We start from the raw sequence: 143,589 nt of genomic DNA on the forward strand, positions 1-143,589 counted from the left end.
ACTTGGGTTTAGTGTCTCTAGGCCAAATGGGGCAGGGGTTATGTCCTTTCTAATTTCCCGTTTCCAAATAAGCGCTATAGTGCCATCAGGTGTCGAATCGACGCCAAAATCGCTCCTCCTGTAGCCTAATGCACGCAGCCTTCGACCACTGTGCAAAGTTTCGTAAAAAGTTGTCCGACACACTTGCCAGAAGTAAGCAAAACGTCGGAAGATATAATACCTCCTACAAATACAATATGGCTCCAGCAACTTTGCTGCCTGGCCCCCTTCGTTTTGCATTAGCCCCCCCCCCCCCCGGCATTGGATTCAAACTTCCCCTGCATGGCCCTTCAATTGAATTGTGGTGACGCAGAAACAAGGAAACATTTCGCGAAATATTACGGGAAGCGCCACCCTTTAGGCTACGTATGAAAAAAGTGCGGAATAAAAACCGATTTTTAAAGCTGGAAACGCCATTTTACGAAAACATAACAGTGACATCTGAGGTCGATTTGTTAAAGTGGACAAAATGGCAGTAGTTAACGGGGGTTTCAAAGGAGTGTTCATTTTCTTCAACGTCTTATTTGGGGTAAGAGAGCCTCTATCGCCTAAAATGACGAAGTAATGTTATGATGGTTTTGCGGTTTTCGCCTTCACCGCTTCGGCTACTGCATGGTTTCAGTGCATAGACTGTTCAGTGTAGCCGCAATTTCAGTTCTGTTCGAGACAACTTAGCTGACTATTTGCGTGGACTTATTTGTGTAACCTCACATAGTAGGCTAAATGTGTCATGATATGAATATATAATATAAATATAAGGTTTTATGTTAAAGCATTTCCGTTCTAGCACAGACCTGGAAAAAGTGTTGTGTTGAAAAGCATCGCGTCGAATAGGGAAAACTCATTCAGGGGAGAAAAGACGAGAAGCGTTTGTTTACGCGTAGCCTACTTTCACCGCTTAATTGTTGCTTCAACTAAGATGGTCTTACATTTGCAGGAGCCCAAAGTGGATGGGAATCCTGATTTCTTCTATCTTAAAAGAGATGTCAAAACAAACACACAACTGTAATTTTAAAACACCCCCTTGTCTAGTTAAGGAAAATACATTTTGTTTAACTTTCAGCACAGTACGTTAAAACATCTCCCTTCGTAACAGAGCAAACGTAGCCTGTATTTGTAACACAAACCCAGTTACGCAAACAGTGCGTTGTCCGTGAGAGCGCATCAATTCATCATGATGGTGCATTTTCGTAGGAACTTTAAATGTCCAATACAGACAGACATGGTATAACTCGTGCTTAAGACCTGAAATAGAAGCGCATGGTAAACATAATTTTGTGTGCTAACTGCAGAACACATAAAATCTGTAGTCATTGTCGCAATATTGAAAGTAGTCCATATTGATCATGCGATTACTGTATTAATTTATGTAAATAATTTCAATTTATAAAAAACGTAATACACAGTAGGCTACTGTACATTGCAGTTTGATCAGGATACCACGAAGATCAGTTGAACAGTTGTGGTGTTTACGTTTACCAGGTTTTTTTTTTTTTTTTTTTTTTTTTTTTTTTTAAATCTTGCTTTCTCCTACAACCTGTATTTAGCATTTTTGATTCTTTTAAACGGCCCATTGCAACTTCTCCTGTTACGTTTGACGTGCGCAGATGCCGGATGCGCTGATGTGCTGATTAGGCAGTCGCGGTGCATTAATTATTCTCGATCTTTTTAGATCGCGGGAGTCCTCATTTTGGGGCTTGGGATTTTTGGACATGCCTTCTATCATCCATCGGAAGGGGTAAGAGACGCCAGACAGACTTCACAAGGAACACATTGCCTTTCTCACAGTCATTTAAAATAATAATTTAGTACATACTTCAGCACGCATACTCACTGAACTATCTCGAACCTTTTCATTTTCAGTTGGAGCATAAGATGTCTGGCGTTCTGTTCCTGTATTTGATTGGAGGACCCACCTTGGCGTTATCGATCTTGGGGATATATGGTGCATATAAAGAGAAGAAATGGGCACTGATTGTGGTGAGTATGTCTAACTGATCTCTTTTAATATAAACAGCAATCTATGATTAGTTTGGGACTGTTCTTTTTTAATTCAGAGGTAACCATATAGGACCTATCAAGTTAATTAGCCATACAGGGACTCTGTTCGTTCTTGTTGCAGTTACTCAACCAAACTCTGCCTGGGATTCATTTTTCAATGTTTATTAAGTACTAGTTTTCCAAAGTAAATAAGGAATAGCCTTTCCATGAAGATCCAATTCGCAGTAAAGAAACATGGGAACATCATTTTAGATGTGATATTTTTGCTGAAATTTCCTGAGAAGAGAGTAGGGGTAGAAGTAGAAGAGTAATGTCGATTTATAACAGTTTAAACAACACCAAACTGTCAAGGAAATTCCAAGTCTCAGTTAGCCATCCCACAGGAAGTTATAGCATGGATTTAACCTTTGTCTGTATTGTCTACAGTTTTTCACAGGGATGGTACTGGGGAGCATTGGCCTTCTGCTTATATCAATCACTGTGTCTGTTGGAATGCCAATGGTATGTATGGCCACCAATTTTCTTTTGTGACATTACACATTTAAATCTATTGCAGTACCCTGAACCATGATTACCTTCTCTCCTCATAGAAAGTGGTTCAGTTTAGCATAGCTACCATGCCATTTTATACATAGCCAGCTAGCTACAGAAGTAGCCACTGCTATCTAGTTCTGTTATTATTTGCTTGCCAGTTAGCTGGCTAGCTAAAATGGGGTGCGTTATCCAAATTGTAAAAAGCCTAGAAAGGTAATAGGTGCCTTCAACCAAACAGTTTGTCTTTCCATAGAACCACCACTAATGATTTTTTTTAGCTATTCCTGTCACTTCTTTGATCTGTAGGTGTTCACTGTTCATATTAGTAGGTGTGAAGTGACAAATCCTCTTGTAGACAAGGTTTATTAAGGAACAAAAATGTGCTCAATGAAATCTCAAAATAAATACATTTTTTTTCAGCTTCCATTCTTTGTGGAGAGCGTTATTGATTTTTCAATCGTAATACATCATTTTGACAGCACAGTCCAAAACGACTGTGCTGGCATGGAAGCCATTGTTTTTGGTGTGTGGAATAGTTTCCCTGATCTGATCTCACTTCATTTGTTTTCAGGCCATTCAAGGTATAGAAAAGGTCTTGTATGATTCTATACCACTGGATGAAGCTCGCTCAGATATCCAAATGATGTTCAACAAGTTGCAGCCTGAGGTATATCCTTCATGTCCATAATACTTAATACTGCTACAGCCGATGAAAATGTATGCACTCTTAAGGCTATTTTGGGAAAACCTCATGAATGTAACAAACTAATGTTTCATTTACACAATGTTTTATAACTGACTATTAAAAAAATAAAATATACAATTAGTGTGTGGTATATGCATGTCAACCTAACATTTTGCACTCCTTTGTAGAGCTATTGTGAGAAGTAGAGAAGAATGAGCAATAGCATAAGTAATAGCATTGTCAGAAGACATTGTTTCAAGTGTTCATTTATTATATTTACAATGCCCATAAAGAAGTATGAAACGCATCAGGATTAATTTCCTGACTGACTGCTTTTTTTTGTTCCAACAGTTGAAATGCTGTGGAGCTTTTAATGGGTACCAGGACTGGGGGAAACACGTGCCTGATTCCTGCCTCTGCTCCTCAGATGCAGACAGATGTGAAAAAATTAATGGTTCACAGTCGGTAAGTATAACAGTGTGATAAACCTTTTTTTAAACGCGCTGCTTCGAATGAAGATCTGAATTGAAAAGCCAGATATTTGTGTCGTCGTCTATCAGAAGAGGCAGGGTTTTCATGGGTCCTCTGGTTGAACAGGGCACATGGAGGCCTGTTTCAGCTGCGCGGTGCCGTGCAATGCCTTGGGTTGCCAGATTTAAAATTTGTTTGCTGCTGTCGGGTGGACAGGGGCAGGGGGAGAAGGGGCAGGGTGACAGGGGGTTCTATAAGAACGGATCACGGACCGGGGGGTGCGATTGACACTCAGATTCAATTTAAAATTACCTGCAAATTTACATCAGTTACTCGGGCTGGACATCGAGACCACAAACCAAACATGTACAAATCATTAGAAACCTAGACATTCTGGTCAAAAACAGGCAACCCCAGGAATGACTGATCAACTCAGCTGAGTGACTGCAGTGAAAAGTGTAGTGTTTTTCTCGTACGAGATGTGTGCTAGTTAGGGACCTGCAGTGGTGGGGTTGGCCCACAAAAACAACCGGCTCTTTAATTTAATTTTTATTTAATTTTATTTAATTTCATTCTCCAGGCTTTGGATAATGACCCAGGCGTATTTGTCGATGTCTCCAAGAATCTGGTGTATAAGGAGGTAAAAGCATTTTTCTGTCACTATGTATTTCAGTTTTGTCTGCCCACCAGTGAAGCCTGTAAATTAATCTGCATACACAGAAGCTACATTTTATGCTTGGAGCGGTTTCCTGAGTATCCGCGCATACACCAGTTAGTAAACTGCTGATGCTCAATTTGAAATGACTTTTTTTATGTTTTAGAATTTATTGCTGCCCACGCTAGATGTAAATTTGCTTACATACATACATTAAAAACATAAACAACCACCACTCGCATTCAATCTCATTCAGCATTCAGACCTTCAAATTGCAAGATAGAATTTACATACAAGTAAGACTGCCTAATAGGGCCAGGATTCAGTACTTATAAGCAGCACATATTTTACGTTCCCCATAATAAATAGTAAAAGAAAATACAGTATTAAAAAAAAAAAAAAAAAATTCATTTGTAATGATTCCCATGTTTGGTCCCCTCAGCCCTGTGTACCCATCGTGATCAGTTACATGCAAACCGCATTCAACACGATTCTGGGCATATGCATTGGCTTCGCCGTCCTGGCGGTATGTATTCCTTTGCCTTAGTCCTGTATTTTACGTGTCTGCGTTTGCGACCTTGCGCCTTTTCCACTGGCCGACCAGCAACGCCCTGCCTGGACCTCGTCGCGCACAGGTTTGCCTCCTGCTCAACTGCAGCACGCTTTTAGGGTTGTGTCAGTATCCAGTACACACAAAGTACCGATGACAAAATTAGCTATATTGTCTGAAGTGTTAGTGCACCATTTTTTAGTGTGTGTGTGTGTGTGTGTGGAGTGTATGCACTAATCCTAAGGGGTGGGACATTGTGTGATTTTTTCATTGCAAGTTGGTTTGTACTCGAGTAGTCTTTTAAAATGTTTTTTGTTTTTCAGCAGCATAGCTGCTATGATGTGTGGCAGATCGTTTCCTCCGCTGGAGGCTAGCTCTCTCAACAACGCTTTTTGATGCTATAAACGCTTCTTCTGTACTATAGCCCATGCCCCAGCACATTATAAGAGTTTGTATACTGCAGTGTAGCAACACAACTAGTGTATGAATACAACTTTGTAATTATTCAAAGTTTGTCCATTTTTTTCATTATTGTACTTTGCTTGCTGTTTTGAGCACCCTTTTTTTTAACGATCCCCTGCATTTTGGTAATCCCATACATACTTTTAAATGCTTAGTGACTTTCACCTGTACTGTTGAAATGTTTAAATGGTTGAAATCATCAAATTTATTTTTAACATCTCTATTAGATGCCACGCTTTTTAGTTTCACCCAATATGAGAGCATCTACTGAATTAAAACAATAAGAATGAGGATGATGATGATGATGATACCTGCATGATGTCCATGTTCAAAAAAAAAAATGTTTTTGAAAGTGCTAAATTTGTTTCCCCAGTTCATTGGAATGGTGATTTCCATGACAATGATCTGTCAGATCAGAAGACGGAGTTCTCCAGTGACCTTCAGGATGGACCCCAGCCCACCATACACCGTGCTCCACAACGCCATGGAAGCCTAACTGCCTTTCTCACTTTTCTTTTCCATGGAACTTTGGAAATGAAAACATTTCTTTGCCTGGAAAATGAAATGTTTGTTTAGCTTTTAGGCTGTTGGTGTTTAGGTGATTGGTCACAAAAAATATACTTCTGAGTCATGGATTTTCAAAAGAAATATTGCACATTCCTTAATTTGTTCACTTTGACTACTTGACTAAGGCAAGGTAGCTACTAATAATTAGATGAAGGTCAACTGGCAGTCTAGATTGTTACAGGCATATTATATTGCCTTGGAATTATTAGAACAAGACAAGGTAGATAATTGTTTGAAATGCACCTACATTCATTTGAATGAAAATCACCAGTCTCAGTTTCACCAATAATATTGGTGTGTGTCACCCAATGACAATACACCTTTATTTTAATTTAACTGCAATGGTAACAAATCGAGTGATGAGTGAACAGTTAGCTCATAAGTTAGCCAAGTATGCAGTGCACTCTAGTTCTAGTAATCACTAGAGCTGATTGCCTTGTTTTCTTCCAAAATCAGAGTCAGCCATTCATTTGTATCACTGGAAGCCTTTTATGAAAAAAAAAAAAAAAAAAATTACAGGTATATATTTGTCTGAACATTGGATTTCCATGGCTGTTGTCCTGCCATTAGTTCAGATATACAATATACTGATGTAATTTAGCTGCGTTTGCTGCTCTTAGTTTCCTTTAATTAGTAGAAACACAAATACAAAAGTAACCAAGGGAGACAATAACAGCGAAATTGCATTTACTCAATTCCTGCATTCTCTTAAATAATATATATGTATATAGATAATTATATTTGGCTGTTGACTCAAAGGGAAAGTTTGACTGATTCCTCGCCAGCCTGCCAGTGGTGAGGGCACAGATTTGTGTGTCAGCCTTGTGATTGCTGAGTATGGGCACGGTACCTGTGGAAACATCCTGTCTGTTTTGACTTTTGTCCACTTTTGTAATCTCTTGTTATGGGGTTGAATACGACATATGGTCTGTAACAATGGGGGAAGGATAAACCATCTGGTTAAATGCAATTTTACACTTTTCACCTTTGGAGAGAGTATTTAAAAGAATTTATATTTGAGGTGTAATACAGGAGAGCTTAATTTTTTATAAAATTTTTATTTTTTGTGCTGAACTGAAACTGTGCAGGGTTAATACATATTTTTACAGCAGTAAATTGTAATAAAGAGATCTGAAATAATTAGTGTGGGAGGGTGTGTTTTATTTTAATCGGCTTTTATTCTAATATGCATATTCTGTTGCTGATAGTTCAAGGGTCATGCATGCTGCATGACAAAATTTCAAATATCCTGATGATCACTAGAAATATTTCTCAGATTACCATTATTCAGGGAGAGTGCTGATCAGACACGCTGGTTTGTCCAGGGACCTGTATTGGGCGGCAGTGTAGTGTAATGGATAAAGAACTAGTCTTTATTAAAAAGCCACATATAAGTGACAAGACCTAGAAATTTTTTTTTTTTTTTAAATGATTGACTACCACCCATGACTTCCTGCCTGCTATTAATGTTCATTCACAAAAATAATTCTGTTGCATTGATTATATCAAGACCTTAGGGTGTGAAAGGTGTGAAACAGGAAAAACAAACAGGCCTGCAACCACATCCAGGCACGGAATTAAGGTGAAAAATGTAACATTATTTCTGCGACATTTCCAACCACAGCTGATGTTCACCTGATAGCCCGACGTCCCCTCTTCGTTCGTTCGGGACAAACATACTTTTTATTAGTACTAATTGTTGCACTCCAGTGCGAGTCTAGGGGGAGTTTTGACAATGCTTCAACAATTTTACCTTCCCCTGGAACAGGCAGTTCCATCGCAAGATAGCTCTCGTGCTGTGTCTTTGTTGTCTCAAATCCCGATCCGCCCAGACAGACGGTACTCGTTTGCCTTTTCACACAAAAGAAAACTCGTGCCGACACCAGGACCATGACCACCGAGGCCATCTTAAACTGATTCAAGCGGAGAATTTCACGTGCACGTGACCAGAATGAGTGGATCCGTGTCTGCCGTTGCATTGCAACAGAATGGTGTGAAACGTAATGCATAGTCTGGTATTACAGTGCAGGTTTGGACACTGGCCAGGGAATGCCAGGATGGCACAAGCTGTTCTTCTGGCAATACGTGACACATCTTCAGTTGTTATGGGTCGAAGTTTAGCTGTGTTCAGGCCTCAGGCTGCAATAGATTACACAATGGGAGCGCTCGAGTAATGACAGTTGCGCTGGACAAAATGGGACCTGGTGTTGAAATCCGGAAATATATCGTAGGGCACAGCTGTTAGTTGTTAGTAGAACGCACCACTGTTCTGTTCTGTTAGTGGAACGAGGGGGCATAAATGGAAATGAGCAAAAGCTGAATTCCGTACAGACATTGGGAAGAATTTTTTTTTTTTCATGCAGAGGACGGTTAATGTGTGGAATAGCCTGCCAGGTCATGTAGTACAGGTAGAGACTCGGGGGATTTTCAAGACCAGGCTTGACACGGTGTTAGATACTATCTAGCCTGTAGGTAATCGGAGAGGGCTAGGTATAGTTTAGTTGTGGAAATGGCGAGCATTGTTGGGCGGAATGGCTTGTTCTCGTCGTTGTTATGTTACGTCACTAATGTCTCTCAGTTTCTTCTCCATGCTTCTGAAAAATGTTTTAAAGATCACCAGAGAGGTAGGTCAACAGTTCAAAGCATGGGGAGGTGGAGGGGTGCCAGAGATGGCCCTGAAAAACAACCACATTGATACTTCATGTTCATTGGTTGTGCTAACCCTAACCCCCCCCCCCCGAAAAAAGTCAAAAAAGCAGTAGCTGAATTAAAAAGGAAATGCAGCGCTGATGAAGCAGAGAGAGAGTTGCTACAGCTTTTTTTTTCTCCGAGAAGGACCTCACCATGCACCGCCCCCCCCAAATCAGCAAATTAATCACAGGACTCTGCCACAAAAGCTGCAGACCTCACCCCCCCCCCCAACACCCACCCCCCCCCCCCCCCCCCCCATCTGCAATTATTGCACTTTTATGATAGTCCCTGCATTATGACACTACGCTTACTACAAGTGCTCGAAAAAGAATAATTGGTGGTTGTAGCCTACCACTTTCCTTGAGTTGCAATGAATAATCTATGTTTAAACGTCTCTTGTTCAAAAGCCGCAAAAGCCAACTGAATACTGCATAAAAACCAACTTAACCTCAGTGTCTATCTAAACATAGCGTAGAGTGAATAGGTTTATTCCATTCTCTTCTGTCTTGACAGACCCAGTGAAGTTTATTGCTGGAGTTGGGTTCAGATCAAATTAACATAAAAATATATGGCTAATTGTTTAGTTTTATCATAAATGGAAACGCCGTTGATTAATATGTTGACATTGGCTAGCGAATGTTTTTATCATCAACTGAAGCGCTTTTCGCTGAAGTAACATTCCCAATCGGTAGCCTTCTGCATTCATAACAATTCCCAGACAATAAATAGCCTTCCTGTTCTGATTTCCAAGAAGTGACGCAGTCACAAGAAAAAAAATTCAGCCTTCCCTAACACATTGCGGAAAGTACCGCCCCTTACATACAAGTAGGCTATGGAATTATATCGGCTGTTTTAAAGCCGGAAAACGCCGTCTTACTAAGCAGTAACACAACATATTTCGCTTGGAACTACAGACGTGGATAAATTTGAACATGGCAAAAGTTAACTGCTGTTTCAAAGGAGTGTTCATTTTCTTCAACATTTTGTTTGAGGTAAGATGGCCAATCGTCATAAATCGTTTAAAGTTAGCCATCTTCGTCTTTACTCTCCGCTTCTTTGTCTAGCGTGCTATCCAGCATTGACGAAATGAAAACATTTATCGTGTTGACGTATTACAATCAACATTATTCACAATAGGCTAATAATAATAATTAGGTCATCGTGATATGAGAACGTGTTCAAAAGTTATGTTTCAAAATAAATGCTGTTTTTTTTTTTTTTTTTAGTTCCTTACTAGGGACTTTTCATTTCGTGAATTGAAATGCTCAGATTGTGAATATTGTGAAATATTTTGAGGTATAGGCTAGCCTAATATAGCATAACGACATTTTTGTGTAAAGCATGTTGCCCTTTCCAAGCGAGTAAAAAGTTCCCGGAGTAGGCTAGTCTTTGTGGCATGTTTTACATATCAGCTTAATCAGTATGTGCGTAGGCCATCATGGTATGCAATAACATTCGACAAAAGGTTCAAGCTTGATTTCCGTTCTTGCACAGACCTCGAAAAGTCCAGTATTGCACCATCGCGTTGAATAGCGCTAAGTTCTTCAAGTTGGGGGTTGGGGCGGTTACGAAGACGACATCAGTTTGTTTACATGAAATTCCTTTCAATACCATGGCTTGGAACTTCAAAGTTTTCTATGAAATAGAACATACATTTTCTGCTAATTTAATAGAAATGCTGATTTGTGAAACGTTTTTTTTCTTGTTCATCTGACCACTTGACACATCCGTCTTATTATTTATTTATTTATTTATTTATTAGATCGCAGGAGGCGTTCTGTTGGCGCTGGGGATCCTGGGACATGTTCTTTACCGTGACAGCGAGGAGGTAAAGTGGGACAATGTGGGACATTGGAATTGAGTCCCCGTGTTACATGCCAAATGCAATTTGAAACATGAAACAAAGTACATTTATATCACCCAAATGGCTTTGGTTTCACATTCGTTGTGCATACTGTAGTTGATAAACTAAGGAAATAATTGCACCTTAACCAAGTATGAACATATGACTAATGCAAGTCCAGATATTGTTAGTCAGTTATATCTAATAATGCTTTCCCTCTGTGTCTTTCCAGTTTAACACCATGGTGGTGGGAGTAGTCTTTCTGTACATCCTGGGAGGAGTCACCATGGTGATATCATTCCTTGGGGCATACGGTGCATACAAGGAGAAGAAATGGGCGCTGATTGTGGTAAGAATTTCAAATGACATATTTTATGATTTAAATCATAAAAAAATGGAACGGAGTGTAGCACAGTGGGTAAGGAACTGGGCTTGTAACCGAAAGGTTGCAGGTTCGATTCCCGGGTAGGACACCGCCGTTGTACCCTTGAGCAAGGTACTTAACCGAAATTGCTTCAGTATATATCCAGCTGTATAAATGGATACAATGTAAAATGCTATGTAAAAGTTGTGTAAGTCGCTCTGGATAAGAGCGTCTGCTAAATGCCTGTAATGTAAATCACGTGCACTCATCTATGTAGCACATGGAAATGTTTAAATCGGTCAGTTCCTAGGGTACATATTAGGGTATGTTGATACTGTGTGCAGGTAAGGATATTCAAAAAAGAAAATGAAATGTTGTTCATCTGATAGGACATCATGTGAGAATGGGACCTAAAATGTGGTTCTTCTCTAGTTTGCTGTTGCGATGGGCCTGGGTTTCTGCGGACTTCTGCGTGTTGCAATTCCAATGATGGTTTCGCGCCCACAGGTATTACTGTTTTCGTTTTTGTTATTGCTGTTGAGACCCAAAAAAGATATCGGGTTATTTTTCATACATTTTATTCCTCCTCCACCAAAGGGTCAACTTGTTGTAGGGTAAATAAAGAAGTATACAGATTAGAGATCACTGTGTTCTTAAGCCTACAGAAAACACATTATCAAGGATTTATTTATTCCAATAGCCTGAAGGAAAACAAAAAAACCACAAAAAACTGCAAAAACCATAACCTAATTACCATAAAAAAACCCAAGCCCCACTGCATACAGTAATTTAAAGCAAGTTAAAATGACAAAACGTAGCACATTTTCAAATAAAAGGCCGGAGAAAAAGTTAATGACTTAAAAAAAGAAAAAGAAAGATTTCATCATTCATGGGGGGCGGAGTTTCGATTGAGAATATGGGTTCGGACTGCAGTTCCCCCTTGTGGACACTACTTTCAAACAACAAACTGCTGCTTTACCTTTCAGTTGTTTGTAAATTAATAATGCGATTGTCACTGAGATCATTATATAAGATTTTGTTTTCCCCCAACATTGTGAGGATTAGTATTTGCAACTCAACTGAAGGGCTTCAGAGAGTCTATAAGTGTTTATAAGACTGACACCATCTGGTATAATGTACATACATAGTAAGTGGCTTCTGACAGTATTTGATGTTTGTTTTTTTTTACAGATGAAATCCCAGCTGGAGGAACAGCTGCGCTCAGCTATGCCTTTGGATGAAGCTAACCCAGAATTCCTGCATGCAGCGGAAATAATACAGACCCAGGTACCTCCTGGGTATTCTACTTCACCTTGGCTGTTTCCCAGACTGCAGCGTATACGGGCACATTGTACCATGTGACCTTCAGGTCTGGGGTCAGTTTACCGCTGGTAGTCCAAGAGGTGTCATGCCATTATTTTTTCCCTTTAGTGGACCACTTATAAACTGCTGTGATGATTTTATATATTACCTTAAAGTGCTGAACCGTTGGAAAAACAGTGATACGGGCCTTCTTGTTAATTAATTTCTCTGTGTCTCAGTCCTCATGCAAGTTATCCTGCTATCCTTCTGACCGCTGAACTTCCCTTTTCTCATTACTGTAACGGAGAGAGAGAGTGAGAGAGAAACTCATGTACCCATTCCCATTCGGACACGTTCGACACGCTTCATCTTCTCATAATGAACATACGTTTATGCAGAGTGTTTGGGGGAGGGAAAAACAGCAAACGCACCAACGGTAGAGTTTCTTGTGAGAGTGAAAAATATTTTTTCTTATCAACTTTTTTTTTTTTTTTTTTTCCCCGGACAGCTGAAGTGCTGCGGAATCTTTGACGGCTACGTAGAGTGGGGGAGCCACATTCCGAACTCCTGCCTCTGTCCCACGCAGCATCTGGAGGCTGATAAATGTGAGAGGGTGGAAAGTTCAAGGTTGGAGGTACGTTGGCTAGCTGCAGTGCAACTAATACATTTACATTTCTACGTCAGAGTGGATTATAGAAGCAAGGAAGTCTTGTGTGATTCCGTACCCCATTATAGGTGGTTATACGCAATAATGAATTCCTGTTTCTTACACATATTCAATCCAGCGTTACGCCAGATAAAGAGTCACCAGTGCTTTGCCAGCCAAAGACTCCCCAATGTAATGGTTCCCCTTGATGTGTGAGAGTAACGGCATTAACTAAAAGCAGCAAAGTAGTCTTCAGGAATTAAAAACAGGTTTGTGTACTTTTTTTTTTTTTAAGGCAACGAAGGAAAGGAGTTTTCTGGAACGGCTCAACAGTGACTCAGAGAATCTGGTCTACAAGGAGGTAAAGCCTTTAATGTGTATTTAGTTGATGGTTTTTTGTTTGCTTGCTTTTCATTTGTACTGTTTACCATGTACCTTCCTCCCTCCTTTTGTGGATTTTTTAAAAATTATTGAAATGAAAAGATGGCTTCAGTTTTTCATTTTAAATATTAACTTTTTTTATTCCCATTAAAAATGTCATGATTTCATACTCCGAGGCAGCAGCTCTACACAAGTACGAATAGTTTAGAACTACGCAAATTTCCCATGGTTAGGTGTTCAAGCTAGAGATGCACCAAACTGACAATTGAGCAAAACACAGGGAGGGCGAAGAATACAGTTTGCTGTTCTTCAAGTTCTTCCAAAGCAGATTCTCTACTTTTTAGAACACTACCATAAGCGCTGCAGCTCGTGTTTACTGAGGTTTTGTCAGTTGCCTCGTTGGCTTTTTTCAATTCAATTCAATTCAATTCAATTCAACTTTATTGTCATTGTACATTGCACAGGTACAAGTACAACGAGAAGTGAGCTTGTGATCTCCCAAGTACAGTGCAAATAAGAAGGTAATAAGAGGTTTTCTGGACGTGAACCGGTGTGAACTGTTTTTCCTTTCAGCCTTGCTTTCCCGTCCTTATGAGCAGCATAGATAAAATCTTCGACAAGGTCGTGGGAATAGTCTTCGGGTTCGCTTTCATGGCGGTACGTCACCCTTTCGTTGTCATTGCTGTGATCGCCGATGGTGCTGCCCCCTTGTGGCTCACCCGACAAAGTGTCGGATTAAATGAAATCTCATTGAGGGGGAAATTCTCTGGTTGATTCTATAAGGGAGCTTGTGGCACAACAGAGGGCTGTGCTGTATCTCTGGGCAACATAATAGTAGCAGATTCATAAATAGTTTATATTTTTGATCGGTTTCGTACTTCAGTGTATGTTTTTAGAACCAGTTGAATGTGAGTAGTTTAAAACATTTATTTATATCATTCTATTTGTTCTATTTGAAATGTTAATTTAACTTAAACCATATTTGGAGCTTGAGATTAATTTTATGAAGGCCAGCAAATGGTTCTTTGATCTTGGAATTGTCAGGTAGAATAATGTTTGTTCTTTTTGCACTTCCAGCTGATTGGATTGATAATGTCACTGGTCCTGATCTGGTGTATCAACGGACATCGTACTGCAGTACCAATGATATTCAGCGTGAATCCCGCTCCACCAGCTTACAGCAAGCTGTACAGAATGAGTTAACTGACCCAGGTTATTGTCCACAGCCATGGCTAGTCTCTCTGATACAGCCACATTTAACATTTAGCAACTGTCACAACTTCACCTTCTTTGTTTTGAAATCACTATTTCACAACCAGTTTGTTGCCTCTGTTCACCAAAGATGTAATTCTTAACAATAAATCTATAATAGGCTTTTACTTTTTGACTATGTTACAAACTACATAATTTCTTGATGTAAATATTCTGTAAGCAGCAGGGTTAGAGTCGGTGTTGAAATTCATGGCATAATTCTTATGTTGAAATTAATGGTATAATTCCCTTTTTTGATCTTAAGAAGTTTGGAATTTACCTGTTCCGATTCAAATGCTTACAGTTATTGTAATTTCAATTAATTAATTGGATTATTTGAATTGGTTTTAGACACTTTAAAGAACGGAAGGAATTATCCTAGATTTCTGATTAAATAAAGAGTACTGTCTTTTGTTAATCTGTTCTACTTTAATCTTCTGTCTCCCTCAGCTTAATGCTCTTCCGTGTTCAGTCTTGCAGTGTGCACACAGAATTTTTATGATTAGCAAGCATTTCAGTTTGTCAGCTTCACATCTACAAAATATACAGGCAAGAGTATATTAATTCACATCATCTCATTTTACGTTGTTCATTGTATATGGTAAAGCTGGATGTTTTCTGAGAAAAAAAGTTCTGAATACCACCTAAATGTAGTCTCTAGGGGCTTTGTGTGTAATGTGTCAGGTAGTATAGAATCTGCGTCAGTGTACATTTCCATTGTGACCTGTTGAGTTCGTTTTTTTTGAGGTCGATAGTATCTGGAGGAGCCCATTCTGCTGACTGCCTAGAGGGCATAGCCCATTGTGTGTGATCAAACTTTTCTACAATTCATTTTCTGTTTGTTCTGAGGCGATGAGAACAGGCAGAACTGGATTATTATCAAGATGTACTACCCAGGACAATCACAGGAAAATGGAGGTCAAAATATGTGAAGGAAGGTGAGATGGTTGTTTACAGCCTCGGGTTGAAGATATTTAAAGTGAAAAGAAAAACAAAAAATGATGGATAAAAAAAAATGGATACATGGACAAGTATAAAGGCAGATATGCACATATACATATTTACAGCCTATTCAATGTTAAAACATTCTTCAAACATGCCTTTGGGGGACATTGACTTTGCTTGCTCCACAGAACATTTCATGATCATGTGAACTCTGGTTGAAAAACATTTTTATTTAATGCCATAGAAACTTAAGAACAGTTATTTTATTGTGAAAGCAGCAAAATAAAACAGGAACTTACTAAAAAAGAACCTGTACATGTGCAGCACCTGCACAGAACAAAAGGTAGGAAAACATAATTGGTATTAAAAAAATAATACTATAGTGGTAGGTGTTGGTGAGTTAGCAAACAAACAAAAGTTTCCCAAATGCTCATGAGTTAGCCACTTTTTGCAAACAAATCCTTGTTATTGTACTGTCAATGTAGTTTGCAGATAGCAATTTTAATTTAATAAAGTAACTCGATAAAATTCATGTAACTTATTGCAGGACCTAATGATAATAGTTAAGTAGTTAATAAAAAGTTAAGCTAACAGTGAACTACTTTTTAATTTCTCAGGAGAAATGTTATTGTTAAGGGTGGATTGTGTGAGTTGTGATTTCTGCTTGATGAATGAGCAGAAAGTAGCATATATTTACAGCATGCTTCATACTCAAATACTAAATAGTACTGAGTGTTTTAATTGTGCCTGGTTAGCACACAGTACATACTTTATGTACATAGTTAGCACTGAGTGGTTTCTGAGATACCAATGCCAGCTAACTTGCAATGCAATGAAAACCGTTAGTATGCATCAAAATTTGACAAACAGTTTTATATAGAAGTGTCTTCATGATACCGCTGCTTTCCATATTTCTACAAATTACATTAAAAATTACATTCACATGGCTGCTATTTATCCCATGTCATTAATAACCAGCCAATTCAAACACACAGAGTTTAAAGGCATACCATGCAGGATTTTTTTTAGCCTTGCTGTGGTCCTGTGTTTACAATCATGGTAAATGGACTGTATTTACATAGCGCTTTCTTATCTATATATAATATATATATATATATATATATATATATATATATATATATATATATCCAAAGTGCTTTATAATTGATGCCTCTCATTCACCCATTCACACATACACTCAGACACACACTCACGCCAACAGCGAAAGGATGCCACGCATCGTTAATTTAGTTTCAGAATACCACCGGGGACGTTTTATTTTGGCTTCAATTGTGGGATATTCCCCCTTCATTTTAACGGGCGCTCCAATGTTTTTTTTCCCTCGGCATGTGCAGTACTGGCTAATTGTCGGGACTTCACTAGTTTAGGTCAGCAGATGGCGTGCTTGCCTGTTTAGTTAAATGTTAATGTCTATGGCCAGCAAAAAAACACTCTCTTGATATCTGATCCCAAACCACAGGCTCTGTAGCCACGGCCAGCCCTCCCCACACAGAAAGGAGCGCTGACCTCCCAGACACATTTTAGAATAACAAATACGGGTAACCACCACGTGCACAAACACAGAGATGGCCAGTGCATCATAGATATGCCTTAGCATGGTGATTTTAATATTTTTAAGGTTAAAATCTTGCATGGCATGTCTTTAAGGTTTGTACCTTTAAAAAAAAAAAAAATCACAATCCAACAATACAACGAAAATGTACCATATTACAGTGAACATACATTTAGACCATAAAGTAATATCCATAAAATTGCAGGAAATATCAAATATTTTTTTAAAAAAGTCAATGGGCTCTTGCAGTCCCAGTTAATAGATCCAAACATTTCAAATGTTTTCGGTTGGTTCAGGAAGCTCCTTATAATCCGGCTCACTGGAGTGCACGCTGAAGGTCATCGGTGTTGGCTTCTGCTGTCTTCTCATTTGACAAAGCAGCACCACCGCCATAACCACCCCAATCATCTGAGGGAAAAGTGATAAGCGTTTTCAGAGGTCTTGGCAGACAGCAATTATGAAATAAGTTGGATGGAGTTAATGGACCTGAACATACAATACTTTTGCAAAGCGAATCTTTTTTTATTTTTATTTTTTTAAATCAGGACCCCTTTAGAATCAACACGAGCCGATGTATTTCCACCAAATTAACTTATACAGTAAGTACAGTCACTGTAAGTTACAAGTACAAGTTTTGTTGTAAAGTGACCCCATATGGTGAGGTATGTTGAAACTCAACTCATAGTCTCACATACTGCCTGTTGTGCTACTGACACAATTTTAGAGTTTACGTTTTCATTACAATGAAAAAAAAGTTGCTTTCTAAATATTTAATGGGTGATGTGCTTCATGATTGGGGTCAATTCTGAATTTTGGAATTGAACTGAAATTGGAATTTGACTTTTATAAACCCTCCCCATGATGCATAATTTGAACTGAATTCAATCGAATTCTAGCCGCAAACAAAATTTTCGCTGCGCTTTGCGATTTTGACGGACACGCGCCCGGCAGGGGCTCCCCGCCCACTTCAGCACAGTCACACTTGGGTGCATGCGGAGTCGCGAAACTGTTCCAAACGGCTCCAAATGGCAAACGCGCCGCGTGCCAGCTGGAAAATAGCGCCCAGGGCGTTTAAGAAAAAAAGGGAGATTCGTACCACAAAGAAAGCGAATCCGAACAGTATTCCCAACATGCCGTTGATTGCTTTTTCCACGTATTTTACTACAAGAGGAAGGCAGGGCTAAAAAAAAAAGAGACAAATGAATTTTTTACATTTTAAAAGGTACAGTTACAGAGGCTCCCAAATGGCAAACAAGGTACAAACAAAACAAGAACTGAAAATTAATCACCAAAGTATAGGAAGCCAGAAACCCCACTCAAACATAATTAAATGGATGCTAATGCTGATATAGCCTTGGAGTAGTTGCCCCACCCATCCTAACTTCTCTCTCACTGATTCAAAAAATAAGGTTACAGTTATATACTCATATATACAGTTATATAAGTCCCATCAATAAAGGGTCAAAAATTTTTTTTTACCTCAGAATAAACCACTTCTTCAGACACATTGGCAGTTTTAGGTACTTCAATCTGTAATAGAAATGACAAACATGATCAAAGATGGCCTAACTCAGGCCTCAGGCCTGCCCAACCCTTATTTGGCACACACGATTCTATTAATTAGCAGCTCAACGAGATCTCTAGCTGCTGAAGGACGTTTCTTGTCTTGGAGAAACAAAAGCCACCATAGTCCAAGAAATTAATTCATATTCCACTGGCTTAGTATAGGCAACCAACGTTCTATTGAATCAACAAGTTACTTTATACTGCTGTGTAATCTGTATAGGCTTTTGTTCATAATTTTTGAATACTTAATTTACATAAATTCCTAGGCAGGAACATTCCCAACATTCCTCTGCATAAAAACTTGGCTGTAATTTTGATGTAGTGCCAAGGGTTTATGAATCTAGCGTTCATTTTCCAGATGCCTGCACCCACATTACAGTCACAAAAGAAACGGAATTCTTTAGCGAATATACCTCAGGTCATGGTCAATATTCACCAGAGCACCCAAGAACCCAAATACTACCTGCTACTTGCAATTTATAGGTAATATCCTTTGCTTTTATAAAAGTGATATTTGTAGAACTGGAAAAAAAAATAGTCTTGAAAAAAAGAATTTGTGACACTCACACATTTGGAGGTGTTCTTGTAATATTCGGGACAGTGACATGAGGGTGGGATATGTTCTCCCCAATCTTGGTAACCCTTGTCCATTCCACAGCATTCGAACTGTAAGCCAAAAACATCTGTGATTAGAATGTGCCACTATTCTCATTTCCCAAATAAATGAACAAAAAAAGTCACTCTTAGGCAATTTAAATGTGTTGACTAGGAAGCTGAGATAATTCAACAAAAATGTACACTGCATTGGTGTTGAGCTGGCATTGAATACCTGATGAAACGTTTGCACTATAGTTTTTTTTCCATAAACCTTAACAGCAAATGTAGATCAGTCATGTAAATAGCCCTCAGGAAGCGTGTCCAGCTAAATCTGGTTCTAATTCAGGAAGAAGTCCCGTGAGGTAATTTGCGATTGGCCATAGAACCACTCAAGAAAGAAGGGGTGTGGTTTACAGAATTCTACACCTCATGGAACTATAGGTGGCACTGTAGCGTCATGATTGATTGGGTGCCTGTGAGAACCATGGTGTTCTGACTGAAGAGGGAACGGGGCAGGCAATACCTCCTTCTGTAAAGCGTCCAGAGAATTTTGGGTGTGCTCATCGGCCTTGTCCAAAGGTTTCTTGTCTTCAAAATGAGCCTTCATAGCTTCCTGAACCTTCAAATTATTTAGAGAGAAAAATAATTTTAAAAAGAGCCAGAGTTCGAGAAAGTTTTGAGCTCAATGTACAACCATTTTTTCTGTTCCAGTTCTGTTTTTGTGTGTTTCTGTTTTTTTCTTCCTGAATGTGTAATTTGGATTTATGCCCCCTCAGGCACCACTGTCACCTATGCCTGCAAAGACAGTACAATCCCACAATGCATCTGAACCATTTGCAGTCCTCCAATGCACTGTGCAGCAGACACCACTTCCTACCCCCCAGCCCACACGGTAACACACCAGAGCTTGTGATGATTTGAGAAGAGGCATGTGTGGGCTTACACAAACCAAGTAATTTTACATGTTTAACTGGCAAAAAAAATGTTCTCTCCCACTTCACCTCAGCTGATGTGTGGTGAGCGTTTTGATGGAAAATGGCCTGCGGTGCATCGAGAGTGGGGTATGTCACGTTTGTATGACTGTGCCGTACATGTGGAATATGTATCTACCAGGAGAGAGTCTCAATATGATATTAAAGTTACATCGTTGATTTGTGTTAGATGTCTCCCACAAATAACTTTACTATTTCGTTATGTTACAGCCTTATTATATGATGCTTTAGGTTTTAATTTTTAATAAATTTGCTAAAATTACTAAAAACCTGTTTTCGCTTTGTCATTATGGGGTATTGTGTGTAGATTGATGAGAATAAAAATGAATTTAATCAATTTTAGAATAAGGCTGTAATGTAACAAAAGTTGGAAAAAGTGAAGGGGTCTGAATACTTTCCGAAGGCACCGTACAGTATAACATACAGCGCATTTTCAATCATAACTGCAAAAGTAAATGCCGTATTACTTTTCAGAGAGCAGCCTACCATATCCATTCAGACTGGACAGTCTGTCAGGCGTCTGTCTTTGTCGTACCTGCGATTTTGAAGCTGCCACTTTCCCTGCTATCACCATCATGGTAATGCACAGCAGTGATGCCCCGATACAGCACTGTAAAGAGAGTTATCAGTCAGTCACTCAACTTTTTAACCCAACGATACAACTGCCTTTATGGCACATTTTAAACAGTTAGTGGAATTCCTCAACAAATATTAATAAAAACGAAAATGAGGTGCGCACACGTATGCAGACATGTACGTGTGCATACCTAATATATTTATATGCATATTATTTTGATGTCACTTCAAGTATAACTGATTGGACCTCTTCTTTCCCCTCCACATAATGCAGCATCCTGATTGGTCCAGATGCTCCAACCAACCTGAAGCGATGCTTTTTAAAAAAAAAAAGAAAAAAAAAAAAAGAATTTTTTAATTTTTTATTACAGGGGCATGAGCGGGCAGTCCTACCAGGATCAGGGCCCACTTCTTCTCTTTCCGCGACCCATAAGCCCCGAGCACGGAGACCACCACCACAACGATCCCGAGGATGTAGAAGAAGACCAATCCCGGCACCATGTTGTCACCCTGTCCACAAACCGAGGAACAGCACACTTCTTACAGGTATTGTAAGGATTTTATGCATGTAACAAAGGTTATTAAAAATGAGTCGTTGAATGGGCACTGCAGCTTATTACACAACAGTGATATGTGTGCCCTGGTTGGCAGAGGTGTCACTCTTACCTCTTCAATTGCATGGTATGCACCATGTCCAAAGATTGCTAGTGCAAGTATTAGGCCTCCAATAATCTGTGGGACAAAGGAACATAAGAGTTTTGTTGCATGCTACAGGTTCTATGGGTTTATATGGTCTTTGGATGTAATGGCATTAAAGCTGAATACAAACCAGTGCTGACATGTTGTGGGCTTTTGCAAGATAACCAGCTTTGCTAATGTTCACTGAGCTTAGACGATGCAAAACTATGACACACACACACACGTCTTTTTCCACACCGTTTTCTTTGATGAAACTCAGGGGCAACCATGGTTATCTGCACCCAGGTACATATTCTCATTACATTACATTACATTTATTTGGCAGACGCTTTTATCCAAAGGGATGTACAATGAGTGCATATCGAAGGTCACTGGAACAACTACAAAACACGGGTCCGATAAGGTACAATACTCGTTTTGTAACAGTTATTCACAGCCATGAAAACATTTAGTCCAGTTCACACAGTAAACATTACTCTAACCTAACATATGCTAAGTCAAACTAGGAGGCATGACAAGCTACAACATCAAGATAATGATACAAAGTACAATATAAGTGCTGGATGGAGGTACCTGTAACATGAAAGTGCCACAGGTACACTTGTAGCATGAAAGAGGGGATTTAAGTGATAAAAATTATCCCAGATTGGGAAGACATTCCCAGATTCTCAGACACATCATCTGGAGAAGGTGCAGACCACTGGTGTCACACCGCACAAGCCTGGGGCAGCAAGTGTCACAAGCAGCCAATGATGTCACAAGCAGCCAATGATGTCACAAGCAGTCAATGATGTCACAAGCAGTGATGCGCTGCGATTACAATTCCAAGCATGGGGTGTCACCAGAAAGACCTCAAATTCAAAGGTTAACTGCGGATGTCATATCACAATGCTACGTGACACTCTACTGTGGGTGATGACCACAGGACAGTGGGTCGCTTGATTTCATAGCTGTGGCACCAGGCGAGATAAGCAAAAGCATAACATGGAAACAGTCATAACACCCCACAGCTAGACTGCCGATGGTGTAAAACAAACAGTGGCAAATGGTAGCTGACTCAGCGACAGAACCAACGATGCAATTCAACACCTCGGCACATGATAGCATAGCTGGAAAAAGAGAACCTAAACTTGTCAGTCAGCACTAAATTTCCCCAGTGTTTAAAAAAAGTGGGGCCTGGGAACACATGCAAAGGACTGTTGCAGGAAATGGCGGAACAGTGCGCTCATAAATCCAGTTCCACTGGTGCATCTCACAAAGCCTCGAAGTCCGTTGCATGCTTAGCCATGGTAGCAACAGGGCAATACTCTATTAAACGGCTAAATTAAAGGGGGGGGGGGGGGGGCGGAATGCCATGGTATGAATCCACTGAACAAGTGCCGCCATTGTATGAGCCCGCTAAACAAGTGCTGGCATGGGGTGAACACGTGCCGCTACCAGTGTTATGAGGGCAGCAAAGTCACCATCCCTATGCCACTAGGGGGCGTAATAGCTGGTAGAGAGGGGCTTGACCCGCGGCTCACCCCAGTCGCTAATTTCATCCATCCTTGTCTCCTCGGTCCTTGCCTGACCCGGAAATTCGACTGAGGTCCGCCATCTTAAAGGACACTCCGACCCATTAAGTGCCCCCCTTGAAGGAGCTAGGAGCAAGGAGATAGGAGGCTCCGGAAAGGATGCCTGAGCAAGGAAACACAGGTGGATCCTTCGCGGAAGTTGTTTTTTTTGGGAAAACGCGTGATGTATAAATTACTAATCTGTGGATCCACCTCACCCCATCTACTATGCCTTTAATTGACATGGCTTCAAACCGATGCTTGAAAGAGCAAGGATGTTCCATTTGCCTAATAAACGTTTCCTTGATTCCTCCGTCCTCACATCCTTTCCTTGCTTCCTTTCCTTGCGTCCTCCGATGGGTGGAGCTAGGAAAGGATGCAAGGAAAGGAAGCAGCCAGATAGCCAAGAGCTTAAATTTTCTGTGTGAATGGCTCACGCGTAATTACGTGCAATGTTGCCAGCTTGAACTTAAATACACCACTTAAGACGCTTGCTGGCTGGTGTGAGAGTGTCAGTGAGTGTCAGTGTCCTTCACGAACAGACACAGGCGCACAATATAACACACACACACCCCCACGCACACACACCCACGCACCTAAGCTTGCTATAACATATTCACTTCGTGAATCATTCAGCGCTTATCTTTACTATTACACGTCACCTGATTGCTGCCTCACTTCCAAATTGGGATTGTTTTTGCAGTTCCATAGAAACGCTCTGCCTTCTCTCATCATCTTCACCCATCTCCCTCCTCCCATTGTTTTCTTTTTTGCCATTTTCTCCCCAATTTAGTCGTTATACCAATTCCCTGTGTGCATCACACGGTCCTGACACATCCTGAGCAGAATCATGTGGTTGCTGTCTTTTCCTATGGTTACAGTTAGTTTAATGTCATACTTTATTGAATCCCATGGGGGTAATTTGTCCTCTGCATTTGACCCATCCTCACCCTGTGCGAAATTGGTAGCCTGTCCTGAGTGTATTCCTGCCTCTTGCCCAGTGCATGCTGGGATAGGCTCCAGCTCCCCCCGCGACCCTGCCCAGGATAAGCGAGTATAGATAATGGATGTATGGATGGATTTGACCCATCCTAGTTACTGAGGAGCAGTGAGCCACAGTGCAGTGCCCAGGGACCAACTCCAGTTAGGAGGCCAGTACCTTAGTCAAGGGCAACGGCAGGAGTATACCTAACCTAACATACATGTCTTTCTTTTTTGATTGATAACTAAAATTCATGTCCTTAAAATTGCCTGTAACCGATATTTGTCTGGTCATTTTAGCGAATACCAATCTGCCCTGTTTTAGCCTTAATTATAACACAAATACAAATGGCAGCCATGTTTCCACATTGATGGAAGAACAAGATGGGCACAGATGTCAACTTGTGCAGGAAACATGAAAATTTTATTTAGACTATATAACAGAATATTTTAACTTGCTTACTTTATTATTAAGCAGAGAACATGTGCCCTGAATCATAATGAGTCTGTATAACTGCTGAATTTGATTGATAAAAATGATAACCAAAAAATAAATAACAAGAGGTTCTCATGACGACGATCGCAATTTCGAATGTTCTCATTGATCATTGTGCAACTGAATGAGAGAAAAATACCAGCCTTCCAAAAACAAAACACCCAGTGTAACAGTTCAAATAAATTATAAAATATTTCTCAAGCAAACCTTCTTATGCAACTTGTACAACAGTGAAATTAACAGTACCAACATGATACCAGATGTAGACACTTCGTGGAACTTCTTTTTACCTTTAATCGATAAAAACTTGATCTAAAATAGGATGAAAGGAAGTGAAAATCTGTGGTTTTTTGCACAACTCTCAGTGTTAATTTGTGAGCGTAATCTAGCCTGGGCAAAGGCTAGAGAATCTGACGGTTGAGGTTTTGTTTTCTTCAGAAGTGCAATTTCCTCATTAGAAAACCAGATGTCAGATGTCAGGAGGTCCTGGTGGTCTGGATCCCCATTTTATAAAGCTTGCAGCTGATCTCATTGCTGACACATCTCTTCCGACTGCAGCTGGACTAACTATCACTAATCTGCAGGGAACTCCCAATCTAGGATTACCCTTATGACTTACATCCTTCTATCTTTTTCCTCTACCACTTTTATGGTACACGTGTACTTCCGTCTAGCACTTATATTGCACTTGTATCCTTATCTTGATGTTGCAGTTCATTGCCATGCCTCCTAGTTTGACTTTAACTTTCTCACCTTGCCTATGCTTACAATAAATCGACTGCTTAACTTAGGCCTGAGTATGAATGCAGCTAATATCTGTCCAACAGGTTTCAAAGTGTCTGTATTAATGGCCAGAAGTCACTGTTAATCTCCGACGAAGGTCCTCAGGGTTCCATCCTGGGCCCAATATTATTCACCATTTATATTAATAATCTTCCAGAATCAGTCAAAAATGCCAACATCCGCCTTCATGCTGATGGCACTATTCCTTATACCTGTGCTGACTCTTTATCAGAAGCAATTAAGAACCTGCAACAATCATTTAATTCTTTCCAGACTGACCTGCAGAATGCCAAACAGTTTTTTCTTATTACATTACAGGCATTTAGCAGACGCTCTTATCCAGAGCGACTTACACAACTTTTTACATAGCATTTTACATTGTATCCATTTATACAGCTGGATATATATACTGAAGCAATGCAGGTTAAGTACCTTGCTCAAGGGTACAACGGCAGTGTCCTTACCCGGGAATCGAACCTGCGACCTTTCGGTTACAAGCCCAGTTCCTTACCCACTGTGCTACACTCCGTCTTATAAAACTAAGGTGAAGTATTTTTCTAAATTAGTATACCAGTTTTGTAGCCCAGGGCCTATTAGCACTATGGATGGTAATCTGATTGAGCAAGTTACACTATATAAATATTGGAGGATATGGTTGGATGACAAACTTTGTTTTAAAACTCATGTGGGAAACCTTTTAAAAAAAGCATAAAATTAAGCTGGGCTTTTATTTGTAGAAACAAATTATGTTCTACAAACGCAGTAAGAAGGAAACTGGTTGTCGCGACCTTCCTGCCTTTAAGTAACTATGGTAATATTTTATCTTTGCACTCTTCCACAAGTACTTTACATACCCTGGATACAGTTTATCATGGTGCTTGCCGTTTTTTTAAAATCCAATTCTAAGCATCTTACTCACCACTGCCACCTTTATAAAGCGGCAGGTCTTACTTCCCTAGCTGACCACAGATGGATACATTGGCACCCTTTAATTTACAAAGGTTTTACTGGAATGCATATATATATATATATATATATTCCACCACATTTATCAGGACTTCTTAACCATTGTTCTTCTAAATATAATCTTGAACAGCGTTTGGTAAAATGGCTTTTATTAATTTTGCCCCAGGGAGTTGAAATCACTTACAAAAAAAATGTTCAATTCCAAATTAAAGTCACTAATCTATGCTTTCAAAACTGAAATCTGCACTCATTCAGATAAATGTTAACTTTTTGACCTACAACATATTCATGTCATCTTTGTATTTATTTATTTATTTGTGGATGTATTTATTGTTGTGTTGCAGGGCTTCTCTGTAAAAGAGACCTTGGGTTCAGTAGGACTACCTTGGTTAAATAAAGGTTCAATTACAAATATATATATATATATCATTTGTTGAGCATGACATTTTAACTTAATTAACTTAAGGTCCTTGTGGTCACAATTAGGTTATTTATATGAATCTCTTCAGCTGACTTTTTTTCTTGCTCTACTGTAATAAATAAGGTAAATTAAAGGCATAATATTAAAAGCAGACGGAAAAATGTAAGTAACCTGATGCCTTCACTAAAATTGTCATTATATCGAATCCGTGGTATGTGTAGCCTACTCTGTTTTCAACAACTGCCGAATGAATACCGCAACGACAGCACACATCGGGAAACTTTCATTAGCCTAATTAATCCAGGCACAACGTTTAACACGAAACCGCACTATACATGGAACATGCAATAGTCTACACACCTCGATGTAAATAACTGATGCAGGCGGCTTAGAGGCGAACTTTACATTGCATGGAACAGTCCGACAGCCGTGACTTAACGAAGAGTAAAACGTTTTGGAATTTATTATGAAACGAATATTAGATTTTTTTTTTTTTTAAAGAGGTTTTTTTAAATATAAAATGTCTATATTAAAAACCAAGAAAAACAGTAGCCTAGTTAATTAACGAAGAAAACCTTATCAAAACAAAAAAGTAGAGTCTCTGTTTGAAAAAATAAACTTTACCCCGAGAATGATGTTGAAGATAAGGAAGGGTCGCTTCATACAGACGTTCGTTTTCCTCATTTTTTCTAGGAAAAATTATTGCCCTGTAAGTAGAGAGTAAACCGCTGCGGGAGAAATAGTTCGATGACTTCGTATCGAAAACATGTCCTGGGTTATATTATGTTGCAATAGCGGAAGAGACAGGGCGGGCGTATTCCATTGCGACTTGGAGACCATCCTACAACGCAGTATTCTGCTCTGCTGGGAATATTCAGGCATGCGAAGTCCTGGACCAGATGTTCATTCCGCGAGCAGGAATGAGTGAAGACAGGCGGAGGACGGGAACATCTTTGAAAAAAGAACATATTATGCAATCGTTCGGACAGCTGAACTATATTTGAATGGGAAACTGTGAAAGATTGAAATGCAGGACTAGAAGAAGAAGAAAAAAAGATTGTTATGGCGGCAAGCCAAAGGGAGAACGTCCTTACGTTGCGTCAACCAACACGCCCCCCCCCCTCCCTCGCGATTCCTCTTTCTGTCCCTCCCCAGTTTACTGAACCTTGTTCTTGGCGGCGACATCTGCCCCGTGGTCGACTTTTCCTCGAATTAGCTGTGCAAGTCATGTTCAGTTATTATAGAGAATTTATTCGATATTTTATTAATATGTTACATTAAGTGAAAGCGTGCCATCGATTGTGTGTGTGTGTTTTTTTTTTGTTTTTTTTTGCTTTGATTGCATTCTTAAATTGAGGATATTTTAAGTAGGCTGTAGCCTTTTCTCATTAATACATTTCTCCACCAATTTTTGAAAGCGAAAGCTTATTCATGGCGCAGTTTTACGAGACTCTTCGGTTTCCAAGCGGTGAAGATAAATCGTGCTTTGTGTGACAACAAGGAGGAGGGAGCACGGTTTCTCTCGTGATTGTGGTGTCGGTCCGTTCAGCACCTACTACAGACTACAGAGGTTCAGATACCTGGGACGACCACGGAAAATGACAGGCTCCCAGTCAGGATGAGCGAATGTTGCTAATTGTCAAATACACAGCAGCTGCCTAGTTGAGGGCCTATATAAAGGCCTACGAGGGAGACCCAATCGTGGCAATCTCGCTACTATGTGCGCATTATCATGCCTCTAAACCAGGATCTTTGCGATTGCTTTGTGGAGCTGTTGGAATTGTTATTTTGTGGACATTTCTTTTTGGTTCTGTGCTCTATAGGGAATAAGATACATGGTGGTAAGCCATTACACTTCCTTCCATGTGTCTTGTACATTTGCTGCTGGTGTGACTATACACGCCACCGATCAACATTTTAAGAAATCTGGATTAAATCACACTGCACGAATTTACGAAGTGTCACGTTGAAATTAGATTTTGTTTGTTTGCCCCCCCCCCCCCCCCCCCCCCCCCCACCACCAAGTTTTCAGTTGCCTTGTAGCAATCACTGTTTTAACAGCAGTTATGGTCTTCTGCAGTCTGCTATAAGAAACGGTAAATTCGTATTATACTTGTATTGTTATCCATGGATTATACTGGTTTGGTTAGATCTGGTTAGGTTTTCCGAGTAGTAGCGGATGAAGTTTAGGATTCTTAGGCCTCTTATATTTGCGTTTGCCTTTTTAGTTTTCTACTAGGTTTCTAGATTTTCCAGTAGAATTCCAAGGCATGTAAAGTCAACCGCATTAGCATCAGAGAGAACAGATAAATTATATTGGTCATGTTGATTGATTGTGTGATTGTTGTGATGATGGAAAGGTGGAAAGACTGACAAGTTTCCTGATGTTTTCTATGGTGAGTGGGGGAGAGAAGGATTAGGAGATTGAGCAGTCCAGCCATCCAGAGGTAAAGATGTGCATTTGTGAAGTTGTCTGAGATGCGTTGGATTGTGTTTTATGTTGGTTTAGATCCATTTTGTGGATCTAAGACGAGACCAAAACAACATGATGTTTTAAAATGACAGAGTGGAGAAATATAAAAAGAGATGATTTGCACATACTGTATGTCAATGATGTTAACTAACACATTTTGTAATAATGTAACTACTGGACAAACAAAAACATCTTATCTCAAGAGTTTGACAAACGGTTTTTGCGCTGATGGTTGCTTTTTAGAAACTGGACTGTGAACCCTGCTTTGAAACTTGTTTTTTTTTACCTGTTTGACCTGCTTGTATGACCCTTATGTGGAGGGTAATTAGCATTTGACTATTGAAGAGATTTTACCCTGCTTGGCAGAGTGACAGCTGATGTCCTTTGGGGGCTGTACCTCTCTGTGCTGCATGAATAAACATCGCTGATTTACAAACTACCCTAAATTCATAGTGGACATTTTCCACGAAAATTTGGTTAGGCTGTTCAAGCTTCATGGCAGAGGGAACATTGCTAGTGTCACCTCACAGCGAGAAATCCCAGCCCTCTTCTCGGTAGTTCACAAACTTGTTCAACCACCAGTTCCTCTCTGCACCTTTTTTTTTTTTTTTTTTTTTTTAAACTGTGAAATGCGATGTATATCTTAATGTTTTTCATCAGGAAATAAATAAGATAAACAATACTCGCCAAATTATTTCCTCACCCATTTCCACCCCTGCCCCCCTCCACCCCCCCTTTTTTTTGTTGTTGCAAGATCAGGGGCAGCAGATTCGCATACACGCTAGTTTGTGCACACAAAAAGTTCCGTTTCCGCTCCATAGAAACATAGGCTGCCCGTTTCTAGGTCCAATACAAAGTTCTCACACTTCGTAGCCTAAACCAAAGGCAGGACAGTGAGCAACATTTAGCCATATGCGTACAGTAATATGCCTCCGTCCGTTTGCGTGCTCAGTACCATGCGCTAAAAGACAAGAGGCACTGCGGTCTGTATAACAGTCTAGTTTAGAGATGGCTGTCAACTCGATGCAAACAAACGTGGCCAATAATTGACAGGGTTCAGGTGCAATGACACCAGAGGAATAGGCAGAGGAGGGGCAGACCGCACCAGTGTCAATGATTAGCTGGAAGAAAAAAAAAAAACTGCCAAAAATGAAAAATAGCCCAAATTGTGACAAGCCGCTCAAAGCCATAATGAAGAACACTTTGAGTTTAGCCATTTTGTTGGATATCTTGGTATTCAACGTTGTAAGGGAAATTTACACTGTTCTGTGATCTTGACTGGGATCAAACAGCCAGTTCAATATTCCCAATGAAATTCATCAACATCCTGTTAAAAAAGGAGATTATGACATGTCATAGACCAGAGGTCACTATCCCCCAACTCCATGACACAGTGAAGAGATACAGCAACATAAAATGTCAAATGCAATTCACACACCTTTTTAAATTTTACTTTTTATTTTACCTACATATTTTCAGGAAGTCCCTGGTCTGATCTTGGAAGCACAGATGTTTATTTAATTTTCACAGAATCTTTGCCAGAGAAGGGAACAGATTCGCTCATACGTGCTAGAAGTGTACAAACCTCGCGTGTAAAGGCCACAGCCCTGGTATATGCAGAGCAATTGGACAACTTTCACGTTCATTTTATACTTCACAATAAAAATACTTTACAGTGTTCCCAACCTGCTCCACCTGAGGCAAAACAGACAAGTCCCCTTTTCAAAGAAACAGTCTGAGGCACGGCTTACAGTAAAAGCATTTTTTTTTTCACGTTTGTTTGTTTGCTTTTTCAGTGGATGTGTTGCAACAATGGCCTTTTGTCATATCCAGTAACTCCATGCTCCATCGCCACAGGAACAATTCCTCAGAGCTCACGAGTGCATTGAATTGCAATTGCAAAGAGCACTTTAACCTTGAGTAAACCTGAATGCAACGCAGTGTTGAAGCACAGAAAAGGCGGGCATGGCTCCAGTGGCGGCAGTGTATTATAATGGGCAAGTATAATGGGTCTCGTAACCTAATGGTCACAGGTTCGATTCCTGGGTAGGACCCTTGAGCAAGGCACTTAACCTGCATTACTTCAGTGTATATCCAGCTGTATAAATGGATGCAATGTGCAAGTCGCTCTGGATAAGACCTTCTGCTAAATGTCTGCAATGTAATGGTATGAATGTGAAATCGTGTACAATACAACAGTAAACATTTCCTAATAATACTTTTTGTTTTTTTGTTTTTAAAACTAAGACCAGGCTATTGCTATGAGGTGCCCTGCTGGATCTTTTGTTTGGACACTCAAGTATTCTAAATGTGGAGACTCTTTCTTTCTTTCATTCTTCATTCCTTCCTTCTAGTAATGTCATAATAATGTTTTCTTTTTAGTTATACAGTGCCTTCAGAAAATATGCACCTCATATTAAGTTTATGACATAGCTGTAGCTATGGTACATTTTGAAAAGAGACTTGTTTGTTTTGCCTCAGGTGGAATATGTTGGCGAAACTCCAAAGTTGGAATTCTGATAAATAAAATCATAATTACGAGAAATAAACTCGAAATAAACTCGCAAAAGAACAGAAGTCACAATTGCGAGATTTTCTTTTTGCTTCATTTTTAAGACATTTGGATTTGAGATCAAAAGATGAATGTGAGACAAATGTACAGACAATCAGGTTTTATTTCATAGTATTTACATGCATATATGTTTTACCATTTTACAGATGCCCCCCATGTCCAATGCTTAGAAAAAACAAAAACAAAAAAGAAAACATTTTTTTAATTGAAACTGACCAAAAAAAAAAAAAAAACATTTACCTCTCAGAAATTGTACAGAAATGCTTTTCAAGAATGATACATTGGCTAAAACAGCCCAGTGTAGGAGCTCTGCTTATGACCCCATTTTAACTTCAGTGTTATTTTTACTGTGTGCAGGTTTTAAGTCCTGAATCTCTGTGGTTGGTTTTGGATCTTCTGAGTGGACCTTTGCCATTGCTTTTGCATTCCTGTCAATTTGGATCAACAGCCTCATGCACGGGACCAGGCCGACGACCTGTAGATGGGAACAAAAAGCGGGAGATCAGTCATGTAGTTAAACTAAGTGTTCTGGAAAGTGTCCCAAAATCCGAGAGGGCGATGCACAGAGGTAGCCGAATGGAGCGGTCCGGCAGGCGTGTGCAATCTGATGATTTGTGAAGATATGAGGGAGTCCGTTTCGCCGCCCGGTAGACCAGCACCAAGCTTTTGAATTTAATGCGAGCCAATATACGACACGATTAAGGCAGTAATGTTTTTGAACTTTTATTATGATTTTAACTGAGTTACCAGGTTGAGTGGTGCCTCCTTTTCTGTGTGTGCACCATAGATTCCCAGGCAGTAAGTCAAGAAGATAACTATTCCAAATGCAGGCCAGGACAATCCAGTGCTGTTGGCCAGGTCAACCTGTTAAAATAGATGACACTTTCAATTTTAACTTGCCTAGCCCCTTGCCTTGGACATCACATCTCAAGTCATCAGATGTATATAATATGTTTGTGAGCGTGTGGGGGTGGCATGGTGGTTGTGGTGCCGGATGCAGGCGGAGAGATGGGGGAGTCGTTTAGCCGGCCGGAAGCCGCAGCTGTGGGCGGTTACGTGATTAATTCTAATCTTTATCTGCACCGCCTGCAGTGAGACCTTGGTTCGATGGATGCACACAGTAACCTGCGTTGTTGCCGTTCTCGTTGTTAGTGTTAATCAGTTTAACCATCAGGGTCCAAGTTGAACTATGCGGTTGTTCCCTGCACTTGGACCGGTACTTCTCTCTAGGGTTTTGTCATACTTGTTCCTGGTTATGGTTATACACTTTGTTGTACGTCGCTCTGGATAAGAGCGTCTGCCAAATGCCTGTAATGTAATGTAATGTAATGTAGCCTGAACAGTAACAGCTACAGCAATGGCTACAGCTACAGCAACAGTGCCGCTGTACCACTGTATGAAATAAACCCGAGTGCATCTTACCATACCGTGCCTGTGTGGTTCTGTCAGACTAATTACAGTGAGTTTCCATTTCTGAAAGCACACTAATGGTAATCACTGTAATGGTAATGGTAATGCACTGCATTTATATAGCGCTTTTATCCAAAGCGCTTTACAATTGATGCCTCTCATTCACCCATTCACACACACACTCACACTCACACACCAACGGTGAAAGGCTGCCGTGCAAGGTACCAATCAGCTCGTTGGAAGCAATTAGGGGTTAGGTGTCTTGCTCAGGTACACTTCGACACGCCTAGGGCGGGGGATTGAACCGGCAACTCTCCGACTGCCAGACAACCGCTCTTACCTCCTGAGCTATGTCGTACCCCCACTGTATGTCTAGTACTTTATTTCTCATTGATTGCTATGTGGCAATGTTTTTCCTCTTATACCTCGGGTATACTTAAAAATATTTTCAGGAAGTGTATAGACTGGAGCAGGCTGCTTTTACCAGTTCAACTTTCATTTCTCCACCAGCTTTCCTGTGTCCCGGTATAACGAATCAGCCCCAGAATGACTCCAACCATCTAGCGACAACAAAAGCCCTTACAATATGTTACACATTTCAATGTTGAGTAAATCATCTGCTTTTTTTTTTTCTTCATTTATTACATGCTTTTTAAAGAGAGGGGCCACGTCCAAATCAACACACTTGCCTACTATTGAGTATGCAAGTCACATACAAGTTGTATACACAAGTTGCATACTCTATAGCAGGTAAGTGTGCTGAAGTGAACACAAGGCATTAAACTGCTCTTGCAGTGCCCCCTATGGGTTGTAATTTTCAACTACGTTGCACTACTGGCCAGGACTAAATCGGTGATGCCAAAGCAGGTGTTTGTCCATACTTATTCCACACTTATTGCAGATAAAATAAATAAAATTCCTAATACTGCGTTTTATTCAGCTTAATCGGTATTTTGATTATTTTAAGTTTATGGGCATACCATTAAACAACCTCTGTCTTTTAAGTTAGTATTAACTCCTCACGCACCAATTAAAAATCAGTACCCAGTGTTGTTAGGCAGAATTTGAAAATGCAGCTTTCTAGCAGGTTTCATGTAATCTCTGCCTACTATAATGCTTGTAATTAATGCTCCCATTACTGTTTAGTTATGGTAATGATTTAAATCATGAAAGAATAAGTAATGGCCACTTAGTTGTTTAATTAAAGACAAAATCTCGTTCTGTGTGTTCTGTGTGTTCTCCCCCATGTTCGTGTTGGTAGTCCGGTTTCCTCCCACAGTCCAAAGCCAAAGGTAGACTCCGAATTGTCCATAGATGTGAGTGAATGGTGTGAGTGTGTGTGTGTGTGTGTGTGTGTGTGTGTGTGTGTGTGTGTAAGTGTGTGCATGCGTATGTGTGTGTGAGTGAATGGTGAGTGAATGGTGTGTGTGTATGTGTGTGTGTGTGTGTGAAGGTGAGTGTGTGTGTGTGTGTGTGTGAAGGTGAGTGTGTGTGTGGAAGTGTGTGCATGCGTGTGTGTGTGTGTGTGTGTAAGTGTGTGCATGCATATGTGTGTGTGAGTGAATGGTGAGTGAATGGTGTGTGTGTGCCCTGCGATGGATTGTGTATTTCCTTCCTTTCTCCACGTATATGAATGAGGACATCAAACAGTCTCTGCAGTGGGGATTTCATGTGGCGTGTACTGCAAGTTTTTTTTTTTTAACATTGTCCGCTAACTGCTTCCTCTGTCGCTTTCCACTGAATAAATGCTAGCCAGTGTCCTGAAAATGGCACTCTCACGTAGTTCTCACGCAGCAAGAGAAAAATCTGTTGACTGAGTTTTTTTTTTTTTTTTTCTGAATGTGTGGTGTGAATTTCCAGTCCTCTGCAATCCTCTGCAAGCTAACCAGCGAAAAGAAAAGTCCCGGTGGTTTCTGTGGTTGTGCTTACCATCAGTGGCTTCAGAAATGAGGGCATTTTGCTAACATGTAAACATGTTTTATTTTCAATGAACTATGGGAACACACTCAGGTCAAAAGATGGGGTGAATTATGGGGTGCCGTTCAGGAAGAATATAATCAATGTAGTGTACATATATATAGGCTTGCTTGAAATATACATTGGTTTAATATGCATATGTATTGGTTTGTCCTTTACGTATCAGTGTTTCCCACAGGATTTTGTGAGACTAGGGTGGGTGGACCTTGGACCCTCTAGGGGGGTCCGGGGGCATGGTCCCCCTGGAAGAAAATTTTGTACATTTTAAAGTTAAATGCATCAATCTGGTGCACTTTGAGAGCAAAATTAGGAAGCTAGATCTATGAAGAACGTTTTGCTCTTGTAAACAATCCCCTCCCCTCCTCCTCCTCTTCTGACCACATCCTTTACCTGGCCTCATATGGAAACAAACAGGAAGGGTTCATAGGTGAGGATGGTACCATCTAAGACAAAGAAACCCAGATGCATTACATTACAGGCATTTAGCAGACACTCTTATCCAGATCGACTTGCACTACTTTTTTTACATAGCATATACGCACATTGCGTTCATTTTTACAGCTGGATATATACTAGAGCAATGTGAGAAAAATATATCACGTTATTGTGATACCATTGCTGAGAGAGAAAAGTATTTTTTTATTCTGAAAAAGATGTGTCACAGTTATTGGCACCCCGCCAAGTATTTTTACCAGCTTGGTATATAGTTCACTGGATATCCACTTAATATTCCCTAGTATGTCCAACCATTACTCTTGAGACAATTATATGTACATGTCTTTCTCGCAAACAGTTTTCAATGTGAACCTTTATTTGTTGGTATGTTTTGGTATGTTATATTAGGATTGAGTAATAACTGTTTCATGACCTTTCCCTAGAAATATGAAATATCTGGTCATAGAAACCGACCGCTAATGAGGCAGCATGGGATGCATGAGCTTGCCAAAGTGAATGTTGAACTTGGATTTACGTTCTTATCTCCTCGTTTATTTCCTTATTTGGCCACGTACGTGTCCCTGACAGCATCTGTGTTGCCAAAGCAACACAGCGGTGTCAGTAGTGCCTATTGGCGCTGCAGCCCAGGCACAGTCTCGAGGTGATGGCCTCCACAGGCTGAACATTTAGAAAACTTGTGGCCCTTATTCTAGAACCTTGTGGCCCTTATTCTAGAACCTTGTGGCCCTTATTCTAGAACCTTGTGGCCCTTATTCTAGAACCTTGTGGCCTTTATTCTAAGAACACTTGGGTCCCAATTCATCAGATTGGGTTTCTGTCATGAGATAAAAGCAGCCGTGCCCTGTCAATGCAACCCCGATCACACCGCATCTTAAGATCAAACCCGCCCGCGTGGGCACGGGCTCATTTTCCTCTTAAGCGGCGTGGGCGCTGGATGGGAAAATGTCACCTGTGTCTGTCTGAAACTCGCGAAGACGCTTGAATTTGGGTTACCACCGCGCAGGGCCGAGTGTAAGACAGAGCCCTAAGTGCTAAACATCGAGTAAACAACCACATGGACCAACTGTCGGATGAACAATGTCTGTTGATTAAATCAGAGCACAGAACGTAATCTCAAACACAATCTATAATTGAAGCTCAGCTAATTATTTGTCCGACGGGACCTCATTACACATAATTGCATCTTCGTGAATGAAAAACTGTACGGCTTATTATTGCATGCCATTGTAAATGTGTACCACAAAAGGCAAACACGTCACAACTTTACCAGCACAAAATCATTTATGGAGCCATTCGTTGTATAGCTGCACGGTATATTAATCCTCTTGTCCGTCCTTTCATATTACAAATCATTTTGCATGGAGTACCACACCAGGCATACACATGCATCTCCCAGAGCTTCTATTTATCAAATATCATAATTAACAGTCGTAGAGAACAGATACACAGTAGCCATAGTAACAGAAAAATCTTTTTGAACACAGTATGTACAAGGCTGGATGGTGAAACAAGGCAAACATGCCCAAAAGCATATCAGCTGTAGTATTGATTGAGGTTTTCTACAGTACTTTAACTGAATGTTTGGATTGGGTATGTATGGGTTGCCTTTTCATTGTCAATAAAATGAATACATGACCTCAAAAAAATTAATACATAACCTCATACAGTAACAAACCATTTTAGAACTAATTCAGACATATTTCCTAAAACATTCATCAATATTTAATAATGGCAAAGACAAATTTTATCCTGTATTTTATGACTTTATTTATTATATGCACTCCTTAAATAAAGACAAAAAGTTTATTTGTTCTCTGTAATGTCTTTAATGAGATTAATGTTGCATATAAAGCAAATAAACATTGGGAAAGCAAAAAAAAAAATGAATTAAAGTGAGACAAATTTTTCATCCCAACTCATTGGTGATTTGACATTAAAATCCCTGATATTATGGAAATATTTTATCATAAAAACTTGTAAAGAAGCTGATTATGCACAAAACAGATATGCCATATATCATTGCCATCTTATACATTTTACTGGGGGCATAATTGCACAAATTGATTGTCAATGGGATTATATGGGGGTGGTTTGGGTGACAGTCATGGGTTTGACTGCAGCTGGATTGTTGATCTGGCAGTTGAATGTCAGGTGTAGAATTGTTGAAAGGACCTGCAAGAAAGCAGATTAATAGAAAAGGAGAACAATTGTCCACAGCCCCTTAAATTCTGCTTAATGTCCACCCAAGTTAAAAATATACTTAATGTTCATCCAAGTTAAAAATCTACTTAATGTTCATCCAAGTTAAAAATCTACTTAATGTTCACCCAAGTCAAAAATATACTTAATGTTCACCCAAATTAAAAACATACTAATGTTCACCCAAGTCAAAAATATACTTAAATGTTCACCCAAGTTAAAAACATACTAATGTTCACCCAAGTCAAAAATATACTTAAATGTTCACCCAAGTTAAAAACATACTTAAATATTCACTCAAGTTAAAAATATACTTAATGTTCGCTCAAGTTATAAATATACTTAATGTTCGCCCAAGTTAAAAATGTACTTAATGTTCACCCAAGTTTGGAAACAGAGCCACAACTATTAGCACATCTCACAGATACAACATCCTCTGCGAAATAATAAATGTTATCAACCTGATATGCCACTTAGGAGCCATGATTTACACTATTTAACAGTAATTTATGAGACGCTAAACTGACCAGGAACGCCTGTTCCTGACCCAGCTCATGTGGTTGGCTAAGCGGCAGCAGCGACTGCAGGCTTCATACAAGCTTACCTGAACATAACAGAAATTGGAACAGTGACTGAAAAACAACAATAAACCCACACGTACCAGAACAACCACGAATGTGACTGTGAGTCTAGTCACAAACATAATCCCCGTCTCCAGGTATTTCAAAATGATGGGACCACAAGGCTGGAAACAAACATCAAACAAAGACAATATTTTAAAACTAATTTTTATAATTTTTTTTCTTGTCCTAATTGGGTTGGAGGAATAACCTGCAGTCAGGGCTGGCCCGACCCAATAAACAAAGTAAACATTTGTTTAGGGCCCTGCGATTGGTTCGGGGGCCCCCTCCCTCCAAGATGTATATAAATATATATTTTTTAAATAAATAACTGTGTTCCCTAAGACAATGGCTTTTTCATTCATCTAAATATATTTCTATTGGTGCCGAATCTTGCTGGCTGGGGACGGGGGGGTTGTTTTCGACCAAAACAGACTTTTTTGGGGCCCCATGTAGACTTTTTGTTTAGGGCCCCCAAAAACCTTGGGCCGGCCCTGTCTGCAGTCACAGCACCTATGGGCCGTACTACCCGCTAACCTGGCCTTACATTGGGATTTACACTTCTTATTTCCCTGAAAGCTAGTTTTATTCATTAAAATAAATAAATAAATAAATAAAAATAAGTGCATGAGTGAGTCCGTATTTAGATTTGTTTTCAATTGATCCATTTGACAATTGTTGCTTATTAATCATGCAGAAGCCTCTCACTGATAACATTTATGGAGAGTAAATATTTTTTTGAGAGTAAAGTAGATGTGGAAACAATTGGCTTAAATTAGGCAGCAGGATAGTTACTTCTTTGTACACCTCCACCTCCGACATTGCAGAATCTCTATCATATGATTGTTTCAAGTATGCCTAGGGAGAGAAACAAAAACATTTTTAACATGCAGGACAGAGTGACATAAGCAATTACTTCTTCCCAACACTACTGAATTTTTGCATATTTCCGTTTTGTATTTCACTGAAAAAAGGTGACAAGGTTTCTAAATACCTGCACCTTCAGACAGCTGTGAATCAGCCCTCAAACAGAACAGGCAGAAGTTCCGTTTTATGGAAAGTCATCCACAGCCATGCTATGTGACCAAAAGTATCTGGGCACCCCTTGGTCTGAGGCAGGCCTCATCGCCCAATCAGTGCCCGACCTCACTAATGCTCTTCTGGCTGAGTGGAAGCAAATCCCGGCAGCAATACTCCGACATCTAGTACAAAGCCTTCCCAGAAGAGTGGAGGCTGTTATAGCAGGAAATTACATTACATTACATTACATTACATTACAGGCATTTAGCAGACGCTCTTATCCAGAGCGACTTACACAACTTTTTTACATAGCACTTTACATTGTATCCATTTATACAGCTGGATATATATATATATATATATATAGATATATACCTTGCTCAAGGGTACAACGGCAGTGTCCTTACCCGGGAATCGAACCTGCGACCTTTCGGTTACAAGCGCAGTTCCTTACCCGCTGTGCCACACTCCGTCCAACTCTGGACCAACTCCATTTTAATGCCCATAATTTTGGATGTTGGATGTCAGGCATCCACATACTTTTGGCCATGTAGTTCATATCCCGTGGAGCACAGAACCTACCCAGTTGTCCCTCGATTGTTGTACTCTATGGCATTTTGACGCCCTGTCTTCATAGTCTGGCGGACAGTGGCACGATTGAGGGATTGAATCCGTCCAGTCTTCGTAGCTCAAGAGTCCGCAGCATTCAGCCTGTTATCAGCGGAAAGACCATCAGTTACGTTACGTTACACTTATTTGGCAGACGGTTTTATCCAAAGCGACGTACAATAAGTGCATTTCATGGTCATGGACAGCTACAAAACACAGGTTCAATAAGATACAATACTTATTTTGTACAGCTATTTCTAGGCAATAACACAATTTAGTTCACACAGTGAACACTATTCTGACCTAACCTCTGCAAAGCCAACTAGGCTAGAAGAACAAGCTACAGTATTATACAGAGTGGTGGTAGTTAGTTCAGGTATAGTCTGAAGTGATGTGTCTTCAGACCACAGCGGAAGATGGGTAGTGAGGGAAGAGTTTCAATTGCATGCAGTCACAAAATATTGCAATGAAGTTACAACCGGAGTACGTGTGTATGTGTCAAAAGGGTGTCGTCAGGAAGTTGACGGTGCTGAATGTGAAAGACTTTTTGAACCGTTTACCACAGTCTGCAGCTTGTTGATCGCTTTTTGGGTCTTTTGATCTGCCCGATTCAGTGGCGTCAGTTCTCTGAATTGATCCTCCGCACCGTTTATCTTAGCGCAAACAAAGACAGTGTTAAGATTGGAACTTATCTAATATTCTGATAAATAATTATTTATCAATTACAGATATTCTACCATAAAATACACTCTGGGAATGAATAATAATAATAATAATAATAATAATAATAATAATAATAATAATAATAAAAACATTCCATGAAATGGAATAAAATCAGCAAATTCTGTTCTTTCATTGAGGTACAGTTAGACTGCCCACTAACAGAACATTGTTTCCTAAATCATTTTTATAGACATAACGTGTCAAACAGCTTATAATTTATTTTTCTCAATGTAAAAACACACTACCGTTCATGACTGTACTTTTGATTGACCTGACATTTGATTATTCAGGCACAGTAGTCAGCATTTATACAGGTACAATTGAGCACTACTGTACTGCTGTAAAAATGGTCCACCTGAATATATTCAATGCCTCAAATCAAGGGTACCCAATATTATCTGAAAAGTGCAGGTTTTATTACCCCAGGACTAAGACACCTTTTTTATTATATTTTATTTTATTTTATTCTGGTTATTTTATTATATACTATGTTGGTTACTGTTGCTATATTCTTTTATTGTACTTATTGTGTCTTAATCGTTTTTGTAATCTCGGCTACATTGAAAATGAGGGCCTGGCCCTCAATTGTACCTCCTAGAATTTAAATAAAGGTTCTGACTGACTGACTGACACCTGATTCTACTTATTAAAGTCTTGATTGAAGACCATGAGTAGTTAATTAGTTGACTCGGGTGTTGTAGTGCTGGGCTAAAACAGAAACCTGCACCCACACCGGCCCTTTTCGGGTATGACTGGAGACCCCTGCCTTGGGCGCTAAGTTTGTCAAACTGTCCATTGGCACAATGCGATAAGTATATGATGTACTGTAACAGAACACCGAGGTCCCAGAATGACCATAAAATAATTCTTGCTTCCCATGAACAGAAAATACGTTAAAATATATTAATACATTCCACAAATGGAACATACTGTGGATTATTAGTTTAAAAAAGAAAAGAAAAAAAAAAAGAAATTTATTTTACTGATGAATATCTATTTCTAAACAAACGCTTGTGAACCTGTTTAACACCGTTTAGAAATGCTTTACCTCAGATTGGACAGCAGACATTGCGGGTAGAACTCTGAAGCAGCCAATAGCGTGAAGGATCAGAAAGACAGTATACTACAGAAATAATGACAGAAGTTAACATTAGCGATCATCTTACCAGTCTGATGGGTGAGCAGTGCACTGAGTTTATAATAATAATAATAATAATAATAATAATAATAATAATAATAATAGCTTTATTTGTATAGCACTTTTCAATTCTTGGTAACAAAGTGCTTCACAATAGTCAATACAAAACAGAAACTTCTTCAACAAAATTTGCCTTAAATTCTAATTTTATTATTCATATTTTATAGTTTCATCACAAAAACTATAAATTATCAAACCCTTTCCTACTGTAGTTCAAAGCATTTTTTGTGCATCTTAAGCGTCACAACGCAGCCTGTCACCAAGCCAACATTTAATTAAATACATATTCGCTTATCTGCCAAAACTACTGTACGCTCTGTTCACCTCTATTCAGTCCTTGCAGAATAAACATGCAGAACATGGAGACATATAGAAAACGTGGATTCCTCCTTAACAACAGATCAAGGGACAGGTTTGATTTTAGTCCTAATGTACACGGTAAACATAATTTTTTATTAGATATCTAATTATCATCACGTACCTGTTTGGAAATGCCCACATCTTTGGTCCGTCAACGTTTGCCAAATAAATATTAGCACAGATAAATGGTACCGTCAAATAAAAAATAACATTAACACAGGTCTGTAGGCTGTCATTTTCCATATTTTCCATATAAACAGAAGGTTTTGCTTTTTAACGTGCTTAGAGGGTTAAAATACTGGCCTACAGCTGTCTACCGGGCACCTTTTAATGAAAATAGCTTGCTGTGCAAAATAAATCATATTTATTGAACAAGGTGGATGTTATTGCCCTCACTGAATGGTCAATGGTGAATGGACTGCATTTATATAGCGCTTTTATCCAAAGCGCTTTACAATTACAATTGACTATTCCGTGATAGTCTTTTTCGATATGTCACTGGTGCAATCATGTCATTTTTTCACTTTTTAGAACCCTCTTTTTAGCAGTCATACTGACTTCTACTGACAAACATTTTTGAAGTAATCTTTGATGATGTATATTCGGTTGTGGACTTTTGCTTTTGATGTAGCAATTTCTGAGATTGATGTCTACAGTGACGCCTTACGGATAAGCGTTGGAACTCCAAACACGTGCCTCTGAAATTCACATATTCTGGAATCTACTTGGGCCCTATATATAAGCGTTAGGTGAAATTACCATTATTATTGCTTGCGCATTTGTCAAAGAACCATCAACACAGCCGTGTAATAATGAATATTAAATACCAGTAAATTAAATGAAGAATAATGTATAAATGTAATGTAATTATACCCACCACCCTCAGTGCCCACTTCTTCTCTTTATAAACGCCGAAGACGCCCAGAAGCGCTAGCAGGAGGACGAGTGATCCGTTCACACAGCAAATGACGATGCCGTTAGTGGTGTCAAACTGAAAATCAGCACATAAAATAGTCATGAAATTAACTGCAACTGCCCTCCTACATAGCAAATGCCAGATCTAAAAAAGGTTGGCCCTGTATATCTTCATATATACAGCGTATGCGCACCAACAAACGTGCCTGACAAAATATGTCAAACGATGCATATTTGCCAGCGTTTTATATTGCATTTTATAAAACGGGCTGTTTCGATCCTGAATGCTAATTGACTGTAACCGCGCTCTCAAGTGACTGTAAATCCGATAACGTTAACAGTTATTCAAACAGCATGTTTGCAAACAGTATCACTCTACGCACAACCCGTTAGTTACAGATAATATTACAAAACTGGTAAATGTTGAATCATAAATTATTTGTTTCTGTGTCGTAACCATTTTATAAAAGCGATAGGGCACGCGAGGCCGTGTCCTATCGTGAATAGTCACGCCACGTTTACACGGGGTTGCCACTTCGCTCAGTGCCTAGCAACACCCCTACAGCCGTAAATGTACTCACAACAGAGCGCGGTCACTCGTGCTGTATTTCTTAAACGTATAATGGGTTATACTTATGTGTGAAACTGTTAGCTCAGATATTTTGATCAGTGTCAATTTCATGTTCCTTCCACTTTCTCTTACGTCTTTAGCTTCATCGCTGCTTGATGCCACGATTCCAATACCCAGGGTGACGCCTCCTAAAATCTGGACAGACCACATACAGCATTGCAGTATTATTATAAGAACCCCGAACTCCAGATTTATGTTTTAGATTGCTGCAGGTTCCCATGAGCAAAATGACTTTGACATCCATTTCTCTTTTACACAATTGTCTTTTTTTAATGTACCAAAAAAAAAAATGTTGTGTAAATCTGTCACCAGTGTACTTTGCTGTGTATAACACACTTTAATGAATTTTTCAAGAAAATCTGCACGTAATCACTCTTACTGAAAAAATGCACATCATCATCATCATCATCATCATCATCATAGAACACAAAGTGCGCTGAATAAATTACTGGCTGTAGTTACCGACTGTACATTTTGATTTTAAAACACAAAATGTACAGTTCCTGTAGACCTTGCTGACAGAAAAATCTGAATCACAAACACTTGTCTTATACAGCCTAATAATGACTGCACGACCATATGTCTGCCAAATTTATTTGCATTGAATTGCAATAAAATGTGGTACCTATATACAAAATGGCATTATTCTCACAGCACCTTTGGGTTTGCCTATAAATAATCCACTATTACAGTAGCCTACCAGCTGCCAGGTTGCTGATTATATTGTCTTCTGTTTATAAAAACTTACCCCATATATGACACTGAAAGCAATGCATAGTCGTTTCAGGAAGGTGTTATCTTCTGCCATTGCTTCAAAGACAGCGTGTGTGAGGTTCAGTGAGACCCTTCAAATGAACAGAAAAGAGATGGCTTCCCGTCTTATACCTGCCCAGTGATCAGGTTTTTTTTTTCTTTCTCTCTTTCCGCTGCCACATCTGTCGTGCAGACACGCCTACATATTTTCAAAATGCAAATAAATGTATGCACTTCATTATTTTAATAAATAAGCACATTAATTCAATGACCCTCCCCCTCAGAACCAACTTCATGTTCAGGAATTCATGTTCATGTTCATAATTAGTGCTTATGGACGTGCCCTATTGCAGTCACAGATACCGACACCTTAACAACCAAGTTACCAAGATCATCCAATCAAATGAATTCACTGCTCTCTTTCACAATTTTGCTGTCATAGACGCACATGAAAATGTCAGAAATAATATGGAATGCTTACACGTCCAGATTACAAGACGCGAAGATATGGGTTTGGAGCTACCGGTCACAAATAGCGAGGGAACTACAAATAATTTTTTTTTTGTGACATCGCATACAAAATTAATTAGCCTAATTAGGCAAAATGTATAAAACGAACGAAACGAACAGTAGAGAACGTAAAGAAAAGGTGGCATGATGTTTGGCAGCGTTGTAAAAGAAAAACTTGGCGAGGGCAAAAGACACTTGGTCTTTTTTTTATTTGGGGGGGGGGGGGGGGGGGGGGGGGGGGGTTAATCTAGGTCAAACTGTTTCTGATGACCACAAACTGAGACGGAGCGCCTTGCCGGTGTCAGTACATGAGACGGTCATGACCTCTTTAGCCTGCGTGGCCTATTTCTGTTTCTCCGTCTCTTCTCCCCAAACATCAGTTTATGTGGCAGCTAAGACACTCTTTTATTAGGAGGTCCTAATCAAAGAAAGAAATGAGTTGGGTGTCCTGGTTATCACCATGATTGTAATATCAAATACACGCTACTTGGAGTTACCTGAAGTATATTTTCTTGCTTTATACTTCGATCGCCCAAATGATCAACATGCTATTGAAAAACCGACAGGACATCAGGAGCTTCTCTAAATATATAAAATACCTTTCATAGCACACAAGAGCTACCTGGACCAATATAAAAAACATACCCCTAAGCTGAAATAACATATTTAAAAACCCACAAAGGGAATTATCAATTTAAACTAGCAACCAGTTCAAATGTGGAATATCAAGTGAGTGAGTTTCCTTTCTGTTGAGATTGTGAAACTTTCGATTTCCTCCATTTTTTTTGAACGTGTAGATGGCGGTGTTAGAGAACACCGTCATCTACTGGCGATAGAATGTCATTCCCGAGCTCAGATTGCAGTTGTACTGCACCGGATGGTGGTCAGTTACGCCAGCGCCGCTCACAGGTGTACATCCTCTTTGGACTTGTTCATCCTAATCATCAGTAAACAGTGGCACTGGGGAGATTTATGTTTGCATTGCGTGTTAAGTGTGAAATCCCGCATTTATGGACCTCAAAAAGGGACTGTCAACATAGGCCGACACCGTTGGAGTCTCAGTTGCCATAGAGACCATTAAATACAGCTGGAAGGCTAATCAACTAGTGGATGGGATTTTTGACAAAATGGGACCCTCGTGTGACCATTTTCATTGGGTGTGGGGTGACCACCACAAATGGACATTTGTTTAAAAAGGCCGGGGTCTGTCAGCTTGGTAATGCGTGCTTTGTGACATGGCACATTATCCATTTGAAGAAGGGTACATTGTGGCTATAAAGGAATGGGCATGGTCAGCGTCAATGCTTTGGCATGCTGTGGCATTGCTCAGTTGGCATCAAGGGACCTTATGTGTGACACGAAAACATTCCCCACACCATTACACCATGACTGCCAGCCTGCATCATGGTCACAAGGCGGGATGAATCCATGGATTTGTGCTGTTTACACCAAATTCTTACCCTATCCTCTGCCCTTCTGCACCCCACTGTTGTAAACAGCTAATAATAATAATAATAATAATAATAATAATAATAATAATAATAATAATAATAATAATAATAATAATAATAAAAGCTGTTGATCATTGGTTGCCTTTCTGTGAGCTGAGCAAGCCTGCCCATTCTCCTGTTTTTACCCACAGAGCTGCATCTCAATGGATGTTGCTTCTTCATTAATGCTATATAAGTTGGTTTTTATATACCGTGAGCTCCACAATGTTTTGGACAAAGACATATTTTTCTCGATTTGGCTCTGTAGATTTCTGAACTGCTTAAATATTTGCATACTGCTGCCCCCTCTGAATTCTTAGCCAAATTAAAACAGCTCCAGCTCCATCCCAGTCTGCATTGCCTCATGACATGGCTTTTTACTTCTGTACCCTATTGTGCAATCTTCATTTTTTAATTTAAAATTTTTTTTCTATATTTTTTTAACTTAAGATATTTTAATCGTGAGGTGGCTGATTTGCTGGCTGGTATAAGAGGTAGGTTGTGTTCCTACCTTCTCTTTGCATGACAGTCTCATAGTTGGGCACATAGTGCTAAGTGAGGCATAGTTTAATGCCAAACTCTCGGTGCTGTATAGGTATGGGGGCATGCCCCCGCCAAGGCGTAACTTGGCGGGATGGCATACCTGCCATCCCAATATTAGAACAAGCATATTAGAACAAGCATTTAACAAGTGTTAAATAACTGAAATCTTTTGTGTTCATTACAATGTCATCGTAATGAGTAATCACAGGCAAGTGTCCTTAAGTAGACATTGACCTAAAGTAAGCATTATTTATATATTCTAATATATATATATATATATATATATATATATATATATATATATATATATAACAATTTTATTGAATATGCTTGCATACGATGAATGTAGATTTTATCTTTTTATTCAAACCAAAAACGGAAGCGAGGCTGTATTTTATGGCGCCTTCACGGGTGTCCATTGACGGCATGCGCCGCGCAGAGTCATATTGTATCGAGAGCAGTACAGTCAGAAGTTGTCTCAGCTATTTTAGCCCATCCGTTTGATTTAAAGATTAAACCACGCGTCGCTATCTGATGCAATGCTCCTGATCAGTAAACGTGTGGCGGATGTAGCTGTATTCCATCGTCGACCGACAAGAGCTCAAGTCTACACAGCAGAAAAACGTATTTTAATGATAAAAAAAAAATTGTTTTCGCGTCGCCACGTTGCGAGCTACTCGTCTTTGTTGCTAGTGGCGACTACAGTCGGTTACAATGCTGCGACTTGAGGTCGACTAGGCTACATGAGATAAGGACTTTGGTAAATTACATCGGCTAGACTAATCGCTTTGGCCTGTGCGGGTGCATTTCTAATCGTAGTATTTTTCGAACCTTTCACGATGTACTGTTACAGTAACGTTGTGATTCGGCCGGCCTAACGGAGTGTTGTGTAATTTTACAGGTTCTTCGCCCAGTCGTATGCAGTATGAAGAACACGTCGTTATGAAACACTATTTCAAAATGATGACTGACATGATTGTGTTGTGTGCCACTTTGGCCATATCTCTTTCATTCTGGATCATTTCTATGACAGCCAGTACATATTACGGTGAGTCATTGCGACACTGCCTTCAAAATGTTGCTACAATTGATCATGTTTGCCGGTTAACGTTGAGCGCTACTTTGTATCGATAATGCAACGTATGAAATAGCAGAGCCGGCTAGTCTTCACCAGTGTTATTATATTACCTCTAACTCAAAGTAGAACTTTCCTTGGGTACTATTTGCGACAATGACAACTTTCATGGCTTTTAGTTGTCATGACGTTTCGCTGGAATACGAGTTTGTAACGGTACTACGTGCAGCAGGTTTGTGCAACACTGGAAGGTCACATGTTTTGATTTGTGTGGTTAATTAGCGCCTGATTGATCTGCTAAAGCAGTCGATTACAGTTAGCTCACCTGGTTTACTTTACATTACATTTTTTTTTACTTGATCTAAACTGGTTGCTGAGTTTAAGATAAAAACAAAAAGCAGTAAACCTTGCCTGTCCAGGACTAGGGTTGCAGACCCAGTCTTACTGCTCAATATTTTTAAAAATACATTTTGCAGGACTATTTCGCATTGTTAGATCCATATGCGTAATTAAATAGCGTTTTCCATTCCAGGCACTTTGCAGCCTGTTTCTCCATGGCGTTGGCTGTTTTCCATTCTGGTCCCCTTGAGTCTTGCCTCACATGGGTTGAAGCGCAAAAGTCTGGACTACAGTGGAGCACTGGGAGGTGAGCACAGCATCTTGCCCAAGAACACAGCACTAGTCTGTGCAGGCGGCCGGTTTGGTGCACTGGTTTTGTAGCCAGAGGGCTGGTTTGGTGTACTGGGTTTGTCGCCAGAGGGCTGGTTTGGTGTACTGGGTTTGTAGCCAGAGGGCTGGTTTGGTGTACTGGGTTTGTAGCCGGAGGGCTGGTTTGGTGTACTGGGTTTGTAGCCGGAAGGCTGGTTTGGTGTACTGGGTTTGTCGCCAGAGGGCTGGTTTGGTGTACTGGGTTTGTCGCCAGAGGGCTGGTTTGGTGTACTGGGTTTGTCGCCAGAGGGCTGGTTTGGTGTACTGGGTTTGTAGCCAGAGGGCTGGTTTGGTGTACTGGGTTTGTAGCCGGAGGGCTGGTTTGCTGTACTGGGTTTGTAGCCAGAGGGCTGGTTTGGTGTACTGGGTTTGTAGCCGGAGGGCTGGTTTGGTGTACTGGGTTTGTAGCCGGAAGGCTGGTTTGGTGTACTGGGTTTGTAGCCAGAGGGCTGGTTTGGTGTACTGGGTTTGTAGCCAGAGGGCTGGTTTGGTGTACTGTAAAACCCGGGACAGGTCTTTTTACTTCAGTCTGTGTTCCAGATTTGTAAGGGTTCCCAGTTTTACTTGGTGCGGTTATCCAGCTAACCCAGTAATCCTGCGTTGTGAAATATCCCTTCCAGTGTAGCACTGCCAGTACACTTGAGCCAGTTTTTAGGGAACTATGCAGTGGTATGAATAGGACAGTTATTAAATGTAAGTGGTTGCTGTAGACAGGAGAGTTTGTCCTTAGGGAGTAAGTTAGTGTTTAGCTAATGACAAATAGCCTGTGGGATTGGCCGTCAAAGGAAACTATCAGCGGTGTTCCGGGCTCCCTGGTGGACCAGCATGATTTGTTTTCCATACAGGCCAGTAAGCGATGCATTGCCAGAAAAAAAAAACCTGTTTTTGTTATTTTGCCGTGAAAGAAATAAGCACCAAAAAAAAAAAGCAATGGAGTTGCTTTTAGGTTGTCTGTCTGTCTGTGAGATGCGCATTGTGAGATGTGCCCAACTGGATGTTCCTGCTGGATTTGTTCTTCCTTCAGTCGTAAGCTCAGTTTGCAAGTCACCCCAGCGATAAAACTCTTTGCACCGCTAGATGTAACTTAATTGTTCTTGATATTTAAGTGTTTCTTTAGCTAAATATGCGCGGCATGTCGTGATTAATTAGTCTGCTTGTGTGTCTTTATTGCAGGAATGTTGGTTGGATTCGTTCTGACAATGGCCAACATGAGCTTCTTTGCCTCCTTGTTGACGTTTTTTCTCACCTCTTCCAAACTGACCAAGTGGAAGGGTGCAGTGAAGAAGAAGATGGATGCTGAATATAAGGAAGGTGATGTGTTCGTTACTTGACTGGTTGGCCTACAGCCCACCTTTACAGTGGGTGATTTTGACAATCCAAAATGGCCGACTGGAACCACCAGTGCTGCATTCTCACTGGCCACATTTGTGCCCAAACTGGTGTCATAGAAAAAATGGCTGTTTTACATTGAATTTTTTAAAACCCGCATCCCTTCTAGTGTCACTGGAGTTAAGCTAACCCCCGCTGCTTAAGTATTTGCATTTATCTTTGTGAATGGCTTGGAAAATACTGTAAAATACGGGCAAGGGGTTCAGTGTTAGATTAAATGCAGCAGTAGACCAACTGAATCTGCTCTTCCACTGCATGTGAAAGGAGTTGCATTCCTATGTGGTATCAAATACTACGTTCACACGATACAACTCTGCATTAATAAAATATGCAGTTAAATGTTGCAGTACACACTTTTAAAAAGAAAATTAACATATTTTTTCAGGGGGTTTGGCCTGTGGGGGGGAGGGGAGGGGGGGGGCAGTCCTAAGCTTGAGGGTTGGACCACTATTGCTTCCTGTTTCCTGTGCGTAGGGACCGTTGATCCTCTCCGTACGCTGGACTGAGTTTGCTTGCCTCTGGTTTTCCAGGGGGACAGAGAAACTGGATGCAGGTGTTCTGTAACGGTGGTGTCCCGACCGAACTGGCCCTCCTGTACATGATCGAGGTGGGCCCCGGGGAAATGCCGGTGGATTTCGGGAAGCAGTACACGGCCACCTGGATGTGCCTGTCCCTGCTGGGGGCGCTGTCCTGCAGCACGGGGGACACCTGGGCCTCCGAGGTGGGGCCCGTCCTCAGCAGGAGTCCGCCCCGCCTCATCACCACCTGGCAGGTGGTCCCTGCAGGTAGGGCCTGTTCTGTCTCACCTGCCAGGGGGGGGGGGGGGGGTGGGCGAGGCTCCTGATTGGTCCGACTCGGTTTTAGACCTGGCAGGTGGGTCCTGCAGGTATGGCCTGTTCTGTTTCACCAGCTGGGGGGGGTGGGGGTGAGGGTGGGGCCTTCTGATTGGTCCGGCGCTGTTTTAAATTCATTTATATTCATATTTATATTAGTCTATCAGGCTTTCAGCTGCTCCACTGGTATTTGGCATACTAAACGGGGTCGAATTTGAATCTAAACTGATGGTTCCCTTTCTGAATGCACAAGTCTGCACGGGGTTTACATTTGCTTTTCCTGTATTCCATCCATGGGAGTTCAGTCGATCCTCCTGTTTCCTTCCTCCAGACAGTTTTCCAAAAAAGACTCCGTGAGAGATTCCGCCATTTCAAAAGGAAAAAGGAATAGATAAAAAGTGTCGGCTGTTTGGTCCGAAAGTTGGCTCGTATCCCGTTGCAGTAATTTGCCGTGGTAACATGTTAAAGAATGTTCTGTGCGGTGAGTGTGTCCGAGCACAGCTATCTGCTGGCTGAGCCGGTATGTTTGTGCGGCTAGGCTGCAGGAGGGCCATTGGATCAGGAGTAGAGACTGTCGCTCTGATTGGTCACTCGTGCATTCCTGCTCCATGAAGACCCCGCCCACTCGGCTCGTTGCTCTGCTTCTCTCCCGTGCCATGTTTTGTAGTCTGGTGTGGGTGAATTTAGATGAGCTGAACTCATATCCACATAACAATAGTTCTGTTCATCAAATTTGCAGACGTGGAAGTTGTTGCTGGAAAATTCGCTATATAAATGCAGTCCATTTACTTTTATTTTAGTGCACCATTATGCTGAACTACCAAATTGAACCATCTGTATTTGAACTTTCATGCTTAAACATGTTTTTCCTTCTGATAAACGTGAAGTTAAGGTTGCCAGTTCTGCAGCAAACAGGACAGGAGTAATGTCCTCTTCCTTTCAGTATGTGTAATATAGAGGAAGGGTCAATGTCTCTGAATTTTTTACTAGGGGAGCAATGGGGGGGGGGGGGGGGGTGTTTTGTCGTGATAGTCTTTGTGTCGGGGGGGTGTGGGGGGAGCATGAGTCGTCCCAGATGGCATATCTGGAGTCCTACTCTGGATAAAACCGACTCATTATCAGGCTGATATCCTGCAGTCTGGGGAGGCCATTTTGAAGAAAACTGGTGAAATATCCGGAACACGGATCAGTCACATCAGTCAGTCACATTGCTGTTTGGAACCACAGACAGTACGCAGGCTGTTGCCTCTCAGGTGAAGTGCTTTGCTGGCGAGTTTAACCGGGCTTTGATGGCTGCTTCTTTTTTTTTTCCCTCTCACAGGCACAAATGGGGGGGTCACGCCGGTGGGCCTTGTAGCCAGCCTGCTGGGCGGGGTGACCGTGGGCGTGGCTTACTTCATCACCCAGCTCTTATTTGTGAAGGACCTGAGCCTGGCGGCTCCCCAGTGGCCAATCGTGGTGTACGGGGGCATGGCTGGCCTACTGGGGTCAATGCTGGACTCTGTTCTCGGGGCCATCATGCAGTACTCAGGTGCTGATATTTTGGATTTAAAGCTTGCACTCGCAGGGATGTAGTGCTGAATAGGAGGGTTAAAGTTCCCTTCTAGCCTTGAGCAAAGTACTCTCAAGTGCTCTTTCAATGTACAGTATAGGCTTGTATGTATTCGGTTCGATTTTTCAGGCGGACATGGTGAACGTGTGTTCTTCTGTTTCCTTCCAGGTTATGATGAAAGCATCGGGAAGGTTGTCAACTGTGAGTCAAAGACGGCTAAGTGGATTTGTGGGAAACCAATCCTGGACAACAACGCCGTCAATCTGTTCTCCTCCATCATAATTGCCTTGGTGCTGCCTGGACTGGCTTGGGGCCTCTGGCCTGGGCAGTGAAACGGACCTGAACTGGAAGGCCTGCGGATGACTCATCACATTGCCTTGCCTGTGTCAGCCGACTACGATTGGCAGTCTGCAGCGGTGGACAAAATTGGCTTTGAGCCACCCAGGGATGAGGCAGACGCACTGTATGAGTAGGCCGAAGTTCCCTGGGTTACCACAGCAACCACCAGCTGCTCCAGCTCTTTTAGCTTAGTGACGCGTCGGTTGTCCTCTGTTTACTGGTTTCTGTCGGTGAGCGATTCGACCCGAGCCCTCCTGTGGTAATGTGTGGCCCATGCCCACACTGCAGCTGCAGATCTCCTTGTGCTGGGTGAGGGTGGCACAGCAGCGAATTGAGAAGCACAGTTAGTGATTCTGAAACTTAAAGCCTGGTATAATTTTTCAAATTTCCAAAATACATAAGGTTCATGTTCGCATTGGCTCATGAGACTCTCTTAAAAAAAAAAGAATTTAAAAAAGTGACCATTTTTTGACCATCCAACCTCTGAAATAACTGTATGTAAAATCTAATTTTAATGATTCTGTAAAAAGCCAATAAATGTAGTGACATAACTCCAGGGTAAGTGTTCAGTTTGATATACCAAGCTTGCACAGCCAGTTGGGAGATTTATACTGAAGAGCATATTTATACACAGGCATCAGACTCTTTTCCGGGTGAGGGTGCTGCCGTACCTGCAGGAATTTTAGTTTCCACGTCTGTGGTACTGGGGTTATGTCATGTCCAGACCTGCTAATCATGGTTTGTGCATATTTGTGTGAAAGTGTAATTCCAGTGATACATATGTGATGTCATTTGATGTCTTTAATGTCTTAATTGCGATGAGCTGTATACTGTAACTCTCTCTTTGTTTCTTTCAAATGCACAATGTGACGCTCTCAGCAGTGTAATGACGAGTGGAAATTGCCGGACTTATGAATATGTTCCCATTTGACCACATGGTGGAGCTGTAAGAACCAAATCCCTTCAGCCTCCACGTCCCAATTAACCTTGATTTGGCACACAGGTCCTTCTCATCAAGAAGAATGGATTTGCCTCAAGGACCCATATCTTCTGCCATTTTTTATTTTTTAAAAAGACGAAAACACCATCTCATTAACCGCAAGTCTCACCGGGCCACTCCTTAAACGAGCTGGAAAGTTTTATGTGAAATAGATTAATGTACAGTGTGTGGCTAATTATGAAAAGGAGCTCTTCTTCTTCAGTATTGTTTCAGCCTCTCAAACAAGCACTGAGTCATGAAATGAATGTGTTTGGGCTTTAAGTTAATATGTGACCGGCACAAGTGATTTCATATTCTGCATTTTCAGTGTTAATAAAATACTGCGTAAAACCCCTCTGTACCTGATGTTGGCATGGAACTTCATATGTTGAAACTTTTTGCAAAATTACAAAGGAAAATTCTATTATTACATCAGAAAAATGGTCATTTGTGAATAAAGTGGTGTAAAGAACACAGGCAGTGGTCCACTGGGGCAAGCTAAATGGAAATAAATACAATACCATTTGACCACCTTCATGTCATGGTGAAATGTTTCTGTCTAGGTGAAAGTGGTCTCTTCCAGGATGACAATATTTGCAGCTGCATGGCACAAGTGGTCACCTGAATGGTTTGGTGACCATGAAAAAGGTATACCATGCCCAGGCACCCAATCCTTAACACTAATGGGAGATAGAGTGGTGGGCATTGCAGTTCCTGGGTTGTGGTGGCCCAGCACCATATTAGGACCCTATTAACCCTATGTTGGTGTTTCCTTTATTTTGGATATTACCCCATGCGCGACATTGAAACTTGACATCTTAGGAAACATGAACAGCTCCTGCACAAAGGACACTAATTGCCCATGGTAGAATATTAACAGGGAGTGGTTTTACTGTCCCACCTGTCCTTTGAAAAGAGGTCCAGAAGAGTTAACTGTGAACTGTAAACCTGGATCGACGGTATGTTATTATGCATCTACTGCACTACTTATACGCTTTATATTGCTAATGTAACTGAACGTGGGTTAAGAACTATTTCATTTTGTGTATGCATGCACGAGAAACCCAAACGTATGCTACGATGCGTTGACACATAGCACAGGTAATCTACAGCCTGCCCTGATTTGTTTACGTTTGTGGCGTTTCAAAATTAAAAGGCGTTATTTAAAAGATTATTTACATTTGAAAGAACAAAAGAATTTGCCTTGCACGGTTACTGGAATAACAAGTTTTCCAAAGGAATCTAAAAAATGCAGTCAACTCGGGCAGATTTGTTTCGTTGCGCAGTGAAAACAACGAACCTAAAATTCATATTTGAAAAACGTCACCTGCCTGGCACCACCTACTAACATTATTCGTACTGAGCGACGCGGCTAATTCTGTGCAGAGTAGTCTACAGTGCACACACCTCAACGTGACAGTGTTACAACTGACGACCAAATTAAGGTATGACTCCATATTTCAAACCCTGCGTTTTGTTGTGAGTCAAACAGATTAGCTGTTGTCTTTCTGTATTTTTCTGTTATCTTGCCACTTGTTGGCCAGAGTTTGTGACTGCATGACAACCTTGCTACGCAGTAATGTTACCTGTGACTAGCTGTAACATTGGTGTTTACGATTTTTACACTTGTATGGAAGCAAACTACACGGTGAAATGAGTCCAAGAGTTTACTTAACATTTCGCTGCGTATTAAGTTGTTACATAATGTTTAAGTACGTATGTATCCGTAATGTTATGTTCAAGCCACAACGTGCATTGATGTAGCTATTGCGATCATTGATTTAAGTTCTGCTGAATGAATGATCTTTTCTGTCTATTCACAGAAGATGAGTTCTGGAAAAACACTGCAGAACGCTGCCCAGGTCAACCAACTTTCGGCGACTCCAAGCTTAACAAAGAGAAAATATGTAAAAGAAAAGTAAGTAGGGAGTGGACTGAAAATGAATGGTAGAGTACACTGAGTGCAGTCTTAAAAACAACATCTTAAACCCTGTTTTAGCATCAGCCTATAATTTCTGGTCGGCCAAACGTATGTTCCTTTTATGCGCAGGACAACCGTTAGAAGCCCCACAGACAGCCTGCTCTCCCCATGCACACAACGGCTAATGAGGACGAGAGCTGCTAAAGACGCGTGAGTTACAGTCACTCTTATCATTTAATTCCTAATCCGACAAACTAAATGTGTGTCAATTTACCACATATGAGTGCTGACAGGCAGAATACATGTACTGCATGTTGTCCGGTAGTTTGTTGTTGTTTGGAAATTAGGCTTGTTAAAGCGTAGAGCTGGCTTGAATTTTGCTGCTCTGCCTATTGGCATAATGGTACTCCACTTAATATGAACTGTGCTGATATTTATTCTACTGTGTGTCAAGATGGTCGTTTATGTGAGTTCCTGAATAGATATAAAAAAGCAATACTCTGGGTAAGTGAACCTGCCAAGCAAATAAATAAATATAATTCCCCCCAAATATATCAAAATAACAAATTTGTCAGCTTTGCAATACATGTTAAAAAAAAAAAAAAAAAAAAAAAATTTAAATGAAGCAAATACTGTAAAATGGTTATAGACAGTGAGGAGGTTTCTCAAGATATTTTGATATTGGGTTTTTAATGCCTTAAGTTTCAATATACGGTCTACGTCTCTAAGATATAACACTTCTTTGTTTCTGCTGGCTAAAATGATTTACATGTGTCCATACTGAGGCTACACATTTACGCAATAACAGAGGAATGGCACCCCACCCAATCCTGTTCAGAGTCTGGAATTCTGTGCCCTTGAGTGGGCTGCCTCGGGGGTTGACTGTGCTCTTGTTTGGCATCCTGTTTTCTCTTTCTTTTTTTGTATAAATCAAAACAATTTTTTGATGAAAGAAAAGAATAGCGCACTGACTTACAGTACTCGCAATTCGTTAGGATTTAGATCTGGCATTTGCCATTGAAGTTTTGCACGAATTTCCAAATGTAACAAGGAATGATGATGGGACACTGGAAAAAATGTTTTGGCGTAAAAAGGCATGAACTTTGAAGAAAAAAAAAAAAAAAAAAACCAGTAGAGTGAGGGTAAAAGTAGATGAAAGAAAATTCCTTTGGCAGAAATGAAAAAATGTATTTCTGCTTTGTTACTTTGCAACACTGCCCACAAGGTTGCCAGCCGCCTTGCTGTTGGCACAGCGTGGATTGGATGCCAGCCTGTAGGGCCAATCTACACGCTAGAACAGAGCCTTAATAGGATGAGCTGCCCAGCTTATTATTATTAATATTATTTAGAAGCACCACATTCCTAACATTGTATAATAGACAAACACAGTGTCAGTCTTGCTTATGTTAATAACTCAAACACAACTGCTCCCAGATACTTACCTCATACCTTCATTCTTATGTGCTACCATTGCTCTCATAGGTTTTTTTTAGATGCACTTCTGTATAATATTGATAGGATACTGAACTGAACTTTTTTTTTTACAGGCAGTCAGAATTTCAGGTACCAGCGTTTAGTACAGAAGATAAGGAAAATGCTCCCTCATAAGTAAATGTGTGGGTAGAAGGCCGGCTTCTTCAACTGTCTACATTTTCCTGCGTTGTTCTGGCTGGACAAAGGGGCTTGCGGTCTGAGAGACAGCTGGGCTTGGATTATAATGCTCTATTGTATAATGTAATAAATATACTTGTGTGGTCATAACTGATCTCTGGTCCCTCAGAATAAGAAAACATACCAGATTTCATTAGGTGATGTATGCTTCTGTGTATCAAGTTCTAAAGAAGACCCGGGGATGCCATGATGTAGTAATTAGTGACAGGTTAAGAGTTGGTGTCTTGATGTGCTGTCTTAAATAAACTATAATTTGGGCCCATACACCATGGAGAATGAAGGACTGAACTTATCAGTGAGCTCTCCATAATCTCAAACAGAGGCTAGGATTCAAGCAGCATCTGTCCTTAAACTTGACCAAAAATTAAAAGCAGTATTTTATTCTTCACAGTTTGGCAAGGACAGCAATCACTAAGACCAACTTACTGAATTTATGACGAAAGTGGGTAACACTTGCGTTTACCCTTAAATCAAAGTTATGGACAAATGTTGATTGATACAGACCACAGTATTTGAAGATTATAATGAACCATGATTTACATGGTGTGTAAAACTGAATTACATGTGTATATATATATAGAGAGGGAGCATATGTTTAGAATACCGATGTGTACTACTGAAGGCTGCTTCCAAGTGAACTTGCTGCTTATGTGTTAGCTATGTTTCCCCTTTTGCACACTCTCTGAACTTAACAAAAAAGTTTGTCATGTTTATTTTTCTTTATGCATCCCTTTATGCAAATCAAATTTCTGCATGCAGGTGCACGGGTGTCATACTTAATTAATTGGCCGTCATATCAATCTTGCCTGCCAAAGTTTTTGGGAAAGGGGTGAGAATTTAGTAAGAGGCAGAAGAATAAAAATACGATGATGATGATGACGATGATGATGAAACAATAGGGGTCCTATGCACCCTTGGTGCTTGGCCCCCTAATGACAAATTCCCTGGAGAATAAATGTCAGTGTAGGCCAACATATACTATGCTAACCTAAGTAAGACATCTCTTGGTATTATCATCTGCAGGTACATAAAAATGTGTTATTCATGTTTATTTTTCCCTTAATAAATAAAATTTAAATTACACATAGTTCAGAGAACCTTTGTTTTGTTTATGTTTTTGGCGTTTCTTTGTGGTGCAGTGAATTTCATGGACATTACCGCGAAAAATGCCGTTTGTCTTTAGAAATCATAACCTGACCTTGAAATCTTGACCTTGCCGGTAGTTTAAGCAGCCAACAACCAAGAATTTACCTAACGGTATTTGTATTTGGGAATGACATATTGAATCCGTGGTTGTTTCACATAACACTGACATTTTGTGCGTTGAACTTTGCTATCATTCTACGTAATTTGGTATATCGTTGCATAATGAAGTGTTATTATGACAATAATGGTATTATTATGACAATGATTCCCCACTGAATATGATATATTTGTAACAGCCTACTTTTGTGCAGGAAGAGGGACAGGAAGATAAACAGTACGATTCCTTCAGTTATAATACTACCTGGCTTGTTGATGTTATTGGATTAATATCGTATCATTTGATCATATGTGCATTTTTATATTGTATACTGAGCCCACGCCTCTTTCATTGAGATGGTATCTTTTCTCCTCGCTTCCACCTCGCGCTTGACAATTATTGGAGTAGACTTGTTACGGTAGCTACACCAATCGGATACGAATACGAATTTGGGCAAGGAGAAAAACAACACTTTCTAAATCTGCCCCCAGTTCACATGATCACTGTAGGAGCGTGACGTTGAGGAGGAGACGCCATTAGACGGCGAGAAAGAGTCAGTGAGAATATTGTCAGCCAGCTGTCCGAGTCGTATTATTGACGTCGTTCGGAGGGATTACTTTCCCTGATTTGTCTTCGCATACATCAATTTTATCAATTGCATTAACTTATATGACCTGCATGCTACAATTCTAGCGGGCTACGTTTGTTCCTGAGGACGGATTTCGCGATGGCGGCCAGTGGAGCGGGAGGCGGTAGCAAAACCTTTTCTTTCAAGGTGGTTTTGTTGGGCGAGGGCTGTGTTGGGAAAACGTCACTTGTCCTGCGATATTGCGAAAACAAATTCAACGACAAACATATCACCACACTGCAGGTTTGTACTGTTGTATTTGTCCTTCTTACAGAGAAGAGAGGGTTAAACAAGTTGTTTATAACAAGGGCGAACCCTGTGCTACAACACACAGTCAGATATTATGACTGTTGCATGCCAGGGAAATGATACTCAAGTACCGTGGTGTATGCAGCTATCTACCGTGGCGTTAATTTGGTACTTGCTATGACGGCTAAGGTTAGCTCGCGTGCCAAACAGCGAGACGTCCAGTTTAAAATGACTAGTCTAACGCTAGCTAGCTAGTATGGTGTGCTGAGTCAGCGCGCACGGCTCATTTGGGTGTAGCTAGATAGTACTAGCTAGCTATGTTAGATCTGACAGGGAAGGGACAACGAAAGATGCAAGCGGTTGGATTTTCTGTCCATACCAACAAACAAAATACAGGGCGGTGGAATTCTGATTTCAGTGGGAATCGGCGGATTTTTCATGTGTCATAATTTAGCCATTTTACTCCCAACCCGAATTAATCATATTTCTGGAATAATTGCTTTGTAATGCATTGATGCCATTAGTGTCTCCAACGGAATACATTAGACTAGTGGACATCGTTCTTCACTTCAGTTTATCAATATCTTTTTTCTGTTTCCGCTACCATCTTTGGGTATGTACTGGGTTTACTTCCAGGTGCAAACGGTTCATTAGTTTTCATCACAGACTATGGTTTTCAGACGTCTGTCTTTTTCCTCTTCGACTGGCGGAAGGTGGTCGACTAGCCGGTGTTGGTTGTGAATGTATGGCTAGTTATCGCACTGAGTGCATATGCGTATGAGTGCTGGATCGATATTTAACGTTAACCTGTAAAACCCAATATGTCTACTCACATGTAGCATGTTTTGATTGCCATGTTAGCTATCTTACTACAATCAAATGTGCCAGACAGAACACAAAGTAATGTAAATAACGTATTGTGGCAGTGCTGTGTTTATTTGTCATACCATTACATTACCAAAGCCCTACGCATGTTTTTTTTAAACGTTTAGCAAGGTAACAAGGTAAAGGGTAAGCAGCTGATAGACAGGAAATGACACGCTTCATCTGTCTACCTCACTGGAGCAAAAGGCCACTTGGCTAACGCATACGACTGCGTCAAGGGATTGTCGTGATCATTTCAGGAAATTGGTAAAATATGTGTAAAATTACCTATATTACTCGCCAGTTATGGCCGTTGTCGTAATGTGATATATTTAAAAATGCTAGCTCTAAAGAACATTTATGTTATAATGTAATAATATTACACTAAACATTTTACTGAACTGTCTTACTAGCTACTTTTGTGGAGCTAGCTTGTGGACAAGCTTAGGTGAGTTAGGCGCTTAAAGGATAGCTATGGTGTTTTTGAATCCAGGCCTGTTTTCGGATAATCTTGAATAATCGTGTCCTGGAGACCAAAATTTCACCGACTGCTTAAAATTTTTTAGTTGCATCCTCAGACATACACAGGAGTATATTGGGGACAATTTTTTGCAGCCTTCAAAAAACCACGATAAACGTGCCTATCCTAGCTACGTTTGCATGAATTCAAAATTCCATTGACCTCAACAAGAACCTCAGGACCAAAAGATGCAAAACAGCCGCATAACAGTGACGATCCATCCAGCAACATTTTCACCCTAGGTTGGACATCCATTTCAAAATAAGAGTCAGTCTTCTGATCATGAGCTCACCACTGGAGTGTGTGGCCCTAAACCTCAATTTTGGTCTCATCAGACAGACGGTAACGCCAGGTTTTAATTTATGGGGACATTTATGGGGTCTTGGGTCTGTGGGTTGCAAAAAAGACTCGGATGTTTTATTGTCCAGGAGCCTCAGCCTTAGGATAGCCTATATAATACCATCAAAACTGTAGTTTTTAGGGCCCCTGCATGAATACGCATTGAAGGGAAAAATTCATTGCAAAATGATTTGGGTGTGTTGCAGCTGACACCTTTTCTGTTTTGGCTATTTTGATATGCACTGGTCCTCCTTTTTCGTTGAGGTCCTCTTATGGACAAATCTTGTAATATCGTCATTCCTTAAATTGTTGTTAACCATTGTCCCTTAGAAGCAGGCTGCTTTTAATTCTTTCCCAGATGTGTTTGTTCCCACATGGCTTTTGTGGGGGAATTAGAATCACGTGGCGATGTTTACCGTTCACCATTTTGTGGAGGATTTGACTCAAATCTAAACCTTGAGCCTAGCAAATTGCGCTGAGGTCAGTGAGAGGTTTTGAAGTTTGATGTTTTCGGAAAAACAGCCCCACATGACTTAAAAAAAAAAAAAAAAAAAAAATGTGCAACAAAGAGTTTTCAGTTAAACGTAGAAGAGCGGTGGATGCAGCTGAGGAGTTTTGTTTTAAAGAAGCAGAGTTATTTTTAAAAGACAGAAAATATATGCAGGTGGCAGGTGCACGCTCAATCTATTCAGCTCAATTTGCAAAGTTGCGGCTGAACAGATTCAGATTTTAGTATCAGTAGAGATCTAACTGTTAGGCCTTGCATTTTCTGTGTTATATAGATCATTCTTAATCACAGAGTTACATTATTTATCATTCAATATCTACCAAGCCTCCTGTTAATAGCACGCCTAGTAACTTTTGTTCAGAGTAATGTTTATGCTCTCAAAGTCTGGATTTCTGCCTTTTTTTTCTGTGCGGAAAGTGGTGCCTGGATTGTAATTAAAACTGCTCCAATAGATAGAAGATTGATTTTTATTAATTTTTTGTTCGTAGAAATAATGGGCATTTGCAACTGAAAGTGGAAGGGGAAGCGCATAGATGCATTGTCTGTCCCATTATTAGGAGAAGTGGACCTAATGTGACAGAAACGTTTGTACTCAGCTAGGTTGCTCATACCAAAAACACTATCACGCCATATTACTCGTGTATAAGCATTATGTACTCCGCAAACAGTGGTACTACAGCAATGATACCTTGACAAAAAGGAGAAAAAAAATACAGTAGTAGAAGTCAAAATGATAGTATATAGGCCTGAATGCATAGGACAGGCATTTTGGTACTCAGGATTTTGGTTTAAAATATGATTTAAAAAGCTATGAAGAGCAGGTAGAACTGAGAGTCATGTGACATGATGTCACAATTGACTGCTGGATGGGCTCTGCCCAACAGCTGCTCATACACTTTTCACCTTCAGATATCTGGCCACACACCTAAACTGTATAGCCTAGTGAATGTCGAATATTCATCCATATTTTACCTTGTATTCATCCTTATCGTTATTTATCTGTTACTGCTAATGATTGCGTCGTTGTGGCTTGCAAAAATTTGTCATCTTTGGTCCCTACAGTGTGGTTGCAGTTACTGTAAGTACAGTCAAGAAATTGCTGCAACTTAACGAGTTTGTATCAGTTTGGTGACTTGGACATTTTCACCTTTAGCAGGATATACTTCCAGTTTTTATCCCTAATACCTTCCTCAGGGGAGGTGCCGTTGGTGTCGTGTGGCCTGTGCATGCGCTGTGTTTTCCACGGCGGTGGCCAATGGGAGTCTCCCGTTACGTGACTTGTGTCTTCTGGGCCCTGCACACATTCAAATGCAGACAGGCGCGTGGTGTTCTCTCAGTCAGGTCCGCTTTGGGGGGGGGGCGGCAGGGGGGGGGGGGTAAGATGAGTCACAGCGGGGTTTCTCTGGACAAATAAATCTCCCTATTGTGCGAAAACATTAGTACAGCAGAAATGAAAAGGGAAACAAAAAAAAAAACAAAAACAATTCGGTTAGAATTCAACAGAAGTGCTCGCCAAGGGAAGGATATGCCCCGATTCTGTTCAGCAGAAAGGCTTTGCCTTGTAAACTGTTAATTCTTCTCAGACGCTTTTAATGTCCTTTATTTTCTGCTGAATTATTCCCTCTTATGTTGCATTACGAAATGGTTATGCACGCCGGAGGATAATGCCCCATGTTCCTGTCCCTGGACCTTTCGTCACTGAGAGCGGTTCCTGATTGTCCCCATTGAAGAGCGGTTCCCCCAAACAGACCCTCTGGCCAGTCCCCCAGGCCTGTCTGAGTCAGATAAGCACATTCCCTGATAGACCCACCTGATAAGAGTCTGCACAAAAATGGGACAGGGCAGCGGGCCATTGGCCTAACCAACCGGTTTCCTGAAACTGCAGTTGCTAATAACTCTCAGCATATTTGCATTGGGGGCTAGCTAAGGGGCATTGTTAGCGTACATTGGGCAGTGTTTGCGTACCCTGGGCAGTGTTAGCGTACCCTGGGCCGTGTTAGCGTACCCTGGGCCGTGTTAGCGTACCCTGGGCATTGTTAGCGTACCCTGGGCCATGTTAGCATACCCTGGGCAGTGTTAGCGTACCCTGGGCCGTGTTAGTGTACCCTGGGCATTGTTAGCGTACCCTGGGCCGCATTAGCGTACCCTGAGCCATGTTAGCTTACCCTGGGCAGTGTTAGCGTACCCTGGGCCGTGTTAGCGTAATCTGGGCAGTGTTAGTGTACCCTGGGCCGCGTTAGCGTACCCTGGGCCGTGTTAGCGTACCCTGGGCATTGTTAGCGTACCCTGGGCCGCGTTAGCGTACCCTGGGCCGCGTTAGCGTACCCTGGGCCGCGTTAGCGCAGAAGCACAGATGTCTCAGTACATCCTAGAGAGCGGAGAGGAGAGTGAATAGTGAAACACGGAAAATCTGGAACAACGCACAGAAGGTACACTAATCACATTACTGTCATCAAGATAGGACAAACTACGTTTTCTCCTTAAACTGAATAAATACATGCTTGTTTATTTTTAAACACAGAAAATAAAGAACCACAATACAGTCCTACATCTGCCCTTAGATCAAACTTATACGCCGTGTGCCAGTACAGTCCACTTGAAACCCGAAATGAACTCTCCTTATTTTGATTTTGAGTTTGATATTGCTGCAGTGTTTTGTGAACTTGGAGTGAATTGCCAAGTGTTCTGTTCCTGCCAACTGAACCTTTGAATAGTAAAAGAATAGTTTTACTTCGATTGTTTTGTGATTTGGCAGCTATTGTGTAGCAGTTTTTAATCTCAACTCCTTTGCATTAAAATCTTTTTTTGACGCACTCAGACCTGTAGAGAAACCCGGACAGCACGCTCTAGAAAACCCAAACTTACAATTTATTCCATGAATTGCAGAGCCACAGCCTTCATCAGTATGCTAAACGTGCTTAAAAACTATTAAAGAGGTCGGGCCACACAACAGGCACATGGATAAGCCATCATGTGACATACATTGGCTGCCTGAAAAACATTGGCATTTTAGCCTAATTAGATGTACAGTGGATGATTCAGTTTTACAGTATTGCTCTTGTCGGTTTCCCCTGTTTAACTTTAGTGCCAGTGATTATTGTGTCACAAACAAAATGTTGGGGTCAGATAATGTGGAAGTAAAAAAAAAAAAAAAAAAATATATATATATAAATGGGAAATAATATAATGAAATAAAAAATAAAGAACTCCAACATATGAAGGAAAAATTTAAATATATAACATTTACATAGATTCATGCTTTGCTCTAAGTGCTTACTCATCCCACATACATGTTATGCAGTTTTATAACAACATTCTCACTAAAAGGACTGGTTAGAGAATTCAGGTTTTAAACAATGAATCCACCAGGCTTATCACCGAAGGAGCAGCTCTTCTCCGTCTCCCCCCCCTGGTAAAGGTTTTACAACTTTAATCCCCTTAAAATGGAGTGAGCTCACATCATCACGCCTAAGTGAATTAAAGTGCCTCTCTACAGGAGATTTATCATTGTTTCTGACTTATGTTCACCGATTCTTGTTTTTTCTCGTGTTTAGTCTTCCCCCTCATACCCTATGCCGAAGGGACACTTAAAGAGATGTACTGTGGATTTAGTAACTCTACCGCTGGCATTTGATTTTTTACCTGAGTGGGGGGGGGCAAGTGAGCTACGCACACGGCTGTGGCACGTGAAGTTGCCGTCAGGTATGGAGGAAGGGAAATGTGTTTGGAAATACTGATCTTGACAAAATAATCCTCAAGGTTTTTCGATCCACGCAAACCAACTGTCCCAGTTACCAGCCGTCTTGTATTCTCTGTCTCCTTCATTTTGCATGATTTTGACCATTGGACTGAATGGCCTGTTCTCGTTGTTATGTTCTGTTATGTATTTCAAATGTTTAGAGTGCGGACTGTGGTTGTTTTACAGCCTCAGTTTAACTTCATTTTCAGGATGTCACACAAAATTCAAGCAGAAAACATTTTTCCTCAGCAGAAAGAGCCTTTCTTCTTGCTGCCATGCTGAAGAACAGAACGTTTCTTCCAGCGACCTCGTTTAGCCAATCGCTGAGTGCAAGGCCACAAGATAGTGGTTAGGATGACATGAGATGTGCTCCAATTTCATGCTGAAATCCCTTTTGTTAGCTTGTTTGTTTTGCTAAAAAGAAAAGGGAAAATAAATATAATGGCATTATGTGGAGTTCTTGCACATTGTTGAAAACGTTTCATCACTGCATCCAGTACTATATCCATGCTAGTCCTTTATCCAACCAGTTTCACTGAATTTCCGAAGAAACGGCATCTCTGGTGGTCTGTTTCCCTGGTATCTTTATCACAGACGATCAAAGCCATAGCCTCCATTTACAATTATAAATGTAGGATAAACTAGTTTTTCACTGTGTAAGTAAACCAGTGCAGGGTAAACCAGTTTTCAAGCTGTGATGCTTATCTGTATTTTTTTTGTCCCTTACAGGCATCCTTCCTTACAAAGAAGTTAAACATCGGAGGCAAAAGAGTGAATCTCGCAATATGGGTGAGCTTTCTTCTGCCGCTGCCTCCGGGTCTTCCCTAATTCTCCCTGTTCCGCAGCTGGCCGTTAATGGACGGACTGGGGCTGCTTGGGGAATTTTGGGACGGGGCTCCAGAGGGTCTTGTGACTGGCACAGTAACCTCCACCCAACCCCCCAGCAGTAACGTTTATTTTTTAAATTTTTTAAATTTTTTTAATGAAAGAGCCCTAAGGATTTGTCATGAGTTCAGTCATCAGTACAGTGCGAGGATGTTCTGAGTGATTGCTTAAGTGCAGTGTAATCGGAGGCCAAAAGAGTATTTATTTATTCGTTTACCGTCCTGTAGCAGATGGTAGATTAACGAATATGGGAAGTTATCAATGTTTTTTTTTTTTTTGTGGGATTCAATTCTCCTGAAAATTAAATTAGACTGATTTTAGTAATTTTTTTAAAGCACTCCTAATTTGGGTGCTCAGTCAGATCCCATCATCACCTCTGTCATTTTGGGAGAGTCTACACATGGCCTTGTGCATCATCCAATGCCACGTGAAGCTGTCTGTTGCTTTTGCCTCTGTAATTATGTTGGAGGACTTATACATGCAGCAAGCACACACAGACTGCAGGCCCTCAGGCCACCAGAGGGGGCGCTGTTGCGACACGAGGCGCAACACCTTCCTCCTATTTCCAGGGCCTGTGGCGCACTCCATATTGTCACTGTTCCAAAAGGGAATACCCTGCAATGGAAAGTGCCATCCATGACCCATAAAATAATTATGTTTTATATACCTGCTGCTCAAAGAATGAACCATTCTGTAGTTTCAGTCCTGACACTTATTCTCACTCTCTTTGACAAGGATTGCCCTCTTTTCTAAATCAGCGGTTTTGAACCATGGCCCTGCGGGGGCTCTCTGCGTATGCTGGTTTTTGTCCCAGCCTCGATTTTTAATCCCAGAATTTTGTAACAAGCCGTTAATTTTTCGTAATTAGGTGCTTTTCGTGTGTGGAGGGATTATGCAAAGCCACATTATGATGTAATCGCCGCTGTGCTCTGGTTGGAGCCCCCGCGGAGGTAACCGGCGCTGTTCTCCGTCTCTGTGCCGGTGCAGGACACGGCCGGGCAGGAGAGGTTCCACGCTCTGGGGCCCATCTACTACAGAGACTCCAACGGAGCCATTTTAGTGTATGATGTCACCGATGAGGACTCCTTCCAGAAGGTGGGAAAAATGAGAGAACCCTGAACCTGTGCTGAATGACAGGCTCTCTTTTCATAAGCCTCCTTTTATTATCTAATTATGGTATGCTGTATGTGCAAAGTATGTTGCTGCTTATCTCACTCCATACTATAACACGGGTAAAATTAGGAATGAGAAATAAATATTTTTATAGTCTTCTGCAATGATACGTTTAAACGATAAAGTTGATTTGGTTTGTGTTTTTTTTTCTTCCCCAGTTTAGGTCATTAAATTGTGTATGTTTTTTTGCCTTTTAGGTGAAAAACTGGGTGAAAGAATTAAGAAAAATGTTGGGAAATGAGATATGTTTATGTATAGTTGGTAAGTTCCTCCTTCTACCCAAATGCATCCCATTATTAAAATACTGACAGTATAATGATGTAGTACTGAAAAGTATCTTTCTTTACTAAAACAAATAATGCATCCATTTTCCCCCTGTGCTTGAATCACTGATAGTCACATGATGGGGGGGGGGGGGGGGGGGGGGGGGAAGCTGGTTCTCTGGGTGCTGCAGTCAAGTGACAAGCCTCGTTTTTCAGAACGTGGATTAGATCAGCTGCTCTGCTGTATTTTAAGAGGAAATGTTAAGAGAGATGCCATCAGCGATGCGACTTCCTGTCCAGAGAGAGATTGATACGGGCTCATCACATGAAAGAACCACGTCTTGCATTCCTGAGTTTGTCTTTGATGAAACTGACCTTCAGTAACGGATAAAAAAAACAAAAAGACTGCATTTTATTAACACCTATTCTTCATGGTCTTGATATAGGATCTTTCATTTGTTATTTTGATTATTCTTGGGATCTTAAAATATGATTTTTTTTTTTTTTTAAGTTTACTGTTTGAATAACCTTTCTTAGTCCTGTGAATCATGTGATTTCCTGAAATCTGCTGTCAGCTTTGGAATCTCATTGAATTGAGTCAAAAGTAATTGGATAATATCTTAAAATGTGAATTGAAAAGTTGCCGTAATCAGTGTGATGTGGGTGGAGGATAAAAATGCAGGAAAGAGAAAGGTTGTGAAAGATCCATGAGCCGAGTTTATTGCTAACGAGAAGGTGTGGATTTGGATGAGTCTGTGTCACTTGGTGCGTTCGGCTGGCGAAGTTCCACAGTTGAAATGAGTTCCTGTTCCACGCTTTCATTCAGTGCTCTCACTGCGTTTTGATATTTTCACTCTCGGTGGATATCAGATCAGATCAGATGGAAGGAGATCAACTTACATACTGGAACAGCAATTATGGTCCTGTCATATTCCCTTGGTTTTAAGCCACTATACATTTTTAATCATCGATAATAATACGTTATATTTTATGGAATCATTTTCTTTTTGAAATGGGACATAGCCAAATTAGCCAAATTGGCATGATCAGGGCAAATGTATGTATTCATGTTACTAATTCATTTTTTTAATTTTTATTTTTAGGTAACAAAATAGACCTGGAAAAGGATAGAAATGTTTCAGTGCAAGAAGCAGAACAGTATGTATGAATTTCTTAATTTAGTGCTTTTGTATGGCAGATATTTGAATATGAAACACCTTGAAACTCAGCATACATCCACGTTGTTTGTATATATTTACAATACAGTGTGCTTCTCAGTTCTTACTAAAAATGGTTCCAGTGTTCGAACAGAGGTGTTGAATTGAAGCCACAATTGAGGAGCTTGTCATTCTTTGGTTAATAATTTTTTTTTTTTTTTGCATCTTGTCTGGAGTGTATCGCAGTTCACTGAATGAATGAGGATTTCTACTCCACAGGTACGCAGAGTCCGTTGGGGCGAAACACTACCATACGTCGGCCAAATTAAACAAAGGAATCGAAGAGATGTTTCTGGACCTCTGTAAAAGTGAGTCGGCTTCTTTTAACGGTTGAGTTCTGAGATCTCTTCATGTAGCGTATGAGCTCTGTCGAGGTTCAGGGAAAGCCAGGTGTGTACGCACTCGGCGTGAGCTGATGGTCAGGGTGCTACGATGAGCCGAGGGGCTCCGGAACCCTGAACCGCGTTTTTAAACGTAATTATTATTATTATTAATGATTATTTTTATTATTACTCCGCAGGAATGATGGAAACGGCGCAGGCGGACGAGCGGGCGAGGGGCAACGGCGCCAGCCAATCGGGCGCGTCCAGGCGGGGGGTGCAGATCGTCGACGATGAGCCGCAGGCCGCCGCGGCGGGGGGGTGCTGCTCGTCTGCCTAGGAAACCGCCCCCCCCCCCCACCCAACCCAACCCAACACCCCCCCCCCCTCACCAGGACTGTGGAATCTGCCCTTCCTGTTCTCCAGCACCCCTCTTCTACTCAGACTGCCATTGCCTCCCCCCCCCCCCCCCCCACATTCGCCCCCCCCCCCCCCAGTCCACTCAGTTATCACGTCCTGCTCCATGGAATAATGATAATGCACTCAGCAGTATTCCCAAGTAATCCCATTTATGACACTGAAGGGACTCGTGGAGAGGAAGGCGGGGCACGAGGACAGAGGCGACCAGCGGAAAGCGGTTTGGTGTAGCTCTGCTTGCTTAGTGAGCGAGTTCCCACAACCTCCTAAATCCACATTTACCCCCTCCCCCCCCCCCCCCCCCCCACCGTTCCCCGTTTTTTTTATTCTTTGACTTTGGTAATGCACATGCTGTGTTGAATTCTGGAAAAGGCCTGATTATGTTTTACTTTAAAAAAGAGAGAAGATCTTTATTATTTAATAACTTATGTATATGTTCTGTGGAAATCAACAGTGCACATGTTTGAATCCTTTGTGTCCTTGGGAAACTGTGAAAGTTCTACAGCTCCAGCTTCTGTTTTAAATTTGCCAGATACTATTTTTGCAGTTTTTTTTTTTGCACTGGCCCATTAATACGAATGCTTTTGGCATACTGTACTTTTCCCTGTTTGCCAAGTCGGTATATAAATCAAAACAACAGCAAAAAAACGCAAATGGAAAAAAAAACAACAAAAAAAATACATTGTACAATACTTACTAAATATTTTATCTGCTTTTACAAGCTTCGGGGAATATACGCAGGTGTAGAAAAGTGTACATTAGTCTTCTTGTTAATGATTGTAAAATGAAAATAACAGTTCTCGGTGAAAGCACACTTTTTGGAATTGTAATTTTTTTTAACTGCTAGTACCATAAATGTTTTGTAATTCAACAATTATAATTATTTACTATGCATAGGTGTCAATAGCATTTTTACTTTTCTTAAAACACAGTATTTACTCTATCTCTCAAATGTATGCCACAAACCAGGACAGAAGGTCAATTGACTTTTAAAAACCCTTTTGCTGCAATAACTCATTATGAAAGCCAACATTTTAGGTAGGTTGTAATCCCCTCTACAAGGAATGATTCGAACTAGATTCAATGTTCTGAGAAGGCAAGTTGGACAAATGGGAACTTTCCAATGTCAGCTAGATGAATCCAGATGGAGTTGAGCCTTTGTGAGTGCTTCCATTGATCAGATCCATTTATTGTCAAAAAGGGTTGACCTGCCTGCAGAAAAAAAACACTCCAAATGAACAAGGTGGAAAAGCCCCAGAAGGCCTCTGTTGATTTCATCAAATGCATATAATCACATTTCAAGAGTGAGTCCCTGACAGGTGGACTACCTGAAAAGTGCTGGTCATAGCTACAGGTGGAACACATTCTGAATTCCCCATTGCGAGCCACAGCTGAACTGATTATTAGCAATTAAGACACTACATAAGAGCTGCTCAACCCTGATCCTGGAGATCTATTGTCCTGTAGGTTTTCACTCCAACCCTAACAAAACGCCTCACTCAACAGCTAGAGCAGGGCTGCCCAACCCTGTTCTGGAGATCTACCGTCCTGTAGGTTTTCACTTTAACCCTAACAAAGCACACCTCACTCAACAGCTAGAGCAGGGCTGCCCAACCCTGTTCTGGAGATCTATCGTCCTGTAGGTTTTCACTCCAACCCTAACAAAGCACACCTCACTCAACAGCTTGGGTATCTTGTGCTGCTAATTAGTAGAATCAGGTGTGCCAAATTAGGATTGAAATGAAAACCTGGTGGTAGATCTCCAGGAACAGGGTTGAGCAGATCTGCTTTTCTTCCAAGAGCAGTTCCTACTGCTGCTGTGCCTGGATGTCAAAGGTTGACGTGTCTTCAGCTTGGGCAAATGACATGCATGTCAGGCTATTTATGAAAGGATAAGAGGTGAGTGTGATCCTTCTTCAATCCTCTTCACAATCCCTGGTTGGAAAAACATACACAGTGAAAGGGGTGTAACCGTTCAGGAAACCTTTTGAGGTTAAACCGAATAAAATGAAGATCAGTATCAGATCAAGAGCAGGATTCACACTGATGACTGGTGAATGCCAGCAGATATTCTGAATTCTGACAGGTGATCAGTGACTGGAGCAGTTATGTGGAGACGTTATTTGGGCCAACAGTTTCTCGTGTTTAAATAGTTTTTCTGTTTTTGTCTTTTGTTCAGTTGTTTGGGGTCCCTGCAGGTAGGCACTCAAACGGTTCAGTGAAGTGACTAATTACACAGATGAGTGGAAAAGTTGTTATAAAAACAATTAATCTACCTAATGTGGAGTTGGTGAGAGGAAGAAAGTGTACACACCATGAAAAGCACGCCTTTGAGTGAACGAGTGCAATGTGCAGACTGCTTTCATTTATTTTTCTCAAATTCAATTTAGCAGTAAATAAACACCAGAAGGATAACAACGGGCTGAAAATTTAAATTAAATCTAGGACTCTACGATCAATACCAAGGGACAATCATCTGTCACCGAGGGAAACTATTTAACAGACGCAAACTTGAGGCTTCATTAATTCAGATGAAAGGATACACTGCATGAAAAGTCACCCACTGTTATTAAATGCCTGAGAAAATTGCTTCCACTAGATGGTGCTACTACACCATAGCAAAACTATAAATTAAACGTTTAACAGGGCCTGCTTTATCAAAATTCTTATCCACAATGGCTGTGAAAGAACTTTTGAATGATTAATGTGCAGAAACAGTTATCTTACTTCAGTGTATGAAGAATTAGCTTTGCCTGTAGGAAAAGATAAATAACTCGATTAACAAAGGAGCCTTAATCAGACCCTGACGGCGCAAGAATTGAATAGTTTATTTCTCTGATGCTGAAGTGTCTGCAAACTGACTTCATTGTTTGTAGGATCATTTTGGGAAAGAATAAATGTCTGAATCCTTTTTTTCATTTTTTTTTTTTCACAAGACCATGACAGTGTTCAATTTGTTCATGCCCCTGATAAGTCACCACATGGGCTAAAAGCAGTGTCTGTATAATTAAAAAAAAAAAAAAAAAAAAAACCCAATGCAGACATGGTGAAGAGGTTTAGTTGTTGTTCGACCAAACATTAAGAACGGGCAAGACAAGTGATCAAAAGCAACTTTGACCATGGTATGACTGTTGGTGGCGGACATGTTGGGTCCAGCATCTCAGAAATGGCTGCCCTCCTGGGAATTTCACACAGCATGGTCTCTCGGGCAGGGGTGGCAAACTGAATCCCAAGGGGGGCCACCGTGTCTGTGAGTTTTTGCGGTTTCCTTTCAATCAGCTGCCGATTAAGGCCTTGAGAAGAAGGCGTGTGGCTGATCAGTGACCTAAATGAAACGCTTGAACGACGAACGCCCCAAAAAACCCAGCAGACACTGCAACCCTCCAGGACTGGAGTTTGACACCCGTGCTCTAGGGTCAGTTCCTGAAGAGGACACTGAAGACGGACACTAACTCATTTTAACTCAACCGTTCCCATACTTTTGAAGGGCATTGTATTCATAACTTTTCCACTCTTTAAATATGCAACTTAAATCTTGATTGGCGTCCAGCCACTGCTGAAGGCTGTCTTTTCCCCAGCTGACCGATGATCCCCTGTCGATGTTGAGCTGACATTGATTGATGTTTGTTTGTCTAAATTGTCAGTCTATTGTCTGATTCACTTGATTTATTGCTGAATCGCAAGTCCTTCTTACTTCAGTCTTGTTTCACTTCATAAGAATGGAGAGTTGGCTGAGGCTCTAACATGGCTGCAGGCCGGGGGAATACACGCACATCCAAAATATTCCAACAGGTGCAGGATTAAAAAAAAAAAAATTGTTAGTAAGAAGAGAGAGTATATCCGCACACTGGTTTTTTTTTTTTTTTTTTTTTTTTCTGCTCCCAAAGTGATTTAATGGTACAACGTTTTGACCTCAAAGGTCTTCGTCAGGTACATCTAACATAGCTGACCATAATTTGTTGCACACACACACATTCTCTCAAAAGTGTAATTTATTTATCTCTCTTTCTCTTTCATCTGCTGGTCAGCTGTAACTGAAATACTGTATGTGCCTCAGACAACTGCTTTTCATAAAATGAAAATGAACAACTGGATAAATCATCACATGGGACAGATGATTGTGCTTTACATATCGTATTGGTTCTCCCAGGAAAATCATTCGCAGCTGATATGAAAATTTTCCTTGCAGATGCACTGTACTTGGCTACTGTGAAACACCTGTTAGTAAAAGCATTCGGAGAAATTGCCAAGACATGCGGATCCAAGGTAGGCAAATACAAACTGTTTGCACAAACAATGTCAGTGGGTGAATTCTGGTATACAGCTTAAATATTTCCAAATGATGCTCACCGGGTAAAATGATACCTGTCTGTTATAACCACCTCTGTTGATGGATTGATGGATACTTCATATCTCTTCATAAGGACATGTTTTCCCCAAGCATCATCATCATAGAAAAGTGTTAAACAACTAACTGACCATGACAAAATTCCACCACAAACTTTCGAACCTTAAAATCTTACTTGTAGGGTATAAATGACATTCACCATGTTTATTATTAAAATTTTATATGCATATACACCTCCGCTACAAATAATGTTATTATTATTGATGCTATTCATTTAACTCAATGAGTGCAATTTGGAAATTTGTTCAACATGGGACCAGTACATGTGTAAAAGCAAGCTGAGACAAACGGCTAATTGTTTCCAAAGTTAATTACATTTGTGTGCCTCATGGTTTGAATTTCACATTTTGTCCCAAAGTGGGATGCTTTCCTTTTCCGTAACAAGGGCAGGGCCATCTTTGTTTCTTTATTCCAAACAAATCTGAATGAGGCAAGACAAAAAGACGTTTGACTGCATATGACTGGAATTCCAAAGTGCCTCTGTCCTCTGTCGGACGTTTGGAGGATATCACGGAGGAGGTGATGGATAATTGATGCGGGAGAAAGAGTAATTGCTCCAATTTTCCCCGCTCTGTATAAATATATAAAAAAAACAGGCCGTAATCAATCTCTTGCAGGCCCCTGTGTATTAATCAGGCTCCTCGCTACCTCCTGCTGTCTGAGAGCATGAAATGTCAAAGCCCATTGAATGGCGGAGCCTTGCACCATTTTGCGTACATTCGAAATGACATTTACTGGGCTGGGTCTGTCCCAGTTTTCCAGGATACCCCATTAAAGACAAACGGGTCAGAACTACAGTACAATAATGCTCACTCTTATTTATTTATATATATATATATATATATATATATATATATATAGTGTGTGTGTGTGTGTGTGCCTTGTGTATCAGTTACAGAAACAAGTTACAGTTACCTTCTTCAAATGATCACTTCATTGGTGTAAGTACAATCAGACCAAGGCATTAATTTTAATTTAACATTCCATATATGGGGCAAAGGTTATTCATCAAATGTTTAAAATGTCACCAACTGAAGTAATACCCCATTTCCCCATTAGAGGGCACTCTAGAGCCTTCTTTTAATATGGCTGTTTAACATGCCAGGTGGCTAAGGGCATTGACCAGAAATTTAAGGCCAGTTATAGGCCCCTCTAATATTTGAGATCTATTTCAAATTTTAATTAAAGTTTACTATTGATGACTGAAGCTTGAGGGGATGGTACCTACCCAGACTGAAGCACACTATTCATCTGAATGGGATAATAAAACTGGTCAACTCATTGAACCGGTTGACAGCACCTGGAAGTAAAGTTCAGCTGTGTCATTTGTGTTTTTTCAGCACTGACTGATGCCAGTGCTAATGTAAAGCTTACAATTTGCATCTTAAAACAGTTTAGGGTGAAAGAATTTACATAAGTAAAAATATTACTGCAACATATCTAAGGGAGCACAGCTCAGATTGTAAGTAAACATCAATACTGACGGGATATTTTTTGCCAAGATTGTATTAATTACAGATGTTAGAATGAACAGACTAACTCTATACATCTGCATGCATGCGACTGCTACACAGCTCCATTGGCCTAGAAAGAATCTTGAATCCTCAAGCGATATGTGCGCACTTACATTTGATATACAATTCTGTTCCATGCATAGAGGCTTGACAATGCTTCTGTTCATTTTGCGCTACGGAAAGTATCTCATAGTGCACATTAGATGGAACCAGTCTATTCGTTCTACATCTACGGTGCGCATCCCGGCAGCAACGTCAGGGCGGTCTCAGCGAAATCCCTTGCGGCCAGGTTTATGACCCCTGGTGTTCAGGGTAAAGCTGGGGTCTTGTGTACGCAGATGGCGTGGGGCAGTTTTTAAAATATCGAAGATTTTTTTTTTTTCCTCCTGAGAATCAGTGTTGCTCAGTGCTCAGCCAAAGGATTAAACAAATCTCACCGACAGCTGATCTCGCCTCTCATTACATCGACAACACCTCCCCTCGGACGACTGAGCAAAACTGTGTAAACTAGAGTTTTCTTTTGGCTGAATATTCATAACAGGCTTTGATAAACACAGGCCACAGCTTTGATAACACAGGGAAGATGATGATGATGAAGGCTTAATGATTAAAAACAGCCATATGTATGTCTTCTATGTATGAATTCTTCTCTGGCAATGTGTGACTGGCCTTCCAGTTTGAAGTTGACCAGGAGACGGTGAATGGGTAGATATACTTTTCATAAGCATTCCCTTAATTCATTTTTTATTTATTTATTTTACTGTACAACAGCTATCTTTGTGTTTGTCACAATTCATTATGTGCCCCCCCCCCCCCCCCATGCCTTACTGTTCAGTCAAATCAGAAAACACATAGCAGTTATCATCTTGCCAAAATTCTTATCTCCGGCTCGTGTATTGATATGAGGATTAAGTGCTGGGTGGGGTAAGTCTTAGCGGGTGGGTCCTGGGATTAATTTTGGATACAACGGGAGGCCTGGCAATGGGTCGTTCGCCCGTGCTTCCTCGCTCGCCCTTTGGCTCCTGCTGAGGACCCCTACGTAACCGACCCCTGTGTAAATTTCAGCCTCACGCCTGTGAGTGCTTCCTTCTAACTGTCACTGAAGATAAAAGACTGGGACAGCGGATATTATGCCACACACAGTGGCTCTTGGGGATTGCGTGAGTGGGGGGACGGTTGGGGGCAGAGGCGTCACTAGGGGGGTGCGGGGGGTGCGGACCGCACCGGGTGACACCATGAGAGGGGTATGACACCGAAATGACTGGCATTCCTTTTTTTTTTTCTTTTTTTTTGCAATGTTTTGTGTAGCCACGAGTTGAAACAGCTAATTTCTCCGATGCAGTTTACTGCCGGTTGATTTAATTAGTGGTATTAATGTGACGAGAAGTGCCTTCTCGTTTTCCCGTCTACAACATCGGGTGACACCAGGGCTTCATCTAATGTGGAAATCCTTACTGTGGTTAGTGTTTTGCAGTCCACCAAAGGTACACCAAATTGCTCATAGGGATGAGTAATATGGACAAAGAGGAAGTACAAGTCAAGTCAGTGGGAGGAGTGGGCCTTAAGTCTCCGGAGTGGATGCTTTATATGTAAACCACCCTAGCCAATCAGGTGGCAGATAGCTGTTGCAACCAATCAGACCACAGGAAAGCCACAAAAGATTCTCTGTCAAAGACGAGGTAAATGTAACTTTTCCTGGGAAAAAAATTCTGATAAAGATCAGAAGGTTTGGAAGAAATTGTACCAAATCATTAATGTGATGACCATATTTCAAAAGCGTTAAATGAAATTATACATTTTTTTTACATTTTTACATTTTTTTTTGAGTGAAGTGTTGCATTTACCTCCCTCTTTTGGCCCAACAAAACTGTACCTTAATGAACGAAATAAATTAATAAATGAATAAACTTTTTGTGCTGAGAAGTGCACTTACCTTTTAGGTAGCTGAATAAGTGATCAGCAGCAATTAGTCCAGGTTGTTCCTGGGGTGAGGTCCTTTCCAGTCATCGATTTTGCGTTCAGCACAGAAAGACTAATGAGACTGGCCAAGCCCTGTTTAATGGTGCTCCCTCCTTGGCATAGCAAAAGGGTACCTTCATGCTACAGTTTTACTCGCACTAGACCAGGGAAAAGGGAGGGAACATAGCCTAAAGGAGCCTCTGTCAAACAGGCGTTATCCTGATGGGCCTCCATCGCTGTTAATCGCATTAATCAATCAATTTCCAAAATTGAATTTCCCAAAATTTTACGACGGCGGTCAATATTTCATACTTTTCTCGAGTCGGAGTCCCAGAGTTGTAACTCATCCGACAGGGATTCGCTGCAGTTCGAAGAAGCTGACTTCAACAAGCCACGCATTATCTCCTGAACCTGCTGGTGATGTGTGCGCGTTACCGAAACTCTAGCCTAATAAATCGCGGCCTACTGTACAGCCCGTTCCACTCAACTCCTGGTCCTGGAGGGCGGCGGCGTCCTCCCGCTTTCGCTCCACACAGCACTCGACCACCTGATTGGGCTCATTATTCCTCCTCTTTGAGCCCGTCTGGTTTAGGAGGTCTGAAGTTAGAGAGTGTTAATGGCACGGCGAGGGCTCTCGAAGCCTTAATGGATCACCGTCCCACAGGCCTGGAGTGGCATTACGGGCCTGGTACTCAAACAGAAACCGTTCTCACAGCTACGCGTTCGCTGCGGCGAGATTTTATTCCAGATGGAGCTCTGAAGAACATTTTGTACCCAAATTGCCTGGCCGAGTCTGATATTGGTTTCCTGCGCTCGCATATAAATCCAGGCTTAGAGAGATTTCTTCTGTGCTAATTCGCTTGTCGCTGCAATGCTGAGCTTGATTTTATTCAAAGCAAATTGAATTAGATTATGTTAGAGAGATGTTAACTTTAAAAAAATTATATCAAAAGAAACTGTCAGCGACTGTTGGATGACTCTTCCAGCACCGAAGTTTTCAGTGAAATGATATGCCTCATAGTCTGTAATGAAATTCTGAAGAGGCCTTGGCCATTATTTATTGGCAATTACAGTTTCAGCTTAAATTTCAGTTCTACTACCCCATTAAAAGGGATCATTTGGAGCCAGAGAGCTTAAATAAGGCTTCACCCTTCAGACATTCATAACAAGAAATAAATAAATACAATTTTGAGCCAAAAGATATTCTTGTTTTTTTTTTATTGTTTTCCTCCAGGGGAGGTTTGGTTGAATTAGTTAATGGAAAGGCTGGTTATAATCTGCCTGATTCCATGTATTCCATGTTTCGTCTACGGCTGCACCCTGAAGAAATGTGCTGTGCTTTAGTCTCCACTTCCTGGTGCTTTCAGCTCTGTCGATGAAAACACTGCAATCTAACACACTCGCCATTTTTTTGTGTTGTATGTGGACCGTCTATTAGCTACTTTGATGGATGATCTCTTGGATTTTGTGCACCTCCCAAGATGTTTTCCCAGCACCTTCGCAAGCAAGGTGGGCGTGGCAGCCCCATTGTTTTGACCTGTCAGCAAACCCAGGCAGTAAAGAATCATGGGGAAAAAAAACTTGAAAGTTGCAGTCAGCACAGCCTTTCTCTACCCATTTCTTCACATGACACAGCGAAATCCAGCAGCGAAGGTGTTGAGACTCCAATATAGCACTGGGTAACATTTTACAGTCCTCATTAGTGAGATTTAAAACACCGAATATGTTTAACTAGAGGAAAAAAAAGCAAGATAAATGAGAAATGAAGACCATCATACAAAACTTAATTGGCGTTTTAATGGGGATTTTTAACATAGATTTATGGATGCACTTGCAACCCCCCCCCCCTTGTTTCGAATGGGGAGCTTAAATTTTTTGCCAACCCCACGGTTTCAAATCGCTGTCCTAAGACATTGTGCTGTTATCATAATGGATGTCCCTGTTCTGTGAATTCTCAGTAGGTAAAGAAATGTAGGCTATTTAGTCTAAGTCTTCCTTTTTTTTTATCTTGCTTCAACTTCAATGTTAGACATGAGTTTTAATTGCAACCTTGAATCAAGCTTGAATCAGAACAGATAGTGCTTCTGATCTAGAATGTTTAAAAAACAAAAAAAAAACAAACCTTGCTATGCAATGAAAGGGTGATTTTTGTGTAGTTTGAAAAGATGATAATCTATTTTTAATTAAATCCCGTGTGAACCAGCATTACACTGGTGGTGTCATGTACAATATGACCGCTAACTAATTGCACAGAAATGCACTTACACATACCAAGTGTAAGAAATCAATGGCCCATAAATTGCCAATAAATATTACCCTTTAGCCTGACATTATCCAACTCGCTAGCAAATATGAAAAAGGGAAACCGTTGCTAAGATACTGGGTTTTGTTTACAATAAGCAGATTATGTGAAATGAGCAGCTGCCATAACGTAAATAAATAAATAAAAGCTTGGGTCTCTTGTTTTCATGAGTTAGTAGCTGAACCGTTGAGCCAGCCGGTAAAGCGATGGGGGGGAAAACGCTCTCGGATTTCTGGGGAAAAAGGAAAAACTTTCCACACGACTTCCATTCCTGAGGAGGGAATCTCCTGGCGGTGGTTTTGTGTGACGTTTGGTGTTCCTTGGCCTCCCCAGGAGGGGCTGCAGGGTAAACGTTGATTTGGTGTCTGCCTCGTCTCTCCTCTTTCAGTTTCGGTATTTGGACAGGAAGTCGCCTTACCTGGTGACTATCTGGTGTTCTTGTGTAAATCAATTAGTGTTTGAGGGGGGAAAAAAAAAACAGAAATCGGGACTTTGGCCGAAACAGAATCAACCATTTCAGATCTCTGCCTACTGTTCGGAAGAAGCAATGCTGTGGTTCTGGTGCAAGCCTGCCCGTGCTCCTAAAAAAAAAAAAAAAAAAAACATCTGACACCTACTTAATCACATGGGTAATGATCTACTGGAGGTTAATGGCTAGTTGACTTGTTTTTTTTTCATTACGGAAACTCTAACCCTTCCCCACTCATACTGTTGACATTTTGCGAGAGATAAGTATGGATTCGGGCTGCGTGTTTCCGCTGAGCTTTGGCCTCCATTTTGTAATGGGGGAGAGAGAGAGGGTTAATGAGCCTTGACTGGCTGTATGATGAGGGCTGTGTGGTGACCTACCCCTTGCAATAGGTCCCAGCTTTGGATTATTGTTTTTATAATGAAAAAAAAAAAAAATCCAATCGCAAAGATGAATGACCGTTCTTGTAATCTTATGAATAGAAAAAAGAAAGAAAGAAAAAAAAAAACATTTTAGGAGATATTTGAGGGCAGTGTTGGACAAGGGTTTTTGTATGCACTTTACATTGGTTCTATCACAAAAAAAAAACAAAAAACTTGAAAGCACGTTGTTGAATCTGCCAAGTATTTCACAGGGGAATTTTCCTCTGCTAGTTATCAAAAATAAAAACTTTAAACTAGTTTCAAGCTTCTATTATGTTAACAGTTTAAACGATAATTGCTCTGTGCACATCCTTGCAATGGACTCTAGGGACCTTTAAACTTCTTTACAGTGCTTCTGGGTGCCATTATAGTTGGCTCTTGCATATCGCACAAACAGAATGACAGATGCAACTGTGCTGTTGGGGTGAAAATGTGTTCGGAGCTGTCACGAAGCAGTAGCGTTTCTGTCCAGCATTGTGATGCAGCGGTACCAGCACGGGCGCTAACGGCTGTTGTAAACAGCGCTCTGCTGAGTATGTTACTGCACCATGAATATCTTTCCACGGAAAGTTAACGCAAAGCGTGCTGTGTGGGCTTCTGAAGGTCACCGTCTTCCTGTTTGGCACCTTCTGCGGGCAGAAATAATGAAATAATGTTGCGACAGGCTGATGCATTTCTGCCGTTCCACCGCTAAGTAGCTCCATTTGTTTACGCGACAGGTTTACATCTGGTTTGGCGTCGGTAAGTGGACGTGTCGCAGTCCCTCTTAATCCCGGACCCGAACAACAGGCCTCAGGAGAGGACCGGTCTTATTCTCCAAGGCTTCTGTTTGCTCGGTTTTTACTAAGGCTCTCCGTTGCTGATCTCCATGACGACTACCGAGGTCTCCAGGGTCAAACTTCCAATTTTTATTGATGATTCATTTTCTTTGATTTCTATACAATATGGATAGGTCAGGGTATTCTTTTTGCTGAATGTCAAGACTCCTGAGTGCAGAATAATTGATAAGTGGGGGGGGGGGGGGGGGGGGGGGGGGGGGGGGTAATGGTAATGGGGATTGTTCAGAACTCCAAAATGGTTCTAGTGCAATTACATAATAAATGACTCTGTCAGCCAGTTCAGAAATGCATTTTTAATAAAGTGTCTTCAGAGATGTATATTTCCAGTTTTATATTGTTGTGGAAAATATGACTCATTTCTATCTATTGTTCACTTTTGTCATCTGAATCAATAAATTTAAAAAAGGAAAGTTGTCAGAATATCTGTGTTTGACTTTGTTTGAGAAGAAAAATATCTGTCTACAATGCATTATCTTCTCATTTCCAAGTAGGGTATTTGGGTTTGGATACTCTGGGGAGAATACACTGCTATGGTCTGTTATGTCATGAAAAGCAACAAAAACAAATGAGGAAAGACTCAATTTACACTTTTGTGAATCCATTTTCACAGCTCTTCAAAAAAAAAAAAAATATGGGACACAAACCAGAGTGTAAATTTTATACAAAAACAGCTTATAATTCTCAGTTCATTCTGGAGATCACCCGTCCATTGTTTTGCTGTTGACCTTTGCAGAGGCAGTAGATATTTTTGCTCAAGTAGCCTGAAACATATTGGCAGGGAGGGTAGTGATGTTAATGAGGCATTTGCATATTCTGGATTGATTTGGGATGGAGGCCAGAGGCGTGTGTTGGGGGGGGGGGGGAGTTTGGGGGAGGAGGGGAGGGTGATGGTGGGTGGGGGACTGGTGTCAGCTGAGGACTGGTCTGAAAAATCTACACTCGCAGGGGAGAATGCAAAACATCCCTCGCTTAAAGAAAATCATATTCAGAGAGGTAAACACTCTCTCTGTGATTTTTTCTTTTCTCTTTCCTGTATCTTCCATTTTCTCTTTCCGCTATCTTCCTCTGTCTCAGAGGAGATTTTTCTTTTTCCTCTTGCCTCCGGGTTTCATTTTTGAATAACCTCAAGCAGCTGGCTTCAGTGTTCAGGGGTTACAATATCTATAATCATCATATGTCTAAATTACCCAAAAATAACTTGCATGCAAATTCAATACACAAGTACCCTCTTAACAAAAAACAAAAACAAGGATCAAAGCCTGATCCTGTGTATGTGCTGAATAAGGGAGTAATTAAGCGCTACTCCTTATGAAATTCTGACTGAGTGCTGTGGAGAATTGTGGGGAAACTTTTTGGTGGCCACCAGACATAGACCAGGACCATGGAAATAAAAAGCATGTTGTATAGATCTGTGAGTACAAATGTGATAACTAATGAGTGTATTAGCTATTTCTTTTTGTTTCTTGTGTGATGGAGACGCGATCCAACCTGTTCCGGATTCTAAAGATCTATGCATTAGTGACAGACAGTCATCTGTTTTGCATTGCCAATAATTATGAACCATGCATCGCCATAATGGTTCTGTCTCACAGCTCCTGTTGCCGCGGGTGACATTTTGAACACGTCTAATTGGCTGGGTTAGGGGAGGTAACGCTGTGCTCCCAGCCTGACTCGGAACATCCTTCCACCAGAGACAGAGGCCGGAGGAAGGCCGTGCTGGGAGGATCGGATCAGGGCAGCGTGTGGCTATCGATCAGCCGCAGTCCGCAGGGACCCGTTGTTTGTGTGTCGGAGAAAACGACGCCTCTCCGTCCCGTTTCCTCATCCCCCTTTTTCCCTAATCCCGCTGGGCCTGTGTCACGAGGCGAGCAAGGAAAACCGGAGTTCCTTTTCCGGATGTTTCCCCCTGGGACAGGGCCCAGGCGCAAAGGCCGGACCGCGAGGACAAGGTGGAGAAAGCAGAAAGTTTGCCGTTTTGCGCGACACCTTCGCCTGCTTACCCGCCCCGTCTCCGGAGGACAAACGATCGTTTGTTTCCCCTTTTTAAAAAATGCTTTTTGCAGGTTAGCCCTCTGTGTTGTTTGTTGTGGAAGGAAAACCATCTCCGGGCGGAAGATAAGCTCCCAAGAGCGGCCGAGAGTCTCCACAAAGGATCCTTTGCCGGCGACAACTTTGTATTTGAAGCATTTTTTTGAAGGCTTATCAGCGGGCAGGGGTTGCTGGGTGGCAGGAGTGTTTTTATTTCAGCAGTTTGTGAAGTGGAAAAGGTGCGTCTCTCTACGTACGGTTGCAGAATATTGATGTCGTTCACTCTGACAAATAAACATCAAAACACAATGGAGCCAATTCAGACTGCACTTTTGTGCAGCTGTTTAAATATTTTTTAAATCGAAATTGCACATTATTTCTAAGCAGGCATTCAGGCTCACCTGCACACGCACATATTATGTCTATTTCAATTTGTTCTGGCTAAGCATATACTCACAGGCGGACATGAAATTCTACTTACGCAGAATAATTTATTTTAGGCGAGCCTATGTATTGATTAGTCATTTAAACATCTGGCAGCTGAAATGTTTTGCAACAAAAAACATACCATTGTGCTTGTGATGTAGTGTTGACCCCCTTCCTCCACCAAGACCGGTTACATGACATTACATTACAGGCATTTAGCAGATGCTCTTATCCAGGGCAACTCACACAACTTTTTACATAGCATTTACATTGCATCCATTTATACAGCTGGATATATACTGAAGCAATGCAGGTTAAGTACCTTGCTCAAGGGTACAACAGCAGTGTCCTACCCAGGAATCGAACCCGCGTCCTTTAAGGTTACAAGACCAACTCCTTACCCATTATACTGCACTGCTGCCCTACACTGTGCAAGGTCAGTTAAAATCAGTTGGGCCGTAGCCAGCGTAGCAACAGATGTGCTACGAGCAGCAGCCAGATGCAGAGCACTGAACAGCTCCCCCCCCCCCCTCCCCCCCAAACTCGCCCCCAAAAAACCCCAGCAGCAGCGCAGTTCTATGAGCCGCTAAATCAGATCTGTGCTTTCGTTTATGACATTTTAAATGAAGTCGTTTGGCCCGGCCCAGCTGAAACATATCAATTAAACGCACACAAACAAACAAAACCAAAACGGCTCTGTTTGTAATCCGCCATAATTTAATTAGTCCAGTTTCTGAGCACCGGTGCCACGCGTTTCAGCTCACTTTGCTTACTTTGTCGGACAATTTGTTCCAGTTCATACATCACATTACAGCATCGAGTCTCTAACGACCTTCCCCTCTCTCCTAATTCCCCTCATCATCTACGCTTGCTTATGCTCAGTCTGCCTTCTCTCTCTCTAGAATTCAGTCTGCTGCTTCCGACTCACGCAGACAGTCCTCCAGATTCGCTTCTCAACCCACCCCCCCGCCCTCCTCTCTCCTCTCAAACCACCAATGATATTGTATTCTTCTTTGAAAAGGTCAATGTCATCTGCTAATCATTCTCCTCACATCACCCCCCACCCTCCCGCCCCCCCTATCATCCCCTACTGGTCTCCCTAACTGCTAACTCGCTCACATCCCTGCCCCCCTTCCCCCTCCCCACCTCCCCCACCCCCCTCCAAATTCTCTAAACTTTCCAACTCTTAACATCCCACGGCTGTACTACCTGTTCCTTTGGCCCTATTCCACACCCCCACCCCCCCCTCAATCCATCCCAAGGACATTGTTCCTTTCATCTCCTCTATTATCTACTGGACTTTTTCAATTGGCATGACCCTCACTGCTCTTAAGAGTGCCTGTGGTACTCGTCTCAGAAAACCATCGACAAACTTGGCAGATGTACGCAATTACCGGCCTGTTTCACCGCTCTCATTTTTTACCTAAAAAAAAAGATCTTGAGTATGCCGTCAGCGATCTCCATCGCCAACAGAACGACCTCCCTGACCCCGACCAATCGACCAATCGGGTTTCAAGCCTGGCCTGTCCTCTGTCGACCTCACAAACACAGAGGCTTTTCACTCTATGAGAGCTGAGTCACTCCGCTCCATCCTCACCCTGATTGACTTTGCCGCTGCGTTCCACGCAGGATCCTTCTCTCTCCCCTAAGATCTAAAACTCAAACCCTGGAGGGCCACTGTGCCTGCTGGCTTTTGGCATGGTCCAGCACTTAAACGCTTGATTTAAGTTACTAGTTGGCTACAGAGCCTGCATGCCTCATTTTCCAAGGCCTAAATTGGTTGCTGATTGGAAAAAAAAAAAATAGCAAAAAAAACACCAGAGACTGTGAACCTTCTGGACAGGAGTTTGAGACCCCTGTCTTAGAAGATGGCCATGTCAGGCTCAAACATCATAAGGTTTGCTTTCAATCATGTGGAACAATCCAACCAGCTGAACTGGAGGGGATCTACTTTGCTCATTCTGCTGCTCTGCCCAAGCACTTTGAATTGCCTCTGTGTTTGAAAGGTGCTATAGAAATAAACTTGCCTTCCCTTCCCTGTCTATTGACCCATGTCCCACAGGGGTCAGTGCTTGGTCCCTCTCCTATTCTCTGATGACAAATCAATCACTTGGTCTAGTTGTCTGCGCTCAGGCATGAAATATCATGACTATGCTGATGACATTCAATTCTTTTTCTCATTTTCTTCGTCTGACGTCCCAGCTCGGGCACATAGCTCTGGACTCCTGCCTGACATTGCTGCCTGAAAGTTCATCCATCACCTGAAGCCCAAATTAGAGAAGACAAGACTCCTCCTCTGGACTGTGGAAGACTCCTGTTCCGGATCTATGCTTCCGTCACTGTCAGCAGCTCTGCGGTAGCTCTCCCTCCCACTCAGCTGAGAATCTTGACGTGACCCTGAATGACCTGCTGAGCTTCTCAGGACACAATACAGCAAGCACCCAGGCCCGTAGGTTCTGCCTTTCGCTAACCCACTAGACTGCTCAACTGGGAAAGACATGAACTGCACTCTGTATCTGTATTCTAGTAGGATCTTCCACCAAGATGTTAAACGTGCTGTGACCAAGGCAAAACTGTAGCCCAGGCAAGCAGGAAGGAAGGATCCACTGCAATATATTGTTTACACTCTTTGCCATTGCCCTTGACTAAGGCACTGGCCTCCAGCACTGGAGTTGGTCCCCGGGCACTGCACTGCGGCTGCCCACTGCCCCTAAGTAACTAGGATGTGTTAAATGCAGAGGATAAATTGCTCCACGGGTGATCAGTAAAGCACATCTTATCATATCTTTAATGTCTTACATCATCTCCCGTAGACAGTATGTGGCAGAGCTAATCAAATGGCTGAAACGGAGTCACTTTAAATGAAGAGACGCGACATTCGGGACTGAACAGGAGACAGCCCGAGTATGAGAACTTTGACAAAGAACCTGCGCCTCTGTATTCTGTCAAAACGAAAGATGGTTGCCGTCTTACTCTTGCGTTACTCCAGGCTTGTTTCCAGGCAGCGAGGGTGGCGGGGGTGGCAGGGGAAACCAGCCTGGCGGTTCTTCCGCGCAGTCAGGTGGCAAGTGAGGATGGCCGGGGGCTTGCTTTGTCACAGAGACTGGGGAGTCTCTCTCACGGCGGTGCTCCTCTCTCCCTCCAACACCGGCAACCTGTAATCCGGGAATGAGAGACAGCCGTGTGTGTTGGAGGTATTAGTTTGTTAGTTTGATCTGCTTTCACGGAGTGTACTGCAAGCTGGAATGTGGGAGAATTACTGGAGGCCTTACTGGAAGATGTCCAGCCCCTGCTTAAGTTTCCCTTCCACACTACCACACTGAGGAACTTTGTCAGTGTGTAGTCATACAGTACTTGGACTCACGTGCCACTCTCAGGTATGTGCCCTCACATACCTGAGAGTGTGTGAGGTAACTGACATCATTGAGCGTGTGAAGCTGCTCTCTGGCTAAGGACTGCTGGGCCCATACTACTACCTCAGAGAGGAAAACTGGTCTTAACTTCTAGAAGATTCTGAGAGCAAAGAAAACTTTTTTTTGCGCCTAAAAATAAATGCTATTTGTCAAAACAGACTTTAAAATCCTCAATTATAAGTATCTCAACGGATATTGAAAAGACCACCTGAGCTGTCCTGAACTGATTAGGTGCTGCCAACAAGATGGCTGCATTTAAGAGGCACACTGCATGCGTTTTTCAGGAGAGAAAAACATAGTTTTGCTGACATTTGACGACTGGAAACTGTTGAAATGATATTAGTTGGATAATTATGTTCTGTCAATAGGCAGCCACATCAGAGACGCGGTCCTGCCGTCTACCAGACGGATGTCAGAGCTGAGGTGAAAAGCTATAATTTCACGGTCATTATTCATTCATTAGTGGTCACTGGGAAAAGGCATCAGGGCCGCAGTGACAGTCTGCAACCTTCACTGCCAACCATCAACAAGCAAATAACTGGAAGCAGTAATGGCCATTAAGCCCCCTCATATGATTATGATTTATTGGTTACCCCACTTCCCAGCATCAAAAAAATTAAATTATTTATACAGATTACTGTGTTTATGAATTTCACAAGGCATTTCAGCATTCATAGCATCATTCACAGTGTACGAACCCCATAAATAATCAACATTTGATATATGGATTATGTCCTTTATAGGGGCCATAGGATCCACACGGTGTTGTGGACGTAGGAACTTGAGGCTTGTGGCATGAGACTTGCTGGGACACAATACAGCATTGAGTCAGGCTTCAGACAGCACAGATAAATCCAAAAGTGAGTGACCAGCAAGACAGAACAGGCAGCATTCAGCCACAGTAGGTGTGGCGAACACTGTCACTGAGTTTTGTAAAAGCAGAACCCACAAGGATGGAGGGTGACATATCCCACGTTCTTTTGGTCTTTCAGTTTTTGTGAATCAAATTATAGAGATCCAGAGTGTGTCTCGCGCTCATGTACACACATCCCAGCACCTTGTGGACAAGCGGTGTCTCAGTAGGTACACACAGAATGACAACAACATTCTTAAGCGTAAGCGTGTTTCAACTCTTTAAGGTGTGAGATCGCAAATATGTGATTAGAACTTTCTTCAATGTACATTCTAATGCTGATGTCACAGTCGCTCCTTGTAATCAAAAGCATTGGAATTCTAGAACACTGATTTGGAATGTTGAAAAAAAACAAAAAAAAACCCTACTCTAAGAATCTGAGTATACTCTCAAGGGTTAACAGTGGCTGTGTACATAGAGAAGTGAATAAACTGACTACCGTCTTTCCCAAGTCTGGAGAAAGAAGCAAGTCACAGCATTATATAAATCATTTAATCTGCGGCTCGTTATGTTTTATTAGGCTTCAGTAAATATTGATCATATGAAAAGGCCCGTGGGCTTGCTGCTGTCCTGTGACAGCTCCGTGTACGTTGTTGTCATTTATTGATAGCATTAGATTACAGCTGAACAAGACGCGAGCGGAGACAGCGCTGTCAAAATAAGATTGACTTTGAATGGGTGGGCGGACGAGACCAAGGACAGCAGCCGTGATAAAATTCAATGCAGCGCTGACACACATTCTTCCCCTGATGAATGTGCGGACAATGTCATTGCTTTTTTAGGTTGGAAGCGAGAAAACACATTATCTTGCCTATCCAAACTGGCAAAAAAAACATACATTTCTACAGCAAGCAGTGAGCCTGCTCCCCACTCCTCTGGTGATATTATAGAATCAAACTCAACAGCTGAACAGTAACTAACTGATCCTGCATCCCTGGTACAATGAACTCAACATAATGATACCAAAGGCAAGGCTAAGTAATTGGCCTCAAAAAGGGCAGCGACTGTATTGATCTTTGGCTTCATCTTATTTGATTTTTCATATCTTCTCATCAGCCAGCCCAATCACTGTATACAGCAAACGGTACACATTAATGTTACTGAGTAGCCTTACTGTTGTAGTCTGTGTGGCTGTAACATTCTAAGCCTGTTCCTAATCAGTGCCTAAAGTGTGATAGAAGATTTTGCCACTAATTAAATGCATGACTCAGGAGAAAAGAAATCATTTTATGTTTGAAATGCAGCCTTTCTCTGAGCAACGGTTCATCCTGCTGTTGCAGAACACTAAGGCCCTGAGCTTATTTTATTTTATTTTGTTGCAGCTGTATTTATTTTTATTGTACACCTCTCAGGTATACCTTTCAGCAAAGGAGGACTCATTATATTGCATTACAGGCATTTAACAGATGCTCTTATCCAGAGCGACTTACACAACTTTTACACAGCATTTACTTTGCATCCGTTTACACAGCTGGATATATACTGAAGCAATGCAGGTTAAGGGATGTCAGTAGATCAGTGCCATGAGTGCCTCAGTGCTTATTGCGTGAAAAAAAATGTTCTAGCCCCTGACTGCAACCGCAAATCATATTTGGTTGGGCACATTCATGCCAAGGATTTTTAAAAAAAAGTTTTTTTAAGTACTGGTTCATTCAGTTCAAACATGTTCCTGGTCTGAGAGGTTCTTTTTCATAGAACTTCCCACAGGTGGCATTGTTAAAAATGGCACATCCTAATGCAAGAGAAATGGATGATGATGATGATATGTTATGAAGATTCAGCAGTTGGTCATTAAAAAAATCAATCTGTCATTGACTATGAAATGTTTGTTTTTGCTGTTTTTCATCCTCTTCTTTGCACATTAGATTCCAGACAGAAATGAGCCCCAATTCTGCTTTCAGATATTTCACAGTATTTCCTGTAATTACCAAGAATGAGTCACTCAGTGCTGATCTAGCATATCATATTTTCTGTCCCCATTGTAAATTTTGGAAGTTGCCCCATTGAATTCTATATTTTTTAACTATTCATTGATAATATGTTTTCCATTCTTTTTTTTACTTTTTCATGAGTCACTGTCATTGACATTTTAGTTGTAAAATACATTTTTAGGACTGTCTGTTACAGGGCTTCCTCAAAGGACAGGATTTCTCTTCAAATGCTGTATGTGAATTTTTTAATGGGAAAAAAGGTTTAAAAGTTATTAATCATTTACCATTTTATGATCAGTTATGCATGTTCTTTTTTGCCTTCATAGTAGTATTATATTTTAGGACAAAAATTAATATATTTTATTTCCTCGGCTACTGTACAAACGCTATTTTTATGTCATCCATAGTGAACAGGGAGAAACAACTGACATGCTTGATCAATGAACCGTAGTTTTAATGCGGTTAAAAAACCACTTCTCAGTGGGACACATTTAAACTAAATCGATGAGAAAAGGGCAAATGTTGCATCAGAAACCATAGCAGGGTCCCACTCAAGCCATCCCAGAATGCCGCAGTGCATGTTTCCTACCAGTGTAGCCTCTTAGAAAGGCTGAGATCCAGCCCACAGTATTTATCGGGAAGTTGTCATAAAGTCGATCTCAGGTTATCTGGACCTTCATAAAATTTGCATGCTTTTCTGTGCTGACATTACTTTTCTCATGGTACAACAAGCTCTACGTACAGTGTGTAAAATCCAGACATTATCTCTTTTGCTTTTGTTGTCCAATATTTGTGATTTGAAACCAGAAAGAAATTTCATCGCTTTCATTGATCAATCGTTGAATCATAAGGACATACTGTGTTCTAGAAAGGTATTTATAAAGGACGTTGTATCATGTTATATTATATCAGATCTTATATTCAGATTACATTTAAGTAATACGGCATGAGTGGTTTCTTTTTCCATTTAGCTGTCTACTCTATGTCCAAATTCTGAACTCTGTACTGGCGTGGGATTTAACCTGAATTGCTTCAGTTTATACCAAGGGATTCAAAATGCATTCAGAACGGGGCAGGTGTAAGACACCCTGGTAAAAGAAAATGAATTTAAAAATAAACAATAGAATCATAAACTAATAATAACATAAACTCATAGATACCCTTGTAAAAAGTAACACTAAGAACAAGTTTTCTGTAAATTTTCATTGAAAAACAACTATCTTGACCTGTATTGAGTGGAGCAGGGCGCAGAGGATGCTTTACTCATCCAAGGTAGTGTGATGATGTTTCCCACTCTGTTAAACTATAATACAAGACACAGTAATCAATGACAGCAAGGTCAGATCAATCCCAGAGTACAGTAGGATTTATCAGCGTTTCCACCCAATGGCTGCAAGCCATCTGAACTGCACCTGTTGGGCAGAGCTCTCTGAAACCAAAGCCACAAACCTTCTCTGTCCTCTCACAGGGTCTGGTGGGAGGAGGATCTTTCCTCCGCTGTTTTATAGACTGCGGTTGGGTGCAGAATCGATGCGTTTAAAGCAGGATAAAAGTCAGGTGTTAGAACCTAGATTCCCTAGGGGAGGTACAGATTCAGAGTGGCTATATTACAGTGGGGTGGGGGTGGGGGTGGGGGGGGGATTGAGAGAGCACGGGTTGTCAAGATACTCTTCCTCCCTTCATCCCTACTGCTCATGTACTCTGATGTCCTTATATGTCCAGACAGAATCCAGCTGCAGAATAAAAAAGTGGGGGTCTCTTACCAAACTAAAGTCATATAGACTTAAAGTCATATAAAAAAGTCGTATTAAAGTTATATAGACTGAAAGTCATATAGCCATGTCTGGGTTTAGAGTACAGCTACTTATCCTTAGACAGATTAAAGCTGTTTATTTGATTTATGTTCACAGGGTTTGCAATGAACATTCAACAAAAGATCAGGACTTGCAGAGGTACTTTAGCAAAGCAACACTAGTTTCAGTTCACAGAAAGTTACAAAGGTACACTTGAGTCTAGATATTAGGCCCTCAAAAGCATAATAATGAAAACAGTGCAGTGATACAGTATAAACTGTGGGTAAAGTGTTTTAATAGAAGAAATGACTGGCAGTTATGTTGATATTTTTGGCATGTGTACATAAATAGTTTGATATATATATTGTTTGCACTTCACTCATGAATTTTTGTTTCATAATGCAGCAGACCATGCAATCTGTCACAACATTGAAAGGTTTTTTTTTTTTTAATTATAGAAGTTATTTTTACAGTTTGTGCTACTCTTTTCTCTGTGCTGCAAAGTTTTTGAATTTACTAGCACCAGGACTACTGGGAAAAAAACAGTTAATTTGCAACCCTGAATATGGGCAATCAATAACTTGCACATACATTTATGAAAAGAAAGTAGTAGTCCCCTGGATTTTGACAATACTTAGTGATGTGTTTGCTGTTGAAGATGAGAAAAACGTAGAACCACTGGCAAAGGTTTTGTTAAAATTCATAGCTCAGAAAATCTATCAGAAGATAAGTCAGGAAGAGAGGAAATGAAGAGGAAGTGTCCTCAAGTTCAGTACAGACACGGTAAACAGAACACTCCATCCTCTACGCCATAGTGTCCTTGAAGAGCTGAAAACAGCTGCACTACAAAATAAATAAATAAATAAACAAGAAATGTCTGTCTTAAGTGTTTTGGTCTTGTAATGTAATAAAATCTTATTTTTCTTTCTCTCAAGTAGAAAATAGTAGCGTGTTTTAAGTTACTGTAGGTTTAACAAGTTAATTTTTTTTACCCCTTTGGCAAATCTTGAAATGAGTCAAACTACCTCACCTCATTTGCAATATTTCTGTCTTATTTATAACAAACATAAAGAAATAGAAATATGATTCTAAGTATAAATATGAGACTGCAATTTTTTCTTTTTTGCAGTATATCAGTAAAGATGACTTCTCTAGGGAAGGATAATGTAATGCAATATAATGCTCACACTCCTGGGTGAAATTGCACACCTAGAAGATATTGAAGCTATAGAATAAGTTTTGGGAAGAGGGAAGTTTACCTGAGAGCTAGAGGGGACCAGTAGTTCCCTCAGGAACGAAACCGGGCAAAGCTCCCGCCAGCCCATCCCGCTATAGGCCTGTTGCGCTCACGTCAAATATGTGCGAAGTCATGGAAAGGACGGTTTCAGATGTTCCAGAACTTGGGTCTTGGGATATAGGAGCTTGAGGTTTCCATCTCTAAGCATATTTAGACAGAGTTGTAGTACAATGGAAGGATGTGGGAAAAAGTGCCTAATTTAGGAACTGGAGGAAAGGTGTGTAATTGGATAAAAAAAGGATTCTTTTTAAAAAGATACACAATGAAAGAATAATAATCAGTCTCTCATTATTTTATTTTCGAATCATAATTCCTTGGCAAGACCCCCATTTCACAGGGTTGCTGAAGTTATTGATAAAGATATTTAGCTTTTGAAAACAATTCACAAGCTTCAAACGCGGTATCTCGGGGCAGAATTAGTGTCACAAACAGCAATTACCACAGTGTTGACAGGGTGTGTAAATTCATCATCATCCATGGACAAGCAAGGGTGGGGGGTTAGGATGTAGGTGATAACACCTCAGAAGTGTCAACGTATTAATTTTGTTTTCCAGAAGACAAAATCAGTACTTCGGAATTTACCAAAGATGGTGAGGTCAATGAGGTTGAAGAAAGTGTAGTGGATGAAAAGCTACAGTAGCTGATTAAGCTCAGCATGTTGCTGCAGTTGCTGGAACCTTTTTAACTTTAAATGACTTCTGCCCCACAAAGATTCACGGGTTGCGTATTATTCTCTGCCAGCAAGCTTCTGGAGGTCTGGCGGTAGGAATCACTTTTACTTTCTAATGGTTTTCTCTACCTTTTTTCACCATCATCATCATCACGTTCTCTCATTCAAAGCATGTGACGTCAGCCACCGCTTCTTAGCATGCTGACGTTAGCAGCGGTGAGGGTAGCTGTTGCATGATGGGACGCTATCGTCTGGGTTGACTGAAACCATCCCATTGCTGGCAACATGAGAGCCAACCGTGCATAGCAGCAAAACGTGCACTGAGCACATTCCCTGGAGGGAGAGCGACTGTCTTTAACCATTCAAGATAGGAAAGGTGGGGTGACTGCTTCAGTTCATTATGGTTTTGATTCTGGCACACGTTCAAAAAAGAAAAAGAAAAAAAAGAAATCTGCAGAATGATACTTTCAGTGAGAAACCTCATTTCAAGTTTACATTTCTGTGGAGTTCTGCTTTGATGTAAAACACCCATTTTGCGGTGTGATATATTTCCAGTGAGCCGGTGGTCATTAGTTTTAAAATACATTTGCCCTAGCATTTCAGCAGAAATGGCCAAACCGCTGACAACAACCACAAAAGAATTTAGAGAGCATATTAGGGAACCGATCATGTAAATCCAATAATATAACAACAAAATCATGTTATTTATTACTTTAATGAAATGAGGAAAGATTAGATTTAAGAGAGTATCTCCGCACAAGAAGAACAGTGTAATCTTGTCTCCAATATTAGCCATGAAAATGATACTCAGGCCACCCTCTCTCCTGGGAAATTGCTGGAATAATTTATAGCCTTATATCTCTTATTGACCTTCCCCTGTCCCCAGATACTCAGATAGCGGGAGGATTAACGCACACTGAACTATGCAAACTTTTCAACACCCCAATGACGGACTGCTATTCCTGGGAGAGGCAGTACATCAACCCCCATGCCCTGAAGCTCTTCTATGGCTTCAGGCTCTCGTTCCATCTGAACAGTTGACCAACCCAGTTAATAAGCTGGCTTTGATATTTTTAGTCTGATCTTCCTACCTTGTAGATGAAGTGTTGAGTGTTGTTGTTTTGTATTTTTTGCTTTTGACACTGCCATTTTGTAGCTGCATTGCATCTCTGGAATGGCCTTGGACTGATTACTCTTCCTCACAAGCTTTTTATGGTTCCTCTTTTTTTTAACGAGCTCTTCCTCACTCCTCATGTATGTCATATCACAGTCTCAAGACTCAAAGTGTTATCTGCATCGTTTTCCTTTCGGCTACTGATTAAATTCAGAGGGAGCTCAGTTTTCCAGTCTGTGGGAGGTGAGTCACTAAAATAAGACAGCCAATTAATTGGGCCGTTAAGAAATGTATCAATAAAACAGTCAGGTAACTAACGAGCCAATTAACTTAGCTGTATAATTTTATGATTCTTATTTGGAACTCTTTATTTAACTCTTCAGTGTTTTTAGCTGGATATTCTGTCTCTGATTAGTGACTTTGCTAGCTGATTAGGTACCCGTGTAAGCTCCTATTACCCTGAATAAATTACTGAAACTGCCTGCACATACACCTTCCCACAGAAGATGTCAATATTGGAAAGAAATCTATTCATTAATCAAGTCAAAGACTCCACCTCTTCTCCAGGCGTAATGGACAAATGATTAAATCTCCTGATTAAAGCTGCGTTCCTGTTTTTGTAAATTGTTGATTGAATTTTTTTTTTTGTCCTCCCATTAAAATAGGGCATAAATCAGAGAGCAGACAGATTTCCAATGAGAAATATTCACATTTTATCACCTGTGATCTGCTTTAATGAGTATTCGTAGAGAATTGCATCTGCTGGTTTATAGTACGACAGAAAAACAGCCTACTTCTCTCCCTCGGGTCACATGGTCTGGATTGCGGTGCCCAAACTTTAACTTTAATTTTAGATGAATGCTGCAGCTTTAGCAGAATCCTTGAGGTAATGGTGGTATCCCGTTAGGAGACATTACCATTGCACGTATATCTTCAGAAAGGAGCTTCCTTCCCTGAAGGACAGACATGTTCCATTCATGGTTAAATGTTTTCCTAATGCACAGTCTGTCTTCATCTGGATGGTGAGGGAAAACAGCAGAATATTTTTTTTCATTGGGTAGATAGCGATGATGCCCCTCATTCCCCCTCAGCACAGACCTTGTCGATTGTCTGTACGACTTGCGGCATCAGTCATAATAAACCCAGCTGTGTGCTAAACTGATCAGAGGGAGTTTATGAACGGAAAATCAAAATATACATCTCAGGCATTCACAAGGCTAAACTCACACCGTTGCGTTTTATCACACGCCGCTGATGAGAAAGCAATGTACGCTGAAATCAAAACGGTTTGGATTTCAGACATTCTGCAGGAAAATCATTCTGAATGGATGAGAAAACATAATCCATATTTTACATGAAGTCTAAATAATTTCACATTTTAGTGCTGTTTTCTTTCTGCAATCATTTGGGCCGACACTCTCTGTTTGGGAATTATTATTATAGTAATAACTTGCGCTTGGTTGCAACTGCTACATTTCTACATGTAATGAAGTTGGTTTTTAAAAATGGAAACACGGGTCGCCTTCAACCTCATATTTAGTGAAGCTGTGTTCGGAGGCATTTTTGGTTGTTTCTTAACCACCTATTTACAGTTCATTTAGCTGGTAAGATTGGATTGAAGATTGCATAGTTGTGGCTGGGCTTGGTCAGGTTGAGTAAATTTGGCCATTCTGAGGACACTCCTATTGAACACATACACCAATGCACTGGGCACAAAGACCATGCCTATCTGGGCACATACACCTCTCTTACTGAGCACATACACCACTCCTATCTGGGCACATACACCAATGCACTGGGCACAAAGACCATGCCTATCTGGGCACATACACCTCTCTTACTGAGCACATACACCTGGGACTGGGCACATACACCACTCCTATCTGGGCACATACACCAATGCACTGGGCACAAAGACCATGCCTATCTGGGCACGTACACCTCTCTTACTGAGCACATACACCTGGGACTGGGCACATACACCACTCCTATCTGGGCACATACATTACGCCTGCCTGGACACATACACCCTGCCTGGGCAAAGGCATCTAGGTTGCAGCACGCAATCAGCCCAAGGCCTGATGAATGCTTTTCTCAGTGCATGTCTGAGGCGGGGGATTTCATTCCCACGCTGAAAGCAGAGGGAGAGGGAGAGGGAGAGGGAGAGAGAGACTCTCCTGGATAAAACGAAGCTTAGTTGAAAAGCTATCTTTCGGTTTTGATATATTTGTATTGCTGTTTGGTTTATCATTATGATTATTTTTTACAAACCAGAATCCCCTGAGAGTTAACGGTTATGTTTGTTTTGTTTATAATTTTATTATTTGCTCTCCATTCTCCAGCTTCACAGTGCACAGAATGTGCTAGGAGTCTGCCCTCTCCCCGTGCACAGCTGTTCTGTACCCCCCCCCCCCCTCCCCCCCCAACTTCAGAATGCAGAAAGAGACATTTGACCTTTTGTGCGGCTGCTCATCTGCAAAGTTGTCGAGTCAGGACACACACATTCATCAGGCCAATCCTGATCAAGATACATGTCCCCCACAACATGCTTAGCCGTGACATTTCATCATGAACCCACCAGGTGTGTCTTGGGAAAATGGAATCATCTATTCTGAGGTATTGATATCAATCGCCAAAACGCCAAACAATAACAGGATGTCAAGCACAGTGTGTCACAGGGAGTAGGATGTATGACACAGAACTGAACCCTTGAATGCAAAGAGATCTGCATTCACCTCTACACACAGGTCACACCCAGAGAATCAGAACTGAACTGGAATAAAATTTTACATACACATGTGATTATCGGTCATTTGATTTTTCCTTTATCGCCATTTATACATTGGGTTATAAAAAAGTTTTGTTTCAAAACAGATTCAAGTAAGATATTCATGAAAGTCTCAATGTAGCTAAAGTATGCAAGTGTGTCAGTATTCCATCCTATTTCAACGTTATTTATACAGCTAAACAGCACACTGTTGGCTACACTACATTAGTTATTACCAAGTGCTACTGTATAATTTCCTAGTAAGTAGGAAGTTGTTGAACTTTTATCCCTTAATATAATTTGTTACCATATCACTTCAGAGTAAATATTTTTGTTTCTGACCTTTATTTTACTAATACATTATGAAGTGTTTGTATTGCAATCATTTAAATAACTACCACTTACTACTGAAGAACTGGAAAAAGAGTTGCAGACAGTTTTATTATTCGGTTATTTCTTTATTTACCGACATTTTGTTTTTTTTTGCCGTTCTTTCTACTGCATGCCTTAATAAATTGGTTTTGTATAGATTGAACATCAGCGAACATCCCTCATTGAATTTGACTCTTACTTTGCAAAGTTAATATGCAGCTGATAAGATTTTGGGGATGCTTCCATCCTTTAGTGATGCACTAGCAGTGGCCTGAGCATTACTAATGTGAAAAACCAAAGTATGAGTCAGACTTCAGAAAACCACTCACCATAGAAAATATACTTAAGTCCTAAAACATGGACATAGCCCCAATGTAATGGCAAATTAAGTGGGAGAAGAGAAACTGAAAGGCAAAATTTGATACAGGGCAGCCGGTTGAAATTATTTTCAGTGATGATCCAGATATTGGGGAGTTTTTAATTATAAAGACAGGGTTTGCCCATAACCAAACTGATTGAAATGAATGATTGTGGCTTTTTAAAAAATGAGTGACACAATCTCCTCTCTGTGTTATTTTTGAAGATTCATTAACCATTTCCACCTTATAAGAAAGTAGAAAAAATTAACTCTTTTATTTCTACTTTCTTCTAAGGTGGAATTCCATCCATGTTCTTGCAAATTCCATCCAGTGGAAAATGGTCTTGCAGTCCTTCGATAGGTTTCAGCAATCAGCGGCCAATCATGTCTTTCACTTGTTTCTTTTATTAAAGAAAATCCAACATTCAGGCCAATCATAACGAAAACATGTCCTCTCGCGAAGCTGTAAATAGAATGTCATTCTGTGGGGGTTTATTCAGACTGAGTTCATGTAATGAATGGGATTGAAAACAACACTCGTTCACTCGAATGCTGATGTACTGTATATCGGTTCTGTCACTGAATTGGATTGGTGCAGTGTTGATTTCTTATGGGGGCACTTTAATTTGGGGGATATTTGCCAAACTTGCGCTTTAACATGCTAGTCATTGACACAGCTGAATGATTATTCAGTTGAACTGAGAATGAAAGCAATGGCTCGAGGAATGTTTCAGAAAACGTATCTCATTGATTCCCTTCACCTACTGCCATTTTAGACGTCAAGTAAATGCTTTTTTAAATACTAAATCTAAAATCTTTATTATGGGAGACGACAGATGTAAACGTGAGCGTAACACTCCACTCCACGAATGCTCCGGCAAAATGTACTGAGGAATGCAGTCGGCGGGTTTTTTATCCAGTTAAATGTTATCAAATGTGAAAGCTCTGTCAGAAAACACAGCCAACGGTGCATTTCTGAGCAAAGGTTTTGAAATTCCAGCCGCGCCCAAGGCCATATCCTTTGGATTTTTACGTCTTGAAATCATTCTCCGGTGAGCGCTTCACGCCAAAGTGCAAAACCGTGCCGCGTGCCGTTTCTCGGTCCGTATAAAAAATAAATTCCCCTCCCGTGGGTCTGGCCATGCATTCCATACTGAGGCGGTTTAATAATCAGGTGGTCAGTTTGGAGATGTCTGCAATTGTACTGCGGTGAAAGGCTTTCCTTCCGCAGGCAAAATGGATCAGGGTCAGGATATCAGAGTTTGGATAGCGAACGTTCCTGCTTTTCTCACAGATGTGGAGAAAGTCTGTTGCTTGTTGGGAGCATTACAAACGTGGCATTTTTGGAGCACATATTTGATAATGCAGCTTGTCTAATAAAATAAAGCATACAAACATCACGTGACCCACTTTCTAAAAATCCGTTGAAAAATGCATTAAAACACGTGCCTTTGCTACAGGTCTTTGACTGTTTCCGCACTGCACTCGTTATAGAATTTTAAAATTCTAATTGAAACACTACATATTCTAGGGATGATTATGGCTGGATTTATTGTTTGCTTTCTTTGCTGTTAGTTTCGGGCTCACCCAGGCATTTGGTCAATATAAACTGAATACTTCTGGTTAAAGCAAAACAAACAAACAAAAATAAAATAAATAAATATCAATAACTGCTGAAATAAAGGGTTGATATAATGTTTTTGTGTACACCGTGCGAAAGGGGCGCTTTACATGTGCTTATCGGTGCATGTAATTACAGTGTAGTCTTAATTTCCCAGCTCAGTGCTCTCCCATAAACACAATTTTACTCTACAGGTTCAGGAAGAATGAAATGGGTCACAAGCTGGGCTTGATATACAGAGTGATATGACAGGAAGTTAAGAGCTTTTTTCCCCTGCTTGTCACCTTTTAAACAGTTCGCCTGCATCCATTGATTGGAAAAAAATAAACATGTTTTTGACAGCGAATGGTTTGGGAGTAATAAAGTCCACAGGCCTTTTTCACCACCTTGCTCAAAAGTTGGTTGAGCTATTTGATATTAATTCAGTAATCTTGCGGAGCTCAGAGGACATACTAACTCCCCATGTTTCTTAGTGGATACCACTTGAAAATGACTGAATGACAAAGAAAGGAATGAAGTGCCCACTTAACACATTAGTGTGTCTTTAATCCAGTTTATTTATAACTTTTAAAAAATGATTTTGTCACATATTTCTTTGTGGTGCTTTGGTCACCCTGAAAACCCTACTCCGCTCTGTTTTGCAATGCAGTCTAATGCAGCCACAGAAGTGGCAGAACATTTCAATGGTGAGAAGAGTGAGAAAGCCTCTTCTCTCCAGGGGAAGAAGACACTCAGGCACGAATGACTCTGTCCAAATCAGAACAGGACAAAAATAACTTTTGCCGTTATCCATTTCAACTGTCCCCCTTCACCAAAGACGATGCCCGCCGCTTTTTGAAAAAGTTTTTGTATTATGTACGGGAGATGGGAAGCCAAGCATTTTTGGTTCCCTAAAAAATTGGAAAATATTTATTACAGCAAATGTTTTGTATTAGGCATACCATTTCACTGGAGGGGGGGGGGGGGGGGGGGGGGGGGGGGTTATGATTATTGAAGGGGTTACCACCCCTGTGTCCCCCCTGGAAACGATGGCCTTGAAACACTCAATAAATAATAAGACGAGGCCTACAGCGAAGCAGCTACTGCAGGCATTGCACTGAAGCACATTAAGCCGGGAGTCCCCCGGGCGGCCATGTTAAGTGAGTTACCCTAACTGGCCTCTCTGAACAGGCCGGAGCGTGGCGGAGAACGACGGCTTCGCTCGGGCTGTTTATACTGGCACGGGTCTGCTCTCATTCTCAACATTCTGTTTGGCTCTCTTTATTTCAACATGGATCTTCATTATGGAACATGATACGAAGGCAAATCGCGGATCGGCAGGAGCTGAAAAGCTAAAAATAATAAAATAATGATGCAATGGAGGGTCATATCAGAATCTCATAGGCCATAATGTAACATGAATATAAGATGAGGCTGACCATTAGTCTTGTGAGTCATTGAGGTGCGGTTGGTCCTTTTGATCTGATTCCTGTTCAGTTTAGTTATACAGTCCACAGACAGCCCACACTTGAATCATTAAAGCAATGAAGAATATTAATGAAAAGTCTTTTTATTTCCTTCTGTTCATGTGGCAAATATGTTACTGCAGTCTTTGCCGCATTTGTCAAAACCAAAAACTCCTTCTTAACTAAAAGCTCTTTGGAAAGCAGACAGGGTTTAAAACATGCTTCACACATGTTTCTAAAAACCGTTTATTTTTAGATATTTATACAAAATTATATTTGTTAAATTGAAAAGAAGCAAGTCTTCCACTGAAGTCATCAACTAACAGTCAGTAAAAAAAAAACACTTTAACTTTAAATTGAAACAATTAAAGATATTTCTGTGCATATGTGTTCATTAGGGCATATAATGAAGTAGTGAAAACTGTGGACTAATTGTGATTGTGCAGATTCTGGGGTCTGAAATAAGTAGAAAGTAGTTTCAAGTAGAAAGTTTTAAAATCAAGTTGAAGATTTTATAACCTCAAAGAAAGTATTTAAACTTTAAAACCTTTTTTTTCCCCCCTTTTGCGTATAATAGATGCAGTGATTAAAATCCTGGACTGTAGCAAGTCTGTAAGTCCCAAGATAAACTCATTCATTTTCAGGTTATGCACCAACCACCTTAAAAGATTTTTACGGCACATTAAAAAATGCTCATTAAATTATATTGCTGAACCAAGGTAAACAACAATTCAATATATTCAATGTTGTATAACCAGCAAATTAAAGAGGATGCAGCACCAGGCACTTCATGAGCAAATTCTCTGGGCATATGCTAAAACATTAATGAACGCCATCAGGTGACCATACGCATCCCCAGTGACTGTTAACTGTGGACCACAGTTGATTAAGAAGGGCTATTGGAGAGTTTGTGGGTTAATAAGAACACTTCCCCCCTCCCACCTTCCCCCTTTTGGTACTCTGCTTATCCCCATTCTTAAAAAACAGTAACATCCTGAGTGGCATTTTGTTTCTTACTGGCAGAGCTGCGTGTAAATCAATTCTCAATTCTGGTGTTTAAATGAGCAACAAATTCCTCCATCAGAGCCTCTGAACCAGACCATATTAAAATAAAATAGTCACTATATCTGTCCGATAACTTAACGTGTTCTCTTAAACGGTGGTCAATATATTAGTCATCCATAAATATATCTACATAATTGGGGGCTGTTGAGCTGACGGCACTCCCTTATAATTTCAGGACTGAGATTAAAACTAAAAGTAAAAAAAAAAAAAATTTTTTTTAGATTGGCTAAAGTACATTGTCAATTTGCCTATTTAAAGGAAAGATCTAAACACAGAAGGGCCCAAGTCTGAGGACTGTTTGTGTACAAACTCGACACATCAAGGGGTAGCAATAAGTCTTTGCCAATCTCAGTCGCCAGTTTAAATTAAGCAGAAGAAGCAGCGGCTGTGGCCTATCATTCCTAGCTGTGCCCTGCGGAGCTCTGATCTGATTGCCAAGTCAAGTTGCGTTCAGTGTGGCTCTGGGGCAAGCATCAGTCTTATTGGCCTGATGTATTCTGCGGGGCTTTCCGGATATAGGCAGGCAACATGCGTTTGCATGCCGCTAATGGGATGTGTGTATCAGGGAAAAGTGTGACTACAGCTCTCTGACTGTGACTACCCTTAGGCTGCGGAAGATTGATGCAGGCACATCACCTTCCTGATTATTTATTTATTTATTTATTTATTTTGGTTTCCTAAGGATAGAAACTTGCTCTGTGTGTCACAGTAGTCAAGTTATTGGCTTGGCTCTTAGCCCTTATCCAGAGTGACTAAGAGTGCAATGAATTTTAAAACACATCACTTCATGCACACAGTCATTTCTGCGGCAAGTTTTCTGCTGCAAGGGAGGGGGTTCGTTGGGGGACTTGATTATGTGTACCTTGGTCTGGTAGCCCTGGCTGAGTTTAGCCTGATGATGTCTGGCAGGGTCCATAATTCAGTGACTTAAATGTGACACAACACTACCTCAGTGCACAATTTAATCTCATCCAGATAGTTTGATTTTGTTGCATTCACACGGGCAAACATTTGTGATTCTCCAAAAATTAACTGATGAAAATAAATGCCCTGCCACTAGTGCCAAGAGTGGATACTACTTGTACATGGTAGTCTGATATACATAAATAATGGTCACTGTAAAACATACTTTAGTGATCAACCTGGCTGCCTTTTCTATAAACCAATGTAACATCAAAAACATCTGGGTAGGCATGCAAATATTAAGCTCAGTATTCAGCTTACAGCTTCTCTTTATCTACACAAGAGGAATCACAGCGTCCGGAATAAGCATGTGGTCTAGAGCTTTCAAGGTCAGAGTGAGAGATTTTATTTTTCTAACAATTAATGCTATTAAATTCAGACCGCATATACAAATGACTGAGGTCAGAAGATAGGCTTAACAACTCGATTTTATAACCAGGGTGATGTATTCAAAAACAACAACAGCTGTTCATACTGAATACCAATAAACAACGTTTGAAAGACGTTTGGTTGCTATGTAGGGCCAGTAAGCAATGAACAGCGATTGCTACAGATCTCCATTCAAAGAGATTGACTCGGTCAGGATTCAATTACCAGTGAATTGTGCATTAAATTTTGTGTTTGCTGCATGTACTATGGCCAGTAGGGGGCAATGCAAAGCAGGTAGTGACCTATGAGACGTACCATGAAATCGGTCGAAGAAGAATTGGGCTTTTGGAAGAGGCTGGCGGGCTTTTGGAAGAGGCGGGCGAGCTGTTGGCGTGGAGAGAACGAAGAAAGCGAAGTCAACAGAGAGACGGGTTTTATGAGGAAACATGGACAAAAAGTGAGTTGCAGTAACTACATGAAGTCCATGCTTGCCTCGCATTGTAGCTCCATTGGTAGACGCGAGTTTTTGAGCTCGTTGTTAGAGTGTATGTCTACTTTTCCTCGCGTGCTAGCTAACTTGGCGTCAGTAAAGAAAAAAAAAAAAAACGAACAAACTTTTCTACACCAGTGTTCGTTCTGTCGACGCGCCGCCATCTTTTGCGATCAACGGGCCCATAACTGTTCAAGTTGTTTTTAAACCGCCAATCCCCATTATTGCGTGCATGCACTGTACAGCTTTTTAAAGTTAAATTCACGATTCAGTTTTAAGAATTGTGCCGAGCAGGGAGTAGACTTGTGAGCAGAATGTAAGCAGATTTAAGCCAAAATGAATAACTTGACATTGTTTAGTAAGGTCATCTGCTTAGCATGTAATTAAACAGAATTTGTATTTTGCACATTGGTGTTCAAAACTGTTGTGATATCACATACTATATATTTTTTAAGGGCAAGCTGATCTGGGGTATTTTTGAGGTAAAACCAGTGTCCTCAGTAGGTTTTACTGAAAAGTGAAGAGGGTCGTTTTTGAAAATGCAAACACTCAAACCAATGCAGAGTGCACCTTGACTGCCTGAAAGTGAACCATAAATAAATATATCTCATTCTCGTCTCCAACAGCACAGTCCAAGCACCACTTTATCTGGCTCTCATCTCAGCGAAGGGTTTGATTTAGAGACCTTAGCCAATCCCTTTACCTTGCTGCCGTTCAGTAATTTTTCTCTCCATTTAAGTATACTCATGGGGGAATGACAAAAGTGAAATTCACTGGAGAAAGCTTTGGTAGAACAGTTTCTCGTCTGTTTCCCAAAATTGTGGTTCTTATGCCATCTCAAAGTAATAATAATGTAAAGAAGAAAGGTTTGCATTTACCCTGGTTCCCTTCGTCTAATATTACATTTTTTTCTTAAGATCTGAAACCATACAGTGTGTCAGAGATCAGGAAATCTGAACACCGCACCTTTAAACCAGGGCTGCCAAACCCTGTTCCTGTTGAGATCCTCTGTCCTGTAGGTTTTCATTTTAATCCTAATTTGGTACGCCTGACTCCACAGCTCAGCAAGACCTCTAGCTGTGGAATGAGGTCCGCTTTGGTAGGGAGTAAAAATCACGGGGCAGTAGATATCCAGGGGCAGGGTTGGGCAGCTCTGCCTTAAACCGGTAGAATAAATGCTTTGTTTGGCACAGAGCAGTAGGCCGTCGGCTCTTACGGCATTTTTTAGTAAAGACACAGACCAGACACTCGTAAGAAGCACAAACGAGTGAGCTGACCTTGTGGGCTCTTGCCGGAGGCGTGCAGTCAGGTGGTGGCCGCACTTCAAAATGAGCATAAAACATTCATTTATTACCTTGGGGCAAAAAGTTGTCCCTTGGCGCATTCAGAGATGCAGCGATTTAGATGGCTGAATAGGCTTTCCACTCAAAAAATAAATTTTCTTTCACTTAAAAAACAAGGACGGTGTGTTTATTCTATTTATTTATTTTTTATTTTTTTATATCATTTTAGATTATTTCACTTTATTTACAGATTCGAATACCATGGTGCATTCTCTCTGTGCTGCATTTTAAAACTATGCCTACATGCTTTCTTTGGGATTCCTCTTTACATTTTATGTACATTTTGTTATTTTGTTAATATTAGTCCTCTTAGCAACTGGAAGCGAGGAAAACATTTACTACATTCAGGAAGGGGGAAAGTCTGAAATAATGACATGCGTACATTTTAAGGAGACATTATTTGGTGAAATGCCTTCATTCCGTTATCGGTGGGACTTGATATTTGCTCGTGCTTTGATCTCCCTTTTACTTTGAGGATGTCTTAGTCCCGCGTTTCATTTTATTTTCTTCATTCCTGGCTTTTCATTTGCCAGGGATTATTTTGTGCTGTGACAGGTGTGCAGGCTTCCCTCCCCCCCCCCCCCCCCCCCCCCCCACATTCCAGGACTTCAGGATTGTGGGATACCTAGACAACTGTCTATCAAATTTGTAATAGGCCCTGAGCTGTATCCAGGGGTGGAGGGGCTGAGCCTATTTTAGGTGTCTACGTGACTGTTAAAGCTGCATACTGAGCTCTCTTATTAGCTTTGCTCGTAGTACAAGTGTGTGTTTCAATATCTTCAAGACTGTGTGCTGTGCTTAAAAAGTAACATACAGTAGGTGGGCTTTCACAGTTGGAGGTGGTGGTTCAGCCAAGATACAAAAATTGGGCCTGGATACTGTTTTGGTGGCTGTGGCCCACTGATCCCTATGGAGTTGGTTTACAAGATAAAATAAAAACTTAAATTAAATTTCCTCTACCCGGGGGGGTACGCTGGTCTGGGGGGGGGGGGGGGGGGGTCTGACCCTGGTGGAGATCCGGGGGGGGGGGGGGAGTCTGCTTGTTTTCCGCACTCAACTGACCAATTTAAAGAGTCGATTACGTAGTTATCTCACCTCTTGGGTATGAATTGGCCGGATTTTTGAAGGTGAAAACAGACGCCGCAGCTCTCCAGTACCGGGGCTGTGGACCCCTGCTCTAGCCCTTCAGAGCCGCAGCTGCAAAAACACCCAGCTCTCCTGAACCATATTCTGACCTTCGACCCCTTGGCCATATCAGTTCTGCTGTAATAACACAGATGTCTATGTACTCTGTCATAATAACAAGGACTATTCACATTCTAGAGAAGGAATTGAGAGAGAGCCTTATTTAACACGGTCATTATTTTCAGTATTTGGACATTTGAACTCAAAAATTCTAATTAACTACGAAATTTTCGGTTGAGAACCGAAAAATGTATATAGATGTCACAAGTAAAAAAATCTAGGTTTACCAATGAAAACTTTTTTTTTCTGTGAAGTTTTACCCAAGGAACCCATATTGGAGATGCTCGTCCTTACAACCTTTTTTTTTTTTTGCTTCTTGAATTTTCTCCTGTATTTTAATGCATCTTTATTTTATTTTTTGGAAGACTTGCCTGGTCGTGGCCTGGGGTCTTATTAATGTTAATGAGGAGATTTATATTCCATGCCTGTCAGGCAGTGCCCTGATGCAGAGTCACAGACAGCCCAGGGTGTGCTAATGAGCCTCAGTCACATATAAAATACAAGTGGCTGCTGGATCTGGGAGAGTAAAAAAAAAAGGAAACTACAGATTGGTTATCAGGAGATACGTAGCATTCGCATGATGGGCTGGATGCTTATCACTGGCACTTGGGGGCACTTGTGCGTGACCCGACATGCAAGGGGGGGGGGGGGGGGGGGGGGGGGGGACTGGAGCAAGCTCCATGCAGAGAGAGGATACAGCCGGGACTTGAACCCGGCCTCCTCATGGTGATGCAGTGCTAAAGACTGCATCACCATGCCGCCACGTTCTACAAATAATGTATGAATTTCAGTGAATCATGCAGTATCGAACCAGATCACTATCTAATGTTTTCTTTCATTATTTCTTTTTTTGTGTCAGGTGAACATACCCTACAAATTTCGCAATATCTCCAAAACACAAACAAACAGTGTTGGATGTTTGTCTCTGGCTGTGGTTTTTATTGCTGACCACTAGGTGCCCATCAAAAGAGGAGGTCATCTGAACTTTTACCTTGATGTTGTCACATTTCTTTCTTCCATCAAGATTCTTTCTTCCCTCAAGCACTCCCTGCTTCATATGTTGGGAACATATACACAAAATTTAAACTAAGATAAAATTTGTATACAGTAAGTATTAGTGAGTAGCCAGTAGGCCTAGAAATATCATTTTGAAGGTAGCCATTTGAATGCTCATGCCATTTTAACAGTGCCTTGTTGGATCGCTAGGAAAGTTGACAAAGAAACATAGTTGTTCTGAGCTCTGAGTAGCTGTCACCCCACTTTCTGTTTGACTAACAAGCTGGAATGTTATGTAGAGTAATTACTAGTGTGTTTTCTGCAGTGAGGACACAGATTGTGTTTACCTCATTTCTAATTAGTGTGCACCCTACACACCAGCCCTATCACTTTTTGAGATACAAACTTTTAAGGAATGAGGGTTGTTTGGAACTCAAAAATAGTCATAACTTTGAAAGTAAAGCCAAAATATAACTATTTGAATTTGATTCATTTTTCGGAATGGGGAATAACGATATGAATTATTGTATAAATAAATACGGAAATAAATAAATAAATAGGCAAATCATTTTTTTAAATACTCCACTTTGTTTTGAAACAAATAATTAGCACCTTGTGATGGCTGTCTTTTTCATAATAGCGTGATCCTATTTGATTTCATTTTGATTTCATAATAACATGTTGTATTTCCAAATGGCTTTTCTCATTTCATGAGGACACTTTTTCCCAGTGGCATTTTTATTTCCGAGCTCTCTCTTGAATTTCATAACGAGGCTTTTCAAAATGAAAAAAGCCATTAGGAAATACAGCATGTTATTATGAAATCAAAGTGAAATTAATTAGGATCACATTATTGTGAAAAGGACCACCATGAGGCGTGAATTATTTGATTATTTCTAAATAAAATGAAATATGTATTTATTTAATTTCATACGTATTTATATAATTATTTATATAATTTTGCCATGGATATTAGCTCTATTATTAATTTAATCAGTCAGTTAGTGGCTAAAAAGTGTAAACTTCAATATGAAGTTATTCTCTGAGACACTGAGGACCACGCGCTGCCAGGACAGCCCGCGTCGGCCGTGGCGTAAGATCGATACCGCCGTCTGGAGTTCTGCAGGACGGCGGCGGCACCGTTCTTCCCCGAGAAACAAAAATCAATGGGCTCGCTGCCCCTCTGCGGAGGTGGGAGACGCCGTCATGCCAGGATCCCTCGTTAATGGCCGACCGGGTTTCGGGCCTGGCGAACCGAAGAGGCGGGCGACGCGCGGATGACATCGCTGTCGTGGTCGTCAGGGCCGACGGGGGGGACCGCGCGTGTGTGCGCTGCGCTGGGGGAACGGGCGCGTGTCCTGGGTGATGGGGCGCTGCTCTGGGGGAACGGGCGCGTGTCCTGGGTGATGGGGGCGAGGCGGCACTCGCGTGACAGGAAGGAAGCGCTGGGAACGGGAAATCGAGGCGATCGCTCAGAAATCGGTCAGCTGTGACCTTTCCTTCCGGGGGGCGTGACTGCGCCAGAGAGAGCCAAGCCAGGAAAACGCATCCCCCACGGTTACACCCTTAGGAAACAAAATCATGTGTTCAGAAACCACATCGTCGCTCTGGATAAAAACGTCTGCTAAATAAATGTAAAAAAAAAAACCCCAAGCGTGAGCTGTAAAAATAACCCTATTTACGAGATTAGAGTGGGGAAAAAGGTAAGTATGTTATTTCAAATTACATTTTTACTTTTCACATGTGAGAATTTTAATTCACATGTGAGAATGTTACATTCATGTGTAAAATTGTGGTTTTCACAAAGGGCAGAACCACAAGAACCCTTCGAAATGTTCTTTTTTTTAATGATACATACGCTGGCTCTTAGTATTCCCTCTCCCTCCCAGTTTTAACCCCAGTTATTAGTCACACCAGTGAAAGAACCTCCCATTGCAAGCAGTGGATTTAATGTGGCAGCAGTGTTACGGTACAGGAAAGGGACGTGGTGAGTATGACTGAACATGATAGAGATTAGAGAGTTAGAGATTTGCCGGAGGTGGGATTTGAACCCAAACCTCTCGCTCACTCAGAGATTCCAAAAACAAACATGTTTCCCGTCAGCTACAGGCAAAATCACCCCCAGCTAAGGACAGCGTCGTTATTTTGAACGCGAGGGTTGCGTCGCTAGGGAGTGTTGTCACGGTAACCCGCTGAGCCCTTCGCTTTACTGCTCCTCACCGTGTTTACTAGCGGGCTAGCCGAGCTACGCCCGACCCGACGCTAGACATGGAGAGCCTGGCCTTGACTGAGGTCACAGTCCTGTCCTGAGGCCACAGACAGCGTGCTGACAGACTCAGACCAGGGTTGTGTGGGTTCGGGTCATACAGAGACCAGCTCTGTCTTAACAAGCATGTATCTGTTGACAAAGGTTCATCAGGTCAAGGCTCCATCTTGAATGTATGTACGTGTATATGCTGTATATCACCTGACTGGAAAACATGCCCTCATCTAACCCGAGAAGCAAAGCCCTGGATGTAAGCCTAGGACTTTGCTATTATTTATACGCATCAACATCAAGCTTGTATCATCAAGCTATTTTCCAAAAGATGGTGGAAATCACATTTCTACTTGAGAAACTAACTAACGCTGTTGCAAAATTATTCCTTAAAACAGAACAGCAATGTTTTACAAAGTTTGGGTGACTATTGTTTTTTTGTTGATAATGATCGATAACATACTGCAAGACATTGCAGCCATTAGAAATGCCAGACAATAGGTTTAAAGTACAATTAGCTGAACAAGCATTTATTGCAGTGATTTCTCTTATTGTCATTTTTTTTCACTCCTAGGCCTTCAGAAATTCATTAAGCATATACTGTAATAAATATCAAAACAATTAAATGAAGAACTTAAACCATTTGAATCATGGCACTAGTAAGTTAAAAAAATAAAAAAAAAGAGTTAAATTCAGATTTCTTTCTTTAAACCTAGATGGCCTCACCATTGCAGCGGTTTAGGCCATTGCAGCCGATGTATTTGTTGAAAAACCTTTGTGAGACTATTGGCTCCTATCTCTCCTTTCAGACCTACATTAATAATACATAAGAGTGGGCTTTTTCACCTCAGGAATGTATCTAAATTGAAGCATATTGTCCTTGCGTGATGCCAGAAAAGTGGTTTCTGCTTTTATAACCTCACTGTTATGAAACTTATGAAACTGGAACGGTGTTCTTCTCTACTATCTGCCTGCACTTCTTGTCCTTGAAAAGTCTCTTAACCGATGCAGAATGCGGATGCTTGGGTACTAAGAGGAACTATGAAACATGAGTGCATCGGTCCTCTGCTCCGGTATTTCTTCATTGGCTGCCTGTTAGATTTTACTCATAACTTATACTCTATAAATGGCCTTGCTCCAGCATACGATGGCAAACTAATCAGAACAAATTCAGCCAAACTAAAATGGCTCCGTTCACAAGATGGCGGCAATTTGAAAGTTCTGAGAACGACTGGATATTACATTACGGGCATTTAGCAGACGCGCTTATCCGGAGCGACTTGCACAACTCTTTACATTTTATATTGTGTCCGATTATGCATCTGGATACATACTGACGCAATGCAGGTGAAGTGATATGCTGCCTGGATGTCACGGTGCGGGACAGAATGTTTCACCGACCTCCTCTCTTACAGAATAATGCCCTGATAAATGTTTGGGCTGCATACACTCTGTTTTTAAATGCTGTCTCAAAACTGACCTTTCAGTCAGTCCCAGAGTTAAAGATGCGCGGGTCGGGAGGGGGGAGGGTCGAGCCTGTGGAGCTGACAGGCACGCTGAGCCGATGGTGTCATCCTGTCATTGAATGCGAATGCTCGGGTTTGATTTTTTTTGTGCTGTGTTGCTGTGCTGTCAGTCCAGGGATGACCCTTATGATTGTGTACGGCCAATTTCTTCACCAGGGATCCTCCACATCACAGCCTCTTTGTGTGCTCAGCATTACCGTCAGTGCAGAAGACTAACTTTTTCATCCCCTGGCCACAGTGGCTGGCGCCTCCCAAAATTCACCAGTTTACTGTTTTACCAGACGACTGGATATTTAGAGTAGAACACATGGAAGCCATAGGGGCGACATAGCTCAGGAGGTAAGAGCGGTTGTCTGGCAGTCGGAGGGTTACCGGTTCGATCCCCACTCTGGGCGTGTCGAAGTGTCCCTGAGCAAGATACCTGACCCCTAATTGCTCTGGTGAATACGAGGCATCAATTGTAAAGCGCTTTGGATAAAAGCGCTATATAAATGCAGTCCATTTACCAAGCCACAAGGCCTTGCTGCTGATTGGCTGATTGGTCTTATCAACACCCAATAGATAATGGTGGTGACCTTTTTCCCTGGAGATTCTTTCATTGCGTTAGATAATTACCATTGCATCACCCAGCCCAACCCTAGGCTGTAATCTTCACAGCCACAATGATTATTTGCACAGTAGATGCCCTACTCCCCCCCCCCCCCCCCCCCCCCCTTTACCTGCTACTGTCTGGAGGCTCAGACCACCACCAATGCCAAACAGCTCATTTATGTCAGCATTTGTTCTGCGCCAGATAATAACTTAAATAGAAATACAGGTGAATAGTGGGGGTCCTGGTGCGTCCGATTCATCGCTCCTCATCGCTGCCATTTACCGAGCCGCTCATGAATAAGTAATGAGATGCCCCGCAGGTGTAATTACTGCAGAGAGAGAAAACCCACGCCTCCCGATGAGATCTCGAGGCTCGCCAAAACCCGAGTGTGCCTGTACTCCACGCGCTGGCGGGGGCCAGAATTGGAGCTTCGCCTCAGCCCCGATACCCCCCCCCCCACCCCCAAACCCCCCCCTCCCGGCACCTAAACGCCGCGTGATCCCAAACCAACCGCCGTGTCATTGATCTGAGCCTCCTCGCCTCTCCAGACAGCCCTGCTGGCTAGCCCCGCTACGCTAATCGGCTCCTGGGCAGCCGCTCTCCCGCCCACCCGCTCCACGACCTTTCTCCAGCTGCGCGACCCCGTCGCTTTTCCCTCTCTGCTTCCTGTCCTGTTTCTCCCTGTCCCTTCCAGTGTAGCCTGGCCTCCAGCTGTCATGCTGACGCACTCACAGAACAGAGACGCTCACAGAACAGAGACGCTCACGGAACAGAGACGCTCACAGAACAGAGAGGCTCACAGAACAGAGAGGCTCACGGAACAGAGACGCTCACAGAACAGAGACGCTCACAGAACAGAGACGCTCACAGTACAAATGGTGCATAGCTAGTAGCATAGCTAGCTCTGAATGCCCCATTCTGCTGGTACTTAGAATTAGTGGGAATTTACCATGCTCACAGCAACAAACTGTAACATCCAAAAATGACACTGCCCACATTTTCTGGTTCTATTAAACAGACACAATCCACCATTTACAATTCAAATGACATATATTGAGTAAGAAGTTCTATTAAAATTTAAAATGTAAAATTCAATTTTTTAAATTCAGTTGATATTAAAGCAGAAATGAGGGCCGTGTATGAAGTGGAGAGTGTACTGTAGTAAACTGAATCACGTACGGAGTCACCTGACAGCTTTAGTGAACTGTGTGAAATAGTTTGGGCCGCAGTGGTAACTGACAAAAGGCAATGACAGTTACTCATGTGTTGGAAGCAGAACAATTCCCGGGCGCTTTTTCTTCAACACCTCTGTCTAGCACAGCCTCGCTTCAGCATCACAGTTCTTTGTCACCATATGTGGCATAATTCCACATCAGACAGCACTGACTGCGATGTCGTGTTATAGGTACAGATCCAACTTCCACGCACCCTGGTTAGCAGCTAAGCATGCTACCAATTTTAGGCAGTAGCTGCATAAAATGTGGGACTGCTGGCGCGGCTAGCTAGTTAGCTGCAAGGCTAGTTAGCTTCTGGCGGGCGTAACGCCCACACTTTTTCATTCTGTAGTGACCTTTTCATACTGGGTTACATTACATTTCTTGGTGATAAATACAGAGTTTGTGTGGGTGCCGTTATGTGCGCTTCAACTGCGCCTCATTGAGTCCTGTGACATATTACTGTCTGTAATGAGTCCAAGTTACTCTTCTTCTGTAGTTCTGCCCTTTTGGAGAGTACCGTATGATTTAATTATGACAACCAATGGCCTGTGAGCACCTAATGCGTAGGAGGTACTAGTGTAATGGTAGCCATAGCAACCCTGGTCTACTTACACTGGCATACCACTGGTGGGACAAATAGGCTGGTGGGGTCATAGTTGGCTAATGATGACTGTTCACATGCAAAATAGTAATGCCCAGGTATTATAGGGCCAGTCTGTTCCCATGGTGAGTGACGGAGTATTTAAGATGCCGACAGTCACCCTGTTTATACAGGCAAAGATATGCATTATCCCTTTACTCGGGACTTTGCAATTGAACATTACAATCGCCTGAATAGAACAGTCAGCAATGCAGTTTTTGGTACATTTTTATTTTTATCGTGTTTATCTGGCTGTGAGAACGTTGCAAGAATGCCTAAGACGCAGACCTCACCTCATGTTTAAACATCTGTACGGATCTTTAAAGCCCGAATCTGGTGCTGAGAGATGTGTGTAATAAATATTTTTTTTAAAAATGATCTCACCGGCTGTTTATGCTAGCCCAAAGTAGTTAGGCTTTAGGGCCTACTTCCAGAGATACACACAAAGCATTTCGCCGAGTCTTCCCCCACCGCTGTGCTCTGAATGTGTGGCTTTAAACCCGTCCCTCCAAGGCAAAGGCCTGTCCACCATGGCTCACGGTACCCGGACCGGTCCTCATAAACCCTTTATGGAAGTGCTAAAGCGGGTTTGTTGCCTCTCCTGCTCCACTGGCTTATATCTGCTGTGATATCTTTCATTGCACCATCAGCTAGAATCCTGTACCAATATTTATCCTGGATTTTTAAAAAGTGTTCCTGTAGGACATATATCCTGTCGAACTGAACTTACTACAAAAATTATTTTTAAAAAAAGCACTCTGCACGGTAGGGTCACGTGTTTAAGCATCGAGTAGGAAACTGCTGTAATGCTTTTGAGGGAAGGTGCTTCAAAAAAAAAAAAAAAACATCTGTTCACATACTTTTAAGAACTTTCATAATATGGAAAAATATGGAGTTGCTGAGAAAATAATAAAAAAAGAATGTATTTATAGTTGAGCAGATGTTGTGGTGTAGCGGTGTACATCGCCAGGCATAAATGTTCAAATTCTTTGCTTGAACCACCTTGTGTTTGGTCTTGTCAGGGGCGAATTCCCCCTGGCCTTGAATTTAACCAATTTTACATTTGTTTGTTTTGCAGGTATGCACCAAATCACCAACAGAAGACAGACAAGGTAAGAATAAGGAAAAGCATGGAACTTTTATTAAATACAATCGGGATAGCAGCATACATTTTTCACACCTTTGTAGTGGTAACACATTGCTATGGACAGGTTTATAATGAGGCATCAAATGAATGTCTCACATACAGTTATACGCAGTAATACTGGGACGGTTGTGTGAAATTGGTTGTATTTTTTAAAATAACTTTGCGGAAGATATTTAAACCAAAGCTCAGAGAATCAAATTATCAAATTTAACCATTACCATTGTCCTAGGATATGTTAGAAATACCCTGCTGTGAATATAATGGATTGGAGTTGGATTTCCAAGTTTGATTAAACCACCTTACAAAATGAATTTAAGGTGGTACATATAGCCAAAAATGATGTAAAACAGAATGGTTACTCACCTGAGTGGGATATAACCCACGTTCAAAAGCTGATTAACAAGAAATTAATTTATCCTTGTCCGGACTTTACAAATGACGTTCTTTTTTTTTTTTTTACCCCTAGTAATTTGGCGTCTGTTCTATTTAAATGATAATTCTATTTTCATCATGTGTTTAGCCAAAATAAATAAAGGAATTAACCAAAGAGGGGATTTATTAATGTCAGTCTAGAGAAAGCTCATTACACTACAGAATGACTCCAAACAGATCTCTGCTGACTAATCGCCCCTTTGTTACCTTCAGATAAGATCCATTAATACTGCTGGCGTTCTAATTACGGAGCAGTCAAATAAGTCAAACAGCTGGTCATACATTTGCTGCATTCTTTTTAAAAATTTTTATTTTGTAGCTGTCCTTCAGTTCAGGGTGTAAGGCTTCACAAACCCAAAATGTGTGTGGATCTCTCGTGCTTTATGAGTAGAACCACACGGCCATATGGGCTATCAACCAGAATTTCAGCAGTTATCTTCCAGGTGTATCTGTTGCTCATTTGAATTCGTTTCTATCTATCTGTCTATCTGTCTATCTATCTGTCTATCTACAAACTTGGCTGATTATACTATTTGGGACTAATTAGAAGGTACTCACCGAGGTAACTGACTCAAGACAAGAATGGAACCAACAGCATGGGGGAAGGGGGATTGGGGGTCTACCAAATGATGTTCAGTCAGTGCCATATATAGAAGAATACATTTGACTCATAAAATCTGAAATCATGATAATGAAGCCTTATTTTAAAAACTGTGTTGATCTTATATATGAGAGAGGCATTGGAGAAAGTGGGATGAAATAAATTCCACTTTTATTATCACATGGGCTGGCAGAGCAGGGTACAGGTGTGGACCCAGGTGTGGAGATGATTTTTATCATTTTTTTTTCCCCACCCCCACAGCCTCAAGGCATTTTTCTGGTGAAATGACAGCCTAATTACTTCTGGCTTGGCTTGGCTTTGCTGTGGCAGGCTGGCCAAGGCTCCCATTCCAGAGTCACCAGAGAATGTGTGTGCGTGTGTGTGCGTGTGTGTGCGTGTGTGTGCGTGTGTGTGCGTGTGTGTGCGTGCGTGCGTGCGTGCGTGTGTGTGTCCGTGTGTGCGTGTGTGTGTGCGCGCGCGCATGTGTGAGTGTGTGTGTGTGTGTGTATGAGAGTGTGTGTGCGTGCAAACAGTAGAGTACCAAGGTCTGAGGCATTATCAGAAAGTACTATTGTGAAGGTCAAGGTGAAGTTTCTTCAAAGTTAATTCTGCCCCCACCATTCTTTTGCTTGAATGTGTAATAGTTATCATGTTTAGGACAAGGGCTCTGTCACTGACTTCTGATTCGAGCATTTTGCCATCTGGAAACATTCTAAGATCCACAACTCTTCTGTGTGTGATGAAGCTCTCGAGATTCTTTGTGTGGGCTGGTAAACAACCTCGACTCTGTATAGAACGGCCTCTTTGGAAAGGCTGCTTTTTATTGAATAACTGTCACATTTGATTCCATTTTCTTTTGTGTGTATGCAGCCATGAAGCTAAAATACGCGTGTCAGTTTTAAACTGCTCCCATCTCTCACTGAACCACAATCATGGCCACTTCTCCTTGAGCGTCACCATCACTGAAAGCGCTTTTCAATGCTGATTCAACCCCAGATTTTAACTGCGGCTGAATGCGAAAGTGAAGCATTGGAACAAAAGAGAAGTTTCTCTTTAAAGCCGCATCCAGATTCGGTCTTTGAGAACGCGAGGACCCTGGCAAAATGTCTGGCTGGCTGTACCAAGCGTGAATTCAAGCCAACCTTGGTTTAGGAAAAAAAAAAAAAACGGTTTGTGTTATTATATGATTTACTTCTCAGACAAAGCTTGCTTTGCAGTAACTTTCAGGGACAGCTTAAAACTTTTTTTTATCATAACATATCGTACGCATTATTTCAGCTGAAATAAAGTTGACTTAGTATGGTTGTTGCAAGTTAACATAAAATTTAAATTCCATGTGGGTTTCAGTCATTGTGGTTCTCTTAATTGTGTGAGTAGTTAGTTACTAGTGGCTAAATGCACCCCATCGTTCAGAAACAGGTGATTTTGCTGATATGGAATAGTATGGATGGTAGATTTCAAGTTTGCTAAAACATTAATTTACATCCATGTGAATAAAACCATAGCCTAGTTTTATGAAGACGAATGAAGCCCTCCCCTCCCTCATTGGGGGGAACAATTCACCTGCTGGGACTACAGTCCTCAGGGTACATGCACTTACGTACGCTCGCTTGAATCTGAGAACTTGGAGAGGAAAGTGGAGAGGCATCCACTTCAAAAGATTTAAAAAAAAAAAAAAATTGCTTGTGAGGGGTCTTTACTGGGCTTAACTCAAGAGGCTTGTTTCTCCTCCACGCCCCTGGTTTGGCACCTAAGATGGCTTCCTGCCAGGCCTCATCCTTGCTGATGTGGTTTGGCCCTCCCAGTGGGTTTTAGTTTCCAGAGTATTAGCAGCAGCAGCAGCAGCAGCCGCAGCAGCGGGCAAAGCGATAGCATTGCAAGAGAAGGGCCCTGATACTGAAGTGAGAGCGGATCTCTCTCTTTGTGGCCCTGGCTCTGTTCTGCCCGCCGCTGAGCCCCCAGGGTGTTATGGGTAATTCCGTACACCTTTTGTGCCACCTGCTGCTAAGCTGCGGGGCCGCGGCGGTGCCTGTCGGAGACGGGAGCGAGGGGGCGGAGCCGCCCGTCCCCACGGAGACTTAGTGGATTAATTCACTTCCTGTGGACACAGCTGCGCGTGGCTGATACGGTTGTTTGCCGTGCCTGTGCTTGTGGAAAAACCGCATGTAAATTCATGTTTAAAAAAAAAAAAAACAGTAAGATTTCCCTCTAGTGCTCATGTACATTCTCACATTAGCCCTGTTCTGGGCATACTCCTTGTGTGAGTTTTTCTTTTTCGTTCCATCAGGGTTGAATAATTTACCGAGCAAACATTTACAGTTGTTTGCGGTTGTTTACTGCAGATAATTGATATCCAGAAAGGACAGAGTTGACATTGTCTGGCTGGGTTGGTTTACATTGTTGTATTTTTCCAAAAGCAGGCTCGCTTGTCAGACTTACCAGGCATACAGGCATGTTTCTGGAAACGTAATGTACTGTTTGTGGAATTGCACTGGTCAAAGGCTAAGAGAAAAATTAAGAAATGCACTTGATTTTGTTTTGAGATTAATATTTCTTCTTACTGCACAGCAGTGCAGTGTGTTGCGCTGTAGCCTCACAGAAAGGAGGTCCTGAGTTTGAATCCTGATGGCTTTTCTCTGTGGGGTTTGGATGTTCTCCCCGTGTCCGTTTGGGCTTCCTCTGGGTACTCTGGTCCCCCCCCCCAGTCCAAAGACATAGGCTAATTGGTTTAGGCTAATTGGAGAATCTAAATTGTCCTTGGGGTATGAGTGAACAGCATGTGTGCCCTGCAATGGATTAGTGACCTATCCTATTCCTGCCTTTCACCCAGTGCATGCTGGGATAGGCTCCCCCCCGTGACCCTTACCAGGAGAAAGCAGTTTATAAAATGGATGGATTTCCTCTTATGTGCTTAAACTTTTATAATTGAAATTTCAGTCAATCTCATTAGTGTATTAATTGTCCATGAAATAAATGCTCGGTCTCCACGGGGACAGAGAATGAGCTTTGGGACTGTGGAACATTTTCACAGTTTAGGAACCCATAAATTATACAGTTCTATCCCGCAGTAGCAGACAACCGTCTGCAGGGGCAGCATACAGTGGCTAACACAGCAGTGACTGTCACATGGCTGGACTTGATGAACCTACAGACGCAAGCTGCATGGAGCTGTGGAAACCTTCAGCCACAGGAATTAGAACCGAACACTGGATTCAGTTTTCCTCAAATTCCTCAAAAAACATTTAGAGGCGAAGTAAGAGTGGTTTCCGTGGCCATAGTTCAGGTGTTGGTGCTGTTTGAGGTGGTTCACTTAATGGAAATTCGTATGGACCAAGTTCAGCTCTCTCGTTATATGGGTAAGAGGATATTCTTGGCCAAGCTCACTATCTACGATGATACATTTTGAGGGTTTTGCACTGTGTGCAGTGGATCAGGTAAAATCACTGCTGAAAGTGGAAGTTGTGACAGGTGAATCACTGCAACAAAAGTACGGCAAGTGCATTCGTGTCTGCATCCTGCCCGCCTTCTCTCTCTCTTGCGCTCTCCCCCCCCCCCCCCCCCCCCCTCACACACACACACACACACACAACACTTACTCAGAGAGTGACAGAGACGGAAATGGTAAGGGAACAGTTTTGGAATAAATAGGTGTTCATTTGCAGAACAAACAGAGCCCTTATTGTGATGTAAATTTTACCCACAGTGTCCTGGGTGACTCACGTTATATCCACACCTGCAGTACAAAGAACTGCTCACTTACCGTTCAGCACAGAGGGATATTATCGCTGTGTAGACCTTACATTTCAAGCTGCATACATCAGTATAATGCTGAATATTCATCTGCAGCATATTCAACACGTCATAAAAACAAAAGCTCATTTTAATTCAGGTTAATACATGCGGTTTTCTGCATGCTAATAACCTTATTAACAGATGATGATGTTTTGTAATGGACGCCTACATGAGGATTAGAGTGTCACGTCTTTCAGCGGAAAATGAAAAAAAACAAACTGTGAGTGGGTTCATTACAACACATTTATCCATTTTTGCAGACATTTAGGGAAGTAGTTCATGTTATGTGCACTCATCGTTTCCAAGGATACAACAGTGGCTTCTTCACGCCTTGGGATTCAAACACACAACCTTCTGAGAAGAAATCCGTCTCCGTAGCCACTCTTCCTCACTGCTGCCCTGATTCGTGATTGGGTGATCTTCGTCCGGTCTGCTTTCTCGGTCGCAATCATTCGCTGAACACCAGGCTCGTCTCCGAGTGAGGAGACAGCGGATTACAGCGACTGTGCTGTAGTGCTTGGAAAATAAAATGGTGTCTCCTTGATGTTTAATGGTATTCTAAACTTTTGCGGCAGAGAGAAGGGTGAAAGTTTTACAGCAGATATGCTTATAAAGACTGATTAAATTCTTCATGAATAATAAGCACATTCCAGGGTAATTCACCTTGCTGAATGAAGATGCTATATAATTACATAACAGGTCATGGGAGACACCAGCTAAACAATCTGATTGTCGCAGAATGTGGAACTAATTTAGAATTGATGAAGACCGTATTTCTGTGAGCAAAAATTTCAAAAGCTGGAATTCTCTAAATATATTCATATCTTGTTTAACATTGCTCAGAATGTGGCCAGCAAGGTTCTCTTTGAAGGAAAAGAGTATACTCATTATTAGTTGAAAAAGAAAAGTCTGCCAAAATTCAGATTTTGACTTTATTATGTCAATGTTTCAATGTATTCCCCTTTATTGAAGAAACACTTTACTAAAGCCATTATTTTTAGGTACATTATTTTAATTAATGATGAAAATACTCTCAAATGAATCAGTGGCACTGATGACATTATAACTATGGGACGTAGCACAATGCTCAACCTTTGTCTGTTTAAACAATCATATCCATGAGGCTCTTCAGTGTCTCTCCTCTAAACTTATTATTGTCCTTCCACATTCGACAGACAACCTTTTGTTTTATCGTACAGAAGCAACGCTGCGTCTCGTGCAAATGTTGCCTCTTTGAAAGGTCACTAACGTAATGTGAGAAGCGTGAGTCACGGGAGGTCGTAGAGGTCACCAGTCCGTCATCCACGTAATAACCTTGTCACTGACTGATCGATGGCCGTCGAGCCGCGAGGTATCTCCCTGACAAAGCGATGAATTAACCTCTCTTTTTTAACCTCCTTTAACCTTTTTATTTAAAATGTCTGAACTCAGGTAAACACTGACGTATAATAATAATATCCTCTCCTTTCCTGTGGCAGCTCTATGCAGTAAATGTGAGGCTAGGCTTGCGGCAGCAGTAGTGGGGAGAGATGAACGGTCTCCGTTGAAGAGGAGTCAGACTAACAAACGCTGACAACGGGCTGCAGATTTTCGGAGCGGAGACGGGAACGTGGAACTCGAATTTGAATGATGTGTCTGAAATTTGCTCGTGATTGTGGCTTTCGCGCTGATTTTGTCCGTGCGAAATCAGAAGAAGCGTCTTCTTCGTTTCCTGACCGCGAGAGCTGCCGCTCTCCTCCGAGCGTGTCAGCGTTGCAGCGGGGACGGGGACGGAATTAAACCAGCGCTCGCTGTGGAGAACAGGTAAATCCCTGTGGAATTCACACACCTGTGATAACACCATGGGATTATACTGCCTGGCCCACGTTCTATAAGCAATAAAATCCATTATTCCGTATAAACCTTATGAGTCGGGCTTATTCGGTATACGTTTACGAAGTTATGTACAATGAAAATGCCTAATAAATAAGAATAAGAGGACAGCTGTCATAGTAACGTAATTTGCGGTGGAACTGGTCGTTCCCCCTGCGTTTATCTGCGTGACTGCTGACCCGTAGGTCTACATGTGGAAGCAGTCTTTTACTGCAGAATTCCCAACATCCTGGTCTGCATACAGAGCCTCTGAACGCAGTGTAGTGTGATGAACATGAGCCCGCTTCATTTCCTCCAATCACGTTGCGATTCCAGGTACGGCGTCCTGGTGTATGAATGACTGGCTCCGGCCCCTTTGTCTCTGGCCATTTCTGATTCGTCCAATCGCATGCCATTCTGGGTACAGCTTCCTGGTTTATGAATGATCGGCTCAGCCCTGTATCTCTGGCCACTTCTGACCGAGCCCATGTTCTTCCTGTGTTAATTCAACTCTAACAGAGTACATATGAGTCCAATTGGGACCTTGTGTACTCTCTAAGAGTTGATTCACCACTGAGCATTTTGCTGTGTTGCTGCTTCGGTGTGTTTGCTTAATCTTTCCCGATGCCCCATTGGATCTTATCCCGGTGAACCGGTTGTCCGTTGAGGTCAGGCCCAGTCCAAGGTCACTCTGCTATATGGGATTTTGCTGGCAAGCAGCTGGCGCTTGACCAGATGGCTCTTCATTGAAAAACAGTGCAACTTGCAGTAAACATAACAGATGTGGGAATAAACCAGATGTGGTGCATGTGACAGAACAGGCCCTATTACAATGCTGAACACTCTGCATGTATTAACAAAGCACGATTGCTTCTAAGAATTATTATTTTTAACATTGTTAAATAATATTATAATATGTTGACCTGGCATTTAAATTTCAAAAATGGAATTTCCACTCAAATGTACATGATATGATTTTAAATGGGAAAAGGTAAAAAAAAACAATGACTGTGTTTTAGAGATAAGCTGCACATGCCCTTTCATTCAACTTAGAATACCCAGTTTCAATTGCTCTTATTTTTATACAACCTTTTCAAGTTGAATCAAGTCATAATCCGCCCATGCAACTTGAAATAAAAGTTTCTTAAATATTTAATGTGACTTTTCATGTCACTACATACGGTTTGAAAATGCGCTGTAAAGTTAAAAAAAGGACAAGGTCCCCAGATTCCTCAAGTGGAATTTGAAGCATTAATATTTCATGCATGCACACTGCCAATCGCTGGTATCACCGCTCTTCTGTCCTCAGTTTACTCTGTTTTTCTGTTTGTCATCATTTCACTAAATAATAACTATTTATTTATTTCGTTTTGCCTGACGGATTTCCTTATTCACAATGTCCATTTATGTTTAATGATCTTTTCTAGTGGGCAAAACTTTCACCATCCCATAACGATAAAGCCGATAGTCCAGTGGTATCAGGCCTGGTCCTCGTTCTTCAGCGGAAACCGGTCTCCTTGCCCCACACAGGCCATGCACGGTGGGGAAGGGGAGGGGCCGGGTGCTGGAGAGCCAATTAACACGCAGCTGTCTCGCCAAGAGGAGTCCAGTGATCCCATCAGTGCGCGGCAGAATTATTTTATGTGGGAAGCGAGTCCTCTGCTTTCTCATGGGCCAGCTGGCTGGATTTATTTATTTATTTTTTTTGATTGACACGGAGCTAATGATGCCGTTTGGCGAGTTCGGCCATGCGTCCGAATTTAATTTGGCCCGTTCCAGCGATACGAACGAATGAGGGGAGGGGGGTGACAGACAGAGGAGGCTGTGGAATAGCCTTTTCGGACGGAGCGGAATCAGAACGCGAAGCCTTGGCCGCTCCGTTGAGAGCATACGCTGCTGTTCACTGTGAAGGGCACCAAAGTTTCTGTTCTGAGGGCTTGCAGATGTAGCGTCATAGTGCACCATGAAAAATGTTAACTTTTACGTTTTGAATCTTTCAAGATCCCATGAAACTATTTTTTTCTAAATCTTTTGTAGGTACAGAATTACATGGATAATAGTAATTCATCTATTGACAAATGTTTAGTGTACGTTTAGTACCGTTATGTATTCTGCAAAATGATGTTACAGTTTTACTGTTTGCCATACCATCCTGTCATAATCCATTTAAAGATATACATTGCAATGATGAACTGCTAATTTTGTGTGTGAGTGAGTGTGTGTTTGTGTGGTGTGTGTGTGTGCGTGTTTGTGAGTGTGGATGCGTGCGTGTGTGCTTGTGCGTGTATTTGTGAGTATGTGTGTAGATGTGTGTGTGTGTGTGTGTGTGTGTGTGTGTGTGTGAATCGTGCACTAGTTATTTATCTGGTGTCCACCGCGTTCTGTAAGCTCCCAGTTGACTTTCCACAAACCCGGCTCATTTTCACAAATTCCCAGCAGGATAGAAACCGAATTAAACAGAGAACATTCCTTCACATCAGTGTGATGGAGAGCTCAGGCTGTTAAATGTACCCACCCCCGCCCCCCTTCCCCTTAAAAGAAACTGTCTGGGTCCAATTACGTTTGCTGTATGGTAATTGAAGAATGCTCCTCTGAAAAGCACATTAATTGGCTCTCCAGCACTCAGCCCCTCCCCTCTCTGTGCATAATGTGACCTATCAGAGGAGTCGTTTCACACAGCAGCCTGAAGGTAAGAGTCTGGGGCTCTGCTGCCTGGGTTCGTATCGCATTTTATCCTTTATCATGGCGCTAACCCTGAGCTGCTCTGCAAGGCATCCAGCTGTGCGACATAAAAAATGAGTGAGATTTAAGCCTTTTAAATTGCTCGGCATAACGGCTTCCTCTCCTCTTTGCAGGCGAGGGAAAGTGTTAAGCAACGTGCTCTTCCATCAAAAATGATCTTTAAATGTGGCTGGAAAAGTGCGATGGACATACTGCAGAATAATGAACAAAACAGGTCTGGGGCTTGGATAATTTAAGAGATTCTGTCCAAACTTTAGTGGGGGAATGTGTATAAAGCAGCCAGGGTAAGAAAACTGATTTGGTGTGTGCTTGGTAAATCCATCAATATTCTTTCCCCAAGGCTTATTTTCTGACAGCTGAGGGAGAATGATTCCCCAAGATAAATCTGGATGATCAGAAGCTTAGACTCTTCAGTACGCACGGAATGACAGTTTTCCTGGAGGCCTGGCTTCGCTTTCAGCCGTTACCTCACCATATTTACCCCCCTCTTCTGACCATACGAAAGACTTACCCTACACAAGACGGCCATTTTGTTTCAGTTCAACAGCCCCTACCTCCAAAATCAACTACGTCTGGCAAGTGAGAGCTTGATATATATAAAAAAATAAATTTAAATTTCTTTGTGGCAGAATTCGGTTGCTAAGAGGAAGGGGCAGAGGAGGAAACGTCAGTAGCCTGGGGCGCAAACACTTCTCTCTCAGAGTGAAGGGCTGCAGGAACCCTGTCTAGTCAAAGGGTTCTTTGTTGGGCAAAATGGCTCAATCTGTGGAGCTTTTACGCTTTTCACACCTACCATAGAGGGTTACGAAGAACTAGACCGGCTGTCCCCTATGTAGACAAGCCAAAGAACCCTTTCAGAACCCCTCTTTTTTTGGTTTCTGAGCTTGTGCGCCTCACTAACGACCTGAGGCTGCTGCAGCTGTCCCGCGGCCATCCCGCCGTCCTGCCGTCCCGCCATCCCTCCGGGCACTTAGAGGGTGGAGGGAGGGGGGTGGGGGGGGGGAGGCGGAGCGTCCAGGTGTGGAAAAGCGGATCTGTCCTCTATGGAGGCCACCAAGCACCGTCAATTACGCGCGCAATCTGTGCTGTCGTGGCAACGGGCGGGGCTTGGAGCGGCAGTCAGTAAACGTCCTGGGAGGACTCAGATGTACCAAACTGATTTTTTTAGTGGACTGAAATGGTTCTGTCTGTCTGTTGAGCCAGAGAGAGTGGTGTCTTATTTTCAATAGATTTTTTGGCTGGACTAGGTTTTAACCTGGTCTTGTTTATAAATATATTTGAAATGTGGCATGAAGCATTGGGTATTTGAATTTAAGAATGCATTTGAAAATACATTTAGAAAGTATTAGAATGTGTTTTAGAATGTCTGGCCTTTGGGACATTACCGACTTCTCCTCTTGGCCAAGTCCCCCTTCCAAAAGAGATGTCTGTCTACTGAACGTACAGCCAAGGTTGATTGATGATTGGCTCATGTTTCCATCCTGCATGCAGTTGATTGGTGATTGGCCCATGTTGCCATGCTGCATGCGGTTGATTGCTGATTGGCTTGGGTTGCCGTGCTGCATGCAGTTGATTGGTGATTGACTCGTGTTGTCATTCTGCATGTGGTTGATTGCTGATTGGCTCGTGTTGCCGTGCTGCATGCGGTTGATTGGTGATTGGCTGGTTTTGCCGTGCTGCATGCAGTTGATTGGCGATTGGCTCGTGTTGCCATGTTGCATGTTGTCTTCACAACTGTTTACTCCCTATGTAGCGCCAGTGGGTAATTCAGCATTTCTTTTGCGTCCTATTTGTGTTCACTTTCCCCAGGGTGGGGGCCGAGCACAGCCTCCCATATTCCACGGGCCGCAGAGTAACCTCTATTTCACGCCGCCCGAGATCATTACCGATTCATTGGACTTCAATGAGCGACGCGATTGGAATGACAGAAAGCAATTGTTAGGAGTGGAGCTGTTCATTAGAGCAGGCCGCTCCTGCTGGGGGGGACTCCTGCCGAACGCCGGCCTCGAGCGGGAAACCGGCGAAACGAGTTAATGGAGGAAAAAACGCAGACGTGCTTCCAGCCGCTCGCTGCCAGGGGAAGGGCTGGCACGCAAGGTACCAATCAGCTCGTTGGGAGCGATTAGGGGTTAGGTGTCTTGCTCAGGGACACTTCGACACGCCCCAGGGTGGAGGATCGAACCCGGCAACCCTCCGACTGCCAGACAACCGCTCTTACCTCCTGAGCTATTATTAGCTTAACCATTATTTTAGAACTTGAAAGCTGAGACGACATGAATGCCAGTTTGAAAACAATAGAAATAGAGTACAGTTCAACTTTGATCCGCTAGGCGAGCTCGCAGGCATACCTCTTGTGGAAGAGTGCATTCTGGTCCTGACAGAAGCAGACTTTCATGGTGTGACAGGAGCTGTCCACGGTGCTGAAATCATCCGTTCGGTCGCCCTAATGCTTACATTCCATTACACCAGGGTTCTGCTAAATTGCTCCCAGGGCCTGTTTTGCATGCTTATTTTTTTTGTTCCGTCTTAATTTAATTTCCATAAATGTAGCTGTTAACTGTTCTGAATTGGACACTTGTGGAGGGATTTGCAGTCAGGGTGGGCACTGTAGTCACTGCCTGGGAGAATCTTGTAAGAGCATAAGAATGAAATTGCACCTGATTGTTCATTTAACTTTTATTTTCATTAATTTCTCCTCCTCCTGCTTCTTCTGGTTTATTTCTCTTCCTCTTTCTCCTTCTCACTCTTTCCCCCCCTTTTCTTCTTCTGCCTCCCTTTCCTTCTCCGTCTCGTTCTATCTCTGTTTTCTTTTCTCCATCTCCATACTCTTCTTCTATTGTCTTTCTTCTTCTCACAATCCTCTCCCTGCTTTTCTCTCGCTCCTTTCTCCTTCTCCGTACACTCCCTCTGTTCTGTTTTCTCGACCCCCCTCTCTCTTTCTCCTTCTGCTTCTCCGCACTTACTCTCTATCAGTTTCTAAAACTTCTGTTCTTTCTCCATCTCCGTACTTTTCCCTCTCCCTCCTGCCATTTAAGTGGCACAAAATGGCTCCACTTCACACCTTATCACAGAGGCGTTGAGCCGGAATGGAGGCCCCAGCACCCGAGACCGCTTTGGGGGCTGTGCTAATTAATGGAGAGAGTGGGAAAAGAGACCTTCTCACTTCACCCTGTCAGGCTTCACCGTGCCACGAGCCGGTGATGGAGAGATGCTGCCGGTTCCCCTCCCGTTCCGGCCCGAGATGCTATCTCTGGGAGCCCCGTTTCTCCTTGTGGACGTTCCCGTTGTTTCCAAGTCGTGTTGCGGGGGGGTCGAAAGTCAAAGCTGCAGATGTAATCTTGCTGCCGAGTGGAAACCACAATTAACCCCGGGCCACGTCTGATTCCTCCCTTACGCCAGGCGTCTGCTCATGGCCATCCACTGCACATTCGTGTGCTTGGGTGCCGGAGCAGCTTGTGGACGACATGCTTCAAGGCCGCACCGCTTGAGCTGATTGGTTGCACAGGCTAAAACGCAGTCAATGTCAAAGCGGTCGAGGCTGAATCCTGAGCCAAAACAGGGAATTCTGGGATTGCCCTAGCCAGTCTTGAAGACCTTGAAGTTTTTCAGCCGATAATACACGAGGCAGTCAGGAGTTTTTCTCTTGATTTACTGGTTCCTTCTTGGAACCATTAGTTAATTTGTTAGCAACCAAGTATGATGTGTGCTCGCTCACGTGTAATTGGCCACTCAGCTAGTGGGATCTGTCTGATTGGCTGTCTGCATACCCTGCTGTAGTGATTTTGGAATAGAGAATGAAGTAAAAAAAAAAAAAAAAAAATAGAAAAGAAACTGCAGACGACTAAACTGCTGAGTCATTGTGAAACATCTATTCAAGGACGGCGGAGCCTGCTCCTGGGGGGACAGAACTCGCATAATTAAGATTCATTTTAAAAGTCTCCGGCATGGTGTGGCAAAGCAAACAGAAGGGACACAGATGAAATTAATAATCTAGTCAGGAAGGCAGGCCGCGAGACTAGGTCACAGCTGAAAATAAGCTGGCCAATTATGCTGAGCATATCTACACCCCCTACATGGTGTATGAATACTGCAGAAGAGCACTTTTGGAAAATATATGTATTTTTTTTGTATGAACATATTCTTAGCTTTCAGGACCCCCTGTGCATACTAGTTTTAAACTTAAAATTAAAATAAATATTTGTGGATAGCCTATGATCTCTTCAGATCTACCTACCTATCAATCTGTCTATTGTAAGATAATGTAATATTATTTAGCTGGCTGGGTGCAGTTGTTCTCCTAGTGTAATTAAACAGGAACATTAGTTGGTATAATGCACTTAGCAAATAAGGGATTAGTCAATGTTGTCGGGCTATTTAAAGTTTATGTACAAAGTATTTGACACTGAGCTGGGAAATGGATGTTGCGCATGTCCAAACAAACACAATCAAACACAAACAAACACAATTAAACACAATCAAACATGGCAGGAAGCTTAAAAGCATATTTGTACTCTTGATGCAGTCCTACATTGCCGTAGTGTTCAAACAGCATTCCTGCCGGATTTCTACTTTATTCATGAGGAAAGTTTTGTGACTCCTCCAAAATAATTATTTAAAAGCCCTCACTGACAGGTACGCTGCATATTTCATATATACCAAATTATGAGAGGGATGGAAATGCACTGCATTGGTGTGTTCTGCAAGAGGAGACATGCTGGAGAAGGTTACAGATTGCTGCAGCTCCAGATATCAAATTGGTTTCCATTAATCACACAAACCAGAACCAGAATATCAAAAAGCTTGGCTTGAAGCAGGGGGGAGGCTGGTGCAAAAACTGCAAACGGGCCTTTACAGAAACGACAGGCCGATTGATCAGAGGGTTTGATATGGAGCGGAGGTCTCCCCCACATCATCATGCACGATGGAGCGAATTGATCAAACCGTAATTAGTCTGGACCGCACCTGCCGGCAAGGTGTCATGACTTTGCACAGAGAGACCGCCGCTCGTAAATAACTCTCCCGACCGCGTTCCAGGCTTGTTCGCAACTCATTGGCTGCGATTGCCAATGTCTGACTCCATCACTACGTTCACTTGGGGGGGAAAAAAAAGTCTGACAAAAATAAAATGAATTCCTGATAATGCTCCCACAAGGACCTGCCGTCGCACAGCCTGCCCTTCAGTCTCTTTCTCTGTGGGCGGGCCAACGGGTCTCACGATTTTCAAAATGTTTTCACAACTTTACGACCGTTGAGAAAGTTGCCTACTGCAGCTTTTTAGAAAAGTTTTGTGAACGAGGCCCAGTGTCTCCTACTCCCAGAATTCATTTTCTGCTCTCCCTGTGACTGTGTGCGAACTTCACAACATAATATTTATCGCACAAGCTCTCGCGTAGCCCAGACTTGCCCTTCTGTGTGCCATCACTTCTCTCCTTTTTCTAAGAAAGCCATTGATCCTTCGACTTCTTCCTGGCAACCGTTACACAGCGTTTGCCATTAAGCATGTTGCTTGTAATTGCAGAGTGGTGGTTGTCCATATGCTACCACGTTCACACAGTGAGTCAGCGAAGGGTCATTGCTGTAAATGGTGGTTTTTTCTGGAAACACAAGGGGGGGGGGGGGGGGGATTGACAAATGTTTGGAGACATTTTCCAGATGTCTGAATTACTTTTTGGGAAAAGTGTGAGCAGTCTCTTTGGTCTTTGATGATATGTTGCTTGTGTACCACTGGGTCTGAGCCAATCAGAAGCACAGCCTCAAACTCTCGACCACACCAGCACAAGACAGGTGGGCGTGTCCATTTTCGATGGGTGCTTTACCTTCCAATGCATAGGTAACCGTCTGCTCAAAAATGAGGATGAAGTCCTCTGCACCATGCAACTGGTGGATGTCAGTGCTTATCTTTCAAAAGAATGGTCAGCAATCAACATACAGTCGCATGCATGTGGGCTTGACTTTGTTTTCAAACTGATCGTCGATTTATATAGGCGGATATTTGCTGCAACTATTCCAATTTATGTTCTTTTCTCCAGGGCAGGACAGTAGTGCATCATCAGTGCAGCATCCTTTAGATTTTTAGACTCACGCCTCACCCAAAAAACAACATAAGTACTGCTACCCTTCCTGATTATAATCATGGGGCTATGTGGTAAAAAACAGATTGCTTAATGATGGTGCCCCTATTTCTCATGTGCTACCTCATCAATTGTTGCATAGAAGATCCTATGCCAGGGAAAATGAGTAATGAGAAATTAAATCTATTTTTCATCAAGACTATTTCCCGAGTCTCAGTAATTGCTAGTTCTTTCATCTTAAATGAATAATTCACCATGCATTTCATTGTGAACTTCAGTCATTTGCACATTTATGAAGATGTGTAGACCCTATTTATCAAATGCCAAATAATAGGCCATTTGTGAATGCCCTTCTTGCATGGGTGTATGCGATTGCAAACATTGCTTCATACAATGTTATCATAGAATGGAAATTCAGTTATAAGAAACTACAGTATGTAGTAAACTCTACAGAACACACTTGCACCCACAGATTGGGGAATCATAGCCTATAGCCATCTTACTTACATTGACCTTTGACATCATTAACATTTGACCGAAGACAAATAATAATAATAATAATAATAATAATAGTAGTAGTAGTGGTTGTCATAGTAAAACTTTGAACCAGCTGCTTAAATATAGGAATTAAACAATTATTTGCGAGCACATCTTGCAAAAAAATATCCCAGAATTCAGAAAAGTGACAGTTACTGAATTACAGTTCTGCTTGGGTGGTCTAAGTCTGCAAAGCAATAATGTACAGTGTGCCACTGAAATGGGTCAAAGAATTCAAATGCAAGTGACAGTAATTCCCCAAGGTAAAGCTATATGAAGTGTGAGAGCAGGTTGGTTGTTAAAACAATATACCTAATTTACTAATCATTTAGGGGAGGACTTTTACTGCCTGCACTGGCCCAGTAAATCCATATTTTAATTCTGATGTGTTTGAGATATTTTACTGGTGTAGGCCGAACTGATTTGATTCACACACTGTCTGTTTTTTTAATTATTATGGTGTGTATGCACGTGTCTGTTTCATCAGTTAAACATATTGCAAGCGTTAACTAGGCTATGCTTTAAATATACAGCATTGAAGTGATTTGCATATAACATTTCCCAAAATAAACATTTGAGGCACTTAGTCTTTTGGCTTCCAGTAATTCATGTACACCCCCAAACCACGCACTGTAAACATGTTTGTGTATGGATCAAGTATAGATAAGATCAATTCAATTTTGATTATGGCTGTGAAACAAACACGTTACTGTTTTATACAGTTCTCTGCGTCCATGTGTGTCCAACTTGATGGACTAACGATATCAATTTATCTTTTGTTTCGCTGAATCTCCACAGGGTGGCGTAATCCAAGCTAACAGCATAAAAACGTGAAAATCGGCTTGTATAGTGGCTGTCTGTAAAACCTGTACTTAAATTAATTGCCGAAAATATATTTTTTAAAACACCGAATTACTAAAATCAAAGCAGATACAAATTCAACAATGCTACTAAACACTCCCAATCTGAATGAATAGGTACAACAAATAAATCTCGCTTATAAGAACTCACTGTACGTTGTCATTATTATTTTAATGACAATGGATTGTGTACTGATGTACAAATGGCATCCGTTTAAAAATATACTCCCAAATATGATTGTGTGACACAGCATGCATTTCTGTGTGCGTGCGTGTTTTCGAAACGATGCAGGGCTGGGGGTGGGTCAACACCACATCAGTCAGAGATCACGAGTTCTATCAATATTCCAGCTAAAGTGCTCGCAGGATAGCTAATGCTGTAGCCGCATCCCGGCCACTCTTAATCGTCACATTCGGCGTAGCTGTGTTGCAGGAGTCTGTGCATTGCGAAACCCACGACAAAACTCTTGAAGGTGTCTGTCTCTTTCCCTTGCGTAAAAAAAAACAAAACAAAACAGTTTCTCTTGCGAAAGGAGAGTTTTTGCATCCAGACTGCGCACCTGCATCAAATCTATTTCAAGAGGAGAGGCGGGTGAAGACGGGGGGTATTGGTTCTTTTTTTTATTTTAGTAATATTTCGCACTTTTCACACACATTTTGATATCCGTCGAGAGGTTTTGGAAAGCACTCTGATCCAATAAGACCGAGGGCTGCACGCGCCGCTCTGGTAGTCGGTGCGAAGTGTTTCTCAATATGCGACCGTCGCTCAGTGAACATAAACCGTCAGCCGCGGCAACATCAGTCCCGGGAACGGATTGCAGTATGTGCAGTACCTTTGCTCTTCAGAGATTGTAGAAAACAAGGAAGAAAGCCAACATGTTACTGGATAAATCCAATAATATAAGCTCGGGGTGAGGGTTAAGGAACGGACATCTTCCAAAGCAAGTTTGTTTAATACTTTTGCATATATTTAATGTATATCTTCTAATTAAATGTGTGTGGAATCGGAGCAAATATGACTGTGGTCATTTGCCGCTACCGGAGCTAAGACTCCGTTCACCAGTTTACTTCTTTATCTGTTTTCCGGCAAAGCGTCATATTCGGCGGAGTATGGCTCTGGAAGATAAACGTGGGAAAGCCTTATCTTTCACACAGATGGGAATAGAGGAGAACTCGATGAGAAACGGGAGAGGCCTCTCTGATCAATGGGCCGACAGTGTGGTGGTTCGTCCCAGGACAACCGAACGACACATCACCGTGCACAAAAGACTTGTCCTGGGTTTCGCCATCTCTATCCTAACACTTATCGTTGTCACCATCATCGCGGTGTTGTTCGGCGTCAGGTTCGAAGAGTGCGCAGGGGAGAGCAACTCGCGCGTTACCAATGAGTCTGCTACCAAGCTCAACCAGTCTCGGGAAGCTAATTTTAATCACAGGGATGAAGACGTCCAGCCTTGGCGACAACTGAGATTACCCACGTCTTTGCGGCCACGGAACTACGATTTGAAGCTTTCGGTGTACATGGACAACTTCACTTTTTCCGGCGAAGTTAACATTGAAGTCGAGTGCGTGAAGTCCACGAAGTTTATCGTCCTGCACGCGGACAGGCTGGAAGTAGAAAAGGCGGTGGTGTATTCGGATAACAAAAAACCTGCCATAAGGATTCACCGCCAGTTTCATTATCCATCAAACCAAGTTTATGTCATCGCCTTGCACAGGGAGTTAAAGCCACTAAGAACGTACAAAATTAACATTACATTCGAAGCCCAAATTGAAAACGAACTTTTGGGATTTTTCCGGAGCTCCTATGTTCTGCACGGAGAAAGAAGGTACAATTTGATGCTGTGCTTCATATTTATACTGCAGCTTGTGTTTAATAGCAGTTACGTCAGTTTCATTCAATTAAAAGCTTAAACGATCACATAAAATGCGGCATAAATCGTGAATACACATTACTGCCAGAAGAAATGTGTTGTCTTATTAGCTATTAACGCTGAAGTTCACGGACTGATGATGATGATGATTATTATTATTATTATTATTATTGATATTTCCCTGGCTGGAATGCCTGCGGTTTCATGACTGTCTTTGAAGTTGCGCTAAACCAAGGTCTTGACCGTCTCTTAAGAGTAGCCTATTCATCCTAACTCATCAATAAATTCAGACATTATGGAATCGGCATAGGCTGTAATAGATATAGCCCTGTACGTTATGGAGTCGAGTATAAAGTTTGCCTCTTGTTGACTTGTTGATTAGATACGTCAAATGCATGCCCACAAACGAATTAAGTCAATATTTATTGGAATTGTGAGCTACTTCCGTAATCTACTGCCACGAATAAAATATGGCCACATTTACTTAATTTGTTAAAGGCTGCTGCCTTCAATTTGCATATGCGGGTTATGTGATACAATGTGTACTTATTTATTATCTAATGTTATGCACCGAAACGGAAAGCATACTATCTTAATATGCGGAGTATTGACTGGAGCGATTATTTGCAGGAACACACGTAGCATGCTTTGCACAGAATCCAATTTGAAAGATTCTAATCTGTAGCGTCCTTTTCACAAGATCAATGGCTTGACGCCTCATCCATTCGTTGCATAATATTTCACAAATCACTTGGAAATAACTTCCACTGGGTCCTGATGTAATCATTAACATGAAATGAAACTTGACACGATGCGATTAGTTATTCTGCATGGGCTAGCACAGATAGCGTGGTCAACACTACGGATGCTATGGCGTGAAAGCGAATCTTCTAATCTAAGGAATGCGCATCAGTTTGAAAACCAAGTATGTAATAGGCTATAGTCGCAGATTTTCCCAGTCCAGTAATGAGATTAGTTCAAAATGCTCTTATGTGTCGGTGGGCTTAGATCAGTATATGAGGCGATTATTCTTTTTTCTTTTTTTTCCTCAGGGAAATTCCTCAAAATATTTCACGAATAGTTAAAGCCCATGAAACCTCGTTTGCCTGAAGTACCCATGAAACAGAATGCAACAAACGAACAATTAAAAATTTTAGAAAACTTTGCGGATGATTAATACTGTGACCGTCTAAGTTTCTGGTAGACTGACATGTTTGTGAAGAGCATCTTCAGCTTTGGAGGAAACCTTTGGAGAGGTTCGGTGACAGTAACAGGCATTTATAAATCAATTATCTGCCTTGGGCCTAGATTAAGTGTAAATTAGCAGTGAGCAAATGGGTTTTATTTTCTTATCTTACACAGCATTATGACACCTGTGGTCTCTGATATTGAGCTAAAGTGTTTAAGCATCAAGGTCATAAAATGTTAAACCTACTTATATTTCTCATAAGCTCTACTGTTGATGTGGTGTGCATACAGATCCACTCCAGCAGGGGTAGTTCTATATCGATACTAAAAATAAAAGAAAACGATATACATAGTTAATTGCACTGAGAACAGCCTTAGGTGTCACATCAATTCAAAATAAACCTAAAAGTGGAGAACCAGAATGTTGGGAGAGGCAGCATTTAAGCTTTTAACATTAGTGCCATTTAACACATCCCATTTACCCTAAGTTTAAATAGCATCCTTTTAGCTGATTGGATATGCACTGAAGCACCTCGGGTTAAGTACCTTGCTCAGGGGCACAGTCACGGTGCCCTGTGTGGGAATTGAACCCGCAGCCTCTGGATTACAAGAGCGCTTCCGTAACCATTATTCTACGCCGCCGCCCTAACAAGCTGCGATTGGCTGCGTGTCGTTAGAAGGTCGAGCGCAGAAGGTCATTCTAGCGCCGAGCCGGGTTTTAATCAGCGTGCAAACCCAACGGACCAGACAGTCCTGCCGGCTGGTTTATAATTGCCCCACTCCCAGCGAAGCTCTCTCTTACTCCCGCATGCTCTTAATTGGTTCTCGGTAGTCCGGCAGCTGATCCGAGATCAGTCAACACAAACTCTTCTTCTAATCCTTACCCAGGCCGTTGTTTGAAAGAAAGATCGATCTGATCCTTAGTCAGGCTTCTGTGCGGAATTGGAATGGTGAATGGAACCTGAAAACACTGATGGAGAGAGTCGATGTGCCTCGCAGGAGGGACTAAGTCCTAATATCACTGTATGACATCAGCTCTGTCTGTAAACATAGACATAGACGTAAACTGTAGACATAAAGCAATTTTGTATTGTTGCATTTTACCGAAAACAGCTCCACATATGCTAATCTAACGCTAGTTATTTCGGATCAGTTGGCTGAAGATGTTATTATACAATGTGTTAAAGATTTCACTCTTCCACTGTGTTGTGTTGGTAGGATTGACATCTGTGCCAAAGCAGAATATCCGGCTGTTTTAAAGACAAACTCGTGTGCAATGTTCACGTTTGTCCGGCATTGCTTTGGGACGGGAAGACACCCTGCCTCGCCTAATCTGTCCTGAGCGGTGATGTCATGTGTCAGCAGACGTGACACCGGATTTGATCAGTGCAGGAGACCTGTGTGTGAACGGGGAAAACCGCCACCTGACCTGGATAATCGAACCTGCCAGCGTTGTGGGTTCCATGTGTGAAAGTTGCTTAAGAGAGACGTGATGCTGCTGAGCTGGGCACATTGGGCCTCAGTCACAAAACTTTCCTTAAATTATTCTTGCTTTTGTTCTTAAAAATGTTCTTATGAAAAACCAATATGGGATTCATGACACATATACAGACCTTTTGTTTTTGTGCATGTCCCAGGTGTATGAGATGATGAATGCTGGCTGTTTGTAAATTGAATGCGCAGTCCTGTTCATGTGATTCACATAAGGAAACAGCCGTGAACAAATACAGATAAGATATAAATGACGAATGCCGAAATGTTCTTGGAAATGTTCTCACACACAATGTCCGATCAGATTTGATCGTACACATGTTTTGTGATTGAGGCCCAATATTCCAGGTTTGAATGAAGAAAAGGTTATAGCATAGCCACCTGTTCATGGGGGAACACTGTGGTTATGTATGCAAATTTGCACCTGAGATCTATGATATTTGCTTTCTCTGTAGTAAATCAAACTTGTGGAAACTGCCACAAAACAAATCTACCTAACCTTAAAATGCATTGCAACCTTAAAATGAGCATTTTTACAATGCATGAAATATCCTTGTTTGTGCAAGAAGAAAAATAAGTTGTTTTGTAATATTAGATGAGATTTTGCATTTGGGAAAACAGAAATTCTAATTGAATTGATTTTCTTTTTTTCTCCTTTTTTTCCACCTCACCGGTGAAGTATATAGAAGGCACATGTGTTTAAGTCTCAGTTAATTAATTTGTCTCGCTGCTTGCGGTCCCAGTTCTCACTGCTCTCCCATTGGACTATGCCAGGCAGCCTTTGTTCTCCTGAATGGCATTAGCCTGGCGCTGTGCCTATTGTTCTCAGACTGAAGCTGGCAACCTCCCTGAGGTGCTTCTGTAGGGGAATCTGCCAGAAGCTGAATGTCCCTTATGAAAAAGTCACGTGTTTAAAAAAACCACATGTGTTCAAAAACCACATGTGAACACCCAACATGTGAGGAGTCCACATGTGAACTATAAGAGCAATTCCCCTAATAAGATGAGAGCAGGAAAAGGTCACGTGTTTTGTTTTCACATGGGAAAAAGTGAAGATGCGAATCTCACATGACTTCATGTGGCCTATTTTCTTTTCACATGTAAAAAAATGTTACATTCGTGTGCGAAACTGTGATTTTCACGTGTGAAAAGGCAAACTTTACGTGTGATTGCTTCGTAAGGGGTGCCCACAGTGGCTTACGCCACATGATCAGCTCTAGCTTTCTTCAAACCAACATCAGTCCATAGGTATGGTCCTTAAAGGAAAATCACATATGATACGGTATTTTGATATCAAAATATGGTATGTAGCAAGTAATTGTTACGCCTTGAATGCAATGCTCCTCCCATAGTCCTGTGTTACGAGACAGAGCCCTTCATTTGAAAGAACCAGGAAATACAAAGCTTTTGTTAAAAATTTATTTTTTCTCTCTCACTGTAGCTCCCAAATAATTGAAAATAGATCCAGGTGTGTTTGTTTTGTGCTTGGTGTTGATTTAGTTTTTGAGGAAATGAGCGAAAAGCAAGCCATACTCTATTGAAAGGGTTTACCTGTAACCTCTAGCATCGCGTACTGTGCCTCTGTTTTATAAATATTGTGTCTTGATTGCATCTGGTAGTTAAGCAAGTGGCTCAGTGTAGGCGCCGCAGAATGCAGTTTTTGTTTTAGTTGACTTTAATTTGTAATTATTGTTGCACAATCACACAAGTGTTATTTGATATGGAAATAATGTAGGCAGTTTTTCGTGATGTTACTGAACTGTAAACTCACTCGGGGGGTGGGGGGGGGTGGGGGTCTGGCTCTGTTCCACCGAGCGTGGGGGTGGGTGGAAGCTGTGAAAAGTTCTTGGAGTTACGGTTTCTGCTCCCTCCCAGTGACATCCCGTGAGTGCCAGCGCACCCTTCTGGGTGTTATCAGGAAGAGATAACGCCTCCACTTTGATCCTCGCTGGTGTGGCTGTGTGGCCTGTGGCACCGAAAATAGAGGCGCCCCTCGGTTGCACGCCAGCGTATCGGCGGAGTCTCGCTTCGGCTGCGCTGCTCCTTGCCACCCCCCCAAGTGTGGGCGGAGCGGCGGTGACTCAAGAAGCGGCACAAGTTGCGATTCGGAAACTGGGGAGGGAGGGAAAGCTGTGAGACCGTGATCTGCGGCATGCTGACTGATGTGTGGAGCTCAGGTTTGGCTGCTTTGCGGAGGCAGGAACACTTGTGTCAAGAGCAGTGGTGACCAACCCTGTTCCTGGAGATCTACCTACAGGTGCTGTAGGCTGTCACTAAAAACAAAGCGCTCCTCATTCAACAGCTAGAGCAGGGCTGTCCAACCCTGTTCCTGGAGATCTACCGTCCTGTAGGGTTTCACTCCAACCCTGATGAAGCACACCTCACTCAACTAGCTAGCTATCTCGTTGAGCTGTTAATTAGTGAGAGTCAAGTGTTCCAAATTGGGGTTGAAATGAAAACCTGCAGGATGATAGATCTCGAGGAGCAGAGTTGGTTACCGCTGGTCTGGAGGAATCAATATCTGTCAAGGAAAGGCTCAGCGTTGTCGGATTGCTTGGTAATTGCTGGGTAATTGTCAGCACAGTTTGTCTTCCTTGTTTGCACACACAGTGCCACTACGGCATACGTTTCCCAAGAGGGGACACTGGTTTGCTCACATACCAGCAAACTGAAGTTACTGGAAAGGAACATATTGCCCAAGGGCATTCTGGGTTATCGCAAATGAACTTGCTAAATGCCTCTGAAGAGCAAACATGCTCAGAGAGGTGAGAGGGAGAGGAGGGGGGGAGAGACTGAGAGAGAGAGAGAGAGAGAGAGAGAGAGTGGTGGGGGGAGAGAAAGAGAGAGAGAGCAAGGGGGAAGAGAGAGGGGGGGAGAGACAGACAGAGAGAGGGAGAGAGAGAGTGGTGGGGGGAGAGGGGGGGGGGGTAGGAAAACTAGTAGTATTCACACTATGTAAATACAGTGGGGCAGGCCCCACAAAATGACTTATGTTATACCCAAGTTAAATATCCTTTTAAAAACTACCCTAAAAAGCCAATGCTTTTTATGTTTCTGCTGTATGCCTTCATTAAGGCAATATTAGCAAAGACGTTTCTCACACAGTGTCTGTGAACCCTGGATGGTTTTATGGGTACAAATTGATTGTACTAATTACAGGTTTTATAAGGCATGTCCAGCCAACTGCAGCCACACAGCCTGCTTTGGGATTTTTATGTGGACAGATTTGTGAAGTGGGGGTAGCTGTTCTTCTTCACATTGATCATTCATATTCACATTCAACTGACAGCTGCAAAAAAAAAATAAATAAATTAAGCGTTCGTAGTTTTTCTGCAAAGAAATTTAGGGAAATTCTCTGTGTGTATTCAGGGCCCTAACTACCATTGAGGACAACGAGGTCATGTCCTCTGTATTTTTTTCATGTCCATTTCCAAAGTTTAAATGCCATTTCGTTCTGTGGTGAGAACATCTGTTGAAATTCATTTGGGAGGGAAATGATCGGTCTTTGATACTTTCTCAAATTTAAGCGTAATCTAGAGGCACATTTACAGAATTAACACCATAAAATGCATCCTCAATTAAATGACTAAATTACAGGGGGAAAAAGCACGCACCTCACCCCACCTCAGCCGAGTCTCAGTATTTTTAAAGTCCAGGTTGTGCCCCTGTGTGTACTGCCTCTTCCCTCCTAACCCAGCCCCTCCTCGCCCCCCCCCCCCCCCTCCTTACCTGCAGGTACCTGGCGGTGACCCAGTTCTCCCCCACCCACGCCCGCAAGGCTTTCCCCTGTTTCGATGAGCCTGTGTACAAGGCCATCTTCAAAGTGAGCCTGAGGCACGAGGGGGGGCACCTGTCCCTCTCCAACATGCCCGTGGAGCTCTCCGTGCCCGAGGAGGACGGCTGGGTGACCAACCACTTCTTTCGCACCCCCCGCATGTCCACCTACTACCTCGCCTGGGCGGTGTGCAATTTCACCTACAGAGAAGCCTTCACCGAGAGCGGCGTGGTGGTGAGTAGAGTCACTGTTTCTTTAAGGGGTATGTCAGTCTGGTCTCACGTACAGTACTGCTGCTAATTCACTTGGAGACGATGAATTAAAAAAATTTTTTTTAAAGATCAGACTTTTTTTACCGTCATTGAACATTTTCAAATAAATGATTTGGTGCATTTTTAGCAGCTTAAAACTTACATTTGCATAATGCTTTGAATCTTCTTAGATTCCTGTGACTTTTGTTATTATTTTATTAATATTTAATCACATTTGTGCATGATCTGCTGTGTATACAGAGTGGCCTGTAAATATTTGCACAGCGACACAATTTTTGGTGGCTCTGTACTCCAGCATATTGGATTTGAAATGAAACAATGAACACGAGGATAAAGTGCAGACTGTCAGCTTTAATTTGAGGGTACTTCCATCCATACTGGGTTCTGATTCCCAGGCCCTGGCTAGGACCTTCTTGCTGTGAGGTGACAGTGCTACCCACTGCATCACCTGCACACCCTATTTACATATTGAAGTAAATAAATGACGTGCCCAACCGCCTGTTCTATTAAGGCTGGCAGATGAGTAGCTTGGCAACAGTACAACCTCTGTACCTTCTGAGTGAGTGTTCTGAAAAGCAGGCCTGAGCGTGTGCAACCTGAAAAATAAACTGATGTCTGAACACGTGACTATGGTACTGTTTCCTGTGGACATCTTGAAGTTCAGAGACTGCTTCACAGACAATTCTGTCTATAGAAAATCGAAGGAAGGACAGCTGAATTAAAATGAATGAATGAATTAACTAACATTCATGTTTTGTTTTAATGTTTCCTGTTTCTGTGTCCCGTCCCCCATGAACCCCTGTTCCTGCAGATACGCCTGTATGCCAGACCGAATGCCATCGACAGAGGGCTGGGCGACTACGCCTTGAATATCACTAAGAAGCTCCTGCAGTTTTATGAAGACTACTTCAAAGTTAAATACTCCCTGCCCAAATTAGGTAAGGATAGTGGGATATAAACTATACCTAATTGAACTCTTGTGAATTTCATCAGTTGGGTTCTTGAGCTGGGAGTTCTTAAGTATTTATCTCAAAAGTTAAGAGAACTTGTAAGGAAACCACAAAGGATGCTGGGAAATAACGTCCAGATTATTATCAAAGAAGCTTATTGAACTTCACCATGCATCGGTTTAACGTGTGCAGAACAGTTACACCTTTCAAATAAGGACTGAGAGGAGGGGTTTTGCAAACGGTCGCCTCGTATACAAGAAAAGATGCTGTTCTGAAGTCATTGGGTGACGTATCACTGTCTTGTCTCCTACGCAGAAGCCATTTGCCTTCTACGTAGCCGCTGTTTCAGAGCTTGACGGAGTCTCTGTTTTCTGATACTGTGACAGTGGTGTTTATCTTTGGCTGGGAAGCAGCAGCGAGCAGTCGGGGTCTGATTTCTGTCTGTGTCCTGGTTTGGATGCTTCCTCTTGGCTTCTTGTGGCCATCTGAATTGTTCATGTTCTAGTGAAGGTCTCAGTATTTAGGTGTGAGTCACACACTCTGATGGAGATGGTCCCCAGACGTTTGGGCCCACCGACCTGTGGACAGTGCGGGTCAGAAAGTCTTTGCTTTCTTTCACCAGGAACTACAGTTTATATCAATATTTTTTTGTTTCATTTCTGGGTGGGAGTTTATGATAATTTGCATCGTTTGGATTGTTCACATCTCACATTGCTGACCTCATCGGTCACATTGTTGTGTTTCCCTGAAGGCATTATCAAGGTTGGATGACCTACTTCCACACCACAGTTCATATTTTGGGAAAATAAATAAAATTGATCTCGGGTCAGATCTACAACTTTACCCCTTTCTGACCCTCAAGAACCCTGGAAGTTCATTCTGCCCATCTCTAATCCATGAGCACAAACTTGGTTTACTAAAGTTGGAACTTTAGTAAACCAATACACGTATTTTAGAAACTTACATCATATCCTCTCTTAGTCTTCTTTCGCTAAGACTAGAGTGGCTGAAGTCTTTCTTAGTAACTTTCATATTTCATGCTGTACCAAGAGCCTGTTTAGCTGGCCTCCTTTGTGCTTTCTCAGGAGCCTCTAGTGCAGCGTTCAGATACTGTGGTCCGACAAATCCGTTGTCTAACACCAATGTAAACTTCTTTGATTCATACTCAATACGCAACACTCAAAATCGTTGGCTACCTCAGCATCCGCAGTCTTTTTTTAATCTCACAGGATAGAGCCATATTTAATTAAGGTAATAATAAAAAAATAAAAAAACACAAGCAAGAGAAGAAACAGAGTATAAGATTCGCATGTAGAGCGTACACAATTCTGACACAGCTCATTTGGATTGGTGGTCAAGCA

General features: G+C 41.7%; 7 protein-coding genes and 3 long non-coding RNA genes across 15 annotated transcripts in view; 8 read left to right on the top strand and 2 right to left on the bottom strand.

Moving 5' to 3' along the window:
* Positions 1 to 285: 285 nt before the first annotated feature.
* LOC118232109 (tetraspanin-8-like) lies at positions 286 to 7,107 on the top strand. Its single transcript, XM_035426741.1, has 9 exons — positions 286 to 568; positions 1,712 to 1,777; positions 1,903 to 2,019; positions 2,467 to 2,541; positions 3,146 to 3,241; positions 3,611 to 3,724; positions 4,311 to 4,370; positions 4,828 to 4,911; positions 5,771 to 7,107. Exons 1-9 carry the CDS (start codon positions 509 to 511, stop codon positions 5,891 to 5,893), a joined length of 795 nt encoding a protein of 264 aa, XP_035282632.1. The 5' UTR covers positions 286 to 508; the 3' UTR covers positions 5,894 to 7,107.
* Positions 7,108 to 9,437: 2,330 nt separating this feature from the next.
* LOC118231278 (tetraspanin-8-like) lies at positions 9,438 to 14,860 on the top strand. The gene is made up of 9 exons (XM_035424948.1): positions 9,438 to 9,647; positions 10,418 to 10,483; positions 10,731 to 10,847; positions 11,295 to 11,369; positions 12,054 to 12,149; positions 12,673 to 12,798; positions 13,106 to 13,171; positions 13,765 to 13,848; positions 14,269 to 14,860. Exons 1-9 carry the CDS (start codon positions 9,588 to 9,590, stop codon positions 14,392 to 14,394), a joined length of 816 nt encoding a protein of 271 aa, XP_035280839.1. The 5' UTR covers positions 9,438 to 9,587; the 3' UTR covers positions 14,395 to 14,860.
* Positions 14,861 to 15,597: 737 nt separating this feature from the next.
* On the bottom strand, positions 15,598 to 27,631 carry LOC118231279 (tetraspanin-8-like). Its single transcript, XM_035424949.1, has 9 exons — positions 27,215 to 27,631; positions 21,358 to 21,423; positions 21,085 to 21,201; positions 20,651 to 20,725; positions 19,647 to 19,742; positions 19,094 to 19,192; positions 18,440 to 18,490; positions 18,057 to 18,140; positions 15,598 to 17,368 (listed from the first exon to the last, which is right to left on the bottom strand). The coding sequence occupies exons 1-9, from the start codon at positions 27,272 to 27,274 to the stop codon at positions 17,234 to 17,236; spliced, it is 783 nt and encodes a 260-aa protein (XP_035280840.1). The 5' UTR covers positions 27,275 to 27,631; the 3' UTR covers positions 15,598 to 17,233.
* LOC118231277 (transmembrane protein 19-like) lies at positions 21,079 to 54,290 on the top strand. Of its 5 annotated transcripts, none has more exons than XM_035424947.1 (7): positions 21,079 to 21,237; positions 47,951 to 48,097; positions 48,657 to 48,770; positions 50,006 to 50,143; positions 50,752 to 51,006; positions 52,376 to 52,585; positions 52,775 to 54,290. In XM_035424947.1, the coding sequence occupies exons 2-7, from the start codon at positions 47,968 to 47,970 to the stop codon at positions 52,936 to 52,938; spliced, it is 1,011 nt and encodes a 336-aa protein (XP_035280838.1). In that variant the 5' UTR covers positions 21,079 to 21,237; positions 47,951 to 47,967; the 3' UTR covers positions 52,939 to 54,290. The 5 variants fall into 5 exon arrangements, with proteins under 5 accessions (XP_035280838.1, XP_035280833.1, XP_035280835.1 ...); XM_035424942.1 differs by lacking the exon at positions 21,079 to 21,237 and adding an exon at positions 47,520 to 47,673; XM_035424944.1 differs by lacking the exon at positions 21,079 to 21,237 and adding an exon at positions 47,580 to 47,844.
* LOC118231280 (tetraspanin-6-like) lies at positions 37,431 to 44,643 on the bottom strand. Of its 2 annotated transcripts, XM_035424950.1 has the most exons (9): positions 44,502 to 44,618; positions 43,826 to 43,888; positions 43,085 to 43,198; positions 41,698 to 41,772; positions 40,487 to 40,579; positions 39,900 to 40,028; positions 39,093 to 39,155; positions 38,339 to 38,422; positions 37,431 to 37,650 (listed from the first exon to the last, which is right to left on the bottom strand). In XM_035424950.1, exons 1-9 carry the CDS (start codon positions 44,559 to 44,561, stop codon positions 37,555 to 37,557), a joined length of 777 nt encoding a protein of 258 aa, XP_035280841.1. In that variant the 5' UTR covers positions 44,562 to 44,618; the 3' UTR covers positions 37,431 to 37,554. The 2 variants fall into 2 exon arrangements, with proteins under 2 accessions (XP_035280841.1, XP_035280842.1); XM_035424951.1 differs by lacking the exon at positions 38,339 to 38,422 and having other exon boundaries at positions 37,618 to 38,281; positions 44,502 to 44,643.
* A 790-nt stretch (positions 54,291 to 55,080) lies between the features above and the next one.
* Positions 55,081 to 58,603, top strand: LOC118231431. Its single transcript, XR_004766061.1, has 4 exons — positions 55,081 to 55,369; positions 55,748 to 55,842; positions 55,975 to 56,055; positions 57,393 to 58,603. It is a non-coding gene; the product is annotated as an uncharacterized LOC118231431 (long non-coding RNA).
* A 645-nt stretch (positions 58,604 to 59,248) lies between these two features.
* On the top strand, positions 59,249 to 69,840 carry LOC118232509 (ras-related protein Rab-21). The gene is made up of 7 exons (XM_035427562.1): positions 59,249 to 59,630; positions 66,336 to 66,395; positions 67,479 to 67,586; positions 67,862 to 67,925; positions 69,031 to 69,085; positions 69,364 to 69,452; positions 69,665 to 69,840. Exons 1-7 carry the CDS (start codon positions 59,487 to 59,489, stop codon positions 69,802 to 69,804), a joined length of 660 nt encoding a protein of 219 aa, XP_035283453.1. The 5' UTR covers positions 59,249 to 59,486; the 3' UTR covers positions 69,805 to 69,840.
* A 1,802-nt stretch (positions 69,841 to 71,642) lies between these two features.
* Positions 71,643 to 81,966, top strand: LOC118232309. Its single transcript, XR_004766250.1, has 3 exons — positions 71,643 to 71,780; positions 74,071 to 74,147; positions 81,675 to 81,966. It is a non-coding gene; the product is annotated as an uncharacterized LOC118232309 (long non-coding RNA).
* A 22,698-nt stretch (positions 81,967 to 104,664) lies between these two features.
* Positions 104,665 to 122,231, top strand: LOC118231097. The gene is made up of 3 exons (XR_004766002.1): positions 104,665 to 104,796; positions 115,724 to 115,757; positions 122,096 to 122,231. It is a non-coding gene; the product is annotated as an uncharacterized LOC118231097 (long non-coding RNA).
* A 10,808-nt stretch (positions 122,232 to 133,039) lies between these two features.
* LOC118231096 (thyrotropin-releasing hormone-degrading ectoenzyme-like) overlaps positions 133,040 to 143,589 on the top strand; it is a 107,300-nt gene continuing 96,750 nt past the window's right edge. The window contains exons 1-3 of the mRNA XM_035424578.1: positions 133,040 to 134,507; positions 140,967 to 141,240; positions 142,090 to 142,216. Of these exons, the coding sequence (XP_035280469.1) occupies positions 133,789 to 134,507; positions 140,967 to 141,240; positions 142,090 to 142,216 (1,120 nt within the window). The 5' untranslated portion in view covers positions 133,040 to 133,788. The remainder of the gene's footprint in view (positions 134,508 to 140,966; positions 141,241 to 142,089; positions 142,217 to 143,589) is intronic.

This window comes from Anguilla anguilla, chromosome 7 (assembly GCF_013347855.1).
Source record: "Anguilla anguilla isolate fAngAng1 chromosome 7, fAngAng1.pri, whole genome shotgun sequence".
In the NCBI taxonomy this organism is placed as follows: Eukaryota; Metazoa; Chordata; class Actinopteri; order Anguilliformes; family Anguillidae; genus Anguilla; species Anguilla anguilla.

Coding starts and splice junctions, on each gene's coding strand:
- LOC118232109 (XM_035426741.1), top strand. CDS start 509: ATGGCAGTAGTTAACGGGGGTTTCAAAGGAGTGTTCATTTTCTTCAAC. Junction 2,020..2,466: donor AGAAATGGGCACTGATTGTG/GTGAGTATGTCT, acceptor TATTGTCTACAG/TTTTTCACAGGGATGGTACT. Junction 3,725..4,310: donor AAATTAATGGTTCACAGTCG/GTAAGTATAACA, acceptor TTCATTCTCCAG/GCTTTGGATAATGACCCAGG.
- LOC118231278 (XM_035424948.1), top strand. CDS start 9,588: ATGGCAAAAGTTAACTGCTGTTTCAAAGGAGTGTTCATTTTCTTCAAC. Junction 9,648..10,417: donor TCTTCAACATTTTGTTTGAG/GTAAGATGGCCA, acceptor TTTATTTATTAG/ATCGCAGGAGGCGTTCTGTT. Junction 13,849..14,268: donor TCGGGTTCGCTTTCATGGCG/GTACGTCACCCT, acceptor TTGCACTTCCAG/CTGATTGGATTGATAATGTC.
- LOC118231279 (XM_035424949.1), bottom strand. CDS start 27,274: ATGAGGAAAACGAACGTCTGTATGAAGCGACCCTTCCTTATCTTCAAC. Junction 18,141..18,439: donor AAGAAGTGGTTTATTCTGAG/GTAAAAAAAAAT, acceptor TTTTTTTTTTAG/CCCTGCCTTCCTCTTGTAGT. Junction 17,369..18,056: donor TCGGATTCGCTTTCTTTGTG/GTACGAATCTCC, acceptor CTTTTCCCTCAG/ATGATTGGGGTGGTTATGGC.
- LOC118231280 (XM_035424950.1), bottom strand. CDS start 44,561: ATGGCAGAAGATAACACCTTCCTGAAACGACTATGCATTGCTTTCAGT. Junction 39,156..39,899: donor AACAATCGAGGGACAACTGG/GTAGGTTCTGTG, acceptor TTCTCTCCCTAG/GCATACTTGAAACAATCATA. Junction 38,423..39,092: donor AGGTGGAGGTGTACAAAGAA/GTAACTATCCTG, acceptor GTTTGTTTCCAG/CCTTGTGGTCCCATCATTTT.
- LOC118231277 (XM_035424942.1), top strand. CDS start 47,589: ATGCTCCTGATCAGTAAACGTGTGGCGGATGTAGCTGTATTCCATCGT. Junction 47,674..47,950: donor AGTCTACACAGCAGAAAAAC/GTATTTTAATGA, acceptor GTAATTTTACAG/GTTCTTCGCCCAGTCGTATG. Junction 51,007..52,375: donor CTGGCAGGTGGTCCCTGCAG/GTAGGGCCTGTT, acceptor TCCCTCTCACAG/GCACAAATGGGGGGGTCACG.
- LOC118232509 (XM_035427562.1), top strand. CDS start 59,487: ATGGCGGCCAGTGGAGCGGGAGGCGGTAGCAAAACCTTTTCTTTCAAG. Junction 59,631..66,335: donor AACATATCACCACACTGCAG/GTTTGTACTGTT, acceptor TGTCCCTTACAG/GCATCCTTCCTTACAAAGAA. Junction 67,926..69,030: donor GATATGTTTATGTATAGTTG/GTAAGTTCCTCC, acceptor TTTTATTTTTAG/GTAACAAAATAGACCTGGAA.